This window comes from Camelus dromedarius, chromosome X, assembly GCF_036321535.1.
Source record: "Camelus dromedarius isolate mCamDro1 chromosome X, mCamDro1.pat, whole genome shotgun sequence".
Classification (NCBI taxonomy): domain Eukaryota; kingdom Metazoa; phylum Chordata; class Mammalia; order Artiodactyla; family Camelidae; genus Camelus; species Camelus dromedarius.
Genome location: NC_087472.1, coordinates 87,579,469 through 87,723,647, shown reverse-complemented (window position 1 = coordinate 87,723,647; position 144,179 = coordinate 87,579,469). Strand labels below are relative to the sequence as shown.

Sequence of the window (144,179 nt, the reverse complement as noted above, 5' to 3'; positions counted from 1 at the left end):
AATTTTAGTAACATAGAATATAAACCAGTTTTGGTTAAGATTTAGTATTTGTACAACATTGGGGGATATTTTAGTGGGTAAATATGTTTAGTAGTATATCTTGTGTTATGTTACCATTTTTATTACAGATCCCAGAGCATTTTAAATAGACTTATTAAAATCTTCACTTCTCTGCTCTGATTAGGGAAGAGGTGCTTACATCTTATGCCTGGCCTTTTCATTAAAGTTCTAGAATAGTCATAATAGAGAATTATAGAGCAAGTGAATCAGATTGTAGATTGGAAAAATAGAATTATGAATTGAGATGACAATAGGCATTTTTTAAAAAATAAATCCAAAATACACGTATAAAACATGTATTACCACCATTGGTTGTGCTCATTGACATTAAAAGAGAGAATAAATCTCCTGGAATGTAAAACTTTTGTGTAATGCTGTGTCTCTCAGAGTTATCCATCAAATCCATCTATGTCCCGTCAGCAACAGAAAAAATCAGAGAACCCCACCTTTACTCCAAACACTCAGACCTGTGTAACGTGTCAAGATACACAATGTCATAAACCCTGGTGCTCTTCCTGGTTGCTGTTTTGCTATCACAAATGGACACCATTATCACAATTTCTTTTTACAATCAGTTCTCCTGAACTAACAGGTTAGTTTATTTTTTACTTCCTCTGTAAACTACAACTGACTTAGTTTTCCCTAAGCACCCATCTTCCTGAGTGGTAACTGTGACTGGTTATAGAAGACCTAGGTAATGGTTAATACTATTCTAAATTGGATTATGACACCAGGTGGCAGCCTTGCAAGTCCAGTATTGTCTTTAGCAAGTATTTTCTCTTTTTTTTCCATCTTTTTTTTTGAAGTATAGTTGATTTACAATGTTTCAGGTAGAGCAAAGTGATTCAGTTATATATACATATTCTTTTCAGATTCTTTTTCATTATAGGTTATCACAAGATATGGACTACAGTTTCCTGTGCTACACAGAAGGTCCTTGTTGTTTATCTATCTTATATATAGTAGTGTGTATTTGTTAATCCCAAATTCCAAATTTATCCGTCCCTCACCTTCTGAACTCATTCTATGAGGCCACCATCACCTGATACCAAAACTAGTCAAAGATATCACAAAAAAGAAAATTACAGGCCAATATCACTGATGAACATAGACGCAAAAATCCTCAACAAAATACTAGCAAACTGACTCCAATGATACATTAGAAGGATCATACACCATGATCAAGTTGGATTTATCCCAGGTATTCAAGGATTTTTCAATATCAGCAAATCAATCAATGTGATACAGCACATTAACAAATTGAAGAACAAAAACCATATGATCATCTCAATAGATGCAGAAAAAGCTTTTTTGATAAAGTTCAACATCCATTTATAATAAAAACTCTGCAGGAAATGCACATAGATGGAACATACCTCAACATAATAAAGGCCATATATGACAAACCCACAGCTAACGTCATCCTCAGTGGTGAAAAGCTGAAAGCATTCCCTCTAAGATCAGGAACAAGAACAAGGATGCCCACTCTCACCACTTTTATTCAACATAGTTTTGGTAGTCCTAGCCATAATAATTACCAAAGAAGGAAAGGAAATAAAAGGACTACAGCCATACTGTTAGCAAGGTTAACCACACTCATGTTTACAAGGATCTCATTGCAAGAGACTAGAGAAAAAGAGAGCATCACACCTGAAGACCTTGACTTTCTTTCATGTCAGGGAGATCCTTAAAACCCTTCTGTCCACATACCTTGACATCACCTTAGGGAGAGGAGCAGGGAAGTCTTCTTAGGGAGGCTCTTCAAAAAATTAAACATTTTATTCCAAATCTGATAATATGCATTTTTAAAAGATGCTCTTCAATATTGTTTCATCAGAATAAGTTTAAACTAGATTGAGTATTTAATGACATTTATTCTTCATTAACAAGTTGGTGGTTGGTAGTATCTGGATGACAAAATAAATGAATTTCATTTAATTTATTTTACCTTGCAAGACTCGGGGGGAAGTGATTTTTTCAACTTCCATCTTTGGCCAGGGAGTCCCCCTTTTCTTCCCTACCATGTCATTGGAGAAAGAGAGGAAACACTACAGCATCCTTGTGTTTCTAACATGCTCTGTGAATGTGAATTGGTGTGCAAAGGTCTATTCATGTTGAAATCAAAAGACTCACATGGAGCTCTCCATCTTTAAAATAAACATTAGTCTTTAATCAGGGGAGAGTCTACTGACTGCAAGAAACTATGCTTAGAGCTATTCATAGTAAGTGCTTGGTACAAATTATCATCATCATAGTGAATCTGCCCTCTCCTTATGTCCCCCGTCCACAGTGTCTCACAGTCTAAACTAATTCTTCAGCATTGTTTTGAGTTCTATCCACATCTTTTAATCCATCAGCTCCTTTATGGTTTCACATGTACCCTCTCAGCTTATGTATATGATTAGTTGTACTAATGATGAAGATGCCAACCTTCGTGCCCTACATTAATATCGTCCAACAAGAATGCCTATAGTCAACAAAGTTAACTTTATTTTTGCAACAAGGGAGACTAAACCATGAGGAACAGTGGGACATTCCAATAAGAAGGAGTTTGAGGATTATTCTAGGATTTGAGTTTATGCTAGTCAATTTTAGGGAGGCTCTAAAGAAGTGAATGTCTGTTTTGGAGTGCAGTTGCAGAGAGTGGGAGCATTTTCTTTCAGGTGGCAGAAGAAACTGAGCAGGGCTAGAATTGTCACTGGGCAGTAGGTAGTGATCACTCATGTTAACAGGGAGGGGAGAATGACTGGTAATTTTCATGGTTGCCCAGGGGCTTTGTTGTTGCTGTTTAAATTTCTCTTGCAGCGCGATCAGAGTAGTATTGTTTTTGTCTTGTTTTTGTCACCATCACAGAGAGAATCCTTGTCCAATGTTGACATTCAATGAAATTATGTTAAGCAAGAATTTACTGTAGTCTATCTGGTAGCAACAAGGCCAACTAGCAGTTGTCAACACTCAGTCCTCCTGTTTTCTTTTTCACAAAGAAACCTAACTCTGAACCATGAGATCGGCCTTGCCACTTACCAAGCTTTTGCTGTTAAGAGTTGATCTGAAGAAAATTATGATCCTTTGCTTTGAAAATCCACTACAAATTAATGTTTTCTAACACCAAGTGCTCCTTCACTGCTCCTCAGCAACAACAAAAATACTTCTTGTTAAATTTCTATTATAATGACTATAGAAGCCATTTCAAACTCTTCAAGCACTCATCAAGGGAATAATTTAATCACAGCATCCCTTACTCTTAATAAATGACTGTATCTACAAAATAGTTGAAAGATTGAGTCCATATAATTAGAAAATCCACTTTCTGATTACCTCCCCTCCTCATTACCTCTAGTGCCTTTGTAAATTTCAGCCCTCCCCTTCATTCCAGAAGAGGAAGATTCCCACTTTCCTGTCAAAGCTACTTGTGTTCCTGATTCCCTGAAATGTCATCATCTTTATGATATTGTCCAATCAATCCTTTCCTCTCTGTCTGCCATCTTTCATCTTTTTATCTTCATGTACTCAAAGGAACTTCCCCTTATTTTCATATATTCTAATATTTTTCCAAATTAGGAATAAGCTAACTTATTCCTCTTTGAGCTGTCATTTCTTAACACACTCATTTACACTTATTGCCTTCATTTATTTTTTTATCTTGAAAGATAAAAAAATCATAAAATTACAGAGAGAAAATATAATGCCTGTGTTTTAAATACTTAAAATTAGCAAGTAGTCATGTTCTTTATGTTAAAAATTGTTTAAAAAATTACTACTGGAATTGCCACTTTGTTGTCTTATAGACAGAACTGCCCTGAGTAAAAGTCAATATGTCTCATATAAAAGCAACCAAGTTCTTTTCTGTAATTTCTTTTTCTCTTTTAAGAATACTTTGATCTCCAAGTCACTACTATCTGAAATTCTGTTGTTCTGACTTTTGGTTTTTCCTTCCCAAGACCAGTTCATTAAGTCCTAGTGAATTTTTCCTTCTCATGATCTTTCACAGTGATATTGTTTTTTTCTTTGCTGTTGTCACTATCAAAGCCCAAACCTTATCATTTCATGCAGAAGATATTTCAGTATTTTTCTCATTTGCCTCCAGAGTCTCCTATTTCCAATTCATTTTTTTATACTTTCAGGTTTATCTTCCTGAAGTACCTCGATGAAAGTGTCCGTTGTTTTTTTTTTAATCAAATATACACAAAATGTGGCCGTATTCTTTCACTTGACCATCAGAATTCTCCAAAAGAGAATTTCCTCATGCTGCTGTGATTCAGGAGTCCTGTGATCCATCTAGACTCAAATATTCACCATCCTATGATGAAGCATTGTTCTCACTGCATTCATTTCTGTTCCTATGTTATTTACTTCACATAGACTTCAATCTTCATCATTTCTCTATTAAAATCTACCCATCCTTAAGGCTAGGAGGCCTCCTTCACCTTGTTGATGTTCCCAATCACTCCAGATCTTGTTGATACAAGACTTAGTTTGTGCCGTTTTATGGGTCCTGTCATATACTATATCACATATAGCTAATATTTTTTATTTCTTTCTGATCTAAATATTGGAGGAGGCTGATTTTGGTGTTAAAAATTACCTCAAAGTCTTCATTCTCCCTGGTTTCCCAGTTAACACTCATATGTAGCCTTTCATTTTCCATTTTCCTATCTAAACTTGCCATTGATGTCACACTCACTCAAGTGACTCAATATTTTGGATATTTGGTTCTCTAATTATGTTAAAAATGAGGTGTATATGAGTTTCTCCTTACAAGACTTAAAGAAATAATTGTTTCAACCATTTAAAATGTTTGTCTCAAAACATTTTTGATATTGGGAGATAATACAGTAGAGTCAGGTAATCATCAGTTGTAGAGTGGATCCATTCTCTCTCAATGTTTGGTTGGTGCTAAGGATCAAGAAATTAAAAATGTATTCTTGATGGTCAGTCATCATAAGTTAGCAATCAACCTTGGAAACTTAGAAGAACTATCTCTCTAACATAGCCTAGAGCTTATGTAGCTATAATAAAAATTAAAGCAGTGGGTGTTTAAATAACTAAGTTATACATTCATCAATAAAGATTAGTAAGTTCCTTCTAAGAAAAGTGCTACTTAAGCACAAATCTCTCCTAAGTGGTGACCTTCTCTGATGTTGATATTTCATTCTGTGTTTGAAAGTACAGAATATGAATTCTCATGCAGCATTAGATCCTCAACACAAAGAATTGTTCCTATTTCAGCTGGCTGTATCCCAGCTCCTTTAGTAAATTTTCTCCACAGAACCATAATGAATAATAAACTGTGTTCTCTGTGCTACTCATCTCCTACATATCTCCACCCACCTATCTTCTGTTCCAAAACCAAAATAAATAAATAAATAAACCTACATACATTTAAAAATATCTTATGATGGATTTTATTTAGAATTCTATACCAGGATGTTAACATTTTATTACTTCTCATAAATATGATTCATTGCCAAAATTGACCTTTCTCCTAAACTAGTCAGAAAATCACTTTCCCTCTGTAAATTAATTTGACATCACCATAAATATTGTTTATCACTTGAGGTAAAATTATTCAAACATTGTAGATTTGTATTGTTGCAGTTACTCTCATTTGAAATACCTTAGTATTCAAAAAGAAAACAGTGTACTCTCTCCAATGAGTCAGTATATAAAATGGGAAGCTATTTACCATGAGTCAGGGAGTTTGAGTCACCTATGTGTGCAGAAAATAGATAATCCTCAGTAGTTCGAAGATTTGAGCCACCCATTAAGGTCAGCATTGTGGGAGAAGCATTAGGAGCACTTAGTCGTCACACAATAGAGTGAAGTGCGAGGGCAGAAATTAACACTGTTTCTGTAAATAACATTTAGAAACAGTAGAGGGCTTACAGGGCCAGAAACTACGAAGAACATCCTGGGGTAATCCCTGCACGGGTAGAAAGCTTCCAGTTCATAGAATAATAATATTAGGACAAGTTTCAAAAGAAATATAGATTCCTAAGTCAGGATTGCTCATTTACCATCTGAGATATAGTGCCCTACCCAATTATTTATCTTTTGTTGCCTTACCAATACCAATTTTAACTCTGTTGTATTAAATTGAATGATGAGAGGATGAAACTCATGACAAACATTTATAATACATTGTCTTGCTAAAGTTAAGCTAATCTCTGACTCCCAAGGACAAATTAGGACCAAAATCAGCCCAATTAGTCAGCTTTCCTTTATACTCCTAGCTGTTTGACAGAGAACAGATTGAGATGTATCTACTTGTGAGAATGAACTCATCTTCACATTGTGGATGGTGTAGGCCTTGTCTTCTTGGAATCTGACACTACTGCATTTGTTGGCCTGGGAAGAACGCACACCAGAATAAGGAAAATTTCTTGTGGATGCCTTCATTTTCAACTATCATACCATGACAATTCAATTCAATCACTAGTCTTAGAGATTGGCAGGAAACCACTTTCCTTTGCATAGATTCATTTATAGTTTCTCTCTGATTGTGTAAGCATCAAAAGGCAGTGTTACTCACATAAGTGATCTGGGAGGTAGAATAATGGAAATCACTCAAAACAACAAAGAGAAAAACAAATTTAAAAAAATGAAAGTATCTTAAGGGATCTCTGAGGCAACATCAAGTATACTAATATATGCATTATAGGGTTCTCAGAAGGAGAAGAGAGAGGAAAGGGAATGGAAAATGTATTTGATAAAATTATGGCTGAAAACATACCAATCTTAAAGAAAGAAACAGATATCTAGGTACAGGAAGCACAGAGTCCCAAACAAGATGAGCTCAAACAGACCCATACCAAGTCATAATTAAAATGGCAAAAGTTGAAGATAAAGAGGTAATTCTAAAGGTACCAAGAGAAAAACGAAGATTCACATACAAGGGAACCCCCATAAGGCTATCTGCTGATTTTTCAGTAGAAACTTTGAAGCCCAGAAAGGAGTGGCATGATATATTTAAAGTGCTGAAAGAAAACCTCTAAAACTTAGGATACTCAAATGAGCAAGGTTATCTTTCAGAATTGCAGGAGAAGTAAAGAGCTTCTCCAAAAAGAAAAAACTAAAAGAGTTCCTCAGTACTAAACAGATCTTGCAAAAATTGTTAAAGGGTCTTCTTTAAGTGAAAAAGGAAAGTCTACGACAAGAAGTAAGAAATTATAGGAAGGGAAAAATCCCGCTGTTAAAGGCAAATATAGAGTAAAGGCTATGGATCAATCTCTTAAATAAGCTGGTATGAAGGTTAAAAGACAAAAATTGTAGAATCAGCTATAACTACAATGAAGAGTTAAGGGATAAAAAGAATATGAAAATGAATACATTTATACATGTGCATAACTGGGATATTATGCTGTGTGCCAGAAATTGACACATTGTAACTGACTATAATAATAAAAAAAAAGAAATCAGAAAGAGTTAAGAGATAGACATGAAGATGTAAAATATGACATCAAAAACACAGAATGTAGAGGGGGAGTAAAAAATGTAGAGCTTTTAGAATGTAGTGGAACCTAAATGATTATCAGTTTGAAACAAGTAAGTATAGTTATACATCAACATAAGTGAACTACATGGTAACCATAAATCAAAAACTCAGAAGCTTTTGCACAGCAAAGGAAACCATCAACAGAATGAAAATACAACCTACTGAATGGGAGAAGATATTTGCAAATATCTTCTGATGTAGCTGTTAAGAGCTTAATATCCAAAATATATAAGGAGCCTATACAAGTCAATATCGAAAAAGAATCAAACAACCTGATTGAAAAATGGGCAGAAGACCTGAGTAGACATTTTTCAAAGAAGACCTTCAGATGACCAACAGGCACATGAAAAGATGCTCAACATCCCTAAGCTTCAAGGTAATGAAAATCAAAACCACGATGAGAAATCACCTCATACCTGTCAGAATGACTGTTGTCAAAAACACAAGAAATAATAAATATTGTCAAGGATGTGGCGAAAAGGGAACCCTAGTTCACTGTTGGTAGGAATGTAAATTGGTACAGCCACTATGGAAAACCATATGGAAGTTCCTCAAAAAATTAAAAATAAGACTACAGTAGTTTCATTCCTGGGTATATATACAAAGAAAATGAAAACACTAATTCATAGTGTTATCTACAATAGCCAAGATATGGACACAACCCATCAACATATGAATAGATAAAGATGATGTGGTGTGTACACACACACACACACACACACAGGAATATTACTCAGCTGTTAAAAAAAAGAATGAAATTTTGCCATTTACAAGAACATGGATGGACCTGGAAGGTATTCTGCTTAGTGAAGTAAGTCAGACAGAAAAAGACAAATACTGTATGTTTTCACTTATATGTGAAATCTAAAAAATAAAACAAACAAATGACCATGACAAAACAGAAACAGACTCACAGGTACAGAGGACAGACCAGTGGTTACCAATGAGGAGAAGGGTGGTAAGAGGAGCAAGAATAGGGTAAGAGGATTAAGAGGTACAAACTACTAGGTATAAAATAAATAAGATACGAGGATTTAATATATAACACAGTGAATATAGCCAATATGTTATAATAACTTTAAATGGAATGTAATCTATAAAAATACTGAATCACTATTGTGTATACCTGGAACTAATATTGTAAATCAACTATACTTCATTTTAAAAAGGCAGTATTACTGTAATACATTTTTACAAACCCAAGTTTTTATTGGTAATTGTCCAATTTAACTTTGCAAATGTTCTCAATCCTTAAGCTAGATACAGAATATTAACACAGTAGGACCAAACTTCAAATTTCTAAGGCAGTCTCCTTAACTCTACATCAGAAACATTAAAGAATTAATACCTACATAGGAACTAGGAATCTGACACTCTCTCCTTCAGAAGTATGAATAGCCCAAGGCTTATATACCCATAGATGAATAAATATTCAATTGAAATAGCACTAAGCACCACTGTTCTTATAACCCAGGATCATTATGTGGATGTACACTGTGAACGTATTTATTGTCTTGGTTTCACTGACTTGCCACACACATCTATCCCAAAAGGGTCCCTTCCAAGATTGTCCTTAGATCAATATAATTAAAATTCTTGAAAATACTGAAAATTACAAAATCAATAATCATTTATTTAGTTAATCAATAAGTGTGAACATTTTGTGACAAGAATGGGTCATCGGGGAAGTGTAGATAGGTAGAGGGAGAAAAAAGCCTATAATCAGCAAATGAAAAAAATACAATTTCAAGGTTTTAGCTACTTTAATGGATATCGTCATATTGTATTTTCTCCTCTTAAACATTTTGTGTTTCATTATAAAGAAATCTAAAACCATTATGTAAGAGAATGTGAATTTCATCCTTCCTACCTAGGGTCATCAGATGCATAAGTTCTTAATCCCTTGGATGGAAATGCTCTGAAGTTTTCTTCAGGTTTAAAAAATCCAGAAGCTGGTAGAGAAAGTGAAAATGATTTAGATTAAATGAATCTTTTATTGCCCATGTGGGAGGGAAACACAAATGACTCAACTATTTTAATAAGATTTAAGATTCATTTAAAGAATCTTCATGATTCATCTGCATTTATTTTTTCTATCACAAAACCACTTATAATACTGTTCCCAAAAGAAGAGACAGAAATGATAATGAGGATAGCAGCATATAAATATAATGACTGGGAAAATTATTTTTAAAAAAGTTAACCAAGACATAGATTTCAGACAGTAAATGCTAGTCTTGGGTTGCTATATATATATATATATATATATATATATATATATATATATATTTGTAAAGATTTTCATTTTATGGCAATCACATATGTTGCTTAGCTGGAATTAAATTCATTTCTCAACATTTAAGATGTAAGTTACCTCTGAAATAACCCACAGCTTCTTATAAATAGAACCATTGTGAAATATTTTTAAAGTTGAGAAGTGAAAGTATTTTTTTCCCTCTAGTTCAGTAAATAGACTAAAAATATACTGGTTTTTTTTTAATTTGTTTTCTTTTTCTTTTCTTTTTTTTTTGTACGTCTTTGGACCAGAAACACTGATTCGTTAGCCACTGATGATTGTGGTGCCTGCAGAGTGCCTCACTTAAACAGTATGTCTCAATACATTTATTTACAAGTGAGGAATATGGCATGTAAGTGAGATATTCTGACTGTCACTGTTGCTTGTGAGAGATCTTGGCAGACATGGTCATTTCCTCCTGAACACAAAAATCAGGCAGTGGAAATTCCTGCTCATGGATACCTCTTATTTAACCAGCATCATCTTTGCTCTTTGAAAAGACACTGCTGAAAATGACTGACCCCCCACACACACCCTCCTCAAATTTTTTTGTATTAACAACACAAACAGAAAAAAAAAAGTGAGTAGTTTTTGGCAGGGAAAACACTGGAAATTATTCTACTTCCAGCAGACTTACAGGATAACTAAATATATTTTTGTGTGGGTGGACTTTTTTATAGTTCTGTTTTTCCAACTTATGCAATACTTTTACTATCAATTTGGACACTCCTCAAAAGAAAATTTCCCAAATGTGGTGTAGCAGCAGTGCGTAGGTAAATAAACAGGAAAGAATAGAATTGGTATGTTGTGCCCAGGCTGGACCTGTTTCTTTCCAATTTGGAAATGTGTCTGCCCAATGAAACATGGGCCAGAAATGCCAGGTTGTATTGGTCTTGTCTGTGTTCTTCCTCCCATAATTTTCTCTTGCTCTTCTGACCCATTCTTCTCTCACCCCTACTGTGTCTCACATCTCCAGCCAGGCTCCTTAGAAACCCTCTGGTCCCATCTCCAGCACCACTTTCCCTTTTAACCAGAGTTCACAGTCTGCCCAACACTTAGCCCAGGTTCTTGCCTGGACAAGACAAAGATGAGTGATTGCACTCTGGTTGGTGTTCTGTTTTTAATTTTCCGGCTCAGAGAATTCACAATTCTGTTCCAAATCCTGAGACAGGGAGGCTGGCTGGATTCTTGCTTTGCCAAGTGTGGTCTGAGGACCAGCAGTGTTGGCATCTCTTGGGAGATTGTTAGGGATGCAAAATCTCAGTCCTCACTGCAGACCTGCTGAATCAGACTCTGTTAATCTGCATTTTAAGAAGATCCCAAGGTTGTTCTGTATGTACATTAAAGCATGAGAAGCATTGGGCTGGGTCATTGGTCCTCAAACTTATTTTTAACAGCAAATGCTTCTCAGTAAAATAATCATGAAGTGCATTTACCCACAAATACCATAGTCCCCACTTATTCACGGTTTTGCTCTCTGCAGTTTGTTACCAGTGGCCAACCACAGTCTGAAAATATTAAATGGAAAATTCCATAAATAAACAATTTCTAAAATTTAGGTTGTGTGCCATTCTGAGTAGCTTGTTGATATCTCTCACCGTCCTGCTCCATCCAGCCCAGGATGTGAATCATCCCTTTGTCCAGTGGATCCTACCTATTAGTCACTTTCACTAGCCTTCTCAGTTATCAGATTGACTGTCCCGGTATCACAGTGCTTGTGTTCAAGTCACCCTTGTTTTACTTAATAACAGCCTCAAAGCAAAAGAGAAGTGATGCTGGCAGTTCGAATGTGCCAAAGAGAAGCCATAAAGTGCTTCCTGTAAGTGAAAAAGTAAAAGTTCTTGACATAATAAGGAAAGGAAAAAATATTATGTGCTGAACTTGCTGAGATCTACAGTAAGAACGAAGCTTCTATCCTTGAAATTGTGGGGAAGGGAAAAGAAATTTGTGCTTGTTTTGCTGCCTCACCTTAAACTGCAAATGTTAAGACCACAGTGCATGATAAGTGCTTAGTTTAGATGGGAAAGGCATTAAATTTGTTCAATAAGATACTTAGAGAGAGAGACCACATTCACATAACTTTTACTATACTGTATTGTTACAATTGTTCTATTTTATTCTTAGTTTTTGTTGTTACCACTTACTGTGCCTAATTTATATATTAAACTTTGTCACATAAGTAGGTATAGGAAAAACATCTATATATATATATATATAAAATATAAAAACATTTATATATATATAATAGGTATATGAAAAACATGTATATTATATAAAAACATTTATATATATATTAAAGGTATAGGAAAAACATTTATATATATATTATATAAAAACATTTATATATATATATATATATATATATATATATATATATATATATGTAGTTCAGTACTATCCATAGTTTCAGGCATCCACTAGAAGTCTTGGAATGTGTCCCCCAAGGATAAGGAGGAACTACTGTGTGACTATAGCTGAATGTCACAATGAGAGTTTTGACTGAGGCACCAGAATACAGTAGATATATTCCAAAGTGTGGTTGCCAAACTAAATAAAAATTTTCAAAAAAGAAATTTGCCAATTTTTCAAATCTTAAAACCCTGTAGGAATATTAAAGAGTTGAGCAGATTTTGAAGAATGGATTTGTGAGATTTCTTTGGAGGAAACTGTTATCGTGCTGTGGTATCATCCATTACCCCTCACCAATCCCAAGGTAGGGATGGCTGGATTCCACCTCAAGCTTAAAGAGAAGGGTTTTAAGGGAGCCAAGACTCTCCTATATATTCCCTTGAGGTTGCCAAGTGACAGTGGACTGGAATATCACTACTTACTAGGAAGCTGTGAAGGCAGGTCAGATAGGAAGGTGAGCTCTTTCGTGGCAAAGCAAAGAAAACGTGAGGATACTGGAATCAGCCTACACTTGAAGAGTTTGACAAGGGGAAAGAACGTATGAGTATTTTCCATGTTTTACAAGTAAGAGCGAGCTGGTGCCATTTTGACTCTTGCCCAGGAAACCCAACTGGGAGAGTAAGGGAACTACCAACTGTGGATTCCAAGAGTCCAAAAAAAAGAAAAGGATTCCACCAGAAACATCTGTTGATTATTCAAAGCTCAGTCTATCAGACTCACTGCAGTAAGGAGAACACCTGCAGATTAGGCAAAGCTAAGTTTATTAGACTTGTTATAGAATTTGATGGAGTTTTAGTCATGTCACAGATCAGGAGAATCAGGAGAGACTATTTATAGGAATTTAGAGTCTGGCATGGTGATTTTAAGGCTGATCTTGTGAAGTGGGAAACTGTTAAGATTGGGCATATTTAATGTATAAAAGTTTTGTATTAACTTAGTTGATTTAGTCTTATATTCTAGGAGAAACCATTACCTGGAGCAAGGAGGTAGGTTATTTTTGCTTAATCTCAGTTTGTGGCCCTTTATGACCACAGTGCCAAGGGCTGGGGGTGGGAGTAGGAAGTTATTGATAATAGGTATGACTTTCCTTCTGGGGTGATGTGAATGTTTTGAAATTAGACTGTGGTGATGGTTGGGCAACTAAGTGAATATAGTAAAAACCACCAAATTATACACTTTAACAGGGTGAAATTTTATGATACGTGAATTCTATTTCAATAAAGCTGTTGCTACATGTATTTTGGACAGCTTAAATAAGAGGAATGTGTCTATGTCTTTAAATATCTGTAAGGTAGTGACTATTATGTCACTGGTCATCTCTGAAAATGCTGGTGCATTAACATCTATCATTGTTTTAAAAAAGCATAGTCGCTCTAACTTCAGCTATGCTTTTTTTGTACTTTATCAGGAGTTAACCAGTGAACCTCTGTGGGGGAACAAAAGATTTTTGTGAAAGACATTGAAATTCTACTGAAACTCTTCCTTTGGGAGATTTTTAAATAATTTAGAAAATTGAACTGTAGTTTTCAAGGTAACTAGATCTTAGAGTTTTTATACGTGATACATCTTTTTCAGCAACAAAACTACCCAGATATGGGCAAAATTTCCCTCAAATTTTTTGTTTAGTACTCTCTACAAAGCACTAGTTATTTGCAACATTGTCTCATTCTTTATAAAAACCCACTTAATATTAAATGTGGTTGTATCTTAAATGCCTGTGAGGTAGCAACTACTGACAGTCACTGGTAATCCCTGAAGAGGTCAGCAAATTAACTCTAATCATTTTATAAAAGAAGAAGTTGGTATCTATGATTTCAACCATTTTGGTGCTTTGTCAGGAGTTAACCAGTGAATCTCGATGGAGAACAAAAGATACTATGCTCATACCCTATTCCAATAAACAACGTTACGAAGATTCTATGATTTAAGATGGTAACATCACATATCTGAGTACCTGTAAGCCACCATGTGTTGCAACATGTCGAAAGGAAAGGAACTAGTAAAGTCACAGCTGTGGAAAGACTCCAGGTTTTCCTCAGGACACGGTGTGACACTTGCACATCTGGCAGACAAACCAAGTGTGAAAATCATATATCAATCATTAGCAGACCTCCTTGCTTTCCATTTTTAGATAGAACACTGTTACTAGAAGGTGTAATAATTTCCTCCAGCACACCATAGGGTCACCTGGAACACCTCTAAAAGATGCGTTCTGAACTTTGGTGACAAGTGACCTAGAGCAAGCCTAGGTAGGAGGCAGAGAAATTAAGGAAGCTGACACCATCAGCCTGCCAGATCCCTGGCGACAGGCCTCTGCCTTTCCCAGCTGTCATGTTCCTAGGAGCTGCCTCTGTCCATGTCTATTGCGCACCTCCCTGTAAAGCCCTGGATCTGACAATTAACAGACCCTGTGTCTATACAAGGAATCTCATAAATGTCCGAGGCTGGCTGCTGCATTCTTACTGCAACATTAGTTTTCCTCAGCAGAACTTCAGCAACTCCTAACTGACTAAACATGATGACATGAAATGACAAAAAAGAGCACAACCAAGAGACCTTCTCTGAAGGTTTCACAATTGTGCATTTTACAAATTGTAAATTAATCCCACAGGTAGTTCAAGTCAGGGATTGATCTCCATGGAGTGTCTAATTCAATGCCACAAGCACGAGGTTGCTTACTAAGTGGTTACTGGGTTTTGACACTTTAACACTAATGAGAACCAAAAAGTAGATGGTGAGCTATTACTGGACTACTTTTACAGTGCCAATCAGCAATGTTTAATGCATGCACCAAGAAAATGAACTTTACATCCTGGGGTTACATACACATCTATGCCAACTTGCACATCTTGAGATTGCTCTGCTATCCTATTATCCTGATCATTCAGCTTCTCATAATGGAGTGATGTTCCAGAGGAAGTTTTTCACTGCCTTACTCCACTTTACAAGTGAGATTTTTGTCTCTTTAAGAAATTTATATAGCTATAGATATAAATATAATCTTCCTAAATTGGTACACAGTAGAGCAGAACTTCTCAACCTCAGTGATATTATTTACATCTAGTGCCAGATAACTCTTGGTTGTGGGAGTCTATCCTGTGTATTGTAGGATGTATCCCTGGTGGCAGTATATCTGGCCTCTACCCTCTAAATGCCACTTACACACACCCTCCCCAGTTGTGACAACCAAATGTCCCTGGGGAAGTAAAATTTCCCTCAGTTGAGAACCACTGATGTAGAGCTGTAGGGCTATAGAGAATGCCCACACAGCTAATCACTAAAAGAGAGGACAACGAATCTGCATAAATTAGCAATAATAATTATTACTTATGTTTGCTACATAAATACTTCCTTGACAGATTTGAAATTTATCCTAGTTGTGAGTATATTTTGGAATTGACTTGTAAGGCTATATTAAGCATTTTGTCAATTATTCACTGTTGATTGGATGCTTCTCCCTCTTTCCCCTCTACACTTCCAAGGTCTTTATAATGAGGCACTGTGTACTTAGCACAGGACGATTGCCAAGGGAACAGAGCCTCCTCTTGAGCAGTGAGTCTCAAACTTTGACGTGCATAAATGTTACCTGGAAAATCTTGTTAAAAGGCAGGTTTTGATTCTCAGTGTTTGGGTTGAGGTCTGAGATTCTTCATTTCTGACAACTCCTAAGTGATGGTCCCAGGACCACACTGACAGTTGCAGGGTCCAAGCAGTAGAACTAAACATGCATAGAACCAGATATTGTTCCTGCCCTTATAATTATCAATATGCCACCGTGAAAGCAGTTTTCTTTGTTGTTTTTGAAAGAGAAATCCCTAACTTGCTGCCATTCTATACGTCAAAGAAAATGCACTGATACAGAGTACTGAAAGGGACAATGATTCCCACCCTTGGCTGCACATTAGAATCTTCTGGGAACTTCTAAAATTCCCAGTGTCCTAACTATTTCCCATGCCAATTAAATCAAAATTTCAGGGGTTGGGACCCAGACATCTAGTCATGATCAAGCTCTGCAGGTGATTCTAATAAGCACTCAATTTTGAGAATCACTGAGAAGTTTCTTGCTACGTAATTCATGGTTCATGGACCAGTTGCAGAGGCATCACATGTTTGTCAGACATGAAAAATATCAAGCCCCAGTGCAGACCTACTGAACCAAAATCTTCATTTTATTAAGATCCTGAATGATTCCTATGTAAACTTAAGCAGAAAAAAGCATTGTTAGACTCCTGAAATGAATTTTTAAGCCTCTAATCCATATGACTTTCATGTTAGAAAGCTCATGCAGAAGCAGTGGTAGAACTACCTTAGCCATGTTTAAGATGTTGTGGGAATAAGAGAGATGCCAGAACATCAGATCCTAAAGGGAAAGGGTAGAATTTAGCCTCTAAAGATAAGTAACTTTGGTCTCTATGTGTAAATCATCTCCAGAATAGATTGTCAGGCCCATGGTTTGTGAACATAAGGAAAAGAGACATCATCAGTGGTGACCAGGAGCATTTGGGCTTTATTAAGAACAAGTCACACCACCAAACTGACCTTATTCTTTTTATTCACAAGAGTCCAAAAAAGTAGGTTAGGAAAATGCTGCCACAGATTTCTATGATTTTTCAGTGAAGCTAAGTCTTTTCCAAAGCCAACTCAGAAAATTTAGAAAAATGTAGCATGAGAGAAAATACATTTTTTTCCATTGAATCACTATTTCCAAGAAGGACTACATGTAAATAGGCAGCCACTGTGTGTGTGTGTGTGTGTGTGTGTGTGTGTGTGTGTGTGTGTGTGTGTGTGAGAGAGAGAGAGAGAGAGAGAGAGAGAGAGAGACAGATAGACAGACAGACAGACAGGTGTTTGGAGAAGGAAGGGAGAGAGAGAATTGGTTAAAGATAAAGGGCATGAATGAGTTTTTTATATGCATACTACTGGAGTTTTGGCATAACTAACAGTTTGAATGATAACATTTAGCATTTACATTCAAAATATCTATTGTGTAATAATGAAGAATTACCTTAAAATTCATGTGCGAAAACCCAAACCAAACCAACCAACCGACAAAACAAATAAACCCCCCTGAGTTTTACTTACCTAACAGCTCAGTATAAATCAAGTATAATTTGGCAACTGAGAAAACTCTTAGACTGCTGTAATACTAATATAGAATATAAATTAGATAAGGTTTATTGAATGTGTCCTGGCATTAGAATTAGGATAGTGATTCGCTAAGAAACAGTTGAAGGAAGTTTTATTTCTATTGCCAAGAGTATGTTTCTTTTATTTCTCAGTGTACAGGAGTTCATAGCTCATGTGTTTCTGCCATCATTGAGTCAAAAGACATCCTTATGTATAATTTGACATCTCTAAAAATATTAAAATGTTATGCAGGTATTTTTCAGAAAAGGCACAATACAGATCTTCAGTTGTGACTCAGTGTATATTAGCTTACCCATGTTGAATTCAATAGCTTATTCACACTTAAAAATATAATTTAAAAATATTCATCTCCTTATTTTCTGATGAGTCAAAGAAAACTAGTACCTCTCATTAGAGAAAAAAATTTCCACTTATGGAAGAAAATAACCATTAAACCAAGGAAATCAATTGCATTTTAGTAGTGAGAAGAAGTTGGAGGAAATGATTTGGCCAGTGATAACACAATGAAACCCTGAACATCCTAGTATGGGAATGAGCAAGCAGCTATGGCTGCAATTCTTAACTATGTAAATTTGTGAGCAGTTGTTTCACATATATTTCAATGGTAGATAAATGTGTTTTTATTATTTTGTTGAGCTGGTTCCCTAATTTTCTAACCAGAGGGTAATGTTCACCAATGAGTAGTGGATGATATGTACAAAAATGGAAACAACAGAAATCAGATACGAAAAGAATGGAGGATAGAAAAACTGGAGGGTGAGAGTCCTAAACTAGTAATAATAATATTATTAAAGATAATAGCTTTATTTGTTTTGAGCAACTATTATTTCCAAACACAAAGCCAAGAGCTACTTCCCTTTGTATTTTGATAAGCATGATTTTAAATGTTGCCTATATTATCGCCCAAAAGCAAGTATTCTGTGTCTGCATGAGTATAAATTATCCTGATTCTATTTCATTTCTAGTGATTGGTCTGTTCAAGTGATCTATTTCTTCTTGATTCAGTTTTGGTGGACTGTGTGTTTCTAGAAACTTGTCCATTTCTTCTAAGTTGTCCAGTTTATTGCCATATAGTTTTCCCTTATGATTTTTTGTATTCCTGTGGTGTTGGTTGTAATTTCTCCATTTGCATTTCTCATTTTGTTTATTTCTGTCCTCTCTCTTTCCTTCTTGGTGAGCCTGGCCAGAGGTTTGTCAATTTTGTTTATTCTTTTGAAAAACCAGCTCTTAGTTTGATTGATTTTTTCTATTTTTTTAATCTCTATTTTTTAAAGTTCTTTCCTGATCTTTATTATTTCTTTCCTTCTGCTGACTTTAAGTTTTGTTCTATTTTTTTCTAATTCTTTTAGGTGGTAGGTTAGATTGTTTATTTGATACTCTGGATGCTTTTTCAGACAAAAATAAGTCATAAGCCTTCTTTTAAAACTCTTGTATTACAGACAGATCTTCCTAATGTGGATAAAATTAAGAGAAAGTAACCAATCACCCAGTGATATGTCTAAAAATTAAATTTACAAATCATTTTAGTGATTATAAAAACTAATTATAAAATCTATAAATGATTAAAATTAACTGTGGGTTACAAGAATCTTCCTAAATCACAGGGCTTGGGAGAAATTTTCTAAATATACCCAATGAAGAACAGAAAAAGATGTTTTCCATCCATTCTGCTTTGGTGAGTTCACTGATATGCAGCATGAGATTGGAAATGGAGAAGTGAGTGACCCAATAACAAGCAAGGCAGTCTAGTGAGGTGCAGGGATCCCTGAACTAAAAGTCAAGATTCCTTGCTCCTTGCTGGATGTTTGACTTTGGGGGTTATATCCCCTCTTTGAGCCTTAGTTTTGTTATTCATAAAATAAAAGAGTTCAAATAAGTGATACTTGAGGTCTCTTTTAGCTCCAAAGAACTATTAACTTGATAACTATATATAATTTTATTCAATGCACTGCATTCCAATGTTACACATTTATTTTGAAATATTAATTTCTTTATTACAGAATTTTGGCCTACCCCAAGATGAGGGAAATTTAATTAATTGATAATTTAAATTATTAATTTAATAATTAATAAATGGAATGGATTAAATGCTTTTGGATTTACTTTTCATGCTTGAAACTGGCAGCAGTATGTGCTCCTGAAACAGATGAGAAGAGCCTACCTCTCTCTCGATTGCCCTCTCTCTCTTTCTCCTTCTCTAACGCACACACACACACACACACACACAAACATATGTCTAACTTTATTCTCCTTCTCATCCTGTTTATTTTCAGCCACCAGAAGCCAGTCTCAACACATACACCAGTTATGACCTCCTGTCCTTTCTATTTGTATGCCGTTATGCTGCCCCAGAGTCAAAAAACAGTGAAACAGGTCAACAAGAATGTACTAAATGCCTGCTGTGAGCCCAGCCTGTGCCAGATGATATGAAAGATAAATATGTCAACAGTACTTTTTCTTCAGGAGCTTATATATAACCTATGAGTTATACAAACCTAAGCCCAACGCTCTCCTTTATCTGTGTCCCCACTGCAACTCTTTTTATGAATCCAGTGAACACAAGGGTGTCAATGTCTCTGAAGACTGGGGTAGACCTTGTGCACAAGGAGAGGTAATGTTCTTATCTCCATAAGCCTCCTGCAGAGGCATCCAGTCACCCTCAGTACCTTGCAGCCACATTGTGTTTGATTATTGGCTTGAGTAGGGGGGCAGATCAATATCTTGTCTCTCGAAGCTGCAAACTGGACAGCTCTAAATTTCACCAGAAGAAACAGTTGTCCATCACTCAGAGTCCTAAATCAAAGTCTTGCCACTCCTCGGAACATGTTCATACATAACAAAATCACCAGTTATTGCTAGACTTTCATTGATAAATGGAATAATACTCCTGCCTGACCTAGCAAGAGTATAGGTAGAAACGACTGCTCCAGTTCATTGACGAGAATTTTGGTGGTGGAGTGAGAGTAATGCATGATTCAATATATATGGAACAAACCTAAAGGCATGGTTTTTCCAGTTTCCCTGGTAGATGCTTTTTGAAATAAGCCATTGAGAACATTAGGGGAACACTTGCATAACCTGTCCATCTAGTCTTAAATAAAATAGATTTCTTCCAACAGTATAGTAGAAAATGACAATTGTGGTTAATGAATTGTGCATCCAGTTTGGAAATGTTAATTTCACTCACCTTCCAGCCTCTAATTTAAATGTTTATCAATTAGTTATTATATGCCTTTAATTTTAGTCAGTGAGAATCACTCCACTTACTCCAAATCAAAAGAACCAATGAAAATTATTTGAGAATTACTTTAGCAACATTTTAGGGGAAGTAATGGTTATTTTAGACATGATATATGGCTTACAATTTTGTTTTTTCAATTTATAATTACATCTGGACAGGCACATAAAAATCTGACAGTAAAGATAAAACTTGTTAATGCAGTGTCATCAGTAATTTTTATGAAAATAGCATTAAAGAGCAACAAAACTAGAAAGTAAGGTATTTGCACTGTCACTTAATCCACTAAAACTGGATTTTGTTTCTATAACTTTGAGGAAATCTAAAAACTTAAGCATTCATCAAATACTACCTCTACTGCAGCCTTATTGAAGACTTGTGTATCAAAATATAAGACAATCAACACTGTGAATACCATTTTTGGTCATGTTTTCAGGGTTTTCCTAATTGCACTTACTACATGCAAATGTTCAAAGGTATTATTCAACCCCAAATATTTTACCAACATAACTAGAGCTAGCTCTATTTTTATTTCCTTAATAAGTTCCTTTTTCAAAAGAGCTTTCATTTATGTCCCTGAAATTACAAGCCACAGCTCACAAACAATCCAAACCTCAAGAAATGATGATGTGGAAAAATGAATTTACAGCAAATCATCCAAAACCTACAGTATTGGATCGATGTATGGGGGATAACACTTGACCTCCTTCCAATTCCCTTTTCATCATGACAGGAGTTTGGTAATTCTCTGCTAAAGTGTGCTGAGCTATGTTGGCAAATATTATCATTGACGTTTGCATCTGGTTTATTGTGTAACATAAAGTTTCTTTCAAACTAAAAGCAAGACCCTCTTGGCTGCAGCTCTGGAGCTACTGTTTTCTCATCACGGAAATGTGTAATTTGGCCTACTCTTCACTCATTTACCAAAACTCTGCTACTCCTCAGGCGTGTGTAGGGCAAGGGTCATTATTTGGTTCATAGAATCTGAGAGTTGGAAAGACCAAAAGTTCATTTGGTTCAATATTTCATCTCAAGCAGAAATCTATTATACAGTAAGAGCAGGAGGAAGATATATCGAGGGAAGACATTCATTGCTGCTTTTGTTGCTGCTGCATGAATTGGGTCTCTGTAAGATGTGTTGTACTGGGTGCTAGGACCATGAGACAGACTCAGTTTCTAATCCCAGGTCTATAATTTACTATATCCATGATTTTTGTTGAATTCTTAACTTTTCTAAGAAAAGACCCAGGATAAATGTAGTAATTCCTTCCTCTCAGGGTTGTAAAGGATTAGCAGAGACAATGAGTGTATAGCACTTAGCACAATTGTTGGTCATGGTTATTGTTCAGTAAATATTATGTGTGATGATATGATGATGGTGGTGCTGAAGACTGGTGTTGATTGTGTACTGAGGGAGCTCTGGGAATTTGCTTCATTCCTGTTGTACTAGGGCAGGCTGCAGTTAGCAGATAAGAAAAGGATGTTGCCAAGAAAAAGTATAAAGAGCCTCTATCCAGTACAAGTTACTGAGGTTTGGATAGTTTTTGTTATGGTTAGAGAAGTTCTTTGGGGAAAAGACACTGTATTCTAGGTTATTTAAAAAAAATTTTTTTGATAGAAGTACAATTACAATGTGTCAATTTCTGGTGTACAGTACAGTGTCCCAGTCATGCATATACGTACATATATTCATTTTCATATTCTTTTTCATTAAGGATTATTACAAGATATTGAATATAGATCCCTGTGCTATACAGAAGGAACATTTTTTTTAAATCTATTTTTATATATAGTGGCTAATATTTGCAAATCTCAAACACCCAAATTTATCCCTTCCCACCACCTTTACCCAGTAACCATAAGATTGTTTACTATGTCTGCAAGTCTGTTTCTGTTTCGTAGATGAGTTCATAATGTCCTTTTTTTTTTAAGATAACACATATGACTGACATCATATTGTATTTTTCTTTTTCTGGCTTACTTCACTTAGAATGGCGATCTCTAGGTCCATCCATGTTGCTGCAAATGGGATTATTTTATTCTTTTTATGGCTGAGTAGTATTCCATTGTATAAATATACTACAACTTCTTTATCCAGTCATCTGTTGATGGACATTTAGGTTGTTACCATGTCTTGGCTATTGTAAATAGTGCTGCTATGAACATTGGGGTGTGTGTATCTTTTTAAATTAAGGTCCCCTCTGGATATATGCCCAGAAGTGGGATTGCTGGATCATCTGGTAAGTCTATTTTTAGTTTTTTGAGGAATCTCCATACTGTTTTCCATAATGGCTACACCAAACTACATTCCCACCAATAGTGTAGGAGGGTTCCCTTTTCTCCACACCCTCTCCAGCATTTATCATTTGTGGACTTTGAATGATGGTCATTCTGACTGGTATGAAGTGATACCTCATTATAGTTTTGATTTGCATTTCTCTGATAATTAGTGATATTGAGCATTTTTCCATATGCCTATTGGCCATTTGTATGTCTTCATTGGAGAATTGCTTGTTTAGGTCTTCTGCCCATTTTTGAATTGGGTTGTTTGGGGGTTTTTTGTTATTAAGTTGTATGAGCTGTTTGTATATTCTGGAAATTAAATCTTTGTCAGTCGCATCATTTGCAACAATTTTCTCCTATTCCAAAGGTTGTCATTTTGTTTTGCTTATGGTTTCCTCTGCTGTGTAAAAGCTTATAAGTTTACTTAGGTCTCTCTTTTTTTTTTTTTTGCTCTTATTTCCATTGCCTGGATGGACTGCCCTAGTAGAATGTTGCTAAGATTTATGTCAGAGAATGTTTTGCCTATGTTTTCTTCTAGGAGATTTATCATGTCTTGTCTTATATTCAAGTCTTTAAGCCATTTTGAGTTTATTTTTTGTGTATGGAGTGAGGGAGTGTTCTAACTGCATTGATTTACACGCTGCTACCCAGTTTTCCCAACACCACTTGCTGAAGAGACTGTCTTTTCTCCATTGTATATTCTTGCCTCCTTTATTGAAGATTAATTGACCATAGGTCTGTGGGTTTATTTCTGGGCCTTCTATTCTGTTCCATTGATCCATATGTCTGTTTTTATTCCAATATCATGCTGTTTTAATTACTGTAGCTCTGTAGTATTGTCTGAAGTCTAGGTTATTTCTCCAGCTTCATTCTTTTTCTTCACTATTGCTTTGTTAATTCTGGGTCTTTTGTGATTCTATATAAATTTTAAGATTGTTCTAGTTCTGTGAAAAATGTCCTGGGTAATTTAATAGGGATTGCATTAAATCTGTAGGTTGCCTTGGGCAGTATGGCCATTTTAATATTGATTCTTTCAGTCCAAGCACATGGGATATCTTTCCACTTCTTTAAGTCATCTTTAATTTCCTTAATCAGTGTTTTTATAGTTCTCCATGTATAAGTCTTTCACCTCCTTGGTCAGATTTATTAAGTATTTTATTTACACTAACAATGAATTAGCAGGAAAAGAAAATAAAGAAACAACCCCTTTTAAAATCACATCCAAAACAATAAAATACTTGGGAATAAATCTGTATGCTAATTTAAATTGAGACTCAGTGAGTCTGCGCTCTGATGACTTTGTCCTGATGACTCATGGGGCATGTTTGTCTCCAAGACTAGGTTGATCAAAATTGATGTGTTGGAATCACAGCTAGAAGAGAAGGGGATGGCACTCAAGAAGCTCCCTGCCATTGGATTATTGGGGACATTGGGAGTTTTCTGTTCAGCAGCGTGATAAAGGAGAAGGGGATCTAGGTGATTCTTCAAAAGACTGGGCTGGAGTCAAATCATCACAATGTACCCTTTAAATATCTTATAATTTTACTTGTCAGTTATACTTCAGTAAAGCTGAAAAATACATATTAGAAATGCTGTAAAAAAAAAAAAAAAAAAAAAAAAAAAAAGGACTGGGCTGGAGCTTAGCCTTCATGATAAACCAACTGTGACAGCTTGATCAGTATTCTTAACATCCCTGAGCCTTAGTGTCTTCATCTGCCCGGAGTATTCCCAACCTCCCTGTCTATTTAAATAAAATGACATATAAAGATGTGCTTATAATCCACAAAACTCTAAGCAAACACAAAGTGGGGCTAACATTTGTGCTTATGTTACTATATAACGAGAGAAGTTAAGTCAGGAGACAATAAAAGAAGAAAAGATTTTAAGAATATGAGAGGAATCAGAGTACACTTGTGATGCAAGAAAGGCTATGCCTCAGAGAAGAAAAAAAAAGGGTACATTTCCTGGGAGTTGTGTGGTATTTAATGTAAACTGATTCCCTACTCTCTATTTCTCCTGAGTGGACTTGGTTACCTTATACCTACAGACTTGGAGCATAACCCAGGTCCTGAAGATAGATTTGTTCTAGTTGTTGGCAATTTGAGATGTACCAGGAAGTGGCTAAGCAGCCCCATGTGAAGTTATATAATCACAGCTCTATTAAATAACTAATGTTCAATGTAAACATGAAACAAGATGAATGAAGTGACAACTGATTAGTGCATAATCAGCCACTAGATGGAACCAGAGGGAAAGTTAGGAACAACAACACTCCCCTAAAGGCTGCCAAATCCATAGAACCTACTTGCCAGGGTATCTGGCCCAGGTTAACTCTGATTAGTTAACTAATACCCTTTGGGCATGGAAGTTCAGCCAGCTGTGAATCTACCTAATTATTTTTAGTCCATATTTCTCCATTTTCTCTATAATGATTCCGTAAGTTATATTTAATGGCTCTTGTTGAAATCAAGAAACACTACCAACAACATTCACTTAGAATACTAACATACTAATGCTCACTAAGAAGGGCATAAAATTATTTTAGTCTTACTCGTTTTCAGTGAACCCACAATGTCTCCTTGTGGTCACTACATTCATCCCATACAAGATTTGGCCAATTTCTAAATCTCTTATTTTGAATTGTTTCCAGGGATTTTCCCATTTTTTGAAAATTATAACGGATTTTTTTCATTAGAATTCTTGAGATTATCACTTTTGTTATGAGTATATTTGAAGCTTCTTTTGAATTTTTTTCTGTAATATTAATTAATTTGGGCAGGAAATGTACAAGAAATTACTATAATAGATATTTTAAGTCATCCCCTTTCTTTCCTACTCTCATATAGTACAATTAAAATATTCTATTATTGAATTTAAGCTTAGAATATAGAAGTGTTTGCTGGCCCTAGAAATTCTGAATGAGCATAGCTTTATGAAATTCATAATGAGTTTTGTGAATGATCATGACTATTGTACTTCATGTAGACTCAGCCACCAGTTCCTTTGAGTCTAACGATAAGAAGGTACTCTGGGGTTGTCCTAGTAGGTAGAGGTGAATGAGTAGAAAATGTGTGGTATGCTTGCAGAAAATAATGTCCAAAGTATCATAGTATTCCCCAGCAGTATTTAGTCTGATACATTTCTTGATTGTAACAAAAGTCTATGAGAAGAGGCCATATTTGTGCTCAGATAAGTGCATGTGGCCCAAGAAACCTTTTTGTTTGAACTCGGAACAGCAGCTGAGGACACAAAAATGGAGGTCCAGACTCTGAAGTAGAGGATGACAGGAGCTGGGAAGTTTCCTAGTAGTCAAGGCTGGAGTAAGGGTTTCTTATACTGCAGAAAATGGAATGTTGTTCACTGTATACTGAGGCAGAAGACCTTTAGGAGAATGGGTGTAAACATAAGGGACTAGGTGATAGGTTATGGTGTGATGGTCATAAAGGTGCTAAAGCATACTGATATTCAGTGTTTAGACTTTCAAGTGACCCCCTTCCTCCTCCTATAGCTCCATTTTGGGATACCTCCATCCCACATCCCTGAACCCATCTCCTTGGACACAGTGGCCAACAGACACATGTTGACCTATGCCAGGTATACACACGTGTGCTGATAGGCTAGACCCACACCAACTAGCCACAAATCTACATTTATCTCTCACCAGATGCCTACAGATCAACTGGCCATATATAGGCCATTATACAAACTGTATGCACATAAATATGTATACCTACAGTCATGTCACACAGGCACATTCATGCAAATACATACACATTTACAGTCACCACATACATCTACAACATACATTAATCATTTTGGCTTACAGCAGAAAAACCTGTGAGTGCTAATGTTCATGGGGTTCCTGTGTTCTGTCAGCCTTGTTTAGCTTTGGCTCAGCCATGAGCAACATGTCTCCTAAAGAGAAACAGTTTGCTCTACCTATAGTTGGGTGAACCCTTGTGAGACATGATGATTTGAGGTAAATGCTGCCATTCCCTATATGTGAATAATTCTATTCTCTTGAAAGAGCTTTGGTTTATATTCTCTTATTATCTATTCTGTTTTCTAGAAACACACTAGTTAAATAATTATTTAGTAAATTCAGGCAAAATGAAAACTATTTTTTTCATCCTAGAAATAGATTAATTTTGTGATATTTTTAGGAAACTAGCTTGTTCCATTGGGAATAGTAATGCCATCAGTGAAAATATGGTAGTTGGGGATCTCCATTTTCAGTTATGGCAGCGTAACTTACATCAGAACGGGCCTTTCACTGAGAATAGCTATAAAAGTTGGATAAAATACAAAGAACAGTTGTTTAAAGGCATTAGAAGGCAATAAAAGAAGTCAGGACTTCTGAGCCAAGGTCCTGAGAGTAATAAAATACAATGAGATGGATCTGACCTTTTCTGTTTCTCCCTCTTAGAATCAAATTTTTATGAATATATAAACAAACCTTGCAGAGATTCTTAACTGGGATTGAATAGCATCATTAATGAACTTGACCTAATTGACATATGCAGAATACTGAATCCGTAAACTACGAAATACGCTCTTCTCAAATGTACTTGGAAAGTTACTAGTATTAACCATATTTTAGACCATGAAACAAGTTTCAGTAAATTTCAAAGGAGATTATGTTCTCTGAAGAAAGTAGGATCAAACTACAAATCAATAACTAAAAGGTAAACAGAAAAAGAACTCCCTTAGTATTTGTTATTAATCTATATAGTTATAAACTACTGATCAAAAAAGTAATCACAATGAAAATTAGAAAGTGCTTGGAAATGAATAACATATTTGATATGTCAGTATATGCAGGATGCAACTAAAGCTACACATAGATAAAAAACTTAGACTCACATGTATATATTAAGAAGGCTAAAAAGCAACATTATATATCTATCTCAAGCAGCCATAAAAACAGCAAATTAAATCCAAAGAAAATGGAAGAAAAAGTAATAATGATACATGCAGAAGTCTAATAAATAGAAAACAAACATACAATTAATCAACAAAACCAAAAGTTGATTCTTTGAAAATATAAAATTGGTAAACCCTGGATCAAGGAAAAAAGATAGAAGGCAAAGATAATATCAGAAATTTTAAAAGGGATGTTACTATCAAAACTATACATGTTGAAAAATTATGGGAAGATATTATAAACAATGATGTGTCAGTAATTTCAAATTTTAAATGAAATAACAAATACCTTGGAAGTATCATTTAACAAAACTGAGTAAGAGTAAATGGAAAATCAGAATTATTCTATATCTAATAAAGAATTTGAGTCTGTAATTCAAAACCTACTCTCATAGCAAACCTCAAGTCTACTGAATTCTTCCAAATACTTAAAGAACAAATAAAATGATACCAATATTATAAACTTTTCCGTAAAATAAAGAAGATTTCCAAAGTTCTTCTACAAAGCTAACATAATCTATTATCAGAATCTGATAAGGACAAAATGATAATTACTGCTCAAATTCATTCATTAACATAGATGTATAAAAACAATATATTAACAAATCAAATTCAATGATATATGAAAGGTCAGAAGCAATTGTGCCAGGAATACAAATGTGAATTAACATTCAAAATTCAATTAATGTAATTCACCAAAGTAGCAGATTAAAGAAGAAGCATATGATCAAACTAAAAGATGAAAAAGTATCATTTAATATTTTTAAATGTTAGTTAAATATGCTTGAAAAAAGAAAAGAAAATGAGAAATTCTTAGAAAACAAAAAATCAAAGGGGATAGATGGGAATACCTTAATTTGATGAAGAAAAAAACAAAATATAGAAAGTCATATTTAGTTATAATCCTTTTAAAGCTTTCCTTCCATCTTCAGAAAAAAGGCTACTTGTAATTACCACTTTTATTTAACATTATATTGGATATCCTAGGCAGTGCAATAAGGTGAGATATATTAAAAATGCATGAACTGGGAAGGAACAAATAAAATTATATTTACTCCCAGTTGGAGCAAGTAGATATACACAGAAAATCTAAGAAATCTATTAATAAACTATTTGAAAAAAAATAACTGTATGCAGTTCAGTACACAATAATCAATTGATTTTTATTTAGTAGCAACAAATAGTAAATTAAAATTTTAAAGTATTCATAACAGTTTTGAAATACATCAACTACTTCATAATATTCTAACAAGATGTGTAAAATGTCTACTTTAAAAATTACACAGTATTCCTAAAGAAATTCAGACAGACTCAAATAGTCTTAAAATATACTCATAGTTTGAATGACTCAAGAATAAGCAAATTGAATCAAAATCCCAGCAAGCAGTGGTGGAGGGGGGCAATATCTTTGTCCATTTGGGCTGCTATAACAGAATACCATAGACTGGTGGCTTATCAACAACACACATTTATTTCTCACAGTTCTGGAGACTGCGAAATTAAGGCACCAGCAAATTCTATGTCTGGTGAGAGCTTACTTCCTGGTTCATAGACTGCTTTCTTCTCGCTCTGTCCTCACAAGACGGAAGAAACAAAGGAGCTCTTGGAAGTCTATTTCATAAGGACACTACTCCTTCATTACCTGTTCGTTTCCTAAAGTTCCTACTTCCAAATACCATCACATTGTGTGTTGGCTTCAACATATAAATTTTAGGGTGGAGGGAGGACAGAAACATTCATTCCACAGCAAAGGGCAGTGTCAGAAGCTAATTGTGAAATTTATATGGAAATAGAAAGGATTAAGAGTAACTAGGATAATCTTGACAAAGAATAACAGAGTTGTGAGATTTAAACCACTTTTTTTAGAGTAGAGTAATTAGCATAATGGGATAGAAAAATAGATGAATGGAACAGAATATAGTTCAGAAATAGCCTCATACATGTGCAGTCACTTGATTTGTGATAGAGATGACACTGCATTGGACTGTGTTGTTAATAAATTCTACTAGGATAGTTGGATATTGATGTGAATGAAGTGGACCAAAGGGAATCTTGACCTCTGCCACATACCATTTGAACAATCTATTGTAGACAGATTGTTTATAGCCCTAAATATGAAAGGTACAATGATAAAACTTCCTGAGATAACATCATATAATAAATTCATAAATTTGGGAATAGGCAAAGATTTCTTAAACAGTATACAACAAGTACTGAACATAAGGTAAAGATTGATAAAATAGACTTAATTAAAAATTAAAGCTTCTATCCATCAAAAGACATGTTTAAGAGAGTGAAAAGTAATAACTAGGAGAAAATATTTTCCATATGCTGGTGGGCGTGTCAATTGGTACCACAACCGCCTTGGAAATTATTTGGCATTATCTATTAAAGTTGGACTGATGCAACCCTATGTTATATGTTTTACCTGTAAATACTTACCCAGAAGAAATATGTATGTTTTCCAAACTGCATGTACAACAACATCCATAGCAGTGTTAATATTAAAAGCATCAGATGAAGAAACCCAAATGCTCATTAAACAGAAGATTATGCATTGGGTACATTCATATAAATGGAATACTATCCAACTACAAAGATGGATGAATCACTGCTTCATGCAACAACATGAATGAGTGAATGAAGCCAGACTCAAAAGAGTACATGCTGCCCAGATACATTTATATACATTTCAAAAACATGAGAAACTAATTCATGATGGGAGAAGTCCAAACAGTGTTGTCTAAGGATGAATTAAGACTGTGAAGAAGTTCATGGGAGGCTTCTGAGGTGCTTGGTAAAGCTGTGTATCTCTTGCTGGGTGGTGGTTTTCAGGTGTGCTTACCTGAAAAAAATTCTTTGAGCTATATATTTACAGTATTTATGTTATTATAATTCAATATAAAATTTACTTAAACAACTACCAACAACACAAAAACAAAACAACCCCCAAAGATAGCACTGTCAGTTTAAAATATATTAGAAAAGTAAGTTTCCTGGTAACATTGCTCTCTTATATTAACTGTGAAAATTAAATGCTTTTCATTGGTTAGAACAGAGAGAGACCCCCACCTCTATGAAATACTATAACGGAAATGATTATTTCAACATAATTACACTTGAATAATATTATTCTCATATTTGCTTTGTGGAGAAAATTATTTTCCTTCCTTCTATTGTAGGAAAATCAGGTCTAGGGCCCCAAAACTATTATGGCTACTCCCCATCAAAACCTTGCCATGTAAGTCAATGTACTCTGAAAAAGACATAAGCCTTATTGTGCCTTGGATCTGACCTGATAAAGATCTTGCCCATCCATCTTCATCACTTGCCTATTGCAAATACAACCTGGATGTCAAATCTAATGACCTTTTCTTTTTTCACCTTTTTTTCCTAAGAATGTAATGTGAATTTGTATAAAATCTAAACATTATTAAAATGTAAAGCATAGGTAGTGAAATTCCCTGGTGACCTCATCTCCTAGATGATTAAGAATGGTTTGGTAAAAAAAAAAACCCAAACTCTTTACAGAGGTATTATACATAGAGCAGTCACATCAGAATGTTCTGCTATTTTTTTTCATATAACATATCTCTGTCATTTTTCTTTCAGGACATACAGATCAACCTTATTCATTTTAAAGTCTTTATGTTTCCCAATATATGGATTTGAAAATTATTTATCTATTCTTCTATTGATGGATATTTTGTGCCTGTAGTTTTCCACTGTTAAAAACAATGCTATAAAGAACATTCTTGTAGATGTCATTTTGTGAGTGTGAGAGAACATATATCTTCAGATTTAGTTCCTTGATGTAGAAATACTGGGTAAACTAGAATTAATCTTAAATTATTATTTGAGTATCTCTTCCTTAGGTTTTATGACTTCCACCTCTAATCTTTAACATTCTTTCTGTCCGTGGCTTTGTCAAATTGTCTACAAGACATTTTAACATCTTGCTAACATTTCCCAATTATATCCTTAATTATAACCTTCACATAAGTCAAGTTCACAAACTTGTCAGATCTCAAGCTGTGTTCTCACAGAGTTGCTGATGAAAATACTTTAAACATCAGTCATAGAATTATTTTCAAAGTCAGGAAGACTTTTTTTTCCCCAATACTTATATACATGCTGAATTTGGGAATCAGTTTCACTGGATATGACATAAAATACGAATCATTCTGTTCTAGATTGCTGGTTAGAATTTTTAACGTTAAATCATTAACTCCTAATTCATTTGTTAAAGAATTCCTTTAGTGCACTTTTTTTTTTGTCATGAGAGCGTTATTTCTAGTAATGCTCTAAGCTACAATTTCAGGAGTCTCAATCAGAAGAAGGAGACAATAAAATCTGAAAGAAATAAATTTAAGTAATTTAATATGGGAATTTTATGTTCAATTAGAATTATAATCACATTATTTAAGTACTAAATTTATTTAAATAAAAATCTTTGATTACAATAACAAAATGATGGTATCCTGGGCAATGTGCTTTTCTCTCAGTTCTTACCCTCAGTTTAGCGGGAGAGTCTTGATATTCTCTAGGGGTTTACTGGGGCTAAGAGTCTGCAATCAGATTGTTGTGCATAATTTGACAGATAATGTATAATATTGACCTTATATTTGTATCCATAGTGTCCAAATCTACCTCTCAGTGACTTTCCACTCTAAAAATACACTGTCATCTTGGTTATTTGTACACAGACTTTCACTCATGTTTGTGTCCATGCTTGGTTCTTTTATATTTCTTATCCAAGATGTTCAGCCTCCAACCTGAGGGTACCCTTTCTTCCCTAACTCAGTCCTGAAAATATTTCTGTTCTTTCCCTCCTCAGAGCTGCCAGGAGTTTAACCTTTCCATTCTAATCTCTGCTCCTCTCCATACAACAATACTGGTCTGGAGAGGGATCTTCATTAGCTGGACCAGTGAAAACAGGGGTGATAAAGTGGACAGAAGTGAGAATGGTCCTGTAGAGAAGGTCCTTCCTCCAGTCTTCACCATGTTCTTTATTTTATCTTATTCTATTTTTAATTGAAATATATTTGACATATAACAGTGTGTAAATTTAAGGTGTACAAGATGTTAATTTTCTATGTTTACATATTGTAATATGATTGCTTTTGTAGCAATAATGAGCACCTCTATCATGTTACATAATTATCATTTCTTTTTGGTAGTTGGAATAATCAAGTTGTAGCCTCTTAGCAAGTTTGATGATTATAATACAACCTTGTTGTCTATATTCACTATATTGCCCAATGGATCTCCAGGGCTTATTCAGTACTCACTGCGAGTTTACCTTTAAACAACATCTGTCCTATTCCCCCAACCCTATCCCCTGGTAACCACCATTCCACTTTCTGTTTTTACAAGCTTGACTTTTTTAGATTCCACATATAAGTGATGTCATACAGTACTTGTCTTTCTCTGTCTGACTTATCTCACTTAGCATAACGTGTTCAAAGTCCACCCATGTTGTCACAAATGGCAGGATATCCTTCTTTCTCATGGCTCAATAATATTCCATTGTATGTATATACCATATCTTCCTTATCTGTTCTACCACTTTTGCTAAGTCCCATTTCCCATATGCCAAGCACAGCTGTTTTTGCCCTGCCCATTCTTCTAAATTGTGTATAAATCTCAATTCAGTGTTCTCTACATCCATTTATTTTACATCTTTTTCCCTACTTAAATAGTTTCTTTGAAAAAAAATTAGAGGGAAATATAAAAGGATATGTCTTTCTTCTGAAAGACAGAAAGATGCTGACTCTAGATTTTCTGCACATATTTAACTGTGCCTCATTTTTTATGATGCTAATAGTAAAAACCTTCAAAACTCTTGTGTGCTGGTTCCAACATTGGCAAAAAGATAGTTTGAAGGTCTTAGGTTTTTAGAGAACCAGGGAAACAGAAACCCAAAGACAAAAGAACAAACCTTTATCTTGGTGATTTATAATCCCTTTGCCTATCATATGTGGGAAAATATTTTCTCACTTTATTATTTAACCTTAATCTTTATATTTTTATTTGGTTTTTTACTTTTCAGAAGCTTTAAATTTATATACAGCAAAATTAGCCTGTTTTTATCATGAAATACATCACATACATACAGAAAAGTGCAGAGAATACAAATGAATAACTCAATAATTTTTCACAAACTGATCACCAGTGTATGTTGATGACACCAAGAAGCTCTCTCTTGCCTCATCCCAGTTACTTCTTTTTCCTTCCCTTCCCTGCAAAGGAAAAGGACATCCTGATTTTGGCAGTAATAGTTCCTTATTTTTGTTTATGGTGTTGGTGATTAAACATGCATTGCCACCATTATGCCTGCTTTTAAAACTTTGTGTTTGATTGCATCAGCCAGTGTTTTGTGTCTGACACATTTTACTTAACTATAATTCATCCATATTGATTAATAGAGTTCCTTCATGTTCATTGCTATATACTGTTCAGTTGTATGACAAAACCAAATTTGATTTATCCATTAGGTTTCCATTGATTTGCCATTAAATCAGTAGTGCCATAAACATTCATGTATGTGTCCACTGTACATGTGCAATGTCTTAACTCTTGGCCTGGTTGCATTTCCATATAAATCTTAGAGCATATTGTCAAGTTCTATTACAAAATGTGAATATTTTGATTGGATCACACTATATCAGGAGATCAATTTGGTGAAAATTAACATCTTTAGAATGTTGAGTCTTCCAATCTGTGAATGTGGTTTATCCCTCCACTTATATAGATGTTAAATTATCTCTATAATATTGTATAGTTTCCTCCATAAAGATTTTGAAAATCTTTTGTTAAAATTATTCTTGAGCATTTTATATTTGTGATACTATTACAAATGGTGTTTTTATTTTAAATTTCGTTTCCTAGTTGTGTTGCTTATTTATAGAAATGTGATTAATTCTTATGTAGTGTCATTATTATAACATATAAGTATTAATATACTATGAATGTTAATTCTTACAAAGAAATCTTGATAAATTTATAATGCTTTTAATAATTTATCTGTAGGTATTTTGGACTTTCATATAATAATCATATTGTTGACAAATAGTGATATTTTATTTCTTCCTTTGAAATCCTTACAACATTTACCTATTTTTTCCTGCCTTACTGTTAAGACCTCATGTACAATGTTGAATGAAAATGGTAAGAGTGAATATCCTTTACTTCTGATCTCAAAGGGAAAGCTTTCAATGGTTCACCATTAAGTATGATGTTTGAATAGATTTTTGGTAGTACTGTTTTTCTGATAATCAAAGTTTTCATCTATTTTTAGCTGGTGAAGCTTTTTAAAAATCATGGTTAGATACTGAAATTTATCCCAAGATTTTTCTGTATTTATTGAGACGATCATATACCTGTTATCCTTTTTTATCTGTTAATGTAGGAATTCCGTTGATGGGTTGTTTTTTTTTTTATGAAAGCAATATTAAGCCAATGTTCCATTTTCTTTAATGGTGCTCAGAAAGTATACCCCAACTCTAAGATGACTCTTGTAGAAAACCATCAATATTTTTAAGCATTTGAATTGTCTCTTTCTTCTTCTGCTATTTTTTTTGTATATTTTGAGTCTTCTGGAATGTGTTAGGTGTAAGGAAAGGTAAGGAAAGAGGGAGGAATTTGGCCTTTTGTCTCAGCCCATCTATTTATTAATGTGTCTTTTCTCCACTGACTTGATATGAAACTTTTATTATACAGTAAGTTCTTATATACGCACAGCTCTATTATTAGATGAGCTTCTATATAGCTTTTTACTTTAATATGTGATTGGGCTAGTCTACCTTCATCACTTCTTTTTCCCATTTTCCTGGACATTCTCACCCATTTACTTTTCCACATCAACATTATAGATAAACATTATGCTTTGCCTGTGGCCTATTTTCTTAGCTTAATAAGTCATTCTTTGTCATTCATGTCCACAATGTAGCAAATATTTTGTACCACGTGAGATAATTTTGTCTATAAACAATAGTAAATGGATCTATATTGTATCATAAAACAAAATCTTGCATAGTAGGTGGTTTAAAGGTTAAGCCAGTGACTCCTTGATGTTAATAAAGACCCATATTTCTTCTCTACCACTGTCAGCATATTGCTGCATCATGACAATATCAGTTCCAGGTATGATACTCAGGTTAAATGTCTCTAAGAGGGAAGCTTCCCTGCTTTGATTCCCTTGGTGAGGTAGATTAAAAATTTCCCATAAATCCCTATGCATATATTCTTCATGTCTCATCTGCCAGAATTGCATTACACTACTGAACAATTACCAAGCCAAAGAAAACTGTCTTAGACTTAGAGATCAATCAGGAAACACCTCTTGGATCTGAGGAGGAGTCCAGTCTGCATGGACATTTAAAATTGCACAGAGAAAATCAAAAGTTTCTCAGCAAAGAAGTGGGGAAGATACCTACTGAATGGGCAGTCTCCACCTATACATCTTCATTTTAGAGAAACTTACAGAACTGAATTTAAGTTGAGTGGTCCTTCAGTGCAAAGATCATCAATAGCCATCAATAAGCACTTAATAAAGTGCTCCTTGTGGTGACTGGTGAAGTAATTTATTTACATTCAGAAATTCTAAATTCCTGAGTATTTATTTTATTGATGGTGAGATTCTACCTTTTGTGGTAGGTCAAAACAAAACAAAATGTGAATTACCATTCAAAATTACTATTATGGAGTAGGAGTATCTTCAACACACAGAGCCAGCTGTTAACAGCATTTTAAAGTTTCCTGCATTATTCATCCCTATTTTTGCCTACAGCAATGCTACTCCATCTTTTTCTCAAATAGGAAATCAAAATATTTAGACCTCTAGTTTTTAAGATTTTCAAAATTAAATCATCATTTTCTACACAAAATCATCTAGCACCACGACATATAAAACATATGAAGCTGTTCTGGTCTTTGAAAAGGTAGTGAGCCTTATTGCTCTTTCTTGTTTCCCTCTTTCTCCTCTTCCATCCCTCTGAACACTTAATCTCATTCCTCTGTGGTGGACTCTAAGACATCTTTACAGAACTTGTGAAAAAACTTGATATGAGCCATAGAATAAAGGAAGTATTTGCGGGTAATTAACTTTGGTAGGTAGCCTCCTACCATTTACCTTCTAGAAATCTAGACTCATCACTGGGTGTGACTCCTTTTCATGGTTTATTAAACAATTTCAGTTTGATTTCTTAAATACCATATCCTGGTCTGTTGCCAATTTTAGTGTATTGAAGAAAGGGGAAAAAAACTACAAGATTATCCCTTAAATGTTTTAGTTACCTTACTAAGCTTATGAGATTTTATTTAGGAAATGAATTTTTCAGCAGAGTGATGATATCATAGGGAACCTTTCCTCTTTGGGGCTGATTTTTAAAATCGAACTCAGTGTGCTTATTGATTAAACACTGTTATCACTAAAATGTTGCTTAAGAATCCATGTGAAATCGACAGTGTTAATCTAGCTGTTAATATAGAAAGCATGTGTTATCAAAGCTAACATTATTAGCTTTGTATCTTTTTATCCAGAGTGCTAAGATTAATTTAACTGACTTGACAGATGGTGCTCTGGCTGATACTGGTGAGTGAGTCATTTCACTAGGCCAGGGTTCCCTTACCAGGAAAACCAAATGAAGGAAAAAAAAAAATAAAGGTCTTTGTGGATCTTTGTATAATATTAATTTGAAATTAGATTTTATTATGCAATTTTAATTGACATATTTCCTAAAAGCAGATCATTTTAAATCCCTCAGTATTGTGATTTTCAATTTAATGACCAAGATGAAAGCCCTAAAAATATTAGTATCTCTTCTGGTTAGTTGTATCATATAACTTTTTTTTTCTATGTAACATAATCTAAGCACATATGGATAAATCTTTGAATTTTTACAGTGGTTTTAAGAAGTACTGTAATCTTGGAAATACCAACAGCAACAACATAATAATAAATGTATATTTCTTCCATAGAGATAAAAAATTTTATATAAATTATATTGAGTTGGTCACCTTAACTCAGAGAGAGAAGTGTCAGGAGTAGGTTCTTTTCTATAACCAACTGAAGGGAATAATTATTCCTTGGCACCTCCAGCCTTTACACCTGAAAGATCTCCTTTATTTTGCTCCTTCAAAATCAGAAAAATCTTTCCACTTGTGTTTAGGAATTGAATTTGGTCCACTGAGGTACGAGAATTGACTCTTGTGCAGTCAGTATTTTTTCCTTTAGTGTTCCCATCTTTGAAAACTTCAAGGTAATCTGAACATATTAATATGTGAAAAGAATTTTAAAAGCACAAACACTTGTAAAATTTAAAGTGAAGTCTTAACCTAAGTATCCATGGACAGGTGACTGGACAAAGAAAATGTGGTATATGTATACAGTAGGATATTATTCAACCATAAAAAGAAGGAAATCCTTATTCTTGCAACAACTTGGATGATCTTGAGGGCCTTATGCTAAGTGAAAGAAGTCAGGCAAGGAAAGACAAACACTGTTATCATCAGGCTTACCCGTGAAATCTAAAAACAGCCAAACTTACAGAAACAGAGTAAAATGGTGGTTGCCAGGAGCTGGGAGTATTGGGGAAATGGGGACTTCAACTCTCATAATGTAAACAAGCATCCTTTTTGCAGTGTATTTAGTGCCTCATTTTTCACATCTTTGTGCTTTTTAATGATTTTATTATTTAAAATGGCCTCTAAAAAGTAGTGTTGAAGTGCTGTCTAGTGTTCCTAAGTACAAAAGGGCCATGACGTGTCTGGAGAAAATACATGTTAGATAAGCTTTGTTCAGGCATGAGTTATAGTGTTGTTGTTAACTATGAGTGCAATGTTAATGAATCGATATATGTTAAATACGGTGTCCTTAAATAAACACACATAAAACAAGTGTGTTGATTGGTTAACGAAAATGTGACCTGAGGCTCACAGAAACCTCAAGCTCTATTTCCCCTCAGAGCAATGGTTTAGTATTCACTAATTCAGTGTTTGTGGCAACCTTATGAAACTAACTACCAAGGATAATGAGAATTGACTGTGTGTATAATTCCAGAAAAGAATCTGAAAAACTTTTCCAATTTATTTTATAAGGCTAGCATACCTGGAAAAAGGCAACACGAAACTGACAAAGATAAAACTAAAATGAGGCTTACCAAACAATCTTACTTAGGATTATTTTGGTAGATTAGATTGAATAGTTACTTACATCCCTCTTCCCTGTAAGGAGATCATATGTCCTTGTCCATTGTCATGTGATGTGCAGTATCTCCCTGTGGGAGAAATATGATTCTTCAACTCATTCATAGCAGACTTGGCCATGTAACACACATCAATGAAATGTGAGTTTAGAACTATTGCTAAATTTAACCAGATCTTTTGCACTTTTCCCTTTAATAATATAACCTATAAGGGCTCCTCTCTCAGCTTGGATCCCAGGATGGTGGGGACATTGGAGTGGAGTTACAGAAGTGCAGTCAACTTGTAATTTAGGGGTGGGGGAGTGAGAAAAAAACATTCTTGTGTATGCCACAGACATACGGTAGTTTTTTTTATCTCAGCTTTGTCTAGCAAAAGCAGACTCCTAAAAAGATGGATGCGAAGATCCTCTAAAAATACCAATAACTTGAATAAAACATTTGTTTAAAATATTTATTTAATAAACCCATGATTTTATTAAGCCATAAAAAAATGACTTATGTAAATTTTGCTCCATATAAAAATTATTAATATAGTATAGCAATAGGTACAATAAAAAAACCCAAAAAATCTTATGATCATATAAATTGGCCATAAAGATCCATTTGATTAAATCCCAAAATATTTCAAAATAAAAATGCTTAACAAACCTAGATTGAAATGTACATTGTTAACATGATAAAAATTGTTTCAATAGTGAATTTTTAGAGCTTTAATGTTATGGAACAATTTAAGAATGACTATTGTCATTGTGATTTTCAAAATTGTTCTGGAAATTCTAGCCAATACCTTAAGGCAAAAAAGTATAATAACAGTGTTAACTTTTGAAAAGTAGGAGGCGACATTATATAACACATTTAGGAAACTGGCTGGAATATAATTGGAATGAGCAATAATAAAAATGTGATTACTATGGCCACAAGATAGAAGATGAATCTACAGTAATCAGGTCCATTCATATGTAACAGCAATAACATACTAGTTCATGTAATGAAACAAAAGATACCATTTACAATAATAGCAAAAATATAAATTGTACAGGTCTAAATATATAGATGGACACTTTAAAAATTATATATATGCATTTCCAAAAATTGTGACTAGAATATTCTAGAATCTAAAGTGACATTATAATCCAGTTTAAAAATTAACCACTATGGACATACGGGTGTGGTATTTTCACAAATAAACCTCGTCTTCTTTCTAAAGAATAAATTATTTTTATATTGAGCTATGGCTCTGCTTAATTCATCCTTCTTCCCCAAATCAATATCTCCGTTTTTAGAACTGCAATTGCTCTTATTCCTCCTACAGTTACTTAATCATTGGCATAGTTGCATCCTTAAAAATGAAGCTTTTTGTTGGGCTAAGGAAGTAAGCTAACCAAATACAACCATCCTGTGCCAGGGGATTTACTTAGTCTCATATAATCGTCACCATATCCTAGTAAAGTAAGCAATACTATACCCACTTAACTTTTGAAGATGTGTAAAGCTCTCTTCCCTTGAAAATTTTTATGTTCCTAAAATGTACTGTTCCTTCCACAGAATAAGTTAGCAAGAGTATAGTGTTTATGCGTACTGCAACGTTGTGCACGATTAAGAGAAATTTAGTTATGTTACTTAATTCAACCAGCAGGTAAATTTTTTTTAATTTTTATATGACTAAATGCCCATTATTTAGTCAGTATTACTCAAGTTAATTCATTTTAAAACTATGTACTTATAATTCAAAAAACATATGTTTAATTTTATTTCTGAATATTGACATTTCTTTCCTGTAAGGGATTTCAGTTCTTTTGGGGGGAGGCTTGGAGAACCTTAGCAATTTGTGGTAAACTGCTATCTCTAACTGTATACGTATCTGTATCTATCTATACGTATATATAAGTGCCTGTATATCCATTTTTATATATCTACATATTTATCTATCTCTAGATTACTTGAGTTAGAGTAATTTCCTTCAATGAAACTTTATGTCTACGTAGATTACTTACTACATAATACTATTAAGCATACTCATTCACACAATATATGTCTATGCTGTGATTCTGATTGTGGTCTATTTATACTCCCTCTAAATTGGTAATTAGTAAAATACTAGCCAGCTATGTCTGGTTTCTACCCTGGTCTTCATCTGCCATCATTGCCCTAATATTTTTATCTTCTGTGGTCCTCTTCTGGGTCTCACTTAAAAAAAAAAAAAGAACATGGTTATATTATTCAAATCAATTAACTACTTGTATCAGGAATAAAATACAATTGGCAGAAATTTGTAGTCTCTTGCGTAGGCTCCAATTTAGAATTTTAATGTACATAATATTAAATACTGGACTCATGCAGGTCTTCCTGTATATCACCATTTATTATCACATGGATACTTAAACATCGAACCTGAGAAAGTTCTGTTTCCTTTGATGTGTTAGCACTCTGAAAATTGCCTGCTGCAGTTGCCTGTTAATAGATTAGATTTTTTCCCCCTCTGCTTTGGATTTTGACTAATGACAAAACCTTCCAGGCTGTGACCTACTTCAAAAAGTTGTCCTCAACTACCTCACTTCAATATTCTGTTGTTAATTTCTGTGTCAGTGTTACATGTCTCATTAAGAGCGCTCCACTGGGGGGCTGCAGTGTTTACTTGTGGTAAGTCCTCCTCTGCCTGTGCTTTATGTTTACATATCTGTCTATCACATTAGACCATGAGCTTCTCAAGGGTAAGGGTTATATCCTGTTTATCTCTGTGTCCTCAAGAGTTAATATGATATACAGAGCAGATGCCAGATTGGTTGAGAGAATTAATGTAAAGGAAAATGCCAATAGCCAGGAGGAAAGAGCCCAACTTCCCAAGTCTGCTACCACATTCTATAACTTAGAGGCCATAGGCTCTGTGCTCCATTCCCTCAACTATGGAAAGGAGGTTGAGCTATTAGATGGTATCAATATTCTTTACTTATCCTTTTTTGTTTAATATCTCCTATAATATTGGGCTTTGCAGATATTCAGTGAACTCTCCTTGACAGATACATTATTACTTTGGCCTTCAGATTTCTCCTGGTTAGGCAAAACTATTGTGTAGAAATTATCCTTGGTTGACACTGTATTTACAATGTCACCCATTAGAAGAATGTCATCCATGAGCAGAATGGGATACTATTTTCTGACTTTTTTTTTTTTTTTTGTGGGAGTGGATATGTAGTGTTAGAACTTTTTTTTTTTAAATGTCCTCATATACTTAGGCATTTTGCTTTGAGAAACATTTCTGTCCCAGAAATATTTTCCTTTGGAAGAAATGAATTATTCCAAGGCCTTAACCTTTAATGTATAAGATACCTAAAAAGCAGAAATAATATATTTAGCTTTTGTGTGGTATAAGGGCAATGAGTGAGCTATGTGAAAGGAACTTGCTTTACACATACAAATCAAGGAATGTGCATTAAATGTAGAGTGTGGAATGTTATATGACACAGAAGTAATTTCAGCCATAAGCAGTAGACTGGAGCAGGCTATCTGTCAGAGTTTCTTTTATTTTTAAGTACTTTTTATTCAATTTATTTAAACTAGAAAAACCCAGTTCACTCTTTTCCCACTCCCCAACCCCCAACCTGTTGCAACTAGTCTGTTCTCCGTATCTATCAGCTTGTGTTTGGGGGATTCTATTTGTTTGTTTGTTTTTTGATTTTTAATTTAGAATACACATATAACAAAGATCACAATATAATATTTGTCTTTCTCTATCTGTCTTATTCCACTTAGCATAATGCCCTTAAGATCCATCCATAGGATTTCCTTCTTTTTTATGGCTGAATAATATTCCATTGTATACACCACAATTTCTTTATCCATTCATCCATCAATGGACACTTAGGTTGTTTTATTTTCTGAGTTCTTAAAATGACAACCGCTGTTTAAATTTTTTTAGTAGGCAGAGACGAGGAGAGTAAGACAATCCTGCTTTTGTAATGTATATTTGTAGCCATGGCAGATGTAAAATTGAGTTCAGAAATCCTAAGAGGAAAGAGCTTACACGGAATTGCATGTGATGCACTAGTATTAAAAGGGAGCTTCACATAAAATATCTAGTTAAGAAGAATAATGGCTCCCATTTCTTATTTTGCCCGGATGGTGTTCACATAACATTCTTATCATCAATTGACAAACTCACTAGAGGTAACAAAATTGTCCAATTAGCCGAAAGTATTTGCATCAAACAATAGATATTCCAAATAAGCTATCCTAAGAAGGTCATTTTCCCTGTCTAATTCTTTGAACATTATGCTTGAAATATTGAAATGTAACACATTTCTGTCTCACAATTATGCGTACTTTTGCAAAAAGAGGCTAACAACTCTTCTCAGTTGTACCCGTGCCTATTTTGACAGAATATCATGGAGAAAACTTCATGATTGATGAAGTAGACACTCCTCTCTAGAGATATTCCTACATCATTTGTAGTTTAATAGTTTAATTATACTTTCCTTCTAAACCTTACTATATTAAACTTAGTGTCAGATGTTTTTTAATAACTAACTCCATATTTTAGGATTTATAGAATTCAGCTTGGGAAATCAATAGGGAATTTTCAACTCAGTATAGCTCAGTATGTTTATCTTAACATATAGATGCTTTTTTATGTGTTAAAAATAACAAAGGATGCAGTAAAAGAGTAATTTATAAATCCTTGTGAGCAAGCAGTGGGCATAATTTGTTTTTGTGGATGATAGGTAGATGATATGAAATCTTAGAATTGTTTTAATATTCACCATGCTTGTCAGAGTATACAATTCCGTGTTAGGTATTCGTGTCATTTTCTATACCCTATGCTTAATCTTACCACAGTACATGGCATAGTGTATTGATATCAGTCAGCTAATGCTGCAATAATTCTACATAACAAATCACTCCAAATTCAGTGGCTTAAAACAATAGGTTTATTGATCTCACTCATTTGTCTTTGTACCAACTATGGTTTGACTGCTATCTACTGGACTTGCTGGACTCTGCTTCAAGCTGCAGGTGGGCTGAACTTAACTGCAAGTAGTGGGTTAGATTGAGGTTGCTCTACTTGACTTTTAACCTCTGTCAATAACTATGAAGAGTCTGAGATTTTATCCTACTTATATACTAACAAGTTACTTGCCATAGTTCCATAGATGCTGACAGAAGCCTTGAGACCCCTTGGTCAGGGACAGGATTTTGGTATTCATTATTACTGCTATTATTGTTTTATCATATTTTTATTGTTTATACCATAGCAGATAGAATGAGATTCATAGTTTTCCTTAGTTTCCCTTGCTCCCCAAAACCCATGGGGGTGATGTGGAGGCAGGGCCAGATGAATGCTATATGCTTTGTGGGTCTGTATCGCAGCTGAGGAACTCTGAGTTTAGGAAACCCAGTATTTTAAAAGGAAGCTCCTAGCAAACCTGGCTAACCGTTGCCCTCGAAAGAGACAGTATAGTTTTGGTCAGGAATTGTCCCTCTGCCTCAGTGTGAGATACAATCTCTAACTTCCAAAGTGCATTTGCTCTACAAACATCCAAGCAAAGATATTCTGGAAAAAAATTGTTAATGCCTTTTGCTTAGAAGAGATGCAGATATTCAGGAGATCCCTGAAGAATTGTTTCCCAATATTCTCCTTGGACCAGGGGCTAAGCATGGTGCTTTCTTCTCTTGTTGAATGGCATGAGTGTTATCTGCTAACATTCCTTTGGATAAAGTAAGTTATACCACTGAGTCTAAAGTCAGTGTGGCAGGGAACCATATACCACCCCAAGTGAGAAAGAGAAGAAAGAATATTTGCTTAACAATAATCCAGTTTGTTACTCATAGACTATTGAAATGACTTAGTTTTTCCTTCAAGCTAATGCTCATTGTGGGTATAATGTTATACTCACCACTGCATTTTCCATGTACTACCAGATTATTTCAATAGGTGATCAGTGGGTTTTGTTTTTGCTTAGTGAATGAATGTCCAAATCAGAATGTTTGATATAATTAATGTAGGTTTAGAGATTATCTACTTTTTAAAGGTTAATCTGCATTTTATTAGGGCCATTTATGTCTGTATCTTTGACCAGTTAATTAGTTAGTACCTAAGAGGGTAAACCTCTGTCCCATCAAGTAAGAAGTTCACATTCTTTTTTTTTCTCCCCTCTTGAGTCAGATCATAGAGGTGATTGTTTAGTTGCCTGTGCATGCTTGACTCTAGCAGAGTATGTGCTTTGGCTGAGCCAGGGGGATAAGGAAAGAGTTTCAATAATGTGCTGCCATCTGGCATATAATACCCTCTACCTCGGTGCTGGAATGAAGTCAGATTTCCTACTTCATCTCCTCAGAACATGCCCATGTATATATGACCTTGTAGTTTTTGGCCGACTAAGCTGAGGTTGCCATCTGGGCAGATGTGCAGGAAAATTGGCATAGCTATGTAAGTTATTTTAAAATACCTGTGCTTTTTATTTTTAAAGTTATTCATATATATGATGAGATTTATATACATATTCTGAATGTATATATAATATATTGGTGAGATCACTTATAATGGCAATCCAGAAATAACCATGGTTAACAGTTTAGAACTTATTCTTGATTTTTGTTTATGTGTTTATATACAAATAGGCATGCATATATCGATATAAATACATATAGGTGGATGTAGATTGGTATAGATTCTCATACTTACATTTTATATGTAGTGCTATATCATAGGATTCTTTCTGTCGTTGTCTTTGGAAATGGCTTCTGAGTGTTCTCTTGTATGCATATGGTGTAATTTATTTAACCAATTTACTTATAAATCTCTCTGCTATGAAAACCAAACCTACAAATTTCAATGATTTAACTCAATAAAACTTTATTTATTCTTTATGTTTTGGTTAGTGGAATGCTTTTTACTTGATGACCCAGGCCACTACTATCTTGTAACTCTGCTCTTCTTTAGGGTCTTTCCGTCACCTGGAGGTTGGGAAAGGAGCAGGAGAGACCTCCCATGGGAGATTTTTAACCGATCAGGCCTAGAAATAGCATCCCTCTCTGCTTTTTATAGCTATAACCTTTCCACAGTGGAAGAGAGAGATCAGATCTGTGACAGACAGCTTGCCATCTCTATCATAAAACTATTTATATTTTTTTCACTAAAATAAGTGCCACCATAAAAAAAGTGTCTTCTGTATTATTTTAAATTGTCCTTTTATTTATAACATACTTTTCTTAATATATTCCTATCTCATAAATTTTGACCATTATATTTCCATTGTATTATACTTCTTATCTATAAGAATAATCTCATTTGATATTTTTACTTAACTCTAACTTTTTCTGATACTCATTTTAGTGTATTTCCTTGTATTTTTTGCCATTCAATTTACTTTAAAATTTTCAATATAATACATAATAATTATAATAACTGTGTTTATGGTAATTCAAACAACAAAGTTGTATATACCGCAAATTGGTTTATCTCTTTCTTTGTCATTTATGTATTAAAGATAGTCAGTATTCATAATTTACTCTATTTTCTAGTAGAATTTTCCTATGAAAATATATACATTTTTAATTTTTTAATTAAAATTATGATATATCCTTTTAGTAGTAATTTACAGATTCTTTTCTTTGCTTAATACTAAAGTGAATAACATCTCTACCCAAAATTTGTAGGTCTAATTCATTCTTTTAAATTGTGACCACCAAAAGTTTATGAAATGTTTTGCTACCTGAAATCATCAAGAACATTTTGGAGGAAGTCCCTACTAATTAGTGTGAAATAATATCTCTTTGTTTTTGCTTCCTTGCTCATTTGGGATATTAAGTCATTAGGGGGCATGATTTAATTTCCCTCTCCTGTTGATGTCCTTTGACCACTTTTTTGTTGCTGATTTATATTTATTCCCTATATATTCTGGATTATATTTTGTGCTGTATATACTTTGCACATACCTCTTCCCATCTGTCACATGTCTTTAACACTGTAGGTTTTTAGTCAGATATATGTTGTACATTTTGATGCAGTTGAATTCACAAAAGCTACCTTTATGGCTTTTGCATCTTCATTCTTCTGAAAGATTTTGATGTTAATATAGTTACATTTATCAATATTTATGAGTTGTGATTATTTCATGTTTAATAAAGAAATCCATTTCCAACCCTAAATTCATGAAGTTATTTCACTTTTTTACAAGAGTTTTGATTTTTTTTCACATTTAGTTTATTAATCTCTGTGAATTTTATGGAAAGCCAGTTGCCCTACTGGATTGATTGATTAGTTCATTCATCCTCCTTTATGTATTCTCTGATACTTATCAAGTTTCTGGACATACCTGGGACTCTTTCTGAACATCTTCTTGTGTTTCATTCATTTATTTGTTCCTCTTTGCCAGCAATACCTGTTTTGATTACTGTTTGATATTTAGTAAGGTCATGTCTGTCTCCTTGTTCTCCTTCTTTAGAACTGTTGTCTCTCTTTTAGAGTCCTCTACTTCCCATATTAATTTTTGAGCCAATTCTATTGTTCCACAAAAATAACCTATTGGTATTTTTACTGGAATCATATTGAATTTATAGATTCAGTAGATTATAGATTAAGGAGAATTGACAGTTGAAAATATCGTGTCCTTTCTGTATTCATTTTCTAATCCTACTAAATACTTCTATTTGATGTAGCTTTGCTTTTACTCTGGAATTTATGGAAAGATGGAGTAGAGAGAAGTTTTTCTCTTGAAACCAGACTTCTAAAAATATAGAACCCACTGTCTTTTAGTCACATAGTTTTTTTGTCACAGGATAACATATTCCATAAAAACACTGTGCCATTGTTTGAGGGTGTAATGAAAAACTATGTTCCAATTATGTTCTATGCTGCCCACTCCAAAAACAGTTGGCCTCAGTGAAGTCTGTTGTCACACAGGCAGTTTGAAAGTTCTAAAGATGTACCTACAATTCATGTCCTTCCAGACCATATCCTAGAATCCTGCCATTTAAACAAAGAGATCTAGTACCTGAGATTTCACAACTCTTCATTTTGGGGCAAACCACTGTGGCTCCAGGATCTCCTTTTTATATGGCAAATACATCTCCAGGGTAATTAATCATTGATGCTTTTTCAAAATCACTATTTACAACAATCCTAGGATACCAGGCAAATGAAGAAAAGAGACAAAATAGGAGAAGCCTTATGTGGGAAAAAGGAAGAGAGATTATGACGTTTCTACTTAGAAAAGATTGTCTTGGATGGAGTAAACATGGACTGGAGGAAGAGAGGTGCACAGTATGGAGGAACAGCAGGACACAGGGCTCATCGTCCTGGGGAAGGGTGAGGATGTGACTAATGATCAGAGAGTAATTCTGAAAAGAAAGCTGAAATGGTAGCAAAAGCCAACTTGACCCCTTTTCCTGGTTGTATGTTAACCGTTTCCTTGTCTGTTGCAGTAGATCAAGCTCCAGGCAGCCAGGGGGCGGCTACACATCTGTGGCTTTGGTGGGCACAGTGATGTGAGGGATGTGGGAGAAGTTGCTTGCATGCTTGGGAGGAAAGAAGGTGGAAAACCTGTTCTAAGTGCACTTTTTTCACCCAGAATTTGAAAAGGATACTATTCTAGAAGCACCTATTAAAAGCTTACATGCCGTGTACTTAGTGTGGAAACTGAGGAAGTATCTAAAATTACGAATGGGGCATTAAGGTAGATGGAACACCAGTGCCACAGCATGAATTTGAATGTGATGCTGGCCTTAGCACTGCTACTCTTGGAAACATGTGCTGGGAATTTTAATCTCCACATATCATCAGAATTGATTTCTAATGTTGGCACAAAATCCATTTCTGACTTAGGTGAGCATGAAGAAATAGAGCCATTATTTTGTCCTCTCAATAAGTTACTGAACTTGACCCCCTAATGTTGAGCTCACCACAAAGCTGGCTGGATTTCCCCGACGCAGAATCGATGCCGGGGAAAGAGGGACTCCAGCATGCAGTGGGTCCTCACTTCCAGTCAGCAGCGTCCACGGCATCGCTTGACATGCTGCCCTTTCAGTCCCTGTGTTCCCACTAGGGGACGGAGGGGGAGGGTTACCTTTCATAAATACTTAGTGATATCACAAAAATGTGTTTGTGTAAACTGTAGTAGAGTTATTGTAAAAGATACATCAGTTTTAAAGCTTTTTTGTTTGTTTTTCATTTTTCAGTTTTATTCGGTAGAATTGTTACCATTTGACTACACATGTACAACATATTGCATGTAAATACATATATACAATATGCTGCACATATTTTTAAAATTTTCATATATGTATTGTTTATCATTTCCAAGAACATTTAGAGCTTTAGCTTTTTAAGCTTACATAGTTATCAAAGGAATAAAGCCAATCACAAAATAAGAATTATTTCAAAAAGATACATACACCCTATTAACAGCAACATTATTTATAATTGCCAAGATATGGAAGTATCCTAATTGCACATCAATAGATGAATGGGTAAAGAAGAGCAACATATATATGTAATAGAATACAACTCACCCATAAAAAGAAGGATATTTTGCCATTTGTGGTCCTTCATTCACTTTTTTTTTTCCACTTCAAAAACCAGGATTTTATAACTGGCATAAACATTTCCACTGCATCAAAAGTGACAAAATACCTAGAAATAAACTTAACCAATGGTTACCTATACTCTGAAAACTAAAACATTGATGAAGGAAATTGAAGATGATACAAAGAAATGGAAAGATATCTTGTGCTATTGGACTGGAAGAATCCACATTATCAAAATGTCTGTACTAGCCAACGCAACCCCTGTCAAAATACTTACGACATTTTTCACAGAACTAGAACAGACAATTCCAAAATTTACATGGAACCATAAAAGACCCTGAACTTCCAAAGCAATCTTTTGTAGGTCTTTTTTTCCTCTTTCTTCTTTTTGTTCTTTTTTCTTATGTTTTGCTGACTAGAGAAGTTCCTTTAACACCTGTTGCAAAGCTGGTTTGGTGGTGCTGAATTCTTATAGCTTTTGTTTATCTGTGAAGCTTTTGATTTCTCCATCAGATCTGAATGAGAGCTTTCCTGGATAGAGTATTCTTGGTTGTTATGTTTCCCCCTTTCATCACTTTAAATATATCGTGCCACTCCCTTCTGGCCTGCAGAGTTTCTGCTGAAAAATCAGCTGATAACCTTATGGGAGTTCCCTTGTATTATTTGTTGCTTTTCTTTTGTTAATTTCAATATTTTCTTCTTATCCTTAATTTTTGTCAATTTGATGACTGTGTGCCTTGGTGTGTTCTTCTTTGGGTTGATCCTGTGCAGAACTCTCTGTGCTTCCTGGACTTGGGTGAGTGTTTCCTTTCCCAAGTTGGGGACGTTTTCAGTTATTATCTCTTCAAAAATTTTCTCAGGTCTTTTTTCTCTCTCTTCTCTTTCTGCAACCCCTATAAAGTGAATGTTAGTGTGCTTCAAGTTGTCCCAGAGTTCTCTTAAACTATACCCATTTCTTTTCATTCTTTTTTGTTTTTTCTGTTTTGCCATAGTGATTGCCACTAATCTGTCTTCTAGCTCACTGATCTGTTCTGCCTCATTTAGTCTACTCTTGGTTCCTTCTAGTGTGTTTTTCATTTTAGAGATTTTATTCTTCAACTCTGTTTGGATATTCTTTGTATTTTCCAACTCTGCTAAAAACTTTGCTCTGTGCATCAATACTCCTCTTGAGTTCTCTGAACATCTTAGCCATCATTACTTTAAACCCTTTCTTAGATAAATTGCCCATCTCCTCATCACTTATTTCTTCTTCAGGGATTTTATCTTGTGCCTTGGCCAGGGAGATATTCCTCTGTCATCTCATATTGTCTGTCTTTCTATTTGTATTTTTAGGTAGGTTAGTTACTTTCTGGACCTTGGAGAAGTGGCCCTCTGTGGGAGATGTCCTATGCGTTCCAGCAGTACACTCCTCTCTTGTTACCCAAAGGCCAGGGTCCAGCTGGTCCCAGTGTAGAGTCTGGCCTGTATTTGTGGATTCCTTCCACAGGCTTTAGGATTGTTATTTTCTTATTTCTGGTGGGTGAGGCTGGACTGGAGGCTTATGCAGGTTTCCTAGCCGGAGGAGCTGGTGCCTGCCCACTGCTGGGTGAAGCTTGGTCCTGGACCTCTGATGGGTAGGGCCCACCAGTGTCTAGAGGCAGTTGTGACTTGGGAAGCCTGCTAATGGGTGTGGCTGTGTTCCCACCTAGTATGTTGTTTGGCCTGAGGCTTCCTTACAGACTGTTGGATGGGGCTAGGTCTTGGTGCTAACGATCCAGTTAAGATGTCTGCCTCCAGGAAAATTCATGTAGGTGAACACTCGTGGAATGTCCGCCACCAGCTTTTATGTCCCCTGGGTGAGCTGCAGCCATCCCCTACCTCCCCAGGAGACCCTCCAAAACCAAGAGGCAGGTCTGGCCCAGGTTCCTATTAAATCACTGCCTCTGCCCTTGGACCTGGTGTGCATGAGATTCTGTGTATGCTTCCCAAGAGAATGAAGTCTGTTTCCCCCAGTCCCATGGAGCTCCCGGAGCCAAGCCCCACTGGTCTTCAAAACCAGACGCCCTGGGGTCTCCTCCTCCTCCCAGTGCCGGAACCCCAGGCTGGGAAGCCTGACATGAGGCTTAGAACTCTCACTCCTGTAGGAGGGCCTCTGCAAATTAATTATTCTTCAGCTTGTGGGTCATCCCCCCCGGGGGTAATGGGGCCCAATTATATTGTGAGCACGCCCCTCCTACTATGCTGCTGTGGTTCTTCCCTCTTTATGTTTTCAGTTGAAGATCTTTTTTGCTAGGTTCCACTCTTTTTTTTTTTGATGGTTGTTTAGCGGTCAGTTGCGGTTTTGTTGTAGTCGCGAGGAGAGGGGAGCTTGTGGTCCTACCACTCCACCATCTTGACTGGAAATCCTCTGAAGCTTGCTTTAAAACTATTATTTCCAGAAGAGACAAGTGGAGGACACAGCTCCACTACAAAGATTTCATTTATTCTCCTCTTATGGGCAACAGTTGAGAAACTGTCTTTCCCTGGTTCACGGACACATGCTTTCCTCTGTTTTCACTGACAGCTCAGGTCTGGGAGAGAGAAAAGTCCGCGGAGAATGTTGATAAACTGAAGACACCTATAGCGCCGCCACATGGGTCCCCCTCTGTGCTCCGGTGTGTTTCTGCTCGTCTCCAGGCAGCGCCCGATCACCCTTCTCTGCTTCCTTTTAGCCCCGCACCGGTTCTGAACTCTTCTGTCATCCACGCCCTGAGGAAAAGGGAGCAGCTGCTGCCAGGTGTGGCCATAAGCCTTGCACTGGGAAAGGACTGCAGAAGACGAGGAAGAGAGATGCCACGGGGCCATCAGCACTGCGAACCATGTTTCCCGAGGTTCTTGGTTGTTACAGTGGATGAGCTTGTCAGGTACTGTGCCTCAGCTGCTTTGCTCTGTCCTAGGCACCACACCATCTCAGATTTCCGTCTTCCACGGTAAACTCACATGATTTTAGAGACTTCAGGTATTCAGATGAGCTGAACATTATGAGAAGTGTCACAAACAAGGATGGTTGTTTTCATGCCCAGACGTGAGCACAGATCATGCCTTAGTAAGACGATTTCTCCTCACACAGTCCTGCGAGGAGATTTATGGCGACCACTCCTGAAGGACAGATGTACAAACCGAAGGTCATAGACATCGTGAAACTTACCCAAGGTCACATAGCTGGAGAGTCTTGGGCCAGAATTTGAATCTGAGGGGCCTGACTCCAGACACTGCTCCTAACCTCCCCTGTGCAATGACCACATGTGTCCATCTTGCAAACTATCACAGAACCTGTCACAGGTTTCTAATACAGGGTGAACTGAAGTGTTTAGGAAGTGAATTCATTTGTTCTCTCCACAGATGTTTATTTTGCTTACTCTGCGCCAGGTACTGCTCTGGGCACAGAAGTTATAGCCACAAACAAGACAGGGGTCTCGGAAATCATATTCTTCTGAAAGGATGAAAAAATGGTAAGTCCCTCAATTCTCCTGGTGCATTCACTGGCACATTAGTGAATTGTTTTCATCAAATCAGTGAGTGATGTGAATACTGCAAATTTAGGCTGCAAGGATCAGTGCTCTAATCATTCATTTTCATTGTCATTGTGACAAGAACCATGTCTTATTCATGTGGGCGTCTCCCTAACTGAGCATAGGGTCTTGATTCCTGCCTCTGGTGGCTCCTCAAAAACTGTTTGTTGAGTGACAAATTGTTATGGACATAAAAATTATCTTTGTTACTTTCCATTTCTTAAAGAAAAGATGACAGTTTGTTCTTGTAAGTAATATAAACTAAGCCTGATTCTTAGTAATGGATCATGTTTCTGAGTAGTTTTACAGGCAGCCTTGATCAGAAAGGTAGAATTTCAAGGCAGTGCAATATATAAACAAATGCTGGATTAAGAGAGGCATCCAAATACCTTTTATTAACTGAAATACTCTAGTTTTAATTCTTCAGTGAAAAAACAGCAAGCCTTCATACACTTCCTTGGTATTTTTGGTTTTACTGTTTGTACAGTTAAACAGAGGCTTTACTGTCTAGAATCTCTGCACCTGAAACACTTATTCATTGATAGTTTTCACTCTTCTTACTGAGCATAAAACACGCCCTTCCACATGTGGGAAATGATTTTCCCATTGTTTTCTTCCATTTTATATTTTAGATGTTTTGAAAGGTGATCTTGTACTGTTATCTGTTGTCATTGAATAAAAAAAGACTGCAGTCAAACACTTGACAAATTGCATGCCAGCCAGTGTCAGTGGGGGACGCGATGTCAGAACCTGATTGTCAGGAAAGGCCGGGAGGGGGACACGTGCCCAGGGGAAGCAGGCCTGCCCACACTTCCTCACGGCAGGTGTCAGCAGTGGGCAGCACGGTGGACACGAGATCACAGCCTCCGTTTTTAGGGATACGGACGTTTAAAGCTGGAAGAAGCCCGGAGAGGGCGATCCCCCTTATTCCAAGAGTGATTATCAAGATGACCAGCCACTTGACAAGGACTCGGTTTTCCTTGCTTTCTTGTAAATGTGGAGACTGGAGTGAAGGCAGGACAAGACTCCAGACAACCTGCAGTGTGTCGGTTGTTCTTTCAGTTAATGCATTCATGCTCCACTTTATGCGCTGAGCTGAGCTGGGTGTAAGCGGGTGAGCAGTGATAGCCCTTGTCCCAGAGGAGCAGACTGTCCGGGTCAGATGGCCCGTTTACTCTGGGTGAGGAAGTCCCAGCAAATACTGCAGGGAACTGTGAGGTGAGGAGGAGGGAGCAGCTAACTACCTGGGAAGGGGAGGAGGGAGGTCTGGCAAGGAGACCGCGCTGGGACACAACAGAAAGGGTCCCAACGACTGGACCTAGCACGCTCTGTACTGTGGTCAGATTTATCACCAAACCAAAGAGAAAAAAAACTTATTTTACTCAGACCTAAATGGATATTACAGTAATCACCAGGAATCAACGTGATCAGGACTATGCACAGGAAAAAACCAAACACCAAAACAAAACAAAAAACAAGCAACAGCCTGCGGGCACAGAATTATAGCTGCAGAGTTTCTTGGAACCCTTAGAACATAATGCCCAGAAAGATAAAATATCTTTTATTATAGAACTCAGGGAAATTTAAGAAAAACCTTTTTTACTTTCAGGAAATCTTGCATTTCGCTCAAAGCACAGAACCTAAAATGATAATAGCATGAGGCTCGGATACAAGGGCTTAAAACCCACAAAAGCAAATCAGAAGCCATTCCTGGCTTCTCCCAGGACTTCCTGTAATCGCCAAGGCTGCATCTACATTGAATTTATTCCTCCAACATTCAATGCAATTCCAGTAGAAATAAACAGATGAGCTTGGGTCATTATCAGGCTACTAGAGTCTCAAAGACGATGTGTTAACTGTGGATAACCTTTTAGCTTAACTAGATCCCCCCTCCTCCTTTAGACTTACAGTACTAGAAGTTATTTCAAATACCACTGATTTACTATTTAAAAGCATATAATCTTTTCCAGACCATCTTATGGGCAAAGAAAATTTTAAGTCTTTTTTTTTTTCCATTCGACAATCTTTATTAAGTATTTGCTGAATAAGAAGTACTATACTAACTTGGGGACATAAAAAGGTGAATTAAACAAAGGTTCTGCCCTCAGTGGATTTACAGTCTAGTAGGAAAGACAGACAAAGCAGCGATTACAGCACAATATAGTAAATCTCTGGTAGACATGTTCACCTATCTAGCTGAGTAAATTTTGGTTTCAACCTTATTTTCTTTCTTTTTTTTTTTTTGTATATGTATTTTTTATTGAAGTAGAGTCAGTTTACAATGTTGTGTCAATTTCTGGTGTACAGCGTAATGCTTCAGTCACACATATACATACATATATTTGTTTTCATATCCTTTTTCATCATAGGTTACTACAAGGTATTGAATATAGTTCCCTGTGCTATGCAGTATGAACTTGTTGTTTATCTATTTTACATATAGTAGTGTGTATCTGCAAATCTCGAACTCCCATTTTGTCTCTTCCCACTCCCTTTCCCCCACCCAATAACCATAAGTTTGTTTTGTATGTCTGTGAGTTTGTTTCTGTTTTGTAAATAAGTTGTCTTTTTTTTAGATTCCACATATAAGTGATATCATATGATATTTTTCTTTCTCTTTCTGGCTTACTTCACTTAGAATGACAATCTCCAGGTCCATCCATGTTGCTTCAAATGGGATTATTTTATTATTTTTTAAGGCTGAGTAGTATTCCATTGTATAAATATACCACAGCTTCTTTATCCAGCCATCTGTCAATGGACATTTAGGTTGCTTCCATGTCTTGGCTATTGTAAATGGTGCTGATATGAATATTGGGGTGCAGGTGTCTTTTCAAATTAGAGTTCTCTTTGTATATATGCCCAGGAGTGGGATTGCTGGGTCATATGGTAAGTCTATGTTTAGTCTTTTGAGGAATCTCGATACTGTTTTCCATAATGGCTGCACCAAACTACATTCCCACCAATAGTGAAGGGGGGGGTTCCCTTTTCTCTGTAGCCTCTCCCCCATTTATCATTTGTGAACTTTTGAATGATGGTCATTCTGACTGGTGTGAGGTGATACCTCATTATAGTTTTGATTTGCATTTCTCTGATAATTAGTCATATTGAGCATTTTTTCATGTGCCTGTTTATATGTCTTCATTGAAAAATTGCTTTTTTAAGTCTCCTGCACATTTTTGGATTGGTTTTTTGTTTTTTTATTATTAAGTTGTATGAACTGTTTATATATTCTGGAAATTAAGCCCTTGTCAGTCTCATCTTTTACACATATTTTCTCCCATTCTGTAGATTGTTGTTTTGTTTTGCTTATAGTTTCCTCTACTGTGCAAAAGCTTTTAAGTTTAATTAGGTCCCATTTGTTTATTTTTGTTTTTATTTTTATTGCCTGGGTAGACTGCCCTAGGAGAACATTGCTAAGATTTATGTCAGATAATGTTATGCCTGTGTTTTCTTCTAAGAGGTTTATAGTGTCTTGTCTTATATTTAAGTCTTTAAGCCATTTTGAGTTTATTTTTGTGTATAATATGAGGTAGTGTTCTAACTTAACTGATTTACATGCAGCTGTCCAGTTATCTCAACACCATTTGCTGAAGAGGTAAGTCTTTTCTAAAATTTAATATAATTAGAGAATTTATAAAATTGGTCCAAGGTCCCTAAACGAATACATATTTAAACTATTATTTACACCTGGCTTCTTAGTAAACCACTGTAATCTTGACTTTATATTAGTTAAATGGCATTTAAAATTATCTTTGCTTAATAAAGTAGGCCTTACTGTAATTTAAACTAGAGACCTTTCTTTCCTCATGTTGAAACCATTAGTAGAAAAAGAAACTCTTACAGAGGAATACACCAGAATGCAGTGAAGCTGGGAGTCACTCAGGCCCTAAATTTCAGCTCTTCTGGAATGGTCGACATCAGCACTGCTGAGGGGGCGTCTGTGACAGGCCTGGGGAAGGCTCTGGGGTGAGCACTGAGGAATCGCTCCCCTCTTCCGAGCCCATGTTCTCACGTCCATCCCTATGATCTCCTTTATACTAAACTCCTCCTAAAAATCAGTGTCTCTTTTTATATGATGATGCCAGATTGGAGCATCTGTCATTCTTCAGCAGAACCCGTGGTACAAATGAACTTTTATTGTTTTAAGCCACTCAGATTTTGAGATGGTTTCTTTCCGGAGCGCAGACAAGCCTCTCCTGACTAATTCAGTCATTTCTCACATGAGAAAGATGTATTAATGAAACTACCATTCAAGATAAGGAAGGCTGTACTGGAAATCTAATTGAGGCCATGACTTCTTGAGTTGATTCCCCCCTATTTTGTGGCTTTTCCTTTCCCTGTCTTAAAGTGTAACAGGTTTAATTATCACACACATTGACTTGGCCAATCTGTGATAGGATGTGGGAGGATTCTGATCATCCCTCTCCAGGTCACCGCCTTGGATACAAGCAGACTGCAAGTCTCTGCGATGACTCCTATAGTGTCATTTCTCCAGCAGGTTCTCAATAGTCTATGAGAACCTAATCACTGGACTCAGTCTAGGCATTCGTGTCACAAAATTTCCTGACAACACTGACACTGACTGGCAGACTTGTTTGCAGCTGGAAATAGAGGCCAGACCTAGAAGCACAGTTTAATGATTCTGCTCGACACTGGCCTTTGTGAGCAGAAAGATGTGACAGACAACCTCACCGACTCTCAAAGGAAAGGACTCCTGCCCCACTGCCTCTCCCATCTGAAATTCTTCCTCCAATTGAAAGTAGACTCATCAGGAGTGGAAAGTTGTTTTCTTTAAGGACACATCAGAGCCCTTGTTCCTTGTTTTGGAAACCCAGCACAACAAGGTGCATGGGTTTGTAGGTAGGGCCACCTTAGCCCAAACTCCTAAAGTGGATTCACGCTCAGCAGTCACATCGATATTTGTTTGTCAATATCTAGTCTAAATTGGCTTTTGGTCCTGTGTAATTAGTGTTAGTTTTGGACAATATCTTCTCAATGGTTACTTTATCATATTTTCTCTACCCAAATTTATACTGATGTCCCCAAATAGAGCACCTGCCTGCCCAGTAGTTTAACTTTAGTGATTCCTTATGCTCTACAATTCCTTATGTTGTATCATGGGGTAATTGTAGTAAGTGTATTAGAAGATTCATGAGACAGTGTGTGTTCCAAAAACGTGTGCTTTTATTTCTGACTGAGGTCCCAAAGAAACATTTGTCTCAATATGATTAAGTCATTATATTTCCCTTAAATCAATCCCTCCTTTTTCATTCCCTGACTTGGTTAGTGAAGCTTTATTCCCTTCCAGGTAAATGCTAGACTCTAACTATAGCCAAGTTTGAATTATTTTGCTCCCCTGCATACACAGCACAAAGCCCCCTTCATTGAGACTCTAGTCTCTTTCAGGATCATTCTTTCTTCTCCATTCCCAGTGTCACTTCAAGTCCAAGTCTTCATTTATGGCATTTAATGGATCCCTTTTCTATGCTTATGTCATCCTTGTGGCAACTTTCACAAGAATCCTGACCATACAGTATGGTAGTTGATATTTTAAAGGTCAGTCTCCCCTGCTGGACTATGAGATTTTTAAAGACAGAACCACCATTTGTGTGCTTCAGTGTCTCCAGATCCCAGGACAGGGACTGTGAACTAATAAGTTTTCCATAAATAGCTGTTGAGTGAAGAGTTCTAGTTCATTTGCTGCTGCTAGTCTCTCACCCTAGGCATCTTCACAAACCATGTGTTAAATTCTTGTAGTAGACCTCCATTCATGAAACACTGTTGGTCAGAAACGCTCGTTGGCACTAGATATCTTAAAAAATAAGACACAGACTCCTTAGGCTTCCAAAGCCTTCTCAATCTGCATGAGTTCCCAGATCTTTCCCAAGTCACTGCTCCAGAAGACCTACAACAAAGTTTAGCTACACTACTTGCTTTTCTTCTTATATCAGTGTCTCACCTGTGCTTTGCTCATGTTATTTCCTCCACTTCAAATAGTTTCCCCCTTTTTCTTCATCTTCATGTTCCATCTTTATGTATTCTACAACATATTGTTTTCCTCCAATCCTCACTCACTCAGCAAGCCTTTAGGTCATTCCTAGCATGTCCTAGACATCATGTGTAGCAAAGGACATACAGAAATGGAAGATGCCACTGTGCCCTAAAGGAACTCAGTTCTGGTGGATGGACAGATGTGAAAATTCGGAGGTGAGGGAGAGCTGTGTTGGGAAATGCACTTTGCAGAGGCTGTAATATCTGGGTTGAGTTTCAAAACTTAGGTAGAAGTTAGCTACAAAAATGAATGTAATAACAATATTATAAATGGAAAGAGCAGGCAGCAGCAAGCTTTGAGGATTCAGGTGTGGATGGCAGAAGTGAAGCAGTGCATGTAAGTCCCACAGTTTGCCTGCCTTGGATCCCATAGAATCATGTCGACCTCTCATGTCCATGTTGCCCTATGTTATAGTCATTAACATGATTACCTGATCTTCATTATTGGACAAGAAAATGAGAACTATGCCTGATTCATCTTTTTATCCATAACATATCTTAAAAAATAAGTTCCATTACATAATACATGATTGATACATGTTTGTTGAATGTGTGAATAATTTTAGTTTGCATTGTCCTGAATTTTCCCTTCAGGAATACTGAGCACTTGGATGCAGATTATTTGGTTCATTACTTTGAATGAGGGCTTCCCCAAGTGCTGTCTTACTTTTACTGGATCTACAAGAGCTATTTAAATTTAAGGGAAAATCGTTAAGGCTCTGATAACCATCATGACATATTCTTCTGACATTATGATAGTATTTTCAGAACATTATTGATGTATGCTAGCAAAGCAAGTGTAAATTCCCTATCTGATAATGCAACCCTTGCTCTGGCCACTTAAAACTTTTGTGAGGCTTGTAACAAGAGAACAAATAAAGGCCCACATATCATAAATATATGAATTTAAAATTTATAAATAACACTAAGAAACTGTTAGATAAAATGTGCTCTATGCTCCTGCCTGGGCAAGGTACCTTCCTAATCATCAGGAAGGGTATGTTCACATTCTCAACTCTCAGACCCTGAGGAGTTCAGAATTTGAAGATAGCAGCATAGAAAAAAAATCACATCCCTAAGCAGGAGCTAGTGGTCCTCTCTCCTACTTTTCTCCACCCCTTGTGTCCTCCCACACTAGGAGGGCCTTGTATTCATATGGACACCCCCATATGCAGATTAAAACTTTATTTTGAGGGAACACAAAATAGATGAAGGGGATTGAGAGGTGTAAACTTCCAGTTATAAAATAAATAAGTCATGGAGATGTAATGTACAGCATAGGGAATGTAGTCAATAATATTGTAATAGCTTTGTGTGATGACAGATGGTAACTAGACTTGTCGTGGTAACCATTACAAAATGTATGTGAATACTGAATCACTTTGATGTACATGTGAAACATGATACCATATGTCAGTTATACTTCAATAATGAAAAACTTTATTCATACCTTTCCATTAAGAGCTGCCACTTGGTTACCACTTGAGCCCAGGGGTGTACACACCTGAGGCAGGTCTGTACTTGGCATGATGGGCCCAGGAAGAAGCCTATCATAGAAGTGGACTCAGAGCCATTTGAAAAGGGAATCCTTGGGGTACGAGTACCCTGGGTGTGGGCTGAGTGGATTGCTAGTGGTCCCACCGGGAGTCTGGTCAGAGGCTAAGAAGGGGCCTGTGTTGCCTAGGCCTTAAGGCAGTATTTCTGCTTCATAATCCTCCCCCCTCAACACACTCTCACTCCCATGAAGATATAGTCACCATCATATACATTTAATAGCTTCATATACATTTTAAGGAAATTAACATTTCCACCTCTGAGAAAGCTGCAGTTAATGAAGTACATATAGTGAACATGTGTAAAATATCTCAGGTACTTAAAATATACAGCAGAATATTTTGTGAGTAGCTCAGGGGAACAAATAGTCAAAATAGTGACTGTAATCGTGTGTGAAACTGACTTTGTCTTAATGGACCAATCAGGAAATAATGAAACAAAGGACTCTGGGTAAATTATTTAAAAAAGAAAAACAAAGAATATCTATGAAAAATTGAAACCAAAAAAATCTGGCTGCAGAAAACTCATCACCAGGATAGCTGACAACTAGAGTCAGTCTGTCAAGAACATCTGCAGTTTCCTGATGCTCGTGAGAGCAATGAGGTCTCCATCTGATAAGATAGAATCCTTTGACAGAAAGACTTATTCAAACTTCTTTTCATTTAGTTCAAAAGTAACTATAAAATGAAATTTGGGAGACTTCCACTAAAACTACCAGTAGAGCTGTAAGTTTGATACAACCTGCTACTAATTTCTGATGGCAGAAAAATTGGTCACCTTTCTCAATGATAGCTAAAAAACTATCTATAATCTAGGTTTAAAAATACAAATGAATTTAATGAGAATTAATTTTTAGGAACAAGATAGCTTTGAAAAAGTTAAGATTTGATGTCTGTGGAGAGCAACTGGCAACGGTGGAAAAACCACTGGATTCAGAACTTGGCTCCAGGTGGAGTGGTAGCAGTCAGATATACGACTTTGAGTAACATATTCAAGCCAATTATATTGAAAAACAGTTTCCCAACATAACATAGGGACAATGGTATCTAATATGATTGTTGTGAAGATTAAATTGGGCCACATGTGAATGTGCTTTGCAAATGGCACAATTGTGTTGCACAGTTGTCATATACTAATATTAATATTATATGTCCTAAGACTCTTACTATGATTTCTGACATAGTCACATATAAAGTGTGTATACCTTACTAGCTGATTTACTTCTTTTCAGCTCAGTAGTACTTAATTTCTCAAATTTGAGTCACTGCAGTGCTCTGACTCAGTCATTAAGATGACTGATCTGAATCAAGATGTCACCTTGCTAGTTGTTGCTTTCATCTTAACTAGCAATTAGGATCGATTATGTAGTCATCTGTTTGATTGTTTGACAACTGAGACTTTCTGTAGCTAAAATAATTGCCTCAGCTATGTTTTTGGTCAATCCTGCATAATCTCCAACATCATTTTAATGATTTTTTTTCTTCTGAAGAAAGTTAAAGTGTACATGATTGAAATAACAATACAAAAGGTAAGGAAAAGTCTTACACTATATTTGATAATATGTCTATCTCAAGGGAATAAAAGAGATTTTATATCAACAAGTATATTCTAGAAGCATCAGTAAATCTTCAGATGGAGTAGAAGTCATTCAAAGGCAGGGGAAAGTATGCTGTTTGGATAGTCAACAATCAAGATTAAGCAAAGCCACAAACAAACTTATGAGTCAATTATGACTATGACTTAGGACGAGGATCTGAAGGGGTTAACAAGAGTCAGAATTCAAAGTGAAATCTGTGAAGTTGACATTAAATACAACTAAACTTGTATCTTGCGTGACGTTCATGATGATTACTATGTTTGTAAGAGCCGGGCCCCAGTGAAACCAGTGGCCCAAATAAATATTTTTGGCTTTCTCTGCTTCTCTTTCACAAACAGTATGTTGTACCACTCTTCACATCCCCTGTGTGATATGGACTCCTGGTTTGTCAGGGGAGCTTGATGCCTTAGGTTATGATCTATAACATTCTGTCTCCTCCTCCCCTTTGGGGGAACTACTTAATATTTATTTTAATAGTTTTTATGAAGAATTTTGAACATACACTAATGTAGATGGACTAATGTCATGTGCACTCAAATAACCAGTCCCTTAGCTCTAAACACCATCACCCGTGGCCAGTCCTGTCTCATCAACAGCCTATCTACTTCCACTTCCCATCTGTAAATTCTTGTTTGCAAAACTAAAAGATAACTTTGTAAAAAAAAAAAAAATCACAATTTTATTTTTGCACTTAAAATAGTTTATGTCATCAAGTATTCAATTACTGTTGAAAATTACAACTGAATCTTACATCATACTTTAAAAATATTGTATTTAATAAAGTTATTACTTATAATATAACTTTATTAAATATAACTGTATATTATAATGGTTATAATGATTGATATGCATTTCATCATTTCATCCTTATTTAATGTATATATTTCTCCTTCATCTTTTCCCCTCATTTCCCCTACCATTCAGTAATAAAATAGTTGAGTACTTACTAAGTGCCAAGTCCTGTGGAAAACAAATCCTAATGTGGCTTCATGGCTTCTAATAATCCTTACAAAGTCACTGCCATTTCCCTCATTTTCTCTTGCCCATTACTATGTTTCAAACAAAGGGATGTCTGACTACAAATTTGGTATTCTTTCCATGATACCATGAACCTTTTTATTTCACATCACAGGCACACAAATGAACCAACACCTTCATCTTTACTGCTCAGTGCCCTCGCCATGCAATTTTCTCTCACAGTCATACTTTTCATCATACAAAGGAGAAAACTAATGTGTTTCTTAAGATAAACTAATTTCTGTCAAGAACTTTAATGAGAACTTAGGTATGGAGTGGTACCTACCGACCACCATTATGGATTAATTAATAACAAGTCAAGTCAAGCTCACCTTATTTTATAATTTTGACAGAGTTCATTCTTCACTAGAATAGTGGATGAGAAGAGCACAGAAAGACAGGGTATGAACCTCATTAAGAGACTGTATTAAGCCTTTCACAATATCCTGTGGTAGTGATAGAGAATTGGGGTTGTATGTTAGTAAAATTATTTAAATTCAAAAAGCCAAGACCAATTAAAACCAAAATATTTGAGACCAATACTTAATGTAAATACAGTGCCAAATATGCAGCCAGATTTGAGAAACTGAGAAAGCAAAAGCATCTTTTCACATTTTATTTGTCATCTATAAAAACCTCTTCATTGCAATCTCTGTTAATGTCTTTTGGCCATTTTTAGTTGAATATTTTAAAATGTTGACTTTTGAGAGTTCTTTATAGATTCTAGATATGAGTCCTTTTGTTAGGTATATCATTTGCAGATATTTTCTCCAAGTCTCTAGCTTTCCTTTTCATGCTTTTACTGGGGTTCTTTACACAGCGAAAGTTTTTAATTTTGATTAAGTCCAGTTTATTGATTTTTTTTTTCTGTTACGGATGATGATTTTGATAGCATGTCTAAAAATTCTTTATCAAGGCCTAGGTACTGGAGATTTTCTTCTATATTATTTCCAAGTGTTTTATAGTTTCACATTGTATATTTAGTCTGTGATAAATTTTTTATGTTTAAAAAAATTTTTAACTGAGGTATAGTTGATTTACAATGTTTCAGATGGACAACAAAGTGATTCAGTTATATACATATATTCTTTTTTAGATTCTTTTCCATTATAGGTTATTACAAGATATTGAATATAGTTCTCTGTGCTATACAGATGGTCCTTGTTGTTTATCTATTATATATATAGTAGTATCTGTTTATCTCAAACTCCTAATTTATCCCTCTCTCCCTCCTTTCCCCTTTGGTAACCATTAGATTGTTTTTTAGTTATCTGCTTGTTCGGATCTGTTTCTGTGTTTTCTACTGTATTCCATTGATCTATGTATCTATCTTTACATTAGTACCACATAGTCTTAATTATTGTAGCTATGTAATAAGTATTCAAATTCGGTAGATGGCTTCCTCCCATTTTATAATTTTTTTTCCAAAATTGTTTTGGCTATTCTAGATTCTTTTCCTTTCCATATAAATTCTAGAATTAACTCATCTATACTTATAGAATATCATGCTGGTATTTTGATAAGAATTGCATTAAACTTCCATATCAATTTAGAGAGAATTGTCATTGTTACTATGTCAAGGCTTCCAATCCATGAATACACTATGTCCCTACGTTTATTTAGATCATCCTTGATTTCTTTCACCAAGATTTTAGAGCTTTTAAGATATGTCTTATAACATGTTTTGATATATTTACATCTGAATATTTAATTTTTGAATGATTGTAATGGTATTGTATTTTTAAAATTTTCCCACCTGTTCATTGCTAGTATATAGAAATACAATTAATTTTTGTATGTTAATCTTTTATCCTGTGATCTTGCCAACCCACTTACTAGTTCTAGGAGATTTTTTTGGTAGATTCCTTAGGTTTTCTATGTAGACTGTGATGTCATCTTCAAATAGAGACAGCTTAATTTATTCATTTCTGATCTATGTGACTTTATAGCTTTTCCTTGACTTACTGTCCAGTAGTATGTTGAATAGCAGTGGTATGGGTGAAATCCTTGCCTTGTTCTTAGTCTTAGGGGGAAAGCATTCAGCCTTTCACAGTTAAGTGTGATTTTAGCTGTAATTTTCTTTCATATGCTCTTTATAAACTTAAGGGAATTTCTCTCTATTACTAGTTTTCTGAGAGTTTTTTTTTATCATAAATGGATATTGAATTTTGTGAAATGATTTTTCTGCATCAGTTGATATGATTGTATGATTTTTCCTATTAGGCCTGTTAATGTGGTATGTTTCAATGATTGATTTTCAAACGTCGAACCAGCCTTACATGCCTGAAATAAACCCCGCTTGGTCATGTTGTGTAATTATTGTTATATATTGTTGAATTTTGTTTGTTAATAACTTGTTAAGAATTTTTACATCTAATATCATGAAAGATATTCATCTATGGTTAATTTTTTCTCCTGTCTTTGTATGGTTTGTGTATCAAGGTAATACTGGCTTTATAAAATGGGTTGGAAGTGTCCTCTTCTCTTCTGTTTTCTAGAAGAGATTGTATAAAATTGGTGTTATATCTTCTTAAACATTTTGTAGAGTTCTCCAATGATGCCATCTAGGCACGAGAATTTATTTTTCAGGAGACTTTCAATTACAAATTATATTTCCATAATAGTTTAGAGCTATTCAAATTATTTATTTCTTATGATGAGTTTTTGCTAATTAGTGCTTTTTGAGGAACTGGTCCATATTATCTAAAATTTAAATTTATTAGTATAGAGTTGTTTGTAATATTCCATTATATCCTTTAATATTTGCAAGGTCTGTAGGGATATCCCCTTTTTCGTTCCTGATATTACTAATTTGTATTTTCTCTATTTTTCCAAAATCAATCTTCCTTAAAGTTTGGCAATTTTATTATTTCAAGGATCAACTCTTTGTTTCATTGATGTGCCTCTATTTTTTTCTATTTTCAAGTTGATTGATTTCTGCTTTTATTTTTATCATTACCTTCTTTCTCCTTGGAATGGTTTAGTTTGCTCTTCTTTTTCTTTGTTCTTGAGGCGGAAGCGTAGATTATTCCACTGTACACGTATACCACATATTCTTTATCCAATCATCTGTCAGTGAACATTTGAATTGTTTCTGTATCTTGGCCATTGTGAATAATGCTGCTTTGTACATGGGGATGCAGATATTTCTTTGAGATTCTGATTCCACTTCTTTTGCATGTATACCCAGAAGTGAGGTTGCTGAATGATGCGCTAGTTCGATTTTCAATTTTTTCAGGAAACCTCTATAGTGTTTTACATAGTGTCCACATTATTCTACATTCCCACCAATAGCGTATAAGGGTTTCAACTTCTCCACATCCTCATCAGTACTTATTATCTTTCATTTTTTGGTAATAACCATTCTATCAGGTATGTCATGATATTGTGATTTTGATTTGCATTTCCCTAATGACTAGTGATGCTGAGCACCTTTTCATATATGTGTTGGCCATGTGTGTGTATTCTTCGGAGAAATATCTATTCAAGACCTTTGCTCATTTTTAAAATTGAGTTGTTTTGTTCTTGTTGTTGTTACTGTTGCTGTTGAGCTATAGGAGAGTCTTATATATTTTAGATATAAACCCCTGATGATATAGATGATTTGCAAATGTTTTCTCTTATTCCACAGGTTGCCTTTTTATTCTGTTGATTGTTTTGCTTTGAAGAAGGGTTTTTTTGGATGTATTCCCATTTTTTAACATTTTTCATTTTATTGCTTTTGCTTCTGGTTTCAACTCGAAGAAGTCATTTTCAGTCCCAATGTCAAGAAACTTTTCCCCTGTTTTCTTTAAGGAGTTTTATGGTTTCAGGTCATACGTTTAAGTCTTTCATACATTTTGGGTTGATTTTTATGTATGGTGTAAGATAATTGTGCAACTTAATTCTTTTTTCATGGGAATATCTAGTTTTTCCAGTACCATGTATTGAAGAGATTATCATTTTCCCATTGTGTGTTCTTGGCACACTTGTTGAAGATCAACTGACCATATATGCATGAGCTTATTTCTGGGCTCTCTGTTATGTTCCTTTGGGCTTTCTGTCTATTTTTATGCAAGTACTGTACTGTTTTTGTTTTCATTTTGTTTTGTTTTCAATTTTGAGATACAACTGATATATAACATTGTATTAGTTTAAGGTATACAATGTAGTGATTTGATATATGTGCAGGCATGCCTTGATTTATTGTGTTTCACTTTATTGTGCTTTGCAGATATTGTAATTTTTACAAATTGAAGTTTTGTGGCAACCTCGTGTTGAACAAGTCTATTGGTGCCATTTTTCTAATAGCATTTGCTCACTTCATGTCTCTGTGTTACATTTTGGTAATTCTTGCAATATTTCAAAGTTTTTCATTGGTATTATATTTGTTATAGTGATTTGTGATCAGGGATCTTTGATGTTACTATTGTAATTGTTTTGGGGCACCATGAAATGCACCCATATAAAGTAGTGGACTTAATCAATAAATGTTGAATATGTTCTGACTGCTCCATAGACTGGCCATTCCCCCATCTCTCTGTCTCCCTCTCCTTGGGCCTCCCTATTCCCTGAGACACCACAATATTGAAATCAGGCCAATTGATAACCCTACAATGGAAGAGTTGCATGTTTCTCACTTTAAATTAAAAGCTAGAAATGATTAAGCTTAATGAGGAAAGCATGTTGGAAACTGAGAGAGGCTGAATGCTAGGCCTCTTGCACCAGTTATCCAAGTTGTGAATGCAAAGGAAAAGTTCTTGGAGGAAATTAAAGTGGTACTCCAGTGAACACACAAATGATAAGAAAATGGAACAGCTTTAGTGGTCTAGATATACTATCAAATCAGCCACAACAGTCCCTTAAACCAAGTCTAATCCAGAGCAAGGCTCTAACTCTCTTCAAAGCTATGAAGGCTGAAAAAGGTGAGGAAGCTGCAGAAGAAGAATTTGAAGCTAACAGAGTTTGGTTCATGAGGTTTACGGAAAGAAGCCATCTCAGAACATCATAGTGCAAGGTGAAGCAGCAAGACTGTTATAGAAGCTGCAGCAAATTGTTCAGAAGATATTGCCAAGGTAGTTAATCAGGGTGGTTACACTAAACAACAGATTTTCAATGTAGACCAAACAGCCTTTTAGTGGAAGAAGATGCCACCTAGGATTTTCATAGCCAGAGAAGAGAAATCAATGCCTGGCTTCAAAGGACAGGCTGACTCTCTCGTTCGGGGCTAATGGAACTTCAAGTTGAAGCCAGTGCTCATTTACCATCCTGAAAATCCTAGGGCCCTTAAGAATTATACTAAATCTTCTCTGCCTGTGCTCTAGAAATGGAACAAGAAAGCCTAGATGACAGTACTCCTGTTTACAACATGGTTTACTGAATATTTGAAGCCCACTGTTGAGACCTACTGCTCAGAAAAAAAAATTCCTTTCAAAATATTACTGTTCATTGACAATGCACCTGATCACCCAAGAGCTGTGATGGAGATGTACAGTGTATGAGATTCATATTTTCATACCTGCTAACACAACATCGATTTTGCAATCCATAAGTCAAGGAGTAATTTCAACTTTCAAGTCTTATTAAGAAATACATTTTGCAAGGCTATAGCTGCCATAGATAGTGATTCCTCTGACAGATCTGGGCAGAGTGAATTGAAAACCTTCTGGAAAGGATCCCTTATTTTAGATGCCATTAAGAAAGTTCATGATTCATGTGAAGAACTCATTAACAAGAGTTTAGAGGAAGCTGATTCCAACCCTCATGGATGACTTTGAAGGGCTCAAGACTTAAGTGAAGGAAGTAACTGCAGACATGGTGAATATAGCAAGAGAACTAATTAGAAGCAGAGCCCGAAGATGTCACTGAATTTCTGAAATCTGTTGATAAACTTTAACAGATGGAGAGTTGCTTCTTATGAGTGAGCAAGGAAAGTAGTTTCTTGAGATGGAATCCATTCCTGGTGAAGATGAGGTGAAGACTGTTGAAATGGCAACAAAGGATTAATAATTACATAAATTTAGTTGATAAAACAGGAGCGTGATTTAAGAGGATTAACCCCAGCTTTGAAAGAAGTTCTACTGTGGGTAAAATCCTATCAAATAGCATTGCATACCACAGAGAAATCTTTCGTCAAAGGAAGAGTCAGTTAATGCACCCATTTCATTGTTGTCTTACCCTAGCCTTCAGCAACCACCACCTTGATTAGTCAGTGTCATCAACACTGAGGCAAGATCCTCCACCAGCAAAAAAATTCCCACTTGCTTGAAGGCTCAGATGATAATTTGCATATTTTAGCAATAATGTATTTTTTATTTAAAGTATGCACATTGTTTTTTAGACATACTGCTATTGCACACTTAAAAGACTACAGTAGAGTGTAAACAGAATTTTTACATACACTAGGAAACCAAAAGAATTCATGTGGCTCACTTTATCACAATAGTCACTTTATTGCAGTGGTCTGGAACTGAACTTGCAATATCTCTAAAGTATGTCTGTGTATATTGTGAAACGATTACCACAGTAAGTTTAGTTTACATCTTGCTGACTCACTCCCCTCATTTTAACACTGAAATCAATAGATCAAGTAAAGCAGATTCTCTTCCCTAATATAGGTGGGCCTCATCCAATCAGTTGAAGGCCCACATAGAACAAATGCTGACCCTCTCCTGAATAAGAGGAAATTCCTCTTGCCTGGCTGCCTTTGAGTTGGAATATCTGGGGTTTTTTTTCCTGCCTTTGAATTTGAACTCAAACATCAGCTTTTTCTGGGTCTTGAACTTGCTGGCTTTCTGATGGAAACTGTACCATGAGCTCTCCTGGTTCTCAGGCCTTTGAAGTTGGCCTGGAACTATACCACTGGCTCTCCTGGCTTTTCAGCTTACTGACTGCAGATCTTGGGACTTGTCAGCCTATGTAATCACCTGAGCTAATTCCTTATAAATCTCTTTGTGTATGTTTCAGTATATATCTATGGTTCTTTTCTAAAGCTCTATGTATATCCTTTAAGCCCATCATTTAATTTCAGCAATGAATATAGATTATATTTTTGAGACACGACTGAAATATTATTTTCCAAATTAATTTGGGCTCTTTGAAAAAGTTGTTTCTAAAATTATAACTATGTGAGGTGAGGGATCTTAGGGAAAGTTAGAATAAGGACAAAGGTTCTGGAGCAAAACCAGTGATGGAAAACATGGCGTATGGTGGGGAGGGTCAGACTATTCCTTGTCTCAATATTGGTCCATGTGTAAGATTTGGGCTTTTACTGTAATATAAATTAACAACTACTGAATGGATTGAGGTAATAGAATAACATGTCTCAATGTAAGCTTCAGAATTCTCACCCTGGAGAAATTACTAGAAGAGGGGCTGAATGGAAGAAAAGTGCTAGTGGAGATTAATAATATGCACTCAATATTTTAATAAGTAGTTTAATTTCAGAGAAAACATAAATGATTAAATTATTTTCCTGCTGATGCTTCTTGTCACACATATCTAGGGAAATCTTAGTTTATTGATTCATTCATCTCTAACCTGAGGCATAATTTCCACTCAGCTCCTTGAAGTGCACACCCAGTGTCTGGAAGCAAATAAACCATTTCTAAAGTACTATCCTCACAAACTCAGACCTACTCAGCGATGGCAAATATCACACAGAGTGTTAATAAAGGTACAAAAGATCCAAATCAAATAGCACTCAGAGAAGATGGAGAGATGCATGCTTTATCCTATTATGTTTACAGACGGCATAGGGAAGGAAGTTCTCTCCACAATTCCCTTTAGTTTATTTTCCAGGAGATCTTACATTAAGGAAGCAAACAAAACAAGAAAAAAATTATAGCTTTAAGAACTGCCAGACTAAATAGCTCTTTCTGAAAGGACTAGTGGTTTCTTTTGGATACAGTTAAGTGCCAGAGCTGTAATTTTCCATTTACTTTCCTTTGTCATTGTATATGTAGGGTATTTACCCCAATTTGATGCCATTTGCTCTTTCTTAGAGAAAGTTGTGCTGCAGATCCATATCAACCACATTTCTTCTCCTAAAGCATGTTATAAAAACTATCTCTGTCACTCTTCTTTTGACATCGGCCATTTCCTCATACAGAACTCAGTCATCAAATGATTGAAGGCCCATGTAATTCAGCTGTAATGGATTGTGTTTTAAACTGCTCTAGTTTATAATACCATAGGCCACATATCTTAAAGTGCACACACTTCAAATAGGAAAGATCAAGTTCTGCTGTCATTGTTACTGGCATGTGACAGCTTTTGATTTGTAGGGGGTTTTGGTGGGGGAGGGTACTTAATTTGAGCTAAGACGCATAAATCATAGGTGAACTTGAGGGGCTGGATGCGAGTTACTGAAAGTTGGGTAGCTTGAACAGCAGTGTAACTTACACATCTTTTTTCTTAGATCAGCTCACTTTTCACCTACTTTACACCAATTTCCTTTAATACAGCTTTAAAAAAATAAACCTATTGCTTAAATAGTGCACCTTTTCACAGAGCAATATGACTATACCTTGGCTATAACACTAGTTGGAAGTCGATGTAGTTTAATGCATAATATATTATGCCTTTTTCCCCCAAAGGTCCTGATTATCTTACTGCAGTAATACATACCACTTGAATTAACAATTAAAACACTCTCTACCAGCATTTTATTCTTTTTTCAAAATGCTGAATATGTACATTCTATGCATTCAGCAATTTTGGCATGCTTTGTTCCCAGTGTCTTGAAAAGTAAACTGGCACATGGTAATAATTCACTACATATATGCAAGAGTAAGTAAATGGGTTAGTGAAGTGTTTGAATACACACTCTGGATTCTACCATTGATTCATATTGCTTTAAATAAGGGTGTGGGCATGTGTTTCTCTCTCTTTCCCTGTCTTCCTCATTCTCTCTCTGTTAACCGCTCCTTCCTTCCCTGTCTCCCATGCCATCTCCCCTTTCACTCTTTCTTGTCATTCTCTCGGTGATTTGAATGTGCACTCTCAGTTGAGAACCAGTGAGACCTTCAGGCAGAGAAAGAAACTGATCCATAACGGAAAATATAGTCCAATGGTGAGAAGCTTTAAGAAGACTGATTTGACCTCAAGAAAAACTTTCTAACCATTTATGGCAATTACAAAGTGGAGTTGCGTTCTTCTGCAAACAGTGACTTTCTTATCACTAGAGATGTTTGAGAAGAAATGCAAGCACCAGCACAGGTGGATCCAGGCTAGACAGAAAAATGCAAGAAGGGATTACACTGGGAACACTTAAAAACAGTTAAGTATGACTGAAAAATGCAGAGAAAAAAACAGACAAAAGGTTTCCTCATGATATGTTTTATTTAAGTGTACTCATCATACACATCTTCATCCCAAATCAATTTCTAGGTTTTTTTTTTAACATATTAACTAGTGACTCTTTAAAATCAGCACAATCAAGAAATACATATGCTAGTGTCAGTTTTGTGTGTGTGTGTGTGTGTATTTATATACTTATATATGTACACTTACATATGTATTGGTAATAATTTGAAAACTTAAACAATAGGAATTTTCCAATTAGTTAAGTGCCTAACGTATGGTTTAATAATATAATGGCCTTGTATAGCCAATTCCATGAATACTAACAAGAACAGTTAATTCATGTTAACTGTTAACAGTTAATTCAACAGCTCTATAATTAAGAAGTTATAGAGCTATTTCAATGAAGATTTACTGACTTTTCATTAATTTTGTTTTTGTATCTCCTCTATTGGGATTGCCTTAGAGTCAGTCTTAATCAATTTATGGCCATGCACTTTTGGACAAAACTGAAAATAATAAAAGCAACAGCAAACAGTATAATTTGGAGGAACTCAGTTACTTTTTCACTAGATGTAACTCAAAATATTATGTTTTGATTTTTAATGTGAAACTCCCTCTCCCCCAAAATGTTGACAGTATTTCATCATTCAGAAAACTCTAATGAGGGAATACAAGCATAAGTTCAAAAGATTTCTTAAATGTTTTGAATACTGTAAAATGTTTGTCATCACACAATGATTCCATTGGTGGAAAACACTCATTTCCATGTGAAATGTTATATATACCTATAGAAAGTAGGTAGTCATTCATATATTTTAGAATCATATATTGTGCATGTAGAGGAGAGGTTAATTATTGTAGTTTTTTTTAATCCTCCAAATTTTAACAGTGGGAATATGTTCTTTTTTTATTGAGTTATAGTCAGCTTACAATGTTGTGTCAATTTCTGGTGTGCAGCACAATTTTTCAGTCATACATGAATATACGTATATTGATTTTCATATTCTTTTTCACTGTGAGCTACTACAAGATCTTGAATATATTTCCCTGTGCTATACAGTATAAACTTGTTTATCTATTCCATATATACCTGTTAGTATCTACAAATCTCAAACTCCTAGTTTGTCCCTTCCCACCCACCTCTCCCATGGCAACCATGAGTTTGTAGTCTATGTCTGTGAGTCTGTTTCCATTTTATATTTAAGTTCATTTGTCTTCTTCTTCTTTTTTTTTAGATTCCACAAATGAGTGATGTCATATGGTATTTTTCTTTCTTTTTCTGGCTTACTTCACTTAGAATGACATTTTCCAGGGCCATCCATGTTGCTGCAAATGGCATTATGTTGTCATTTTTATGGCTGAATAGCATTCCATTGTATAAATATACCACAACTTCTTTATCCAGTCATCTGTCAATGGGCATTTAAGTTGTTTCCATGCCTTGGCTATTGTAAATAGTGCTGCTATGAACATTGGGGTGCAGATGTCTTTTTGAAGTAGAGTTCCTTCTGCATATATGCCCAGGAGTGGGGTTGCTGGGTCATATGGTAAGTCTGTGTTTAGTCTTTTGAGGAATCTCGGTACTGTTTTCCACAGTGGCTGCACCAAAATGCATTCCCACCAACAGTGTAAGAGGGTTCCCTTTTCTCCACAGCCTCTCCAGCAATTATCATTTGTGGACTTTTGAATGATGGCCAGGGGATATGTTCTTAATTTCTTCTTACAGAAAACAATTTGTAAACAGACATTTTGGTCAGTGTGGTAGGCAGAATAATGCGTAATCCAAAAATAGTCGTGTCCTAATTCCAGAAACTTGTGAATATCTTAGCCGACATGCCAAAAAGGAATTAAGGTTGGATTAAGATGGAACTAAGATGGTTGATCAACAGATCTTGAGATGGGGAAGATTCTCCTGGATTATCCAGGTCGGCCCAGTATAATCACATAGGTCCTTATTAGTGGAAGATCAGGGTAGGAGAGAGAGAACCAAAGAGGTGGCAGCATGAGAAGGACTTGACCACATGTTGCTGGCTTTGAAGATGAAGGAGTGGAACCATGAGTCAAGGAATGAAGGCAGCCTCTAGAACCAGGAAAATGTAAAGAAAAGAATTCTCCCCTGGAGTGTCCAGAAGGAATGCAGCCCTGCTAACTCCTTGACTTTAACACAATGAGATCCATTATAGACTTCTGAATTCCATAACACTGAGATAATAAATCTGTGTTATTTTAAGGCATTACATTTTTGATAATCTGTTAGAGCAGCAATAGGGAATTAAAACAGTCAGTTAGCAGGCATTTTTTATAGTCATAATCCCATTGAAATGGTTTGATAAATGATTATGATTTTTTTCTAGTATCTTCACTGGTGTTATGTACACTCAATTATAGTTTATTAAAATACTTTAAATGTCTTGAAAGAGACCTATGTATCAGCCTATGAGTGGTTAAATTTTTTTCTCAAAAAATCTCTTTTTTAACTATGAAAAAAAGTATCCAGTGGACACACATTGCCCAGGTTTTTATGTTCATTGTTTAGTTGCTTACCTAATCTGAAACTTCTAAAACAAAATAGCATTTATAATAGTTCTGAATAGGATGAGGAATGATGTGCAGTGTCCCTCAATACACTGAACATTTCTAATTAAGATAAATGCTACCCAGAGCTGTAATTATGAAAAATGCACACTGTGGTGGAACCATCCTTTTATTTTAGTAATTAGTTAGTCATGGGTATATCTTGCTTAATAGCTGGATCTAACCTCCAAAAGTTTAATTTATGTTTTTCTCTAATTACTATATCAAATAGTAGTTTGTATAACCACTAGAGATTTCTCACAAAATTAATATTGAGCTCTACTTTCTCTTTTTTACATTTAGTCCTTAGTATTTATAATGATGGTAACACTAAATTTAAAAAAGAACTTGTTCATGAGGACTTTAAAGTTTTTGCCTTTGCAACTCCAATTGCACGTATTCATCCCTACCTCACCACTGAAGCCACCTCAGCCAGCAACACTGCAGATGCCCACACCCTAGGACCCAGTGCAGCAACCATGCACACACCCAGAGCTAGTCCTGGCCCCTAAGGCCATGCACATGCACATCACCATCCTAGCACCTGTAGCTGCACACGTGTACACAACTGGCCCCCACTGCCATGCATGCACCCACATATAGCTCCAGTAGCCATGAGAACGAACACTGGAAGCTCCAGACCCCAAAGCTAACTGTGCACTCGCAATCAGCCTTGGTCCCTGCTGCTGGCCTTGGCTTTTGCCAACACACATGTACTCACAGCCAGCCTCTGAAGCCAGATGCATGCATGCCATTTGCCCTGGCCCCCAACACTACCTGCCCTGGTTTTCCACTTCTGGACCTGGAGGTGCCACTGAGGACTCCAACATCCCTTGCAACCCTTGCACTGAGGACTCCATGGACCCCGTAAAGTTCTTGCCTCCAAGGACTACAGAATTACCAATATCATGGACCCTAGATAACTGAGCTGATGATACACCACACCCCACTGAACCCAGAGACATCACATGCCCCCACACACGGCACCCTGGCCACTATACCAGGTAGCACAGTGTGCTCCAGTGTACCCTCCAACCAGGTGAAGGTCTTTCCTTATAGCCCATAAAGCCTAGAAGACTGCTTCTTCAAATGCAAAGGCACTTACACAAGCTACAAAACTAGTGAAGAATCAGGGAAACATGATATGACCAAAAGAACACAATAAACTTCCACTAACCAATGCCTAAGAAATGGACATCTCTAAGCTTCTGACAATGAATTCAAAATAATTGTTCTAAATAAACTCAGCAAGCTATAAAAGAAAACAGATTTTAAAAATTAACAAAATCAAGAGAACAATACAAGTACAAAATGAGAAGTTTAACAAAGAGATAGACAACATAAAAATGAACCAAGGAAAATTTTGGAGCTGAAGAATAATACACTGACTGCAATAAAAATACAATAGATCTTCAACAGCAAACTTGATAAGGCATAAGAAAGAAGGAGTGAACTTGAAGATGTCATTTGAAATTACCAGTCAGAGGAGAAAGAAGAATGGAAAGGAATGAAGGAAGCCTGTAGGAGTCATGAGACATCATTAGTAGAGCTATTATTTGCCTTATGAGAGTTCTAGAAGGAGAAGAAAGAAAGAAAGGGGAAGAAAGCTTATTTAAACATATAATGGCTGAAAATTTCCCACAGCTGAGAAGAGATATGTATATCCAGGTACATGACTTGAAGGTTCCCAGTCAGGTTCCATCTAAAGAAGATTTCACTGAGATAAGCTATAATCAGACTGTCAAAAATTAAAGACAAAGAGAGAATTTTGAAAGCAGCAAGAGAAAGAAGCTCATCATATACAAGGAATTCCAATAAGGCTATAAGCAGATTTCTCAGCAGAAACTTTGCAATCCAGGAGAGAGTGTGATGATATATTCAAAGTGCTGAAATAAAGACTGCCAACCAAGAATACTTTACCTGGTAAAGTAGTCCTTCAGAAATGAAGGCAAGATATACACTTTCCCTGATGAACAAAAGTAAGGAACTTTATTGCCACTAGACTGCCTTATAAGAAATGCTGAAAAGGAGTTCTTCAAGCTTGAATGAAAGAATGCTAATTAGTAACATGAAAATATATGAAAGTATAAAACTCACTGGTAAAGTTAAATATATATTCAAATTCAAAATACTCTAATATTGTAATGGTTGTTTATAAATCATTTGTAATTCTAGTATAGAGGTTAAAAAACAGGAGTATTAGGGATAACTATAGCTACAATAATTTGCAAATGGATACACAATATAAAAAGATGTAAATTGTGACATCAAAACATAAAATGTGTGGGGAGGAGTAAAAATGTAGAGCTTTTCTGTATGTAATCAAAGTTAGATTGTTATCAGCTTAAAATAGGCTCAACTGTAAGAGGTTTTATGTAAACCTCATGGGAACCACAAAAGAAAGCCTATAAAAGATACATAAAAGATAAAGAGAAAATAATTAAAGCTTACTAAGGAAATTCATCAAATCACAAAGGAAGACAGCAAGAGAAAAAGAAAAGAACAAAGGATCTACAAAACAGACAGAAAACAGTGAACACAATGGCAATAATACATCCTCACCTATCAGTAATTCCTTTAAATGGAAATGGATTAAATTCCCCAATGAAATGAGTTAGAGTGGCTGAATAGATGCAAGACTCAACTATACGTTGCTTACAACATTCTCAACAAAGGATAGATTATCCAGACAGAAAACTATTAAGAAAATATTGGACTTGCACTACACTTTAGACCAATGGACCTAATAGACCTAATAGACATGTGCGGAACGTCTTCCAAAAGCAGCAGAATACACATTCTCCTCAAGCACAGACAGAACATTATCCAGGATAGATCATATGTTAGAGTACAATACAAGTCTTAACAAATGAGGAAGTTTTAAATCATATCAAACATCTTTTCTGGTAACAATGGTATGAAACCAGAAATCATTAATAGGAGGAATATGGGAAAATTCACAAATATGCGGAGATTAAACAATATGCTCCTAAAAAAACCAATGAGTCAAAGAAGAAATCAATAGAGAAATCAAATGGAAACACAACATACCAAAACTTATGGAATGCAGCAAAGCAATTCTAAGAGAGTTTATAGCAATAAATGTGTAAAGTAAGAAATTAGAAAGAACTCAAATAAAAACCTAATGTTACACCTCAAGGAACTAGAAAAAGAACAAATTAAGCCCAAGCTTTGCACAAGGAAGATACTCAAGTTTAGAGCTGAAGTAAATGAAAATTAGAGCAGAAGTAAGTGAAAAGAAATCAGAAAGACAATAGAGAAGATCAATGAAACCAAGAGTTGTTTTTTTAAAAAAAAGCTAAACAAAATTGACAAACTTTTAGCTAGACTAACTAAAGGACCCAGGTAGACTTCTTTTTAAAAGAAGACATACAAATGACCAAGAAGTACATGAAAAGGGGCTCCACATTACTAATCATGGAACTGCAAGTCAAAACCACAGTGAGGGATGTTGAGGGTAGGGGAGTATATATATGTGGATGGGGAGGGCTATGTGCAAACTCTGTATTTTCTGCTCAATTCTGTTGTGAACCTGAAACTGCTGTAAAAGAATAAAGTCTATTAAAAAGAAATAAAATTTAAAAATAAATTTTAAAAAAAACGACCTCACACCTGTACAAGTGCTGTTGAGGAGGTGGAGAAAAGGGAACCCTTGTTCATTGCTGGTAGGAATATAAATTGGTATAGCCACAGAGGAAAACAGTATGGAGGTTCCTCAAAAAATTAAATATGGGACTACCATATGATCTTATATTCTGGGTATATATCCGAAGGAAATGAAATAACTCTCTAGAAGAGATATCTGCACTCCCATGTTCATTGCAGCATTATTCACAACAACCAAGACATGGAAACAACCTAAGTGTTCATAAATGGATGAATGGATAATAATGTACACGTACTATTAGCACAGGCCTCTTATATTCCTGCAAGAATATCTGAAAATTTTTGCTTTACTTTGCTAGAGTGAGAAACCTCCTGACCAATTGTTTAAATATCTTTTTCAAGTGGGGATTTAACAAAAAGCAAAGTACCTTTGCCAAAAATGTCAACAAACAAGTATTGGATTAGGCAGGGTGTTTGTTAAGTCTGCATTATGTTTGCATCTTCCCCTGCCCTAATATAGTTTCCGTTTCACATATCCCATAGCTCCCTATCTTCTGGAGTCAACCAAAATTGATAGTAATAGATTAGGAATATGTATAGTTTTAAAGATCTTATAATAATTACACATATTATGCAGACAATAGAGCAATGTAAATTTTGCAGAAAGTTAGGTCAGGGTTTCAAATTTTTATGCTCTCATTTCTTAAAACTTCCTGAACGATGACAGTTTGCCTATAGAGCCAATTATTGGTTGTTCACAACTCATTAGCCAAGAAAGAGTGTGTTTCACTCACAGCTGTAGGACATCCTTACCTTCTTCAGTGACAACTGAAACGAAGCACTCTATTGTCTTGTCATTTAGGTGTCTGTTTACAAAGTTCCTTAAGCTTATTCTGGTCAATTGCTGGGGAAAAAAATGTGTTACTGAGGCATTTTGGCCAGGAACTGGAGACATAACCACAGGCAGAAACATGTTTGAAATATTGTTTACTTTGTTCAGAAAGAAATTTAAATGCCAGTTCCAGAAACAAACAAACAAAACTAAGCTAAACCAGAAGAAAATTATACAATGCTGCTCAGAAAACAACTTGCAATGTGTTGTGCCAGTGATCATTTGATTTGGCATTGTTTTGTGATTCTAACAGGGTCAGTCCTGTTGTGCTGCAGCTATCAGACTACAGAAAACCTTTTATTTCCTTGTTTTATAATGTAACCTACTGACAGCTATGACATTGGAGCAGGGATATTTAAGCCATAATTTTGCACAGAGGTTGGGTTCCCAGCTTAGTTTCTTCCTACCTTCATGTAGTGACTGATTTGCTACAGTTTGCTTTTAATTATTTTAAAAATCTCATGCTTTGTTTTGTTTATTAGCAATCAATCACACATTGTATTGTGGACTCTGAAGGCCAACAGTGCCATGCAAACCAGTACAAAGGCCTGTAATTCATTTCAGCTGTTCTGGTGCGCGTGTCCTGCTTGTCCACGTCCAGAGTCCTTTACCACCAAAGCAACTCATCTACACTGTCTACTAACACAACTCCACCAGCCTCTTTTCCCTGCTACCTTGTCAGCCCCAAGGGCAGGTAAACTATTTTAATTAAGTTGAAGACCCCCTTCCTAACATGAGCCTCTAAATCCTCAAGCAAAGAAGTTGGAGCATCAATAGATACTGTTGACCAAAAATCTGACCTGGAAGACTAAGCAATTATATTGATCCTAAGAACTTGAGTAAGCAATTCTTACTGGCGTGCAGCTGTAAGACAGAATAAATGTTAATTGTCAATTGCTTTCTGAAGTTTTCTGTTGAAACAATAACATTGGAATCGGGGGGTGTCAGCTTACTGTGCTATTCATTGATCTGTGTAATGAATAACTATCAAATAGAGGTAGTTTAAATGGCTTTTGGGTAATTAAATGGAATAGCTTGCCCAATCAGCTTTCTTGAAGGATAATACAGAGCTCTTATTTTGTCTTGAAATTATTCTTCTGGCTGTTACGTTGATTAAATCAGACATTACATTTCCCTATTGCTGTCTCTTGCCTAATCATCAATGATACTTGAACTATTTCTCATCCCCTTGGCCCAAAGTGACCCACTGTTGCATTTCAAGTGCGAACACTTCTATGTGATTGGCATTTTGAATTGGACTTTGAATGGCTCTACTGTCTGCCCCTGTGAAGAGCTGCAAGGCAATGACAAACAATTAAATTGTCTCTGAATACAGAAATTCACAAGTCCTGAAAATACAACACAGTCATTGTGTGATGTGGAGTTAGAAAGCCCAAACTGCTTGACCTTAAAGCACATTCTGTGGCCTTGTGGCTCCAGCTAAATAGACAGTTCTCATTTCTAAAGCACAACCTAACTATACCACCTGGATCCACCTTTCCAGTCACTCAAGCATCAAACACTGCAGTGTGTTCAAATTCCCTCTTACTTTAGTAGATGTCAGCACCAAAGAGACATTTGGTACCCTTCCCTGGACCCCTGCAATCACAGCAGGGAATTTGGTTATTTCCATATTCAAGTAGAAAACCCATGGAGACCTGCAAATCAGGGGTAGAAAATGCAGAGGAGGAGCCTGCCTTCCTGGGTTTCTACCTGAATCAGAACCGTGGAAGTGATTCAGGCAAAGAGCACACAGAGACAAAAACTTCAGGCAGGCTAACCCTTATTCAGAATGTTCCCTGAATTTCATAGGTTCACTGTTTACTGTCACTCCAGAGGTATGGCTTAACTCCAACTCTATCAGATTTAAAAACATGAAGTTTAACAATTATGAATCAAACTAAGAGTCATTAACTTAAAATGGCCTCCAAAAGATTAACAGGTAAACTATATAAAAATGGATTTATGGCCTCAAGTTCTCAAGGTTGTAGCTCTTTAGGGATTTCTCTTCAATTCAGTTAGTACCACTAAAGCCCTCTTTTGTGTACCAGCCAGACACATTGTCACTTACCCCCTAGTTGACAAGTTCCTTTTAACTATAATGTCTGTGCTTGTGACATTTCCCAATGATTTCCGATTAAAACCGCCTGATACCTATGTATTTGCTTTGAGATTTGACTATTGGGTATCTTAAAACTGTGCTGCATTTTCTCTCAGCCTGGTTGGTGGTCCACTTATAATGCAAAGCAAGGTCCCTGGCTGTCTACAGACAATGAATAAAAAGAGGGAGGAAGTGACTTGAAGAAGCTGAAAGGAGAGAGATGAAGTAGGTTTCAGGAAAAGAAAAGCTGGGATCCTGCCCTCCCAGAAGTCCAGTGGCGGTAAATGCTGGCCCTGATTTTCTGGAAGCCAGTTTACAGAATATAATCAAGTGTGATTTCTCCTAATTACCTCAGAACTAATTAGGGAGTACCCCGCACGCAAGACCTCTACCTAATTAGACACGTCTGGTAAGGAGGTATTTGCATATCTTCAAGTCACGTTATGTCACTCAGACATTTGAGCTGATGAAAACTGACATTTATCATAAAATTTAAACTCATCGCGTTGAAACAAGGAGTCATGAGAAGCTCACAGCTGCGAGTTTGGGAACCTCCTTTAATTGATGAGATACAGCGTCTCTGCCTCCTGAAGCAAATCAGGGCAGAAGCAGGAGGAATGTCAATACGCTGAGGTCAAACCGTCGCAGCGGGGGCAGAGCTGCAGAAGCTGTGGTGATGCAAGTCCCCTGACTGCCATCTCCAGCTTTTCTCTTCTCTCTTCCCTTGGAATTCATGAAGCAGCACTTAGGGGGAAAGCTCGCCTCCCTCCCCTCTCACTCTTTGCTCTGTTTTACCTTTGCTCTGCCATTTCTACCTATTAGAGAATTACCAGCAAGTGCTTATAGTGACAATTTTTGGACAAGGAAGAGGCCCAGAGAAAGAAGCCATTTTGCAGTTGATTCTCAGGAACATACCATCATTTCATGTGACTGTATTTGCCTTCCAATGATTACAAAGAGGAACTTTTCAAATTACAGCGATAACTGTTGCTGACTATATGCTAAGCATTGCCCTCCATCGTTCACATAAATTGATTTGTCTGATCCTTGCAGAATTCCTCTGAGGCAGATGCTCTTATTATCTCCATATTAGTGGTTAGGAAGCAGGGCCCAAGAGTGATAGAATAAGTTGCTCTAAATCAGCCAGTTTGTAAATTGAATTCAAGATTTAAACATGGCCAACCTGACTCTAGAGCCTGAGCTCTAAGCATCTCCAGTTTTGCTGTTCTTTCCTCAGAGTACGCGTGTTCACAGTAACATACACACAGACACACAGACACACACACACACACAGAGGAGGTTTCTAAAGGGGTCCTGGAGGGCTTTCAGTGATTCCCAAATACATTTTTCAGTTATTCCCATCATATGTTGGAAAGAAATCCGACTTTCTATCAGTGACCTAGGTTTCCTGAATTCTTTTTTCACTGTTTGACAGAAAGAAAAAAAAAAAGGAAAATAGGATAGTTGCTACCTGTATTTGACATTTGTTACTTTTTTCGAGCTTTATTGAAATATGACTGATGTATAACATTGTGTAAGTTTAAGGCACACAATATGATGATTTGATACATGTATATACTGTGAAATGACTACCAGCAGATTAGTTAACACATTCATCAACTCACATAATTTGCATTTTTACTGTTGTGAGAGCAATTAAGACCGAAACTCTTAGCAACCTTCAAGTATACAATACAGTATTATTAACTATAGTCACCATGCTGTAGATTACATTCCCAGCATTTGTTCATTTTATAACTGTAAATTTGCACCCTTTGGCCAACATATTATTTCCCACACACACCAACCACCAGCCAGTCTACTCTCTGTTACTGTGAGTTTGGTTTTTTAAAATTCCACACATAAGTGAGACACACTATTTGTCATCTTCTGTCTGATTTATTTAACTTAGAATAATTCCCTCAAGGTTCGTCCATATTGTCACAAATGGCAGAATTTCCTTCTCTTTTATGGCGGAATAATGTTTCAGTTTACATTTATATACATACAGTTGACCCTTGAACAACATAGGTTTGAACTGCACAGGTCCACTTATTCTCTGAGTTTTTCACTAAATATTTCCTGCAGGACTATACAGTCCATGGTTGGTTGAATCTGCAGATGTGGAATCGAGTATATGAAGGGCTAACCATGAAGTTATGATTGGATTTTCCACTGTGTGGAGCGTCAGCACTCCTAACCCCGCATTGTTCAAGAACCAACGGTATATATACATATATATTTATCAACTATATATAATCATATTTTCCTTATCCATTTATCTGTCAGTGAACACTTGATAGTTTCTATGTCTTGACTATTGTGAATAATGCAGTGAACACGGGGGTGCAGATATCTCTTTGAGATAGTGATCTTACTTCTTCTGGATATAGGCCCAGAAGTGGGATTGCTGGCTCATATGCTAGTACTATCTTTAATATTTTTCATATTTTGAAGAACCTTTATACTATTTCCACAGTGCTACACTAACTTATATACCTACCAACAATGTGCAAGAGTTCCCTTTTCTCCACATCTTCACCAGCACTTATCTCTTGTCTTTTTGATAATTTACATTTTGACCTGTGTAAGGTGACATATCATTATAGTTTTGATTTGAATTTCTCTGATGATTAGCAATGTTGAGCACCTTTCCATGTACCTACGGGCCATTTGGATGTCTTATGAAAAATGTCTAGTTTACCTCTCTGCTCATTTTTTATCAGCTTATTTTTGTTCTATTCATTATATGAGCTCCCTAAATATTTTGGGTATTGATTCATTATTGAATATGTGATTTGCAAATATTTTCTTCCATTCCATAGGTTACCTTTTCATTTTATTGATAATTTCTTTTGCTGTACAAAAGCTTTTCAGTTTGACATAGTCCCACTTGTTAATTTTCGTTTTAGTTAACTTGTGCTTTTGGTGTCAAATCCAAAAAAATCATTGCCAAGTCTAATGTTAAAGAGCTTTTTCCTATGCTTTCTTCTAGGAACCTTATGGTTTAAGTCTGTTTAAGTTCTTAATTCATTTCAATTTTTGTGAGTGGTGTAAGATAGAGGTTCAGTTTCACTCTTTTACATGTGGATATCTAGTTTTCTTAGCACAATTTATTGAAAAGACTTATCCTTTCCTCAGTGAACATTCTTGGTTCCCTTATCAAATATTAGTTGATCATATGTATGTCAGTTTATTTTGGGCTCTTGATCTGGTCTATATGTCTATTTCTATGTCAGTACCATAATGTTTTTTAAATTTTTTATTTTTTATATAAATTTTTTATTTTATATTTTTATATAAAATTTCTTTATATAAATTTTTTATTTTTTATTTTTATTGAAGTATAGTCAGTTTACAATGTAGTGTCAATTTCTGGTGTACAGCACAATATTTCAGTCATATAGGAACATACATATATTCATTTTCATATTCTATTTAACCATAAGTTACTACAAGATACTGAATATAGTTCCCTGTGCTATACAGTATAAACTTATTGTTTATTACCATACTGTTTTGATTTCTATAGCTTTGTAATATAGTTTGAAATCAAGAAGTATGATTCCTCCAGCTTTGTTCTTTCTAGAGAAATCTTTACCTATTTGGGATCTTTCATGGTTCTGTACTAATTTGGGGATTGCTTTTTCTATTTTTGTGAAAAATTCTATTGGAATTTTGATAGGAACTGCATTGAATCTGTAGATGGCTTAGGGAGGAATGGACATTTTAACAATATAACTATTCCAATTCATTGAACCCAGGATATATGTCCATTTGTTTGTGTCTTATTCAATTTCTTTCATTAATATTTTATAGCTCTCTGAACATCTTTAAAACAATTATTTTAGTTTTATGTCAGATAATTCATGGATCTCATTTCTCTGTGGTCAGTTACTGGAAGTTTACTGAGTTTCTTTGATGGTGTCATATTTCCCTGATTCTTTATGATCCCTGTAGCCTTACATAGGTGTCTGTGCATTTGCAAGAAGCAGTCAACTCTTTTAGACTTTATGAACTGACTTCTACAAAGAAAGACCTTCCCGTGCAGGTTGGGCATACTGGAACATGCTGTGACCTCGAATCTTGTGGTCTGGGACACCAAGTGTAGGGGCTTGTGGTGGCTCCAGGCCCTGGAGGATGTGTTGGCTTGTCCATTGAGGCCTCTTTGTTCCTTGTTATTGACAACTGCATGATCCTTGGACAGAGCTGCAGGGATTGTGCAGTGGCTGAGAGGGCTATTGGGATCCTCAGTGGTGGCTCTATGTCCAGTAGCTAGGGACTAGGGCAGGTGGTAGTTGTGGCTGGAGCCAGTGGTGTGTCTGTGCTAGCTGCAGGGGCTGGCTGCTGGTATCAGTGTGGTAGCAGGGACCAGATGTAGACACATGAGGAGTGATGAGAGCCAGGGTTAGCGCCAGAGGCCAAGGTCGACTGTGGGCACATGAGCAGCTTCAGGGACTCTGGCTGTTGGCGTGCATTCCTGTGGCTGCAGAGGTTAGGCGTGGGCGTGCAGGCCAGTGACAGGAGTAAGGGCCAGATATCAGCCCACAAGCTGCTATGGGGCCTTAGCTGCAGGAGTAAACTTGTGCAGCTATCGGGGCAGCCACAGGTGAACACACAATGGTGGCGGCTGGCCATGGAGGCGTAAATACCTGTACAGCTGCAGAGGCCAGGGCTGTCTGCTGGTGTGTGTCTGGGGCTCCTGCAAGGCAGCAGGAAGGGAAGAGGGGAGGAACACAGGTGGCTGGCATCTTTGAATATGAAAATCTGTGGAGAGAAAACCTCAGCAGTGACATTTGCAGAGGGTCTGCAGCAGCTTTGTTGGCCATCGGTTTCCTCAGCGATGAAAGCTGGGAGAGTCTGCAGCATCCCCAAGGGCTGCTGAGGTCCTCTGCCAAGCAGGCCACTGGGAACCATGGTCACTCTTGCTGTGTGGCTGATACTGGTGGCCCCTACCCTTCTTCCTTGTTCCTAGCCATCTCTAAATGTCTCAGCTTATTGGGCTCTGGTTGAAATGAAACCAAAGTGGTTCTTTGCACAGTATCCTGAAAGGTTGGGGAAGCTGGTTGTTCACTCCACTTTCCTTTTCCCAGTGAGGGAAACTCTCAGGCTGGGAAGTTCTCTCTTGGCACTGAAAGATACTGTCCTGGGGGATGGGGTGATGCCAGCAAAATGAAACTACAGTGAACCCTTGAACAACACAGGTTTGTACTGCCGTGTTCACTTATACATGGCTTTTTTTCAGTAGTAAATACTACAATACTGCATGATCCATCTGTGGTTGTTGAATCAGCAGTATGGTGGACCCATGGATATGGAGGGCCAACTATAAACTGAAGCCTTGCTCTCCTGGGGAGGACGTCCTCCAGCTGCCGGCCGGGGTGAGAGGGAGCCCTGTGGCAGTCTGGAGTGGAGTCTGTGCCTCGCTGAAAGCTGGGGAAAGGAGAAGGCTCCGTTCAAATATTGTAATCTGGCCTTTCTTATCAAACTCACTGATTTTCTTCAATAGATATTTCTTCATTTGCTGTTTGTCCTTAAGACCATTTCGGGAAGCTTTAGATGAGTGGTTTTGTTATAGTTTTCACCACTTTCATTGGGGAGTGAGTCTGGGGTGCACCTCATGTGGTCGTGTGGGAAGTCAGTCTTCTCCCAGTGTTTCTTAAACTTTTCTAAGACTGTGTTCTTTTCCATCATTGCACTTATGACAGTTACACAATTTACTATTGCTTGAGGTCCTTTGATGAATGTTGCTGTGGGAACAAGACAACAGATTTGATTTTTTTAAAAAGAGTTGTGGTTTAATTAAAAACTACATACAATTTAGTGAGTCCCATGAATGAGTTGGGACACCGTCACACCTTGGTTTCTTACTGCATCAAAATTTCAGATGGCCTTTTATACATGATACAACCTAAGACACTCTCCAAGAATTGCCTGGTGGTCAGAGGGGAGGAGCCTCTGGATAGTCAGGGAGAAAGGCGGAGAGTTGTGCCACTTCACAGAGGAGGGCAAAGTAGATCATTGAATCTTACAGTCCTAAGTAAACTTCAAAAGGCTATTTGAAAGTACAGTGTGCAAAGGTATGTTTATAGCCTATATTTGAAAGGGTCATTTTTTTTTCCAGTAAAGCATTAAGGATCTTTCACTGTGTTGAGGTTTAACTTTATTTCTTTAATTTATGATGTGCATTATGATGGAAGCACTGAGTTATTTATTAATATGTAACTGTACCTGGAGTATAAACGTCTCAAAAGGATTATGACCCGTACCTTGTACAGTGGCTGGTGCATAGTAAGTACTTAACAAATGTTTGTTTTATGAATGCATAAATGAAGGAAACTTACCTGGGAAATTAGAAATTTCCCAATAGGTCCCCATTGATGGTTCCTTTTGTAAAATCCTAAGTCCCCTGAAAGTGGTTCTATAGTATTTGACTGTATCTGTAACTAAACAGAAAATAAGGTGAGAGTGTTGGAGGAAAAAAGCAACATAAATCGCTTAAAGGACAAAAGGGGAGCCATGAGGCAACGTAGACAAGTGTGAAGGTAAACTTCTCTCTAATGAAGTAGTGTTTCCTGGTCTGGCTTTTGTTTAAGTTCCTCAGGCTTGTCAGTCCTGAAGAGTGTGACTGAACGCACTGATGAGAGAGGAGTGTCTGTCTGGTCGTGACGGATGTGTACACGGACACTGTGGGCTGGAAGGAGCAGCTGTTTGAAGAAAATCTCAGAAAGTGTGACGGCCCTTCCGCCACAGGAAGTCCTTTGGAGCCAGCGCTCCTAGGTTTTGGCGGGGTTGTTGAGTGTGGCCCTTCATGGAGCCGGGGCCCCCAGGGTGGCTGCACACGCAAACAAGGAACGTATGTCCTGCAGTTGAATGAACGTGTCCCTGCACTGCATTGTGGACAAAGGACGTAAGTGTGGGTGAGTAATACTGTGGCTTCCCTGTGTCAGACCTAGAAAACACAGAGATGCGGGGCTCCCCAGAGCACAAGTAGTTCTAGAAAGGCATCATTTTACATACACTTCACCACATGTGAGAGGAACCTAGAGAAGAGGGGTTTCAGTCTTGTTCCAGTAAACTTCCCCAGTGTCAAGGGTGTGGGGTGCTGTGCTGACGCTGGAGGGGCCAAGCCTCTGATGCCGGATGCAGAAGCTGATGAGTGTCTTAGTCAATGTTCCCTCCAAGCAGAGAGGAGAGCGGACTGACGTGCACAGGGTATGTTTAGGGTGCGGTAATCCCAGGTAAGGGGAAGGGAAGACATGCAATAAGGGTCAAGCAAGTTAGCACTGTGGATGGACTTCTGGGGCTCCATCCGGCTGGGGGATTCTGGGAGCCGGGGGCATGGACACCTCAGAGCTGCTTCCCAGGCCGGGACTCCTCTGGCCCTCGCAGCTGGCCTGGCCGGGCAGACTGGCCTGTGCGATAGATCAAAGTCCTCAGGCAGGTGGAAGTGGGGGAGCTCACAGCGCGAGTTAAGGCTCGGGCTGCAGCGGGCAGGGGCTGAGTCTGCAGAGCGGTAGGGACAGGGGTCAGCAGAAGCCCAGAGGTCGGGCGGGGACGGTGTTTCCGAGGGTCTGAGCGCACGGATCAATGGCAGTTCTCACTAAAGCAGCCCTGAGAGGTGGTCAAGGGCGGGAGGACCTGGGTGAGGACAGCCCAGAGTGTGCAGAGTGGGGCCCATGCCAGCCTCTGTCCCGTGGCTAAGCTTCTGCGACCAGAGCTGGGGATTCTCTGCCTTGTCTTTCTACTGCAGGTGGTCCTGGGCTGCAAAAGGCTCTGTGGGAGTGTGTTTACAGCTCTTGGGGCGAATCTTGTGGAGAATAAGACCACATGCTCACGGTGTAAAATTAGGTATGATGTACATGGACTTGTGTTGCATTAACAGAGGAGGGGTGTGCTCAGAAACCAGTAGCTGGGTGACCACAACACATGAAATTCTTAATGTATCCCATTACAAGAAATTATTGTAAAATCGAAGAGCCCGTCTGTCTTGTACCATTTGGGCGCCTATAACATCATATCCCAAACTGGGTAGCCTATAAACAACAGACATTTATTTCTCACAGTTCTGGAAACTAGAAGTCCAGGATGACGGCACGGGCATATTTGGTGTTGGGTGAGGGCATCCTGCTTCACGGACGGCACCCTTTCACTATGTCCTCACGTGGAACAGGGCCCAAGGGATCACTCCAGGCCTCCGCTATGAAGCCACTAATCTCCCTCATGAGGGCTCTGCCCTCGTGACCTAATCACCCCCAGATCCCCCACCTTCTAATACCATCACCTTGGGCATTAGGTTTTCAACAGATGACACTGAGGAGGAAATATTCAGACAAGAGCACCATCCGAGGACTGCCTTGTGGTCAGCAGTGAAGTGCAGGAATCAGGTCCTCGGGTAGCACAGGGAATCCCTGTGAGACTCAGCAGGGCAGACACATCAGCAGGGGAAAGCGGTACTGGTAGGACACTTAAAAAGTATGACAGCATCTGCTCAGTGCGACCCTGAGCATCTCTGTTTCCACTGAAACCTACTTTACCCATAGCTCCTGGCAGAAAGCACAGTCCTTCCGGGAGGGGCTAATTTCTTCAGCAATGCTTATGAAGACACCTGACTGTGCCTCTCCTGGACAGCTCCCCCGGCCGCCTCTCAGGGATGCTGTGGCTTAGGAATTCTGAGAGAGAGTAATTGCTAACATTCAAATAGCCATGGATTCCAAGACCAGACTAAACCAATGTCAACCTGTTAGCAAAATATCCCAGGAGCTAGGGATGGGGGCTCATGGGTCTCAGAAATTGAAGGGGGTTCCTAGCCTTGCATCAGGGATGTTATTAGTAACATGCAACAACCATCAGGGGGCAAGTACTGAAGAACAAGTTGAGCTGGAGAAGGTTTTAGGGCCCCAGCTGTGTGAGGCACTGACTCTGCAGTCACTGGGTCCTGGGGGAGGGGGGCCGGGACAGTGGAGGGTGTAGAACACTTAGGTAACCCGTATTAGCTAGTGTAGTCCTTGACAGTGTGAACTAGCCATCCCACATCAGGGATCCCCCATGGTACCCGGACCCCAGCTCACCAGCAACTCATACAGCACCTTCGTGTGAATTAGCAGAAGGCGTTCTCTGCTGTCAGGCTGGGTGAGCAGACTGCTGGCTTGTCTGTGAGGAGGAAAGGCTCCCAGCAGGAAGAGATTTTTAGGAAATGAAAGGGTCCCCTCTGGGTGATGAAGTAGACAAAGGTAGCTCCTCAGAGTGAAAAGGCACTGTCTCTAAGAGAAGGAACTGGAAAAGCTCCCAGCCCACTGCATGAACAATGCTTCCTCCTTGCGAGAAGAGGACGAGAAAGCAGTGCCCCCTCTGGCAGATGCAGCAAGGTAGGGGGAGAGGAGAATCCAGGCTAGATTTCAGCACCCCCATCCCGCCCTCATGACCCAGCCCTCTGTGCAGTGCACGAACTGCACAACTGTTCCCGGTGGGGCTGCCTAACCCGGGTGGCACTCCTTAAGGTTAATCTGCTCCATCCCCCAAACTTACTTATTCTTTCTTCCTTGAGCACCACCCTCTCACTTAAATATGTTAGAAAGTTTAGAGTTTCCAGTCTCCACAGTTGATTTGGGTTATCTTTTTCAATTTATTTTAACTTCGGCACATTTACTATAGCACAGCCATGTAGGGAGAGAGACTGCCGGCTGGAGATGGCTCCATGGAGAACATGGTGCTTCTTCCCAATGTCAGGTCCACAACCTTGAACTCAAGGCAGCCCCTCCATCCCCAGAGCAGAAGGAGGAGCACCCAGGAATGGGGTTCGTTCCTGCATGTCATTCTGCCAACGTCCTGCAGCTCGGCCTGCAGGGAGTGCTTTCAGGAGTGAGAGGATAATTCAGTGTTCACAGCCCATTGATTTCCTGGCCACGGCTGCAGAAATGTCGATAAGGTGCCAATTGTGGCAGGATTTGCCTTGTGATCCATTCTCTTTTCTGCTGAAACTCAGTTTGTCAAGGCCACCAGAGAGTCCAGGCCGACTCTCTGTCACTACAGCCTGGGCTGCACTGGGGTCATTGACTTTGTTTCCACATTGGTTACCTCGTATTCTAGAACGTAACCATTGTGCATATTTATATTGGGGTATGTACCTTGGACAACTACGATGTTTGAAGATTTAAGACCTCTGCCTCCAGAGTGTTTAGAGATACATATTACGAGACACATGACAGGCTCTGAGCAGGACGGCAGGAGAAGCGGTTTTCCCCGAACCGTCTCAGTAGTGTCTGTCAGGTCACCTCTCACCCTGGAAAGCAGATCATCCACTGCAGAGGAAACGTTTGATGACATCATGACGATAAATCACACCATCTTGAAGGCCAGCTTGCGATTCCAGGGTCAGTGCAGAGCAGCACCACCTTCCGTGCTGACTCGGGAGGGGCTGCGCTGCCCATGTGAGGTCCCTCGTGGTTCAGGGGCAGGGGCGCTGGGCCTGCAGAGCAGCCTGGACAGGTGCCTCCCAGTGACTCCACCACGCGGATGGGATGCGGCTCCTCCAGCTGCCTGTTTTCGTGTCCAGCCCCCTCACTCCACTTACTATTGTGGAGGGGCTCCTCTCTGCCCCCTCAATGTCCCCTGTCAAGTTAGACCCGGCAGTGACGCTTCAGGACTGTTCCTCTTTGCACTGTGACATCTCCTCCCAAGTTACACACGGCCCCGGTGGTCCATGCTCCTCCTCTTCGCCTCATTCACACCTTCTGTTCTGTGCGGTTACTGGTCATCCGCAGTGGTTGTGGAGGCTCTACCCCGAATCCCGCCCCCCACGGCAGATCCAGCCTGGCACTGAGGGGTCACCTCATCCTCTTTGCCTGCCCTGGTTGCACTGCGTCCGGCCCCAGCACTGCGCTGAGTCTGGATGTGCCCATGCTGTCCTGTTTCCCTCTGGCCGAGCACAGTGAGGTAAGTGTGAGCTTCTTCCTCTTTACTCTGTTCACACGCCCCGCTCACTCACAGGCCGCTGCACTGAGGACGTGGCGCTGCTCCTCGCTGCGAGTTTCCTCTCCCCTCGCGCTGGGTGAGTGCCCAAGGGCGTCAGGATCTCCTCTTCCTGTGCACACCCCGACCAGTTACCCAGTGCACTCAAGTGCGGACACCCTCCTCCTTGCCCGTTTTGTATGCCCCGTCAGTGGTGACAATGCTGTGAGGACCGCCCTGTGCTCGTCCAGATTGGCGGTGCACTTACCCCACGGCACTGATGATACCTTCCTCCACCCCGCTCACTTCGCCAGCGCTGCATCCTGCTTTGTGTGTTCTGCTTTCTGTCCTGCTCACGTTCCGTGCAGTGTAACCACCGTGCTGGTGGTGCGGGGGCTCCTCCTCCTGGCCCCGTTCACATAACCCTGCCACATTACAGCATTGAACTCATGGTTTGCCCCACTGACAGATCCTGCCCAGTTCCGCCTCAGTACTAAGGGTGTGAGGATTCTCCCTTTTGGTCTGTTCACGTCCCCACAGAGGAAGGGAGGACCCCCTTTTCTCCTCTTTGCCCTCCTTACCTCCCACATCAGTCCCACCTGTGCACCGAGAGGCCAGTGATCACCCTCTTTCCCCGTTCACACTTCCAGTCCAGCTGCCCCACTGCACCAAGTGTGTGGGGCTCTTTTTGTTTGTCATGGTCACACTCCTGCCCAGGTAATCATGGTACTCACGAGTGGTGCCTCATCCTCTTTGTCCTGTTCACATCCTCTGTCCACTGATGCTATTACAATTATGGAGCAGGGTTACTATCCTTTGCACAGATTACCCTGGTCAGTTATGCCAGTGATACCAGCACATGGATGAGGCAGGGCTCCTCCTTCTCTTTGCCCTCCATCCCCTGAGTTTGCCTTATGATGGCTTGTCTTCCAGAGCAGCTCAGGCTCTCCTGATCCTGAGATCCCAAGCCTTGCTTCCCAGCAGGGTTGGCATGCAGTCTGTATATGTGCCTCCTCACCCTCACCTCTGGTAGGTTCTTTCCTTCCCTGAGCAATATGATGAGAATTTCTCCTCCTCCACCCCCTCCTCCCCATATTGGGTCTCCTGGCAAGAGCCCATCCTTCTCCCCCACTAATTTTTCTGGCCAGAGTTCCCCTTCCTCTTCCCCTAAGTTGTGTGGCCTGGGCTCCATCTCCACTCCTAGCCCTTCTAGCCTTCGGCACATCTTGCTGCAGGAGCTTGCTGCCCCAAGCTCTCTCTTCAGGAGAGCCAGCTGAAATAGGGAACACACCTCCCCATTCTCCACCTTCTGTGGTGTGATCCTCCATGACCACCCTGATAAGACCCCCCAGAAGGAATCAGCATCCACCCACTGCCCTGAATGGGCTGCCTGCTCTGCGGTTACCTGTGAGGTCTGCATGTGTTCTAGCCATTAACCAACGTCACAAGCAATTTTGAAGGTATTTGGAGAGGCAGTTTTGAAGTCTTTTCTCCCCATAATGGCACTACCTCCACTTACCTGCTGTTGACACTTGATTCCAGCACCCTCCGCAAGAAAGGCCTGCCTTTGCCCCCAAGCTGAGATTTCCCTTTTCCAAGTTGCCTTTATAGAATGAAATTTTTGAATGAATAAAATTAAAATGTTGATTTCATTTAATTTTTCAATTCCTCATTTCAGAATGTTGATTTCATTAATATTTGATTACTCTGCTCTATGACATCGCTACACTGATGCTGCTGGATGCAGCACATCGCCTGTTCACATCCCCTGTCCAGTTACCCCTCTACACTGACAGTTCCCCCTCTTTGTCACATTCATAGCCCCTCCCTCTTTCCTCCTGGACTCCTCTTCCTGCCATCCACGAACCGACCCCGGGTCATCAGAACACAGTGGGCGCAGAGTTGTGCCTCGTTACCACTTGTCCTTCCTCTCCACCCTGTCACTGTGCTGTGCTGATGGGTGGACACCTCCCTCTGCACGTGCGCATCCCCTGACTGGTTGTGCCCCCGAACTGATGGCTTGAGCATCCTAATCTGCACCCCACTCTCATAACCAGCCCAGAACACTGGCTGGTGCGGGGCGGCTTCTTCTGTTGGGTTACTCGCCACATGGATGGGGTGGGGCCTCTCTTCTCATCCTATTCATGCACCCTGTCCCCTGATACCCCTGTGCTGACAGTGCTCTGCTGCTCTTCTGCACCCTGTTCACATCTGCTGCCGACACACACCTGTCCACTTGGTTTGGGAGATGCCTTTTTTCCCATGTTTCACTTCATCTGTTCCTTCATTTCACTGCTCTTGACAATGCTGTTTCACCTCTGTGTCCATTTACACTGCTGGACTGACGGTGCAGGATCCCCTTTCCCTGCCCACATTCCCAACCCAGGAGCACTGGCTCACTGATGCTGCCCAGTTCCTCCTCTTTATACTCTTCACTTCCTCTGCCCAGTTACACAAAGGCACGGAGCGTCAGGGCTCCTGTCTTGGCCCCACTCATATTCCTCATCCAGATACGTCACCGCACTGATGGGTAGGACTGCCTTTTGGCCTTTTCTGTCCAGTCACTGCACTGCTCAGGCACTTTGGTGCCCCTCTTCTTTGTCCTGTTCACTTCCCCTGTCTCCCTTACCTCTTCACTAGTATGGCTTATACTAGAATCCGTGGTCACATTCCCTGGCCAATTCCATGACCACATGATGTGCAGGCTTCCTTGCTTCCCCATCCACATGCCCTGGCCAGTCCCACCACTTCCACAGTGGACAAGGCCCTTCTTCCTTGCTCTTTTCACATCACCTACCAAGCTACACCAGTGCACTGGGGAATGGGAATTTCGCCCAAATTTTGCTCTTCTTTGCTCCCTTCACAGCCTCTGGCCAGTCACACCAGCACACTGATGATGCAGGGTTCCTCCTCGTCACATCATTTATCTGCCTGTCCGGTTACACTACTTCACCTTTGATGTGGGGCTCCTTGTCTTCATCCTGTTTACAGTGGGAAGGTAGGGCTGGAATGGCTGAAATTTTGAAAACTTACAATTTTATATTTCTCATAATATAAAAAAAAATACACTGTACTATTTAGGTAATTATAATAGAACTTGGGGGGAAATCTTGCCTGGTAAAGATCAACATTAGTGATAAATTCCATTATTTGTCTAGGAATGTTTCTCCATGCAAGGGAAGAAATGTTATAGAATCTCACATCCCAGACAGCAGTAGATTTTTATCCTTTTTTGATAAAAATAATAGGTATATTTTAATTGAAATACTTTCTTTTTTCACAGTACTTAGTTTTGTTTATAATTTACTCTCCTTATTTATTTCTGACTAATTTCATTCCAAATTGTGCTTTTTTATAACAGTTACTCCTTCATCTCTTCTTTGGGTATCTCAGACATATGTATCATAAATTCCTTGTCAAGCTCTTCCATCAATTACTTTCATTGGAAATTGCATCATATTCTGAGTTTTTAGTTTATACTTATCACTGGATTTTACTGTGCTACTCTAAATTTTGGTTTGAAGACTCATTTTTGAGTGGGATTTTTTTTGTTAGTCTATCTTGTTGTTTTTTTGTTTTCTGTCTTGTTGTTTTCTTCCTCTTGCCCTGTGATAAACAGAATTTCTATGAATGACCCTTATAGTGGGCCTTATGGTGATTCCCAAACATATGTGCTCAAATCCTAATTCCTAGAACCTATAAATATTATTTTATATGATAAAAGATATGAGTAAGTTAAGGATATTGAAGAGGAGCTTATCCTAGATTATCTTCATAGGTCCTAAATACATTCACATATATTCTTCCTTATAAGAGAAAGGCAGACAGGTTTTGATCACACACACACAATAGAGAAGGCAATGTAAAGATGGAGCAGAGAGAGATATACCCAGAATGCCAGGGAATCCCAGTACCCTCCAGAAGCTAGAAGAGTCAAGGAATAGGTTTTTCTCTTGGAGCCCCCAGAGGAGTGCCCTGCTGACACCTTGACTTCAGATGTCTGGTCTCCAGAACTGTGAGGGACTAAATTTTTATTGTTTTAAACCACTCAGCTTGTGGCAATTTGTTATAGCAGCTGCAGGAAGCTAATATAGTTCCCGAATTTCAGGCCATATATCCTGGAACTTGTGAATGTTATGTGATAGCACTTCTTTGATTGTGTTATGTTATTTGGCACAGTCAACTTTAAAAAAGGAGATTATCCAGGTGGGCCTAATCTAATCACATGAACCTTTGAAAGCGAGAACTTTCTCCAGCCAGTGGCTGAAGAGAAAGGCAAGGGAAGAATTCAGAGCAATTTGAAGCATGAGAAGGATCTGACACACCACTCCTGGCTTTGAAAGTGGAAGGGGCTGTGAGTCAAGTAATGTAGGTGGCTTCTGGAATCTGAAAATGACCCTCATCTAATAAATAGGTATTGTTTTAAGCTGCTCAATTTGTGGTAGTTTGTTAGGTCCCAGTAGAAAGTAAATATGCCTCATCTCTGTGTACTCTTCTTGTCTTATTTAGAGATTTTGCAGTTGCTTCCACCTGGTCCATAGACCCCCAGGGAACCCTCCCTTCTACTTCCCTTTCCAGAACAAGATTGGACATGGTCGTCTCTAGTTTCCAATGCCACGGTTATCTTGGGGGTATTGCAAATCCTGTTTTTCAGTCAGATGCAAACTTCATGAAGTTCTTCAGCATGAAGGTTTTTTTTGGACAGAAATAGCTCCACAATGCTTTCAGTTTCCTTTTACAAGTGGAAGGAACACCCCTCAGCCTCGGAATTCAAGCATGGAGTTTGAAAAATACTTCCATTCCCCTCAAATACCAGGAGTGCTTGTGTGATTTGCCACCTAGAAACTGAATTGTTTTGCTCTTCTCTTTATGATCCATGATGATTTTTATCTTGTTACTTTTGGCTTGACTATACCATTGTTTTCTGTTTTAAGCAGTATATTTTACCATCTTCTTGGAGCAAAGGCATATGTCAAAGTGTGAACTCACTGTACCATCTTGATGAAAAATCAAACGTTGTTTTATAAAGCATAAGAAACACTCATGTATACCCTCTTGGCCAAGTCCAGAGTATATTATCTGTTTCTTGAAGAATTAAACACAGAATTTGGGCTTGAAACTGAGTCTCTCTAAGGCTATATATAATAATATAACATCTAATACACAGAGGAATTTTGTGTAGTAGATGTTATGTTATTATATATAACATTGGGAACAACAGGTACATATATGTGTATATGTATATGTATACACATACATATATCATTTGAAATGATTGAAATAATAGTATGAACTCTAATGGAGTGGTCCTGCTCTGTGCATAACTCATGGCATCCAAGGCAAGGACAGTAGTACTTGTAAAAGTTCTGGGAAAGAAGTATCTTGCTATGGGTATTGCTAGTTGGTATGCTATGAACACATCTTTAGAATGAAGAGGAACAAAATATTTTCAAAAGAGAGAAGTTCATTTATATTTGGGCTGTTATCAATTCATTTTCCAAGACATCTGAATAACAACATTCATCACCATAATAACCTCTTCATTAAATATATGCCCTTGAGTTTTCTATGCTGCAGTGTATACTAATGATAACTAAGGGGCCCTGTTTACTAGGATATAACATAAACCAAAACATGGCACAAAATTAAGTAGAATTGATGATAGTTGGTTTCTTTATATACAAATGAAGTTAAAACACTTTTTTGTTTGTTTAATACCATATTTCAGTTATATTTCTGTCTATTTATTATTAAAGAGATGGTAGGCAAGGAAAATGGTCAGGGGAAGACTATGCAAAGATCAGGGAGGCTGAGGATCTAGGGGAGACCAGATGGTCTCTTGATTGCAAGAAATCTGTAGGGAGCTCTTTGGCATTCTGTTGACTAAATGCCATGGCTGATGAAACTCATGGCTAAAAACTATTTGAGATGGGCACAAATGTCCATGATGGGAAGGGAAGTAACTATGATTTTGCTAAAGCATTAATATGAATAATAAGTACAGCAAAGCAAGAACCTAGATACATAGCCAGCAAAAGAGCCCAGAATACTTGCCAGGTAGATGTATAGAAGGTGGTGTTTCTCTTGTTGTCTACTCACCATTGTTTGTGTAGTCATTCGTAATTTCTCCTTGTTACTAAGGTACACACGTGTTTAGAGAATTACAGAAGCTTCAGGTATCAGACCATATTCCTTGGGTATGTTGAAACTGCAGTGTATTTTGTTTTTTCTCTTTATGCACACATTTTCAACAGTCTGCTGGGCTTTTCCACCTACCTATGCCATGAAACCTTTAAATTCTGTCCCGACCCAATCCTATGCCTGTTCCTATTTCTCAATCTCAGAGACAAGGATGAAACTTTTTTTACCTGCCAAATTGAATCAGTAGCCAAAAGGGTCTTGCTGTATCTACAAGCCAAAGCATTTCTATAGGGTATATCATATTGTTACTACTGCTACTATTCTGGCTTAGCATTATCTGGACTATCTTTTAAATCTTTACATGGAGCTAGCTCACTCACACTACATGTCACAGATAAGTAAAAGTCCAGTATCAGGGGAGTGGGATTTCTGGAAAGACTTGAGTAAAGAGCGTCTCAAATCCTCTCTCCAGAAACATACATAAAATTGGACAAATTTATATATACATATATATAAAGAAAACTGATGAAAGCATGCAACAAATGTAGAAGCACTTATTTTTTAAAAAATCTATTTTATTTTGGTAAAAACAGTGAAAATATGGCATTCTAGCCAGAGACTTTTTTCCATCAAAATTCTTGCCCACTGCCATCTATGCTGATCCAGTGGCAATGGAGGTGACCAACTCTGAAATCAAGGGATCTCTACCTGCTGTAATGCTACCTAAATAATTTGGGGTTCTGTTTTCTACCTGCTACCTGAATGATTTGAGTTTGCTTTAACAGGTAACAAGGGGAAGAATAAGCTGTAAACAATATATATAATAGTATAGGCATATGTAGTATTTAGTGAACATTTACTGTGCGCCTGCTCAACCAGGGCATCTCAATTAAAAGAGTACAATAGAAACATTCATTTTCTTACTAAAATACCCACATTTATACATGTTTTAATTTTTTCAAACTTGATTTTGCTCATTTAGGTGCTTTGCTTTTTTTCAGTGACTTTAGAGTTCATTGAAAAAAATGCTGAAAAGCATTATGTATGTCTTTGAAATATACGTAGATTGTCTCTTGACTGCCACTCTTTATTCATTTATTTCTTTACAAATTTTTAATGGACACCTTCTGTGTGCTATCCACCATTAAAGAAACTGAGATACATCCTGACAAATACTCCTGCTTTCATTGATCAAGTGGGGAAGATGGATAATAAACAAAGTAAGAGAATGATACATATTAGAAGATTACATGTGCTATTTTAAAATTATAATAGATTGTGTTTTAGAATATTGTGTATTAACAGAAAATGTAAGGTATTGTAAGCCCAACGGATGAGCAGATAATTGTCACCGAAAAGATATAATTTTATCTTATAAAATTAATTTATAATTCACAGTTCCCAAGAGAAGAGGGCATGCAATTCCATGGTGGTGGGGCGGGGGTGGGGGTGGGTCGCAAGGGTTAACACCAGTGTCAGTCATGAGGCAGAGAAGAGAAAGAGGGAGCTGGCAAGAACCTTTATTATGGTTTCCATGAGAAGGTTCTGGCAAGGCAGGATATGCAGGTTTAGGATTGGCTAGTTTGAATAATTTCAGCAGGCTCTGTGATATCGGGGATTTCTCTAGCTGTTTTGGCCTTGGGGTAATTAGGGCAGATGGATAGTGGCCCAGGGTGGAGGAGCTCATAAAGGAGGTAGTTGGCAGGCATGGCCTTTAGATTGGTTGATTTACATATGAAAGGCACATTTCCAGGCAAGTCCTTTACTATCTCTAGGAATTAACAATCCCTGGAGGTAGTGGGGTGCATCCCTTGGGGTCAGCAAAATCCCAGATATCAAAGTATCAGAATACAGAAAATGAAAAATATGGTGAATACAGTAAGGAAAACCAGGATTTCTGAGGCTGGTCAGGATGCCTCTTACTGTGAAGCAAAGTATGCACTGGCTCACAATTGCAAAAGCATACCTTGGAGGCATGGGTTCTGTACTCACAGAACCCACATCCAGGTGTCCTGATATAGAATACCACCTTCACACTGACAGGCAGCATCCCTGCCATGAAGAAGAGGGTAAAATAAGTCACCCAGATATCTAGAGCAGAAGTGTTTCAGCCAGGAAGAACAGCCAGCGCTAAATCTCTGATCCAGGAACTCAACTGGGGTGTTCGAAGAGGACACCAAAATAAACGGAGAGGAAAGTAGTGGTGATGCAGGGAAAATGGATGTGAAGCATGAGGAGGGCCACGTCCCAGGCTTCAGTTGAGCCCCTGGGACGTGCCCCACCAAGTGTGGGTCCTTGGCTTCGCGCAGGAAAGAATTCAAGGGCGAGCCACAGTTGAGTAAAGGTAGATTTATTTAGAGATACGTTAAAAGGCAAGAGAAAGGCCACGAGGTGTCGGGGTTGGGTGCTCAGATTAGAGTAAAAGTAGATACACGTTCCATAGAAAGAGTGAGGGCTGTCTCCAAAGAGGGAGAGAGAAGGGGCAGCGGGCATGAGCACTGTGTGCCAGTTTTTATGGGCTCAGTGGCTTCATATGCTAATAAGTGGAAGGACCAATCTAACTAGCCTAGGGAAGGGGCTGGGATTCCCAGGAAATTGGCCACTTCCCACTCTTTGACCTTTTGTGGCTAGCCTTAGGACTGTCATGGCGCCTGTGGTCATGTTATTCACCATGTTAATATATTACAATGAGTGTATAATGAAGCTCAAGGTCTACTAGAAGTCAAATCTCCCACCATCTTGAGCCTCAAGGCCTACTGGGGGTTGAATCTTTCACCATTCTGGTGTTAATTGCTGTGTTATTTCTTGAATGGCTGTGCCTTGCCCCCTTCCTGTCTCAGTGGGAAATTTGAGAAATGAGGTTATAAAGGGACCAGATTATATAGGGCCTTGTTAAACATTTTAAATGTTTGAGTTTTTACTCTCAGAGAAATGTGGAATGACTGAAAGATTTTACGCAGAGAAGTGACATGCTCCAGTGAACTTTCAAGAGGATCATTCTGGCTGCTGTATTAAGACCAGACTGTATGACAGTAAGAGTGGAATTGGGGAAAACTGGGGGAAGCTACTGCAGTAATCTGGGTGGGCAACAGTGGTGACTGAAAATATGGTGGTTGTATTGGAAGTATATTTGTGGCATAAACTGTGGTGATGGTTTCACATGTGTATATTTATTTATCCAAATTCATTAAGTTGTATACATTAAATATGTACAACTTTTTTATGTCAGTTATACCTTAGTAAAATGGTTTTAAAAGAGAATTCATCAGATGCTGCATATATTTTGAAAATAGAACTAACAGATTTCCTGACAGATTGGGAATGGAGAATAACATCAAGGAATTTGGTCTCAGCAACTGGAAGGCTAGAATTGGCATTAATTGAGACTGGAAAAAACAGGTGTATGGAGAAGATTAGGAGTTCAATTTCAGACATGTTATTTTAAAAGTGTCTATTAGATATCCAAGCAGAATCATCAAATAAGCAATTGAACATTATGAGTCTGAAGTTCGTGGGAAATGCCCACACGAGAGATATGATGAGGAATTCATTATAATATAGTTAGTATTGAGAACTCCTGCTTGAAATTATGTCAGCAAGGGAAGGAACGAAGAGATGAGAGGAGGTCTGAGGGCTGATCCTTAGGGTACTCCAGTGTTAAAAAGGTAAGGAAGAAGAGGAACAAGCAGCAAGGAGGGCTGAGAAGCGATGGCCTGGGAGAGTGAAAACCTTGGAACTGTGATGCCCCCAAAACAAATGAAGGAAGTATTTTCATGAAGAGGAAGAGATAAGCTGTATCAAAATATGCTGGTATTTCTTATAAGATTAAGACTAACAGTTAGCCATTGGCCATAGCAACATGGCAAGCACTGGTCACTGGTGGGGTTGTTTTGATTTGTTAGTTTGTTGATTGGCTCATTTACGTAGACTAGAAAAACCATGCATGGATGATGATGAGGCAGCTTTCTTCAGTGGGTGTTTGGGCTTAGCTGAAATTTCATTTTTGGAAGTTGGCTGTGTTTTTAGAAAATCCAGACATTCAACAATATACTCTGAAGGTGTCAGTATACTTGGCAGTCCCATAGGTGATCTGCATTTTACACCTTGTGGGTTAAATAAAATGCATGAAAATAAAGTCAGCCATGACAAGCTAAGCATTGTATTACTAGGAGACTGACAAAAGAGCCACTTAAGAGTATTTTTTTTTAATTTTGTTGACATCTTTCCTTTTTTTTTGTTTTTGGCCTTTATCAAAAAAAGTTGGAAGCAAGCAAAGTCCATCAACAGATGAATGGATAAACAGAAAGTGGTATCCATATATGTGTGTGTATACACATAAAGTATTATTCAGCCATAAAAAGAAATGAAGTTCTGACACATGCTACAGCATGGATGAACCTTGAAAACATTAGGCAAAGTGAAATAATTCAGACACAAAATGTCAGATACTGTATGGTTTCACTTATATAACATATCCAGAATAGGCAAATTCAAAGAGACAGAAAGTAGATTAGAGATTACAAGGGCTGGGGAGACAGGGAATAGGGAGTTACTGCTTAATGGTTACAGAGTTTCTGTCTGGAAGGATGAAATAGTTTTGGAAATAGATAGCAGTGGTTGTTGCACAAGATGACGAATATACTTAGTGCCACTGAGTTGTACACTTAAAATTATCTGTTAAAGTCCAGAAGTGCATTAGTAGTTTTTTTTTAAAGCAGTTTAAAACATGTTCTAAAAATGCTCAAGTTTTAAGAATCAATCAAGTTTCATGTGTGAAAAACTCCACTTAGCAAATATCCTTCAAAATCACCTTCTATCAGGGTGAAAGAACCTCCTAGTATGTGAGCTGGAAATGTAAATCAGGTTCCTAAGCATATCAGAAGACTGTCCATGGCTTTTCAGTTCATCTTCCAATTCAAGTGCACAGTTTCAATATAGGAGTTCCCTTAGCATGTGAAGCCCTTACATTCTTTATGCTTCATGTAAAGCAATTTGTTACCCCAAAAGGAGAAGGGAAAAGACCCCAGTTCTTGTCATACCCGAAAGATAAGAATTCAGACAGGAGCATTGTGTAGCATTGTGTAGCAAAAGATTTAAAGGCTTTATTAGCAAAGGGAAAGGACACCTCCAAGAACAGAAGGCAGGCTGATCCAAGGGAGGAAAAGCGGTGGTCTTTGTCCCTTCTCTTATACCTTCGTTTAGGGGTGGTCTTTTGATTAATTGATGGCTCTTGCCCCTGGAGTGCTTAGTCAAGTTTGTCCGCATTGAGTATGTCCTTAACCATGATACACACAGAAAACCCATGGGAGGGGGCCTAAACCGCAATGCTAATTATATTACAATGAGCATTGAGTCATGTCTGATTAGGTCCTTCTCTCTACCACGCAGTTGTGGCTGTCAAGTTCTAACTGGTTTCTTGCTGGCACTCATTTAGAGGAAGTACAGCCCCTTTATGCTGGAGGTGGGTATAATTCCATCTTCCAGACCATCCTCCCTCTCCTCCATCTGTCTGTCCGGTGCCCCCACTTTTCTAACTATCTAACACATTCAGGAATGTGATACATTCCCATGTGAAGGAATGTGATATATTCTAGGAACCACCTATCTTGCAGCACCACCTCTCTTGTATCTTCATAGAACCACCTCATCTTTTTCTTCTTAAAAAAAATATCCTGGCTATTGTGGAGAAACAGTTTATTTTTAACAGCCTAGAGGAAATAATAGTAGAAGTGTCAACTCTTGATAAATTCAATATTATTAAAAGCCCACCAGGAAAAGTGATTTCCTGGTTGCATAAAAGAATATTCTGTCTCTTATAATTGATAACTTTTAACACTGAACCTATTTATGTAGAAGCACCACAGACTTAACTGTGCATCACTCTTACTGCAGATGTGATTAATCATGTAATGAGACAACTTAAGAGTTCATCCTGTAAAACAATTTGGCCCTGAGGCTGAGGACCAAGTCAGTCTTCTATTTCATGCAAGCAGAACGTCTCTAGGGACCACAGAGTAGATGCCAGTTTGATTGGTTCCAATAATGTAATACATTTTCCCTTAACAAAACCTTTCCTTCATAAAGAATCAGCCTTTTCAATTCAACAATGTCCAGTATTTTCACAATTTATTTTTTTCTCAGACATATATAATTTATGGGTTTCAGTCCAGATAGTTATTCCAAAATCACTGTGTCAGGAAAAAAAAAAGTACTAGCATAAAAATAAATGCTTTATATATTTTTTTCATCCTGAATAATATCATTACTAATAATGGGCATAACAACTTTATGAGCCATTTTGTGGCCTTACAATTGGGAAATTAAATGAAAGGCAAATGTGCCTTCCTTGGGACTTAGTTTATCGGATGAATCTAATTACATTTTCAGGCAGAGTGTAGTATTCACTACATAAAGGTTGAATATGATGTATGTAATTTTCATATCTGGCTACTGGAACTAATTCACTAAGGATTAATCATATAGATAACTAAATGTGTAATTTTATTTGAGAGAATAGAAATATCTAAATATTTTAAGATACTATGGGCCATGACATAGACCATGAAATATATTATTATTAAAATGAGCAATGATTGTAATAAGAAAGGTTGACTTCTCAATCCTTTTTACAGAGAAACTATGAGAACTAAGGTGGCATCCTCCATAAAGCACCTCCTGCTGGTTACTTCTGGGTTGTGGGATACCAAGTGTAATACTTAGTTGGGGCAAGTCTAGCTCCCAGTTAGGAAAAAAATAAATAGAATGACGAGATGCATATGAGAGTGGGCATAATTAAGTTTTTTACTTTTTCTGGTTGTAGTCAGGGAAAAAAACCCTCAAATTATGGGATAATTGTTTGAATAATAGCTACTTCCTTCCCAAATACAAGGCTGCATCAGATAATATTGCCTGCTATTCTGACATGTAATCCAAAACCCACTCAACAGTTTCATATTGGATTAACTAAGCATTTGGATTAGCATTTGAGCGCCCTGGGTCGTGCTCTGTTTTCAGCATTCTTACACCCATGGCTCCATTATGACAACCTGTAGCCTTAGGACCACTCACCGTTGACATGGCTTCTGGCAGCCACCCAACTGGGATATGGACAAGTTTGTTTCCACCCAAGAGAGCCCTGGTGCTTCTCCATTTGCATGAGATAGTTGGAGAGGTGAAGTGACACAGAGGGTCTTAGTTCTTTTCCGAAAAGACTGCACAAACAGTACAATTTAGAATTAGAGAGTGTGAATGCAATTTGACATGTTTGTTTAAAATATTACCCCTTTACCCTATGAGCCTTCATTTGGGTTTTGAAATAACTTAACAACTGGGAAAAGACTTATAAGAAGTAGAAACACTTAAGTCAGATAGATTTTTTTTTAAATATCCTTTCATTTTTGTTAAAGACTTCCTTGTGTATAAAACTCAAAGTGTGTCTAGGCTTTTCATGGCCACATAATATCACAACAAGGGACTCTTCAATACCATAAAACAATAGTATTTGATGCCTTCATTATTCTTTCATTTTCATTTGTTTTATTGGATTTATTTGCTTTTTAGGTAGGGGATTGACATCACTAAGTATATCTGGGTTTTCCAGGGTAAATAAATATTTATTATGAACTTACAGGGAAACAAATTTTAAATAGTTATATCTACTGGAGAATTTCCCTGAACGTTGCTGTAACAGAAGACTTTTGGCAAGAAGACATTTGTCTTTGAGGAAAATATTAGGGAAAATACTCTGTACTGCTGTCTCTACTATATGCAAGTTTAAAGGTTGATCATAAACATGAGCTAAATTTTTCTTCAACTTCAGTAATATGTAGAGTCCTCCTATTCATTATTCTAGATTATAAGTCATTATAAGGTCAGATTTTATTCCTTATATTAATAATGATAGTAATAGTATTTAATACATGTCAGGCATTTTGCTAAACATTATACATGTGTTCTGTCAATTAGTACATACTATTATAGCCCCATTTCACATATAAGCACCTTGAGTCTTAGAAAGGCTTTGTACTTGGCCAGAGTCACACTGGTAAGAAATGGCAGAGCAGATACTTGCTCTTAACTGGAGTTAGGTGCTAGTCTGTAGGTCACATCACTTCTGTGGGTCTCTGTTTCTTCGAATCTGTAAAGTCAAGTAGTTAGACTGGATTGCCTTTTATTCAGAAATGTCATAATTCTGGGATTTTTGGAGGCCCTCTAAAATTATGCAGAACCAACGACATGGTTTGATTTATAGCTATCTCTGATAAGTAAATGAAACTGATAACTCTGGATTTTTATCAGTATTTTGTGCAATACCTTTTATTCTAAGTGTCTCAAATCCCTCATTACCTTTTTTGGTAAATTCCTATTAGAAGGTTTTGGTAAAGAATTCTGCTCTCCTGATGTTGTTTTACTTATTTTTGTTTTTTCTATCTTTAATGAATTGTCAGGGCCCAGTGAGGAAATAGGCTACCTCAGCCAGCAGGGATTAATTTATAAAGGAAGCTTGGGCTGAAGAAGTGGACTTACTAGCTGTGTTCAGGCCTCAAGCTTTCTCCTTTCAGCAGTTGCTCTACCTCTCAATTCATAACTAAATTTCCCATCTGATCCACAGTTCCTATGTCTGATCTAAATATTTCTAACTCTGGTAGTATGAGGAAATGGATTCAGCCTCACTTAATTAATTACTATACAAAGGGTTAATAAAGAGCACCAAAAATAAATACCAGCTTAAAGCAGTAATCAGCAATTAGAAAGGATTAGAGTTTAGAATTAAGCAGTCCTGGGGCAGCTAAACCTTGTTTGAACTCCCTTGCTGCAATACAATTTTAAGACACCCATTATGAATACATTGCTCTTTCTATGCAGCATTTTCTAACATTGCTTTGCTATACGTCTCTTTGTTTGCATGGATCCTCTCTAGCTACTTGAAGTGTAAACAATCTGAGCAAAGGCAAAAGAGATCAGCCAGTACTGTTTATTGAGCGACTCAGTGTGCTACCTACTTTGCCACTTATTCCAATTTAATTGTCTAGGTGATGTTGTGAGGACAGTAGTAGAGGACCCATTTGCCAGGTGAGAAAACCATGGCTCACAGAAGTCACAGAAAAGCAGAACTTAGATTTGAATGTAGTCTTTTTACTACAGAGTCCATTATCTTTTCCACTGGGTGGTGATACCTACTCCTACATATAACCCTTTTTGGTGTTTAGAAATATCCTAAGCCTACAGCAGAATTGTAAATGCAACATTAAAGTTCAATGTATCTTAAACATTATCTAGTCTAATACTTGCCTTCAGAAATGGGGAGTCTGAGGCTTGAAGAGGTTAAGCGACTTGCTCAAAATGGATATTTAACAAACACTTGTTGGGTAACAGGAAAAACAGAAAGTAAAAATAGAATTTACTTTATCTGTGCTGATTTCACGAAGCATCACAATTTAGATATCAGCCTATTGGGGGCACAAAACTCATACTTAGATGAAAAAAAAAATCCTTGGAAGTTACTGAATACAAGGATCATTTCAATTCAGATTGTGAAATAAATGGGTTTTTAAATTGTATTCCCATTCACTTTAACCACAGGTCAGACAGCCTTCATTAAAGCAGAAATGCTACACAAATGAAATAAAATATAAATGAAAATATTGTCAACTGCTAGAGAGCAAGAACAATATTAAACACAGCAGAGTTTATAGGACTTTTTGAGGAATCCCTGAGGCAGAAAACAAAATAAGCAATAATAGTAAATAGTAATAGTAAAGATATTAGACCTTGTAGACCTCATTTAATATTTCTCTCTCATCCAAAAAAATAGATAAATAAAATACCACATCTTCAGTCTGCTTCACACACTATGCTAAAGAAGACATATTTTCCAGGTGAGGCTGGTTTATTTGTGTGCTTGTTTTTTGTTTTGGTTTTTAAGTTGCAGACATTGGAAATTTCCTAGTTTAGCTATAATTTTCAATCCAGCTATTTCCACAAGTGGACAACACAGGAGAGAGCCAGGTAGTTAAGACTGCCAACAGTGTCTGTCTTCTCTCTTCCAAAGTGGCTGTTCATTACCAAACCTCAAAGCTGGACCAGGAAGGAGTAAAGTTTGGGATCTTGAAATTTCATTTTTCTCATTAAGGAAAAAAAAAGCCCATACTACTTTTATTGGAAGACACTTAAAGCATACTGGCACAAGTTTGTCTGAAATCTCTGATTAAAATTCACAAGCAGAACTGCAGCTAGTTTGTGTAAAATATTACTTGAGAAGAGATAAATATAACCAGACACTTAGGCACACATCTAAGTCTGGGAACCCTTGTGTCTTTCTACTGGAAGTAAAATGCTTCTACTATTACTGTTGTGAGAAGAATGCAGGAAGGACATCCCTGAATTAGCAAGAGGGTGTGACTGGGGCCACAGGACTCTAGTGTAATGGACCTGCTTTGCCTTGGGGTTTTTAGCCCTCTTTTTGGAAGTGTGCTAATAAAATAAAAACATCCTGCACTGAATCTAAAATAAATAAAGATGTATTTAGAATGGAACACTCTTTGTGACTTCCTTTCCAACTTTCCTGCCTGTCTAAAAGAGAAATATTTTTATTTGTTGGTGGCACACAACCATGATTAATTGCTCCTAAGCAAGGAAACAGAACAGTAATTCTCTGGCTCTCAGACTTTGCGAAGCTGGCCTTGTTCAAACAGTCAGAGGAAGCTCAGAAAATGTCTCAATATAACCCATGGTCCTGGCAGCAACAATTTTCCAACATAAATCTCAGTAGGAAATATGGCCTTCTGTTCCTTTTACTCCTCGCGTAGCTTGTTGTCTGGACTAGCAGAATTCTCCTGTGCGTCACCCCAACATGGCCATGAAAATAGTGTTTCTGCTTTCCAATCTTGTGTGTATGAGAACGGAAAACAAGACAACTGATGCTATCAGTTCCCACCTTGACTTGTATCCCACCTGTTTTCATTCCCTGTTTTCCTGACCAGAGCAAGGGTAGTGGACAAAAACTAGGAATACGACAAATGTCAAGCATTATACTTGGAGCGCTAAGAACTAGATTACCTCAACTAAATTATGGCATGCTAGAAGCACAGGGCAGATTGGGGCCCAGCTTAGACAAATGAGTTGAGTCTTTTCCATCTATAATTGCTCTGTCAATATGAATTTTTAGCAATGAAGAACCACAGTCTTGGGACATGTAATTCGCAGATTCCACTTCATAATGTAAAATGTATAATGGGGTTCAGATGCCAAATTCTTCTGTTGAATTCTCTCAGCTGCCAGTGCAGTTGGTGTTTACCCCAAATCCATTCCCCTCCCAGGATTAGCATAATTAATACTTAGGGAAAAAAACCTTGCTACTTGGTTCAGATTAACACTTCCAATGTGGAGGTCCATTTTGTGCAGGATTTATGTTTTTTCCTAGTATATTCCTGGCATTTTGGATGAAGAGTTCCCTCATGAAGATCAAGCCTTTCCCTAATGCCAGCTCTAAGCCAGTTTTAACCTCTAATTTGGTCCATGGAGACCCAGGTCTGATTTGAGAATATGCTTGTGTGCCTCTTCTGTGAAACCAACAACATCTCATTGTTGGCTGTTACTCTGCTGACTTCTTTACCCTCCCTGTACTTGATGAAGTTTCCTTTATCAAATAATGGAGTTTCTCATTCAGTCACTACATACCCATATTATAGGCAGTGAAATTGTGTTAACTTTTCTTTGTTAGTGAAAATGACATAATTAGGACTTGTCTAGTGCTCTATTTTTATTGAAAAGGGACTGATCTGCTAAAATAAAATTGTTTAAAATCTGTCTTTTTAAAAATAAATGAAAAGCTTTCGTAAAACGTTTCACTATACTATAAGAACCTCAATCCTCCACGGATTTGTTCACATTAAGTTAACTCTTCTTTTGTGTCTAAGGAGTCCCAGTGGGGATTTCAGGTGTTTTCAATGTGCAAATCCTTGTAATGATATTTCACAAATAAGCAGTTGTGTCCACTGGAGTTAAGAGTGAAGCATAGATCAGTAAGATATCTTGAGAAAGTTACGGAGAGTAAAGAATTTTCTGATTTGCCTGGCTGGGGATGGAGGTTGTATTAATTTAAGGAGCAGAACCTCCACTCTGTATTTTCATCTTCCCGTGTTTTAAAGTGGGCTGGGCTCCCTACAGAGAACCATGAGTTCTAATATGTACAGACTTTCAAACTTTTTTCTCCTTTGGGAAACTGGAGCTGAGCCTCTGGCTTCAGATAACCTAATCAGAATCCTGATTTTGCCTTTTCCTAGCTACATGCCCATGGTCAAGTTACTTAGCATCCCTTAGCCTGAATCTCCCCATTTCTGAAATCAGGATGATTAGTCTCTAACTCATAGGGTTGTATTGAGGATTAAATGAGAAATGAGATGAGATCATCTTCATCACTGCACCATAAGCACGTTCTCAAAAAACATTTCTTTTGCATTTCTTAACATAGGAGGTTTGAATTTCCCTACTAGGGTCACTGAATCAGTTTGAGATGCACCATCCTGAAACTGTCAATATCTGTAGAGAAACCAATGACCCATGAAGTATAAGAAATAACAGAATAAAAATAGATTTTAGAGCAATTGAATAATGGGGTATTTTATAGTAAGCTTTTCTGTGACCTCCCAGAGTGAATGTAAGTTAAAATCTCCCTCATCTTTCAGGCAATGAACAATATGTTAATAATTTCTAATTTATTTTCCATGGCTTCTCCATTTAAGTTTGACATGGTAGATCAACATTACTTATTTTAAGAATAATTAGTTAATCCAAATAGAATCCAAAAGCACATAAAAAAGATTATACAGCATGATCAAGTGGGGTTCATCCCAGGGACACAAGGGTGGTTCAACATATGCAAATCAATCAATGTAATACATCACATCAATAAGAGAAAGGACAAAAACCACATGATCATCTCAATAGATGCAGAAAAAAGCATTTGATAAAATTCAACACTATTTATGATAAAAACTCTCACCAAAGTGGGTATAGAGGGAATATATCTCAACATCATAAAAGCTATATATGACAAACCTACAGCCAGCATAGTACTCAACAGTGAAAAACTCAAAACCTTCCCACTAAAATCTGGGACAAGAAAAGGTTGTCCACTCTCACCACTCCTATTCAACATAGTCTTGGAAGTCCTAGGCACAGCAATCAGGCAAGAGAGAGAAATAAAAGGGATCCAAATTGGAAAAGAAGAGGTAAAAGTGTCACTATATGCGGATGACATGATACTATATATGGAAAACTCTAAAAGCTCCACACAAAAACTACTAGAACTAATCAAAGATTCATCAAGGTAGCAGGTTACAAGATTAACGTACAAAAATCAGTTGCATTTCTTTACACTAACGATGAATCAACAGGAAAAGAAAGTAAAGAAGCAATCCCCTTTAAAAAAGCACCCAAACTAATAAAATACCTAGGAATAAATCTATCCAAGGAAGTGAAAGACTTAACATGGAGAACTATAAAACATTGCTTAAGGAAATTAAAGAATACTTAAAAAAATGGAAAGATATCCCATACTCCTGGATTGGAAGAATCAATATTGTTAAAACTGTCATACTGCCCAAGGCAATCTACAGATTTAATGCAATCTCTATCAAATTACCCAGGACAGATTTCACAGAACTAGAACAAATCATAATGAAATTTATATGCAATCACAAAAGACCTAGAATTGCCAAAGCATTCCTGAAGAAAAAGAAAGAGGCTGGAGGAATAACCCTCCCAGACTTCAGACAATACTATATAGCTAAAGTAATCAAAACAGCATGGTATTGGTACAAAACAGACATATGGACCAATGGAACAGAATAGAGAGCCCAGAAATGAACCCACAAACTTTTAGTCAACTAATCTTCGACAAAGGAGGCAAGAACATACAATGGAATAAAGACAGTCTCTTCAGCAAATGGTGTTGAGAAAACTGGACAGCAGCATGTAAATCAGTAAAGCTAGAACACTCCCTTACACCATACACAAAAATAAACTCAAAATGAACCAAAGACTTAAACATAAGACAAGATACAATAAACCTCCTAGAGGAAAATATAGGCAAAACATTATCTGAGATACATCTCAAAAATGTTCTCCTAGGGCAGTCTACCCAAGTAATAGAAATAAAAGTAAGAACAAACAAATGGGACCTCATTAAACTTACAAGCTTTTGCACAGCAAAGGAAACCATAAGCAAAACAAAACGACAACCTACGGAATGGGAGAAAATTTTTGCAAAAGATGAAACTGACAAAGGCTTTATCTCCAGAATATATAAACAGAACATATGACTTAATAAGAAAAAAACAAACAACCTAATCCAAAAATGGGCAGAAGACCTAAACAAGCAATTCTCCAAAGAAGACATACAAATGATCAATAGACACATGAAAAAACGCTCAATATCACTAATTATCAGAGAAAGGCAAATCAAAACTACAATGAGGTATCACCTCACACCAGTCAGAATGGCCATCATTCAAAAGTCCACAAATGACAAATGCTGGAGAGGCTGTGGAGAAAAGGGAACCTCTCTACACTGCTGGTGGGAATGCAGTTTGGTGCAGCCACTGTGGAAAACAGTATGGAGATTCCCCAAAAGACTAGGAATAGACTTACCGTATGACCCTGTAATCCCACTCCTGGGCATCTATCCAGAAGGAACCCTACTTCAGGAAGACACCTGCACCCCAATGTTCATAGCAGCACTATTTACAATAGCCAAGACATGGAGACAGCCTAAATGTCCATCGACAGATGACTGGATAAAGAAGTGGTGGTATATTTATACAATGGAATACTATTCAGCCATAAAAATGACAACACCATTTGCAGCAACATGGATGTTTCTGGAGAATGTCATTCTAAGTGAAGTAAGCCATAAAGAGAAAGAAAAATACCATATGAGATCGCTCATATGTGGAATCTTAAAAAAAAAAAAAAGAAAGTAAAGAGAAAGACAAAGGAACATAAATACAAAACAGAAACAGACTCACAGACATAGAATACAGACTTGTGGTTGCCCGGGGGGAGGGGGGTAGGAAAGGACAGACTGGGAGTTCAAAATTTGTAGATACTGACAGGCATATGCAGAATAGATAAACAAGATTATACTGTATAGCACAGGGAAATATATACAAGATCTTGTAGTAGCTCATGGTGAAAAAGAATGTGACAATGAATATAAGTATGTTCATGTATAACTGAAAAATTGTGCTCTACACTGGAATTGACACAACATTGTAAACTGACTATAACTGAATAAGATAAAATTTTAAAAATAGAATAATTAGCTAATCAAATTTATTTTTAATTTTTTCTTAATACCCTTCCAGGGGAACTTAATCAAAGGTCCAGAATTCAAATTTGCTTGCTAGTTGATTAGAGCAGGAAAACACCTTAGGCTCTTTCTTGACTAGTGGAAAACTTGTTGCTAAGTCACCTCAATATATATAAATACATACACACACACACACACACACAATAGTGTATACATAATATATATATATGATGTGAATTTATGATGTGGAAATTAATCCTAGAGTTAATCCTGGGGTAAAGATAATTAGTGTTCTAGTAAGATGTGAATTAAGTGAAGTTGTGTGCAATGAAAAGGGAGAAAAATCAAAATAAAGAAGTAACAATAACAATAAAACCCAACAAGCTGAATCCTACTAAAGCTATATAGAAATAGCTTTAGTAGTTTTATTTATTAAACCCTCTTTTCCTAAATGCCAACTGTGTGCCAGGCATTACACTAGAGTCTGGGAATAAAAATGAAAAGGATTTATTCACAAACATCTGTGTAAGAGATTGCCCAAGTCACTTGCCCAAGGTTATGCCTGATGAGCAGGGCCAGAACTTGAACATGTAATTCTGTCTCTAAAGTCCAGTGTCCCCCCCCACCCCCACAATAACAAGTTGCAGGCACTGTTGGTGTCCAGTCATGATCCTCTCATATCCCTTTTCCCAACTGTGTATGCTTATCTCCTAGTTTCTGCATCTTATGCTACTAAACACTTGTACCTTTGACCTTGAAAGGATTGCACTTGGACACTGGCTTGAGCAGAGTCTGAAATGTCTTGGAGTCCCCATGCCTCACTTCCCCACCATCCCACAATCCTAGAGTGATGCAGAGCTAATGACTGTGGGAGTTTAAAAGCTCAGTTCCTTTGCCACAAGATAAGACAAACTCTGAGGTTCAACTTATGCTCCAGATCTTTCCATAGATCAGGCTGAGACTTCACCTAAAATTGTATCTTTGTTTGGTTTCTTCTTTTCTGTTTTGCTGCCTCCACTTACTGGTTTTACCCTGGGCACAGTTCTTTACTAAATCACTACCACACAAATTTCCTTTCAGGGTCTGCTTCTTGGAGACCTTGACTTGAGACATCTATATTATGATACAAATTATGTATCTATCTCACTGTAAGTTCACCTAGATTTTAACCACAGGATGGGGGGAATGTATTCTTTAATGAAATTTTTAGGTTACATTATGAACATGGAATTAAAATCAATCATTTGAAATGATTATTTAATCAGCCAAATGTGTGTAATTTGTTTTGTGACCTTGGCTAAGTCATTTAATCTACAGATATATCTTGTTTTATTGCGCTTTGCTTTATTATACTTCACAGATACTATGTTTTTTTATAAACTGAAGTGTTTTTATAACCCTGTGTCAGGCAAATATTTCAGGTCCATTTCCATTTTTCTAATGGCACTTGCTCACTTTGTGTCTGTGTGTGTGACATTTTGGTAAGTCTTGCAGTATTTCAACTTCGTTATTATTCTATTTGTTATGGTCATCTGTGTTCAGTGAACTTTGATGTTACTATTGTAATTGTTTTGGCATTCTTTAGCATTAAGGTATTTTTAATTAAGGTATGTACTTTTTTTTTAAGACATAATGCTATTGCACACTTGACTACAGTGTAGTGTAAAAAAAACTTTTATATGCACTGGGAAACCCTCAAATTCTTGTGACTCACTTTATTACAATATTTGGTTTATTACAGTGGTCTATTGGGTGGAACTGAACCCATAATATATCCAAGGTATGCTTGTATTTGGATAACAGCTTTTTTCCTTGAAAGACGAGTGTTATTTATCCAGGTAGCATGTGCATATCAAATATAGCACATATTAGGCCATTTTATGATACAAAACAATCATAGTCTGTTTAAACAACAGGCTATATGCACAGAGTCCATGTTTTGACATTTTATCTTAATCTCAGTAACCGAGAGAAAGTAGTTTGATGCTTTAATTTACTTTTCTCAATAGAGCAGATTCCCAATAACAACTGTCAAATTTTATAGAACAAGTGAACATCTTAAAACTGTGATTAAAAATCCACTTGTTACATTTAAAGAAAAATATTTCTATTTCAGCTTTTTGACAATGTATAGCATGGCCATTGTCAATCTTAAGTCTTTAATGTGCTATTAAAACATCATATTAAACAGAATAATTCATAATTTTACCCATCTTAAAGTACCTTTGTTTTAAAATGAGACATAGCATAGATTCAAATATTGGAAAAAATGAAGAAGTAAGCATTACAATCCTAGATGGCATTAATTCCACTTACTCCATGAATAATCTCTTCCTTCAAACCCCAAACATGTAAGAAATAGAGGAATTAAATCTATTTTATGCTAATAATAAAGCACATGAGAGTGGATAAAAAGAATGAAATCAAGGCATAAAAGGTGGATTCTTTATTCTCCCATTCCAGTCACAGAAAAGGAATGTAAATGAACAAAATAAATCTAAAGGTCTTTAAAGTGATTCCATAGCAAGATGGATTAGGTGATGAAACCATTTTATTCATAGACAGCATAGCAATAAAATCATAAGCTCTCAAAGAGCAAATGAAAAGTCCCTCGCTGGACCTTGTGTTGGAGTCTTTGGGCCATGGGACATCATGATTAGGTTATTGTGTTTTGCATCTGTTTCACAATACACTACTGAATATTTTATCACTGTGATCAATGAAGCTTTATGGACTGACCTTGCAGGTCAAGAAATCAAAATGGAGAGGTAAGTCTATAAAAGACAGAAAGGCATAGCATTGCAGAACTCAATCTTTTAATTTATTTGTTTCTCACATTTCTCATGACTCATGGAAAGAATGGCCAACAAATTCTCACGAGTGATAGCTAGCATACTAATTATGTATCTCCACACTCTTTCCCTTCATGAATATATTTGAAGACAGATATGTATGAGTTTTAATTATAGAGGTAACCATCTATTTTACTTTTTCAGTAAAAGAAAAATGGCAGATTTACATATAGGCCACTTATAAAGTCTAGAAATATAGATACTATATAGAATGGATATTTGTATCTATATAAATCCACTATATAGGATGGATTATTAATTGCAGGAAAAAGCAAATGGCAAAACAATATGTACTTTATTACATTTATGCAATTTACATAAATTTATTTATATAAATCAAATGCACAATTATAATGCAAACTTAATTCATAATAAGGTTATATGGTAGTGCAGGTAACAGAGAGGATTGAAAAGGCAAGGCAGAATTTTGTGCTGACTGTATTGTTTGAAATGTGTGCAGTGAGAACACAGTCATAGAGCACCATGTCAGTACTTTAACTCTGATCAGTAGCATATCATTTGCAAAACACTCTTAACCTCCCTGTGCTCAAAGATCCTTATCTATAAAATGACAATTTCTGAGGTTCTTTCCTGCTTAACTATTTCAAATATTTATCCAGTGATTAGAAGTCAGGAGGCACACTCTAACCTCGTGGGCCCATGCTGGCTCTTAGAACTCCTCCAGTGTATGATTATATAAAGTGATACAGTGTTTCCAACGGGAGTGGCAAGACCCTTTAACAATTTGTCTATACAAGGCTCTTTCCTGTAGAAAGAAAGTCTTTTAGGAAAGAACGTTTCCAGCTGGCTGGAGAAGGGACCCAATGGGAAGGTGTGTGTGTGTGTACCGTGCTGCAGCTTCACCACCCAGCATCTAGCCTGGAACTTGGACTCAGTCTTTATGAGAGTCACACTGGGGCAAATGCATAGAGATTGGCAGGAAGGTGGCATTGTCGAGGAAGTAATTAATCAAAAAGAGTGGAGCCAAGGTATGGACGCTAAGTGAGGACTGTGGGAACCACTTATCCCAGAACAGGGACCCCACAGAGCCTGCCCCTGCTGTCAGACCTGGAAGACTCCCAGCAGAAGTGGCTAGAAATAGCATTCAGTGATTTTAGCCTCAAGAGTCTAAAGGCAGTGTGGGCTTTAAGTTGAGGAGGTGCAGCCTCCGGTTAACAGAGGGAGGAGTCCCAGGCTGCGTAAGGCCCTGGTAAGACACTGGGCCAGAACGGAGGGTACCACCAACTCCAGAATGGAGGGTGCTCCGAAGGTTCCACTACCATTGTTGTGGGGGTGGTGAGGGGGAAGCTCCATAATAACTATCAGACCGAGGCTCCCTCCGACTTCATCTTCTTGGGAGTCTAACGGGTGAGGGATTCTGGGTGAAGACACCGAATGGGTTAAATACCTTAGACTGTAAGGAACCTTACTTCCGCCCTAGGAGAAGTGGCACTACGGAGCGTAGGGGGAGGAGGCAACGGTGAGCCCAAGCGGAAGTGACGTCCCCTGACTTCCGCCCCGGAGTGCCGTTGGCGAAGGCCTGTAACGGAAGCTGAGGCCTCGTTCCGCGGAAGGAGGAGGCCTAGGTCTGGTCAAGTGTTAAGGTGAGAACACTGAAAGAGGGACCCAACTACCCGAGAAGAGAGGGAGTCCCGGTGAGTAAAGCCCCGTACCTTTTGTCATTCCGGGGAGCCCGTGGAATAACTGACTCCAGCCTCGGGAATCAGCGGCGAGCCAGCGGCAAGGGCCTGGGTCCGAGGGGCGTGGCCACAAGTCAGCGGCGGTCTGGAAGGGGCTCCGGCACTGGAGAGTGTTAAGATGAGGGAGGGAAAATGAGACGACCAGCTTCACAGAATAGGAGGGCTTCTGCCGGTAAGAGTGCGGCCCCAGCTCCAGCCCTGGGAGCCCTGAAAATAAGTGCCAGTTCCCTGACTTCCATCTTGGATTTGCAGGAAAGTGAGGCCTGTTCTAAGGACTGCTGCCTCAAGTAAACAGAGGAGTCCCAGACCCTGCTCGGAGTCAAGGTAAGATGCTGAGTGATAACTGAGGTGACCACCCGCCCCAGGCAGGAGAGGGTTGCTGGCAACAATTTTGTGAGATCTGGGAGGAGCTGGGTTGGGGGGAGTGGCTTCCCCTGACTTTTGCCTTAGAAGCCTAAGGATGGTGAGTGCTCTGGTCTGAGAGAGGAGGCCTAATTTTAGGAGAGAGGAGGCCTAATTTTAGCAGAGAGGAGTCCTAGGCCCTGCCAGTTTCAAGGTAAGACGCTGAGTGAGAATTGGGGCGACCACCCACTTCACAACAGAGGCAGTCCCACAGATAAGAGCACAGACCCTGTGACAGCCCTCAGAATAACTGTCAGACCCTTTTGTCCCTTAACTTCTACCTTGGGTTTGCAAGGAGGTGAGGCCTGTTCTGAGGACTGCCGCCTTAGGTGAGCAGAGGGAGGAGTCCCAGATCCTGCCAGGAGTGAAGGTAAGATGCTGAGTGAGGACTGAGAGGACCCCTCCTCCTGATTGGAGGGGCTCGTCAGAGTTCTGTTGTCAGCCCTGTGTCGGAGGTGGGGAGAGCATGGCTGGAAGTCACATCCTCTGAATTTTGCTTCAGGAATCTCAGGGAGGTGAAAGCCTTGGTGTGAGGGTTGCAGCCTCCAGTCAACAGGGGTTTTGGCCTCTACTAGAGTCAAGGTAAGATGCTCAGTGCATGCTCAGAACATGCACTGCCCACCCCCACCCCCCATGAAGGGGCATTTGCAGACCCCCGCATTTGTTGTTATCCCTGGGAGATGCTGGGCAGGGATAGCTGGAATTGGCATCCACTGACTGCCTGAAGAATCTGAGCATGGTTAGTACCTTGTTCTGAGAGCGCAGGCCTCAGTTCTGCAGAAGGAAGAATGGCAGGCCCTGCCAACTTTCAGCAAAGGACTCTTGAGTGGGGACTGATGGGACTATTTACCTCACAACAGAGAACTCTTCTAGATAAGGGCATAGTCCTTGCTGTCAGCTCCAGGGGGCCCCAAAATAGCTGTTACACTGAGTTGCTTCCTAACTTCTACCTTGGATTTGTAGAGAGGTGAGGCCTGCTCTGAGAAGTGCTGTCTCCAGTGAGCAGAGGGAGGAGTCCCAGACTCTGCCAGGAGTCAAGGTAAGATGCTGAATGGGGACTGAAGAAATCTCTTCCCCAGAATGGAGAAGGCCCCTCAGATCTCTGTTGTCAGTCCCAGGAAGGGGAGGGGGTGGCCAGGAATGACTTCATCTGACTTTTGCCTGGGGAGTGTGAGGATGATGACCATATTGGTCTGACAGATATAGCCCCAGGTAGTCAGAGAGAAGAGTCCCAGGCTCTGGCAGGAATCAAAGTGAGATGCTGAGCAAGGACTAAGGGGTTCACTCAAGAATAGTGGGGGCGCCACAGAGCCATGTCCCTGTTGTCAGACTAGGTAGGCCTTGGAATACTTGTCAGACTTCGGTGCTTTCTGATTTTGGCTTTGGGAATCTGAGGGCTGTTGTCGCCAGTTAGCAGAGAGGTATCTCAGTCTCTGTAAAGGTCAAAGTGAAGACTCTGAGTGAGGATTAAGGGGATCATACACATCAGAACAACAGAGCCCAACAGACAGAAGCCCTCCTTTGTCATCTCTGGGAGGCCCAGGCAGGTATGGCCCAGTGAGGGACCCCTCACATCCATCCTGCACCATCTGTCTCCACTGTGACTTTCCTGGCTGAGAGGCTCTGCAAAGAGCTGTCAGCCTGAGGTACCTCCTCGCTTCTTTTTAACTAGAGTGTCTCAAGGAGATTAAAACCTCTTTCTGAGGTGATAATCCTTGGGTCAGTAGAGGGAGGAATCTCAGATCACAGTGAGGATTCTGAACAAAGACAGATGACCACCCACCCCCAAGCACAATGGATCCTATAGAGCTTAACCACCTCCCACTGCCCTGTTACCAGCTCTGGGAAGCCTTGGGCTGGCTTGACTGGCTGCATCCTGTTTCAGCTTCCTACAGGTCAGGACTGGAGACCTGTGAGGCTCTAGATTACTGCCCTCAGGAAAAGACGGGTGGAGGCACTCTGTTGGAGTTGCCACAGTTGAGTTTATCAGATAAGGCCATTCACATCCTCCTTTCTCCCTAGGTTGTGGTCCTCTATTATCCAACCTCCTGCCCACATTCCTCCGTGCTACCACTGACCAGAGTGAGCATGTCTCAGGGTCAGAAGATTCCACATTGCACACAGGAACAACATCACACCCACTGTGAGCCCCAGGGCCTGGAGGCTGCACAGGTCTCCAAGGCTTTGGAGGAGACCTCTCCCTCCTCCTCCCATCCTCTAATGCCTGGAAACCTGGAGGAGGCTTTGGCTGCTGGGGCACCCAGTACTTCCCAGAGTCCTCAGGGTGCCTCTTCATCTGACACTGTCACCGGAGCCATCTCATCAAGTAAATCAGATGAGTGCTCCAGCAGGCAAGAAAAGGAGGCGAGTTCAGCTTCTTCAAAGCCTCTGTCTGACACTGAGAACTTGCCCGTAGATCCTCTAGATGAGAAGATGATTTTATTGGTGCAGTTCCTGCTGCAAAAGTATCAAATGAGAGAGCCAGTCACAAAGGCAGATATGATTGGTGATGTTATCAAAGAGTGTAAGAATGATTTCCTTGAGATCCTTAGGAGAACCTCTGAGCACATGGAGCTGGTCTTTGGTGTTGATATAAAGGAAGTGGATCCTAGCAGCCACAGCTATGCCCTCGTCAACGTACTAGACCTCACCTATGATGCGAGGCCCAGTGGTTACGAGGGCATGCCTAGGACCAGCATCCTGGTAACGATCCTGGGCGTGATTTTCATGAAGGGCAATCGCGCCACTGAGGAGGAAATCTGGGAAGTGCTGAATATGATGGGCTTATATTCTGGGAGGAAGCATTTCATTTTTGGGGAGCCCAGGAAGTTCATTACCAAAGATTTAGTGCGAGAAAGGTACCTGGATTACCAGCGGGTGCCCAACAGTGATCCTCCATGCTATGAATTCCTGTGGGGTCCAAGAGCTCATGCTGAAGTCAGCAAGATGAAATTGCTGGAGTTCTTGACCAAGATTCATGAGTCTGACCCTACTTGCTTCCCATCCCATTATGAGGAGGCTTTGAGAAATGAAGCAGAAAGAGCCCGAGCTAGAGTTACAACCAGGGCTGGCACAGCTGCCGAGGCCAGGGCGCACTCCAGTGCCAGACCCAGCAGCTCTTCCCACCCCTAGTGAGGTCTGAATCATACTCTTCAGTTTGTCATTGAAGAGAAGTCAGCTTTCTAAGTAATGGAGGGCTGGGGTGAAGCTGTAGGGAAAACAGTGTGCAGCATCTTTCCTATATGGTTAACACAGAGGTTTCTCTTTTGGGGCAGTTAGTTTTTAAATGTTCCTTTTAATGTGACATTTCATTAGCTTCATAATCTAAGTTTCTGAATGATACTGGTCATACATTTATTGTTATTTATGGAATTAAAGAATACAAGTTCTGTTTGTTTATGAAACAAATTGTAAAACTGACCATCCGCTTGTGTGATCTGGAAAAGATAACATGAGATTCAAGTAGGCATTTCTTTGCAGCTGTCGAAGAACTCAGCAGTAAAATAGTTGGGATCAAGAAATAAAACCCTAAAAGATGGTCAATTCTTGGCTTCCCTTATCCTCTTTAATCTGCCGTTTTGTAAAATTAGATGACCTGTATACATTTGCTTAGTTTATTGACGAATGTAAGAGAAATAAATCTGAATAAATTAGACCTCATGTACACTGGCTCGTTTATTCCCCAAACATTAAATTAGCATCTGCTTTTTGGGAAGCACTGTGCTATAGTAGTGGGCATGCTCAGTAAACATGCTTACTACCCACCCACAGAATTTTAGAGTCTAGGAGCAGGAATCATGTAAAGACAATGGTGGGTATCCTTTAATAACAAAAGAAAAAGTAAAAAGGAATCAGGAGGTGGGGGGTCCAGATGAGGGCTGTCAAGTGTAAATATCCTGAGAAAAGGCAGGCTGATGCCTTGGGAAACTGCAAGGAAATGGAATGCAAAACTGTTCTTAACCGTTACTTTGGAATCATGGGTAAACCAGATCCCACCTGGGACAAGAATGGAAGATACCCTGAATTCTAGTCCAAATTCAGTTGAACAGAATGCACAAATTAGGTGTTTTATGATTATCATCTTTAAGGAGTTTGTGAAAAATAAAGGTCAGATACCCAGAAGCCACTGGGCTGGCACTCTTTGCCTTGAGCTGGGAGATCCAAGTTCACAGGCCTAATATGTGACAGAGTTGGAACCAGACCTCTGGTTTGAATTCTAGAGCCCATGCTATTCCATTCCTCCCTGAGGGCAATATTCTATTAAATCATTTTTCTTCTTACTACTCCATATTGCTTTTCAGGGGATAAAAGGACCTTGAATCCAAAGTACTAAAAGTGCCTATAAAGAAGGAATGTGAAAATGAGAATCAAACACAATTTGGGGATTGTTTGTTGGATTCATTTACTCCAGGGTAGTGATGCCTCAGTCCCAAGGTTCCTTGAGAGCTGCCTCTGATCTGTAGCTGGCACCATGTGTCCAGTCCTAGTACTTTCCCACATACATTTCCCTCCCCTTGGGTCTTCCCCAGTGTGCCTTCCTGTCTAACTCTAACCTGAACTGCTGACCAGCTCTTCACTGCATCTTCCATTGCACCCTCACCCCAGTAGAACAGACAACCTGCCCTGCCCCTGACAGAGTATTCCAACTCCCTGCAGCCATTCCTGGCTGACCCTCACCATGGGATCCCTCTGATAGCAACAACCCCTCTATATAAAGTTCTCTTTGAACAGTGAGCTTTACGTACATGGTCAATTCCCTATGGGCTTCTTCGCCACACTCTCAAAATATTTTACAAATGGGCTTGTGGGTCAAGTCTAAGTTGGCATAGAACATAGTGGTTTCTGGGATATAAACGTGAAGTGAGAGAAGTTTTTGAAACCATCTTGATATTTGCAGTAGAATTTTAATGAGGTGTCATATTTGAGACAAGTCACTGAAAAAATACACCAATGAGTGAGCATACGTAGGTGGGCAAAAACCAAGACATCCCCCTTAAAGGGTAGATGGGGCAAGACCATGGAAATCACTGTGTAAGCAAACATCTATAAATCCTGAGTCTGAATTTCTGTAACCCTGGAGTTCTAGGAATTAGAAGGAATGGAGATGCCAAGGATTGCTTCTTTGGCCTACATGCTATATTTGATTTAAAGAAAAAGAAAAATAATTCACCATCCTTCTTTTGCCTCTAGTCTCTGTACTTTCTCCAGAAGAAAATGCTGGTTTTCACAGTGCCTAACGGCACCCATACAGGTGTTCAGGTATGTTGGTATGTCGTAGGAACTCCCAAGTTAAGATATTGACCATGTACCAAAAAGAAGGAGAAAATTCTCAGCCAACTGAGATTTTAGAAGTTTTTGCAAAGGACAGTGCAGAAAGGTTTTATTGAGTGAAGAAGGATGAGCTTTTCCTGAGGGGATTTACACGGTTCTTTTAAAAATCAGGTGTGATCCTGTACTTGAAAGCACTTGTTACCGAATACGATCTCAAAAAAGTTGGTGAAATGCAAGGCCAACATGGGCTTCACAAAAACTCCTCCAGGAAACAAAGAGGGTTGTTGTCCTAATAAATTGTAATAGTTACTCTTTATTGAGCACCTACTTTGTAGGAGTTAATGGGAGTGACTGCAAGTGCTCATCCACGTCTTGTCTTACTCTCCTTCTTGGGTTCACAGGGAGACTATATTCCCAGCCTACTTGTAGTTGAGAAGGGTCCTGTGACTACTCTTACCAGAAGCAGTATTTGTTATCTCCAGGCCAACTCATTTGAGATCCAGAATGCTACTTCCAAGTTCTTTCTTTCATTCAGGAGCAAACATGGACAGCCCATTTGAGATGTGGAACTACAAGATGGAAGCAGCCTGAGTCTCAAAGCCACCCAGTAGCAAAGATCCCTGCCAAATCACATCACATTTTATGTGCATGAGAAATAAACCTTTGTGTGTAAAGCCAGGCAGATTTTAGGTTTTATGTTTTGCATCAGCTAGCAGTTATTTTATCTAACTAATAAACAGGTGCTATTTATGTTGTTAAGCATATTTAAAATTTTTAATGACAAAGCTAATCATACGGCATATATTCTTGTTGTAAATATTTTCAACAACATACATAAATATATCCTTTCCCTTTGTAAGTTTTCTCCAAAACTCGGCTTTATACTCAGAGGTAACTGCAATAAAAAATACGGTGTGTGTTATTTTAAAGATAATTTTAAGCTTTTTAATACATTGATGTGCTATAAAAATACATTGTGATTTTTTGACATAATGGATAGTGATGTACATATTATTCGCCACTTGCCTTTGTCACTTAGTAAAATGAATGCAGCATCATTCCATGACAACACATATAAATCCACCTCATTATTTTAACAACTCCCTAGGATTCTAAAGCATGTTCTGTGTTCCATGATTAAGTTAACTGTTCTTCTAATGATGGACACATAAATAGTTCCCATTAGTTTTTATAGTTAAATGTTGAAATCAACATCTTTTGACATGAGTTCTTGCAAATGTGCATATCAAAGACACAGCAAATAGAAACTGGGATACAGTGGAGAGGGTGTGAAAATTGTAAAGTTTTATAAATATTGTCGAAAATATCATCCCACAAATCTAACAGTTCATATTCTCATAAAGTAATGTATGTAAATACCCTACATTCTCACATTTTGTTTTTTCAATTCTTTAACTTTTGGTCATATATTAAACCATAATGTTTTCACAGTTATATTAATTTGCATTTCCCTATTTTCTAATTAGGTTGAGTAGAAAATTAACTTAATATCTTGCCCATATAAAGGTGGATCTCTGCAGTGATATTCTGAGTCACAGGATTCCTCCAAACATGCTTTAAAATTCTGATATCAACAAGATATTTTCCTGTAACATGGAGAAGCAAAGATTTGGTTAGTATGACCAGGTGCCAGAGGTTGGGGCCAGTCAGGACACTCAGCTAGTGAGAGGCATGAGGAGGATGGCAAGGGAGAACAATTGCCAGAGTCCATGAGAGAGACTACAAGCAAAACCCAGAGATCTTAGGGAAGGCTAGCAGTTGGGGATCTGAATCTCAAGCATCATGTGGAGAAGTGATCATAAGAAAAGAATGTGGTGGATCAGAGTGGGGCATCCAGGAACACTAACTTGAATAGGCTTGGGAAATTTCTGACTCACCTCTAGCAGCTGGAAATTGTCCAGTGATCTAAGTGGGCAGGTCTACCGGATGAGAGAACCCAAAGTATATCAAACATTCTAGAATCCTCTCTACCTTTGAATCCTCTCTAAATATTGTCAGGCAGAGTATGGCTGGCTCCTCTGTATCACCTAGTAATGTTATTGATGGATTCTGGTACAGCAACATCTTTTGACAATCCTGGGGATCCAGTGTACCCTTGGCAACGTACCTGGACTGGGAGTTATCTTCATGTCTCCTGGAGACAGCTATCAATTACCTTGTATACGGTGCACCTCCTCCACTGAGGTTGGGGCTTTGTGAGCGGTGGGGCTAATGAAAGACAGGCCAGGAGTACCATGAGTCATGGAAGGAGATATGCAGTTGTAAAGAGGGGGAAATTGGAGGGGGGATTCTCTTGTGGCTAATTATATCAGTGACTGCAGTTAAAGTAAGGGGCTAGATGTGGACATGTCTTGAAAAAACAATCCAGATGGTGCCCTAAACTCAGACTGCTTTCTTATGCTTCCTGAATTTTTGGTACACCAGAAGTTAGTGTCCTGGGACTGTTTGCTGGCCTGTGTTGCCACCAGATACTGCCTGGGATAGGGGATTGGGTCAAGGATCAGACATTTACACAGTGTATGATGAGCTGATGGAGATGGCACAATTCCTTATTAAACTGACAGGAGATAATGGAGATATGTGGGGTCCAGTGAGAGAAGCATGCTGCTGTTGCCAGCAACCCTACCTCCAAGATAAGAATGTAAGGGTCTGGAAGGAGACATTCATGATCATATACTCAGTGATAGTTTCCCATGGGAATTCCCAAGTTAGGTAAGCAGTTGTAATGCTTTGGGTTTCTTCCGTGAAGGCAGAGACCTTACCAGGATTATTTTGAATCACTGAAAGCTACCTCTGGTACTTTGATTTATTGATTCATTCATCCAGCAAGCACTTACTGAACATATGCTGAAGTCAAACATGAAGTAAACAAAACACAAGGAAATGGCAAGGCACCTGATTCAGGCTATAGATGTGAGGATGGTGAGGAGGAGACAGATTTGAATTTTTGACAGATTTGACTTAGAGATTGAGTGAAAGGGTGAGGACAGTCTGTAATGACCCTGATTTCTGAAGGTTGGCTGACTAAGTAGAAGCTGTATCTCTTAGCTGAGATCAAGACTAAAGAAGGAGGAAGAGTTGGTGACTATGTCAGAGGTAGAGATGAGGAAGGCTGTAGCAGATGAAGTCAGTGTTTGCCATTCAAATGGTACGGTTCTGCGGGCTGTCCAGGTGAAGACCAGTGGGTGGCAGGAGATATAGGCCTGGCTATCAGGAGAGGGTCCCCAGCTGCATCCACAGAGGTCATGTGAGGCCATCGGTGGAGGTAAAATCAAGAATTGTGTATATAGTGGCCTATGTTCTGTCTCCTCCCCTGAAAATACTATTGGAAACCAGAATTACACAAAACTTAATTAATCCAGGGAAGAGTTTAAAGGGAGAAAGTACTCACCCAGAAAACCACCAGTCAGAGAAAGTTTTTCTGTTTCCTTATGCTCTCTTTTTTAAACATAAACTTGTGCCTTTGCCTATATATTGCCTATGCGTACGTATTTGTGGCTTATAATATTTATATAAAGTTATATATGATTTTTCAATTTCAGATCTTCCCTCTCAAGTGTCTGCTAGGATTCTACTCTTGATAGCCTTTGTTCAGGGCTGAGTTTACACCCACAATACACAGACACATATCTGCTCTAACTAAATATGTCTGTTTTAGACAGCTGCAACTCTGCGGGAACTCAAGCTTCTCATGACATACAGAGCAAAGGACTGGAGGCAGTCTTGGGCCCATATCCCTGGAGGTTGGAATTTCATGACATATTGTTTACCTAACTGGGAGACTGTGATTGTCAAAGTTTTAGATATGAGATCTATCATTGTAGCTGAAGCTTTCCCCAGAAATCCAATCCATGAACATAAGGAAGGCCCAGCAGTCTGGGTAAAGTGGGGACTGCAAGTCCACAGCCCCTTCTTCCCCCTGGGGACAGGGCCCTGACACCCACAGAACGCTCAGGTGCCCCCTGAACACTGCTGGGGAAGCTAGGTGCTAGGAGACCCTGTCTCAGACATGGGCTCATCTAGGGCTGCCAGCCGTCCTGAACACACAGGACGTGGCTCTATGTGATTTTGTCCTGCATTCTATATGGACTCTGTCAGGACAAATTCAATGTCCCGTATTGAGCTTTTTAAAATCAGGTGCAAAAATGCAGCAGAACTGTTTTCAACCACAGTAAATGGCAATTAAATCACTTAAAGCAACACTAGCTGAGAAGCATACATCCACAAAAATACCTGGTGCCTCCTACAGGTTTGGCTGAGGGAAGATCAAAAGGGGAGGAGAGGTGATTTAGAATTAAAGAAAGGAAATTTTCGCGAAAGAAAAAAGCTATTTTTTGGCCATAGTCCCAAATTGTGAGCAGATAACTACCACTAATTAGAGGTACGATCATAAAAATCAGGGGTCAGCGACTGTTCAAGCTTCTGGAAGACGGCAAATTAAGGATGGCGCCAACCTTCTGAAACTCAGCCAATCAGTGATGCCTCCAACCCCCCCCTCCAACGCGCAGGTCCAGAAAATCAGCCAATCAGGGGCAGGTTCACATTTCCAGACAGCGTCCAATCAGCAAGTTCTTCTCTCCGGGAGGCCACGCTTCTGGAAAGTCCGCGCGTCCATAGCGGCCTTACTTTAGTGACCACAGGGTTATCCCTGAAGGTCTGTCAGTTCCTGAACACTCCCGCTGCTGAATGTTCGTCAATCCTTGAATCCCCAAGCAAACCAAAATCTTGTATAGGACCCGCTCTGGCTTTGTTCTGGAAGACGGCGCCTGGTAAGTACAGTTCCCCCTACAGGGAAACGGGAGGGACATTTTTGCGTCAAATATCGAGTTCAGTTTATTCATAGTTCCTAAATTCACAGCCCTTTCAACCATTCAATCCCTGTTACAAACTTGTTCGGACTTGTGAGTGACAAACACTGACGTAGCTGTGAGATTTTCAAATTCAGTCTTTTCAATTCTTGCAGTGGTTGCTTTCATCTGTTTTCATTTCTGTGTATTTGAACCTTGAAATGCCCAAGTCCAAGTGTAAATGTTGTGATGAATTGTACGAGCCGTGGACGTTTATTAAATGAGGAACAAATCCTTTCAAAGACTTTTGTGCAGTATGCAATCGTTCGTTCAATGTAGAAAATTGTGGAAAGTCGGTTATAAACCAGCAAATACGCTACAGCTGAGCATGAGAGATGTGTAATTTCCTCAACTAGTAGCAATGACATTTTTACAAATAATGCTTTTTTTGTTTAAGAGACTTTCAGATTAAGAAGATAAAATAATCACAGTAGTAGTTGTAATGGCCTTCTAACACTGTATATCATCATCAGTCTCAGTCTTCCACTTCAAGTTGGAAGCAAATTTTCAAGTGCCAGGATCAAATCTACTACAATAATGAAAAATATAGTGCCATTTACATTACAGAGATTTTTTAAAGATCTGAATGCCTCACCTTTTTACATCATGGCCACAGAAATAGTTTTCTCATGTAGAAAGGCTTTCATATAAGTTATTCTGAGTAAAGCCCTTTGCAGATGTGACTTAAAAAACAATAGCAAATTTTTGCAGAGACTTCTTTTTTTTTTTAATTTAGGAATTAAAGTTGACATAAAGCATGCATAAATCTATGTTGGCTGTACTGCCCATATTCTGCATAATGCAATTTGAACAGCCTCTGATGTCCTTTTCATTGAAATTGAAGTAATAATCATAAAATGAGTCTTACTTCAGCATTTTTATTTTTTGGACCGAGTTATTAAAGGATTTGGTGATTTTATTAGTATTCAGGATTCTTCAATTTGCATTCAAATATCCATTGTCTCTCTTAAACACATGCATTTGAAAGGATCTTCAGCTTATTTGAAGCACTGATAGCATGTTATAATTCTGAAGAAAGGGCCCCCCTAATTTTTGTTGACTTTTTAAATAAGCCACTGAACTAAGTCTACTTATTTCTTGTGCATAGTTAATATTTGTCTAGCAATAAGATTAAGTACATTGAAAGAAGAGCAAGCAGTTATTAAAGTATTCCATTGATTAAAGAACTTGTTGAATGTGTTAGAAAGAGAATTGATGAAAAATATTTCCCTTTGTGTGTCGAGGCTGTTCTTAAGATGAACAACATTACTTATGAACAGGAAAAGAAGTTCTGATTTGAAATGGGTAATTATTATTGAATTTGTCAAGACTAGCGTTTGGAATGGATTGTACCACTTAAAGAATTTGATTTAGTAACATAGGTGTTGCTGACTATTCTTCCAGCATGGGAATAAGAGAAGAAAAGGATAACAATTGATGACAGTGGTCCTTTTTGTCAATGGGCAGCAGTGGAAAAAAAAAGTTGAGATGCAACACAATCCTTAACAATGGAAAAGTGAACTATGCTATTTTCATATTATTTCGTATTTCATGGTATTAGTTATTCAACAAAGCAAATTTGAAAAGCAGTTATCAGAATTCTTAACTATACCAGTACATTTTAAGTATACCAACTCATATTGCTAATGTAGAGTGTATGTTCTCATTAATTTTCAAAGGACAAAATAATGAAATAAGTTGAAAGTGACCACCGTAAAAACTGTGAAAGCTATGCTACAATATAAAAGGAAGACAGTCTGAAACTGCAAGGAATCTTATAAGCAAATTCTGTAAAACAGGAAACTGTTAAAGAGAGGTAAATCATCAGGAGAATATAATGAAAGAAAGAGATGTTTCTGATTTAATTCCAATAACAACAAATAATGTTTTAGTTTAAGTATATCCTATGAAACTTTTTTATTTTTATTTCAGTGTGCATAGAAAATATAGGCTGAATTATGTTTCCTCAAAATTCGTATGTTAAAGTCCTGACCCCCAATACCTCAGAATATGACTGTATTTGGTGAAAGTCTTTTTAAAAGGGTGATTAAGTTAAAATAAGATCATTAGAGTGGGCCTTAATTCAGTGTATGGTGTCCTTGTAAGCAGAAGAGATTAGGACACCTATATTCAAAGGAAGAAGACAGCTGTCTACAAGCCAAAGAGAAAGGCCTAACAAGAAACCAACCCTTGGCAGCACCTTGATCTTGGACTTCTAGGCTCTGGAATTGTAAGAAAATAAATTTACATTGTTTAAGCCACCCAGTCTGTGGCACTTTGTTTTTGTAACCCTAGCAGACTACTACAGGCAATTGAAATAATTCAAATTTAACTAGATGCCCTGCACTTTTTATTTGCTAAATCTAGCAGCCCTCAGTAAGGGAGAACAAGAGGCAAAGCTGCCTTAACACCCACTCACCCTCAGGAATTGCAAGAAACGCCTGAATGATGAGCAAAAGATGGCTTCTAGTGCTCTCAAATGGTGAAGAACAAATGACTCTAATCTCATAGACACTTTTCCAGAGGACAGGACAAAGGAAGACTTCCCAACTCAGTTTCATGCTACCAGACCCCTGATAAAGAAACCTAAGGAGAACAGTACAAGAAGCCCAACTTAGAGGTTAGTCTCACTCCTGAACGTAGATGCAAAAACTTAGATGTAATAATAGTGTATTTTTAATCTGCAATGTATAAAAAGAATAAAATACTTGGAGCAAGGTATTTTATCTTTAAAAGGTCAATTAATATAAATTATTGTTTTCTTGTAAGAGAAAATTCATATAATTATTTTAAGGAAAGAAAACATTTGATAAATGTGAACATACATGCAGGATTTAAAAAAAAAAAAAAAGGTAAAATCCTCATAGCCTAATAATAGAAGGAAGTTCTTTAGCTTGCTAGAGTATCAATCATGGGTGAAATTTTGAAAGATTTTCATTTGAGATAATGATGTTCTACATGGCTATTCAACAATGTATTACAGATCCTCACCTCCACAAAAAGGCAAATAGTATAAACAAAATATATTGAAATTATACAGGATAAAACAAAATTGTCATTATTCACAAATGAAATGATTGTGTGTGTGAACACTCCAACTTAATCTAAGGAAAGATGTATGAGAAGTAATAAAGAGTTTTCAGGATCTTAATTCCTTATAACAAAATCAATTGTATTTCTACATTTCAGGAAGAAACTGAAATATGAAATTAAGAAATACTATCTGTGACAGGATTAAAAACTCCAGGTACCTTAGAATACATCCAAGACAACATGTATATGACTTTTAAAAAGAAATTTTGTTGCCTTGATGAGGAAAATTTTAAAAGACCTGATAGGAATATATGCTTTTTCATGAATTGAAAGCATAAAAACAACCTTGTTATATGATGTCCATCTTGTATTTATTATATATTTTAATTCCTACGACATCATATGAGATAGATTAAGTGTTATTCCCTCAAGTTTAAAGGTAAAGAAACTGTGGGTCTGTAAATTCAGTTTCCTAAGGTCATGCAGTTAAGTAGCAAGACCAGAACCTGAATATATATTTCTCTGTCCCTAAAGTCCCTGATTTTTCCACAGTACCACTGGAGAAGGCACTGTTAGTGCCCTGCCCAGATACACCCAGATACCTCTTATCAGCCTTGTGCATTCCTTTCCAGGCTTCTGCATGCTTTGCTACTGAGTGTCATACATTTGACCCTCAGAGGATTATCCTTGAGCTTTGGAGTCTCCTTGCTCACACACACAGTCAGGAATGTCTAGTAATTTTATATTGGTCTCATCCCTTCCGAAATCCCCAGACAATCTATGGCCTCCTTCCCAGTACAGAGACTTGGAAGTGCCTAGGAACTTCACATTCCTGCATCCAATCCCACAATGACCCATAACCAACAACAGAACAGCTCCTTTGCCTCAACGCCAGAATAATTTTGAGGTATATTTTATGTCCCAGGGCTCTCTGTAGGGGTACGGTGAGTCTGAGATCGCAAATAAAATTAGACGCTTATTGGGCCTCTTCCCCTTTTCTGTCCTGCCTCCTTCACTCCTGAAATAGTTTCTCCTGGGAGCAAATCCTTAAAACACTTGTATCTGAAACCTTGGTTAATTTGGGAGACTATCACCTGCTAAATGTACCTTGTGAGAGACATTTATTTCAAATTCACAACCTAGATAGTAACCCCTAAGTTAAGTGAATATGCTTATTACATGAGCTCTGTAAAATATGTTATGAATGTAGAATTGGATATAATAATGTTAAATGATCATTCAGTTAGAATAATGTTCATGTAATTCTCTATGTGATCTTTGCCAAGTAATTTTATCTCCCTGGCTTTCAGTTTTCTCCGTTGACAAAAGAATGTATTGGATTAGGTATTCTCTAAGGCATTGGATCTCAAAAAGAGGCGATTTTGTCCCCCAGAATACATTTGATAAAATCTGGATGCGTTTCAGGTTGTCACAAGCGTGGGAAAGTGTTGCCGGTGCTCCTAGTGGGGAGAAGCCAGGGATTCTGCTAAACAATGTACACTGCCCTGGACAGAAAAATTATTCAGCTCAAAATATCAGTAGTTCTGAGACTGGGAAACCTTGATCTGAGGTCTTTACTGTCTCTACAATTCAGTGAACTATTAATTATGTCTTAGTCTACAGTATGTCAGTTCATCATTTTTGTAATCAGTGCATTTTAATTCTGTGAGAAACCAGTCAACTCAGTCAGCTTGATACTAACCAGTTAGTTGCTGGTCTGATTATAAGCAATTGATAGTCAGTTAAGGTAGACAACTTTCACCTTTGTAGCCAACATCCAGTGACCTACTTGCTTCTCTGGAAGATGTTTTTTTAAATGTGAAATGAGAGGTGGAGATTACCTAGTGAAACAAATGAAATGGTAATTTCTTTTACATAAAGTGGCATGGGCAAATTAAACAGAGCATGTAACATGCCATTTTATGACACAAAATAGTATAGACAGTTTAACTGAAAAGCTATATGAGTAATATACACTTTTGACTTACCTTAATCTCGGTAACTAAGAGACTCTAATTTAATACTCCTAATTTACTATTCTTTTCTTTTTAATTTTTTTGGGGGGTAATTAGATTTATTTATTTATCTATTTATTTTTAGAGGAGGAACTGGGGATTGAACCCAGGGCCTTGTGCATGCTAAGCATGCGCTCTACCACTTGAGCTATACCCTCCTCTTTACTATTCTTAATAGAGGAGGTTTCCAATGACAGTTGCCATGTTATAGTTTTCCAGAATGGTGAACACATTAAAAGTAGCTGTGATTAGAAGTTCATTTGTTATATTTACCTAAAAGGTACCGATTCCAATTTTTTTTCACTTAACATATATCATGGTCATTGTGAATTGCATGCTTTTAATGCACCATTAAAATACCCTAAATTAAGTGAAGTAATGCTACACTATCGACTTCTGTGTTTTATCCATTTTAAAGGTTAATTGCTTTATAATGAAACATAATGTAGAGCCAAATATGGGAGCAAATGAAGAAGAAAGTATTAAAATCCCATGATGTAATTAATTCCACATCCTTTATAAAGGATCTCTTTCTATGAAACCATCTTGTAAGAAATAGAGAAACATATGGAAGGACAAACTATTTTGGATTAATAACAAAGTACATGAGGTGGACAAAGAAAAATGGAATAAAAACATAAAAGCTAGATTCCAAAGGTAGAGACTTGGTTCTGCAGGCTGGTTTTACTCTTGTTTCTATGTTCAGAAGATAAATGTAAATAAAATAAGCCTCAATGGATGTAAAACAATTTCACAGTGAGATGTATTAGGTTAAGAAACTCCTTTACCCAAATACAGCACAATGATAATATAACAATCTCTCAAGGGACAGATGGAAAATCTCTCATTGGTCCTGTATTCAATATTAGAGCATTAAGGCTTTGGAAATGAAGACTAAGATACCATGTTTTGTGTGTCTTTCTCAATCTGCTACTTGATATTTTATCATCATATTTCTTTATGATCAGCTGGATTTTGTGAACTGTACCTTGAAGATCAAGAATTGCAAATGCAGAGATAAGTTTATAAAAAACAAAAAGATATAATGTAGCAGTGCTAGGGTCTGAGTGTTGTGTTCCCCCCAAATTCATATGTTGAAATCCTAGTGCCTGATATGATGATATTAGAAGGCAGAGCCTTTGAGAGATAATTAGGCCATGAATGTAGAGTCTAGCTAATTGTATTAATTTTGTAGTGCCTCACAAAAGAGACCCCACAGAGCTCTCTGGCCCATTCCACTTATAAGGATACAACCAGAGGATACAACCAGGAAGGGGGCCCGCACCCAGCCATGCTGGCACCCAGATCCTGGAATTCCAGCCTCCAGAGCTTTAAGAAATGCATTTCTGTTGTTCATAAGCTACTGACTCTATGGTATTTTGTTACAGCAGTTTGAACAGACTAAGACAACCAGTATTCATACTATGTATTTTTTCAGATATTTCTCATGACCCACGATAAAAATAGCCTTCAAATTCTCAGAAACAATACATAGCTCTATAGTTATATATCTAAATACCATTATTTAAAAAAAGTATTGAGTTATGGTCAGTTTACACTGCTGTGTCAATTTCTGGTGTACAGCACAATTCCTTACTCATACATGAATATACATATATTGATTTTCATATTCTTTTTCACTGTAAGCTACTACAAGATATTGAATATATTTCCCTGTGCTATACAGTATAAACTTGTTTATCTCTTTTATACATACCGGTCCATATCTGCATTCTCGAAATCCCAGTCTGTCCCTTCCCACCCCCTCCCCTCTGGCAACCACAAGTTTGTACTCTATGTCTGTGAGTCTGTTTCTGTTTTATAATAAGTTCATGTCTTTTTTTTTTTTTTGATTCCACATATGAGTGATCTCATATGGTATTTTTCCTTTACCTTCTGGCTTACTTCACTTAGAATAACATTCTCCAGGGCCGTCCATGTTGCTGCAAATGGCATTATTTTATCATTTTTTATGGCTGAGTAGTATTCCATTGTATAAATATACCACCACTTCTTTATCCAGTCATCTGCCGATGGACATTTAGGCTGTTTCCATGTCTTGGGTATTGTAAATAGTGCTGCTATGAACATTGGGGTGCAGATGTCTTTTGAATTAGGATTCCCTCTGGATATATGCCCAGGAGTGGGATTGCTGGGTCATATGCTAAGTCTATTCCTAGTCTTTTGAGGAATCTCCATACTGTTTTCCACAATGGCTGCACCAAACTGCATTCCCACCAACAGTGTAGGAGGGTTCCCTTTCTCCCAGCCTCTTCAGCATTTATCATTTGTGGACTTTTGAATGATGGCCATTCTGACCGGTGTGAGGTGATACCTCATTATAGTTTTGATTTGCATTTCTCTGATTATTAGTGATATTGAATATTTTTTCATGTGCCTATTGGTCATTCATATGTCTTCTTTGGAGAATTGCTTGTTTAGGTCTTCTGCCCATTTTTGGATTGGGTTGTTTCCTTTTTACTTACTAAGTCATATGAGCTTTTTATATATTCTGGAAATCAAACCCTTGTCAGTTTCATCTTTTGCAGATATTTTCTCCCATTCCACAGGCTGTTGTTTTGTTTCATTTATGGTTTCCTCTGCTGTGCAAAAGCTTGTAAGCTTAATTAGGTCCTATTTGTTTATTCTTGCTTTTATTTGTATTGCTTGGGTAGACTGCCCTAGGAGAATATTGCTGAGATGTATGTGAGATAATGTTTTATCTATGTTTTTTTCTAGGAGGTTTATTGTGTCTTGTTTTATGTTTAAATCTTTGATCCATTTTGAGGTTATTTTTGTGTATGGAGTCAGGTAGTATTCTAACCTTATTGATTTACATGCTGCTGTCCAGTTTTCCCAAAACCATTTGCTGAAGAGACTGTCTTTATTCCATTGTATGTTCTTGCCTTCTTTGTCAAAGATTAATTGACCAAAAGTTTGTGGATTCATTTCTGGGCTCTCTGTTCTGTTCCATTGATCCATATGTCTGTATGTGTACCAATACCATGCTGTTTTGATTACTTTAGCCCTGTAGTATTATCTGAAGTCTGGGAGGGTTATTCATCCAGCTTCATTTTTTTCTTCAGGAATACTTAGGCAATTCTAGGTCTTTTGTGATTGCATATGAATTTCATTATGGTTTGTTCTAGTTCTGTGAAATATGTCCTGGGTAATTTGATAGGGGTTGCATTAAATCTGTAGATTGCCTTGAGCAGTATGAGCATTTTAAGAATACTGATTTTTCTAATCCAAGAGCATGGGATATCTTTCCATTTTTTTAAGTCTTCTTTAATTTCCTTAATAAGTGTTTTGTAGTTCTCCATCTGTATGTCTTTCACTTCTTTGGTTAGATTTATTCCTAGGTATTTTATTACTTTGGGTGCTGTTAAAAGGGATTGTTTCCTTACTTTCTTTCCTGTTGATTCATTGTTAGTGTAAAGAAATGCAACTGTTTTTTGTACGTTAATCTTGTAACCTGCTACCTTGCTGAATTCTTTTATTAGTTCTAGTAGTTTTTGTGTGGAGCTTTTAGTGTTTTCTATATATAGTATCATGTCATCTGCATATAGTGACAATTTTACCTCTTCTCTTCCAATTTGAATCCCTTTTATTTCTCTCTCTTGCTTGATTGCTGTGGCTAGGACTTCCTAGACTATGTTGAAAAGAAGTGGTGAGAGTGGACAACCTTTTCTTGTCCCAGATTTTAGTGGGAAGGTTTTGAGTTTTTCACCGTTGAGTACTATGCTGGCTGTGGGTTTGTCATAAAGAGCTTTTATTATGTTGAGATATGTTCCCTCTATACCCATTTGATGAGGATTTTTATCATAAATGGGTGTTGAACTTTATCAAATGCTTTTTCTGCATCTATTGAGATGATCATGTGGTTTTTGTCCTTTCTCTTGTTGATGTGGTGTATTACATTGATTGATTTGCTCATGTTGAACCATCCTTGTGTTCCTGGGATGAACCCAACTTGATCATGGTGTATGATCTTTTTTATGTGCTGTTGGATTCTGTTGGCTAATATTCTGTTGAGGATTTTTGCATCTGTGTTCATCAGTGATATTGGTCTTTGTCTGGTTTTGGTATCAGGGTGATGGTGGCTTCATAGAATGAGTTTGGGATTACTCCTTCCTTTTCAGTTTTCTGAAAGAGTTTGAGAAGGACCAATATGAGTTCTTCTGTGTATGTTTGGTAGAATTCCCAAGTGAAGCCATCTGGTCCTAGGCTTTTGTTTGTAGGGAAGTTTTTTTTTATTGCTAATTTGATTTCATTTCTAGTGATCAGTTTGTTCAAGTGGTCAATTCCTTCTTGATTCAGTCTTGGTGGACTGTATGTTTCCAGAAACTTGTCCATCTCCTCTAGGGTATCCATTTTGTTTCTATATAGTTGTTCATAGTATTCTCGTATATTTTGTATTTCTGTGGTACTGGTTGTAATTTCTCCATTTTCCTTTTTTATTTTGTTTATTTGTACTCCCTCTTTTCTCTTCTTCATGAGCTTGGCCAGGTTTGTCAGTTTTGTTTACTGTTTCAAAAAACCAGCTCTTGGTTTGATTTTTTCCTATTTTTTTAATCACTATTTTATTTATTTCCTCCTTGATCTTTATTATTTCCTTCCTTCTGCTGACTTTTGGTTTTGTTTGCTCTTTTTTTCCTAATTCTTTTAGCTGGTAGGTTAGATTGTTTATTTGAGATGGGTTCTTTTTTGAGGAAGGCCTGTATCACTATAAACTTCCCTCTTAGCACTGTCTTTGCTGCATCCCATAGATTCTGTGTGGTTGTGTTTTCATTGTCATTTGTCTCAAGTATTTTTTAATTCCTTCTTTGATTTCATCATTGACCCATTGGTTTTTTAGTAGCATGTTGTCATTTTTTTCTCCTTTGTTTTTCTGTAGTTGATTTCTATTTTCATGGCATTGTGGTTAGAAAAGATGCTTGAAATAATTTCTATCGTCTTAAAATTGTTGAGGCTTCTTTTGTGCCTGAGTACATGATCAATACTAGAAAATGTTCCATGTGCACTTGAAAAGAATATATTCTATTTTGGGGGGATGTAATGTTCTGAAAATATCAACCAAGTTTAATTGTTCTGTTGTATCATTTAATTTCTCTGTTGTCTTATTAATTTTCTGTCTGGAAGATCTGTTCAGTGATGTTAATGGGTTGTTAAAGTCTCCTACAATGATTGTATTCCCATCAGTTTCTTCCTTTATATCTGTTAGTATTTACTTTATGTATTTAGGTGCTCCGATATTGGGTGCATATATGTTAGTGAGTATAATATCCTCATCTTATATTGCTCCTTTAATCATTATGTAATGTCCTTCTTTATCTTTCTTTATGGCCTTTATTTTAAAGTCTATTTTGTCTGAAATCAGTATGGCTACTCCTGCTTTCTTGTCCTTTCCATTTGTGTAGAATATCTTTTTCCATCTTCTCACTCTCAATCTATGTGTGTCCTTCTCCCTAAAGTGGGTCTCCTGTATAAAGCATATTGTAGGTTCTTCTTTTGTTATCGAGTCTGCCACTCTGCGTGTTTTGATTGGAGCATTTAGTCCATTGACATTTACAGTAATTATTGATAGATGTGTGTTATTGCCATTTGGAACTCAGTTTTGCAGTTGATTTGGTATTTCCTCTTTATTACTTTCTTTTTCTTTTTGTGGTTTGATATTTTTAGTTTTTGTGACTCTATTGTAAGTTTTTGGCTTGTAGTTACCCTGTTTTGTACATATATTAACCCATTACTTTGTTTGTTTTAAATAGTAATATAAGCTCAAGCCCATCCTACTCAGAAGAAAAAAAAGAAAAAAAACTACTGTATTTTGTTGCTCCCCTCTCCCACCTTTAATGATTTAGATGTCCTCTTTTACAATTTCATGTTTATTCTGTTGCAATTCATTGCAGTTATTGCCTTTCCAATTATGGCTTTCTCCTTTCTGTAGCATCCTGCTTCTTTTTTATTTAGAGTAGACCTTTCAATATTTCTTTCAGCATAGGTTTAGTGTTGCTAAATTCTTTTAGTTTTTGCTTGTCTGTGAAGTTCTTTATCTCTCCTTCTATTCCAAAGGATAGCCTTGCTAGATAAAGTATCCTAGGCTGCATTTTTTTTCATTCAGGACTTTGAATATATCTTGCCGCTGGCTTCTGGCCTATATTGTTTGTATAGAGAAATCAGCTGAAAGCCTTGTGGGGGTTCCCTTTGTAACTAACTCTTTGTTTATCTCTTGCTGTCTTTAGAATCATTTCTTCATCCTTAACCCTGGCCATCTTGATTATAATATGTCTCGGTGTGGGTCTGTTTGGGTTCTTCTTGTTTGGGACCCTCTGTGCTTCCTGTCCTTGGATATCTGATTCCTTCTTAGGTTTGGGAAGTTTTCAATCATGATTTCTTCAAATATATTTTCAATCCCCTTTGCTCTTTCTTCTCCTTCTGGGACCCCTATTATGCATAGGTTGGCATGCTTTATATTATCTCATAGGTCCCTTATATTGTTTTCATTGGTTTTTATTTGTTTTTCTGTGAGCTGTTCTGATTGGTTGATTTCTGTTGTCCTGTTTTCTAAGTCACTTATTTGTTCCTGTGCATTATCTAGCCTACTTTTTACAGCCTTTAGCTCAGCTCTCATTTCAGCAAATGAATTTTCCAATTTTAATTGGCTCCTCTTTATAGCTTCAGTTTCATTTTTGACATATTCTCCGTCTCTAAAAACAATCTCTTTTAGTTCCTTCAGTACTTTGATCACTCCTGTTTTGAAATCATGATCTAGTAGACTATCAAGATCTATTTCATTGATTGTTCTTTCAGGGGATTTCTCTTGTTCTTTTAATTGGGAGTGGTTCCTTTGCTTCTTCATTTTACTTATATCTCTCTGGTACTATGGCTTATGGAGTATCAGTTATCTACTGTGGTCCTTAAGGGGTTTATTTGTTTAAAGCGGATGCAGATATAAAACTAAAAAAAAAAAATTTAAAAGAAGAAAAAAAGATTTGGAAACAGTATAATCAATAACAGAAGAACAAATCGAAGAGAAATAATCTACTTGAGACAAATTTTAAAAACCTTAAAAGAAGAAAAAAGATTTGAAAACAGTATAATCAATAATAAGAACAAATCGAAGAGAAATAAAAATCAAATTGAGAGAAACTTTTTTAAAAATTAGAAAAAATATTTGAAAACAGTATGATAACAGAAGAACAAAACAGAAATAAAAATGAAATTGAGACAAATTTAAAAATAATAATAAAAATATTTTAAAAGGGATTAAAAAATAGAAACAAAAAAAATTTTAAGTAAAAATTAGAAAAGAAAAAAAAAGTGCATGTGTTCCTGTGGAGACTGTGCTCTTAATTTTGTCATGAGGTGCTTCTTAAGTATGGATACTTGCCAAGTCTCCCTTCCATGCAGTTTGCCTGTTATCCCTTTGGTTGGGGGTGTAGCTGTTGACCTGGTAGTCAGAGCCTGCCCTGACTACTGAGTGGGGCCTCCTTTTTGCTCTGTGGTTTCGCCGCTCCTGCCCTTGCCCTGCTGCGCAAAGTGAGCTCCCTGGTTCCAGAGGCCCTTTCATCGCGCCCCTGGTCTGTGTTGCTCCCAGTGCCGGCTGGTGGGCGGGTTGAGCCTTCTCACAGCTCCACGGTCCGGGCACCAAGCTCGTGCATGGTAGTAGGCCAGGTCACCCCCCACCCACCCAACACCGTGGTCCAGCGCTGTGCTCTTGCAAGGTAAGTGGGCCGGTTGCTCCCCTGCTCAGTGCTGCTCCCCACTCTGTGTCAGGTCTGCACTCCATAGGCAGGCTTGTAGAAAATGGCCACACCAGCCCTCGCCTTGCTCTGTGCCAGAACTCCGCTCCTTGTTCCTTTGTCTTAGAGGAGCGAGTTCACAGAGGCACCGGGGCAGAACGTTTCCCTCTGCCTGGGGCTGTAAACAAATCTCGGTTGCCTATGAGGTCACGAGCCACTAAGTATGGATTCAGGTTTCAACTCACCTCTGCCTGGGCGCTGCGTACAGGAGGATATTGAGGGCTGTGGCTGCGCCCACCTCTCTTCTCCCAAGAAGCGCCAGTAATGGCGCCACGGGACTGAGGGGACAAAAGCCATGGCGCCCCTCCCCCCAGGGCACACCAGCAGTGTTGCTTTTCTTTTCTTTTCTTTTTTTTTGTATTTTATGGGGGACCCAGGCTGTTCTGATCTGTATTCTCTCCCAGCCATGGTGCACAGCACACTGCAGTCCCCCGAGGCTGCCTCTGTACCCCGGCCCCAGTCCTCCGTCCAGCTCGAGCAGCGTGTCCCGTCCCACCCCTGCCAGTTCGCGTCTAGGGCTGGGGTTTGCAGGAACCCTCTGTGCCCATTTAACTTAGTTTCGTATGTCAAGGGCTACTCCATACAGATGCGAGCCTCCGAGGTTCCCCCTCCATCCCTCTGACGTCTCTGTTGGAGAGGCAGAGACCCAGCGAACAAGTGCTATTCCTCCTTTGCTGTTCCCTCCCCTCACGACCAGTCCCACACCGTTTTCCTTTTTCTTCCTTCTTTTTTCCTTTTCTCCTACCAGATTGGTGGTGTATTTTGTCTTTAGAAGAAGGCAATGTTCTGTCAAAGTTCAGCAGGTGTTCTGATTGGCTGGATGGGTCTGTAGATGTCAGTCTTGGTGTATTTGTGGGAGAGGGTGAGCTACAAGCATCCTTCTACTCCACCGTCTTGGCCCCTCCTCTAAATACCTTTATGATTTAAGATAGTTTTTGAATGAAAATACATGTGAATGTTTTAATTAAATGGTTAGCTATTTTATTTTTTTAATATAAGGAAAAAGGCAGGTCTATTTATAGAGTGTACATAAAGTCTGCAGATGTAGAAAAATATACAGAATATAATCAAGGACATCTTCACTCTGTAAAATAATAAAATAGTGCTATCTGTGTTTCCAGACTTTATGGATAGTGATATGGGACAATCTCCAAGATGTATTATTAATTGGAGGTAAAGCAAATTGCAAAACAGTATGTACTACTGTATTATTACATTTACGTAACAGTCAAATGCACATTTGTATCCATTTGGAATGAACTCATAATAAGGTTATATGGTGGTAGGGATGAGAGAGAAAATTGAAGAGAATGAAAGAGATAATTTTATTTGACAGTATGTTTGAAGTTTTTATAGTGTGAAAATGATCATAGAGTACCACTTAAGTATTTTAACTCTGATCAGCAACAAATCACTTTCAGACACATCACATCTGACCCTGATGCTTCAGTCCCTGTGAGTATGACAGTAGACGCATTTCATGTGAAGGATCTTAGGTTAATTGTTAAGGATTTAGGTTCTAACCCTCCCTCTGGCACAAACCACCTGAATGATCCTGAGCTATTCCCTAAGCTCCAGACTCCCCATCCATAAATAACAATTTATAAGGTCTTGTTTTGCTTTACTATTCCAATTACTTGTTGACTGATCAAAAGTGTGGTAAAAGCATGCAGCAATCCAGTGGACCTATTCTGGCTCTTAAAACTCTTCACTTCATGGTCATGTCACAATATCCTTTTGAGAAAGTGAGAATCAGCACTACTGATAAAAGAGTGTTTCCAGTGGGACGTGGACAGAGTCATGTGAACAGTGTTTATACACAAGGACACACCCCTGCTGAAAATAGGACTTCTTACCCCACTTGCTAAGTGATTTGTGTTAGTTATATATTGCTCTCATATGCAGTTTTAAATATCTTTGAAGTGAAGCTGTGCACATTGTCTTTGATCACAACATTAAATGTTAAGCTAACAGTGTAGTGGAAATAATTCAGGATTTGGAGTCAGTAAGAGATGATTTCA

General features: G+C 37.8%; 1 protein-coding gene across 1 annotated transcript; it reads left to right on the top strand.

The window, feature by feature from the left end:
• The first annotated feature begins 119,645 nt into the window (after positions 1-119,645).
• On the top strand, positions 119,646-122,301 carry LOC105099247 (melanoma-associated antigen B16). Its single transcript, XM_031446502.2, has 3 exons — positions 119,646-119,751; positions 120,133-120,208; positions 121,192-122,301. The coding sequence occupies exon 3, from the start codon at positions 121,258-121,260 to the stop codon at positions 122,299-122,301; it is 1,044 nt and encodes a 347-aa protein (XP_031302362.1). The 5' UTR covers positions 119,646-119,751; positions 120,133-120,208; positions 121,192-121,257.
• The last annotated feature ends 21,878 nt before the right edge of the window (positions 122,302-144,179 follow it).

Excerpts from the sequence above, each read along its gene's own strand:
- LOC105099247 (XM_031446502.2), top strand. The coding sequence starts at position 121,258 with ATGTCTCAGGGTCAGAAGATTCCACATTGCACACAGGAACAACATCAC.